The sequence below is a fragment of the Polyodon spathula genome, chromosome 27 (genome assembly GCF_017654505.1).
Source record: "Polyodon spathula isolate WHYD16114869_AA chromosome 27, ASM1765450v1, whole genome shotgun sequence".
In the NCBI taxonomy this organism is placed as follows: domain Eukaryota; kingdom Metazoa; phylum Chordata; class Actinopteri; order Acipenseriformes; family Polyodontidae; genus Polyodon; species Polyodon spathula.
In genome coordinates, this window is record NC_054560.1 from 2,536,553 (window position 1) to 2,643,323 (window position 106,771).

A 106,771-nucleotide genomic window follows, 5' to 3' on the forward strand; every position below is an offset into this window, starting at 1 on the left:
GTCATGGGGTGCCGTTCCTCATGCCTGATTCTTTGGCATAACACAGAGTGTGCCGAGCAATCAAGAAGCCATTTCGAGGGGGCTTTCTCATCCCGCTCGGAGCTAATTAAACGATTAGACTGCTGATAAAGGTTGTGTAAATCTAGCCCTGAGAAATGTGATTTTGGAGAGGAAATTGATCTGGTGAGGGGGTGTAAGCAATGCTATTTCAGTGTACAGCGACTCAAACAAAGTTACCACCCTGCTGGGCTGTGCCTGATTCAGTGCCAATGCAGAATGATAGGGCTTTTCAGCAACCCCTGAGGAGAGATAACATCTTAGAAGAAAGGTCATTTTTAATATTTTGTTATGAAAAAGGGTCAGCCCTGTAAAGGTGTAATGTAAGTTATTTTATACTACATTTTATATGCGAAATGTTTTTGCACAGATTTTGTTAATCTTGGGTACTCGGCTCTTTTTTTCCCACCCAAGTGTTTGGGGGACACTACAGCTTTCCTCTTTGGATGCAGTGTGTGTGTCAGTTTGACTGACATGTCTACAGGGAATGCAGTGTACAGAGGGGGTGGGGTGTGGGGGTGTAAGTGAGGCTGGCAGGGGGAGAGAACTCACTGCTGCTTCAGTTAACTGGAGCCAGTCTGTCACCAGACTTTCTGCACCCAAATGAATCACCCTTCTTAGACTGTTCAGCTCTTCTTAATAACATGTTCCTTTGTTTCCTGAAAGCTCCTGGGCTGTGCTTGACAGATTGCCGTGTGAGCAGGAATTCTCTTGTGTAGCTTTACTATCAATTAGCTCTAAGAGTTGCCCGAGCAACAACTTTCTCCAGTTAGCCTGAAAACATGGGAAGGATATTGCTTACTTTGCAACAGAAATGGCTGTTGGTGTTTGAATATTTATACATTTTCTGTCTAGTATCTCAAAGTGTATAGCAGTACAAACTTTTGATGCAGGACAGCTATGTATTGGTTTATTTATTTTTTACTTTAACAGCATAAGGATGCTTTTAACTTCTGAATTTCAAAAAGTCAGCAGCATATGAGGCAGTAGGTGTGGCTGGCAGATTTGAACGGTCTCGTTATTTGAATGGAATGAGAAAGGCACTTAGTCCCAACACTTGGGATTCTCCAGGGAAGCTGGAGGATCAGTCGGCTGCTAGGAACCGGTCGAGCACAGATTGTTTATGGCAGGTGAAGGCAGATTTTACTTAATATTGGTGCAACGAGACCCAGAACCACTAAATAAAATGGAGGTACATAAATAGAATTGGTACAGTGTGGATTCAGACCCAGGCAGCAGCAGCAGTATTATTATTATTATTATTATTATTATTATTATTATTATATTATTATTATTAATTTCTTCTTTAAAAAAGTAATGGAGCCAATGCTTCAAGTAAAATTTGTTTCCATTGGGGGTAGCATAGCCGGCGTGATCACAAAGTCATTGTGAAGTTGTGGTTTCAGATGAACGGAAGTGCACTTGTGATTGTAATCCATTAATATAAATGGCACTGTAGAACATTATTAAATGGTTTAAAAACAAATTCCAAGCAGTTTTAAAATGTAGCGCACAAACAGCAAAGTGTCTTGAAACGGAATGGATCAACATGGTTTATTAACAATGTGTCTCTCTCAAAATAATGACTCCCCAATGATTTGTAGTGTAAAACGCACTGAAGCAGATGTAAGCCGAAGTGTTTGTCTGCTTCAACGTGTTTCTTTACAGTATGTGTTGATTTATTGAGACAGGATTTTGAATGCAACATAATACACATAGTAGTGCATGAGCCAGTGATCCTGGTTCTGAGGCTTGGGCTCTATCCCTCCTGACAGTCGCTCTTCTGAGGCACATCTCCTATTTTTACAGCTGTTGATTTCAGCTACACCTTTCTAGTTGGAAACATTCATTCATCTGAGGACTCCCTCCCAAGAGCTTTTGTGAAAATTCAAGGTAAAAAGATCATTTCCGTCACGGTTTTATTTATTTTATTTTATTTTATTTTTGTGTGTGTTTTTAATGCTCTGGGAGGGAGAGGGGACTCGTTTCCCAGGGGGACTGCGCATTCTTGATTTCTGTCCTCCTCCTGACTGCTGTTTACTTATCGCCTGTCTGCTGTTTTTATCCCACCTGCGCTTGGAGAAATGTTTTATTTACACTGTGCAAATAGCTTTGTGTTCCTGCCATCCACCTCTGAATGAGGGAATGTGTAGGAAAGAGGAGCCATACTTTTCATCAACTTTTAAAGCTGCTATGCCCACAGTCCTGTTCAATACCCTTACTATTGTATGGTGCAATCATTCCGAGAGCTTCTGAGTTTTATTGCTCCCATATTAAGTCTATCTGACTTTTGAGCGTTAGAGTTTCCTGCTTGTGAATTTCTCAGGAACAGTGACGGACAAAGTCACAAGCTACAGTCAGGAGCCATGAGAGCTTTTCTTCACAGCCAGTGGTGGGAGTGAATTGATGATGGGACTGTTGGGTTGCAGTCTATACTACTTACAGTAAAGAGTTTCAGACAGATTTAGAGATGATGCCTTCTTTACCATTCCTTTACTGGGTGCCCAGGCTGCTGCTGCTTTAGCCCTATTGAGTCCCAGAGCAGTGGCTAATTGCACATCCCCCCCTCCCTCCCCAGCACATCTCCACTGATCTGATCACTGATCAGCCTAGGCAGTGAGTCTTGCCTTGCTGACACAGTGGGTTTCTACAGCAGGGTGGCTGGGGAGCAGGGAGACAGACAGTCTTCACTAATGGTCTCTGATTTTAGCTCTATGTCCTTGCCCTGTCAGCACCAAACTCCACTCACACAACCATGTGAAACACAGTACATGGAAAAGTTTGGGCACAAGAAGAGGCTTGGCAAGGCTTGTCTCTTCTTGGCACACTGTTTGCAATTAAATTTCAATTAAATCCCCTCTTTTTTTTTTTTCTAGACTGAAGAGATTTCATTTTTTTTTTAACCTGTCCTCATAGCTGACTATTACATCCTGGAATCAGCCTAGTTTTTGGTACGTTCTCAAGTTCAGTGATGTAGTTTTTTTAAATTAAATTTTTTTTTGCAGTGAGGTGACCAAACCTTGACAGCAATTCAGGAAATTCAAAATCTGACGACATGAAAGACCAGCATTATAGCAGCCTTAAAAAGTACCAAATAAATCAAACTGTGATGAAGAATACTGATGTTTTTTGGTGTCAGTCTTGGCATTAATTAATTGTATATTATCTTAGTTGTTATGTAGTATTTTTGTTATGAGGTGCTGTAAGGAAAGCCATAATTAAAATGTAATCCTAATCAAGCAGACAGCTGTTATAGGTAGTCTTGAAGAAATGTGTTTGTGTGTTTTTGGTTGTCTAGTAATCATGCAATTAGCAGACTTTTTAAATTATTGATTTTTAAATCTACAAACCAATGGCAAATAAGTGATTTACAGCAAAGCTTTCCGATCCTTGTTCTTAATTTTATTATTTATTTTTAAACCAGAGAAAACTAAATTAAAAACAGAACATTGGAGCTGTTACTTATCATTCTGGTGATGAAGCATCATGCTGATTTTCTTAATGTAAAGGCCATCTCTATAACTTCATAGTTTAAAGAGTAGTGTTGCCTGGATTTAAATCTCCTCTCTGGATTTGCGATTCAAACACAGCAGTGATATTTATTCCGGAGTGATTTTATTGTTCTGATTATGGTAATTGTTTTATTTGTATGAATGCATTGATGTTTATAAATTGCCATTTCTTCCAGCTGCATCTCAAAAAGCTATTTCCCCACAGCTAATTCAGTTGTATAAATTGAATTACTTGCCCAGCATTCATTCGGTCTTACTTACTCTGAGCACTCACTTTACTGGAGAGTTTAGTGTTGAAGTATCCTAAAGAAATATAACCCAAGGTGACTGATTCAGTGATATATATGAGCATACAGTATCTGGTCTTCTGTTATGAGTCGAGTTGTGTTTCCTGTACAGCAGTAGCATTGTGCAGTTTTGAGTGGAGTTTAACACCTGTATGCAGTTCTGCTTTGAGTAAATGCAGTAGACTGGAGAAGCCAAACCCTAACAGTCCCAAACCTGTATTTTGAAGCATGCTACCATAGTGAAATGCACTCAGAGAGTAAATGGAAGCTAAGTAAAAATGTATAACAGAAGATAGGAAGCAGTATTTTACAGTTATAAATGCATGTAATAGCCTACCAGGTAAAGCATTTAAAACACTGGGAACATTACAGTTAGATTCAGTCCTATTAAATTAGATACCCTTTTGTAGGGCGCAAGTGTTGTGCTTAAAATGTGACGGGCCACACAGTCTCTTCTCATTGCAAAACGTATGTTCTTATATTCATATGCCAATAACAGCTGGAGAAACAAAGTTTCGGCATCATAATGACAAGTTTACAAACCATTTCCAACTGTGTCAATGGATTATTGTTGATTTTTTTAATTCAACATCATTATCAAAAACTTGACAAGGAATTTAGAGTACAATACAGCTTGTGATCAGTAACTCTGAATAAATCACAAATGGGGGGGGGGTCCAGCTGGTTCAGATTAGCGAGAGTCTACTGTAGTTTAAATATTTTATACAGGATGACATTAGTCTACGATATCTTACAGTAGTGTTTACAGTTGTTAGACCACCCCATTGCTTCTGTTTGGTTTTGTTGTGCAAATCAAACCACAAACTGACAATCTTGGAAAAGTATCAAAATCGACAAATTAGTGATGGTCTAATTTTAATTGATGACTTTAATGGGCCACACATGCAATTCATTTAAAATAGTAAGAGAAAAGGAACACCCAGCCACAAACAAAAAGTCTTGTACGTTTTACCGTTTAAGATGCCTGATTTAAAGCACTATTGTTTCATACCACGGATTATTAACTGAAAATTGAAGTTTTCGTACAGGTAGCTATATAAAGCATATAAATGACAGATTTTAAGGTGTTCTAATAAATTTGCACACTACGGTATATAGTGCAGATAAGGGTGTTCTCTGTTAAATCAAACGGCTGCTCCCTCCCTGATTATCTGCACATCAATCTGAATTAATTCCTCTTGGCTTAGACATTTCACACCTGAAAACCATTAATCACAATTCTACCCATGATGCATGATTTATGGGACATCATGCACCCGTGGTGACTGCGTATAGCATTGAGGATGCAGGAACGTTGGTAATCTGGAGTGTGGAATTAATCCTGCATTGATTTTTAAACATCCCTTTTTATCAGACCCACTGAGCTGTCACACAGTGTACACAAGCTCCTAGGATGCATGTCTGTGATTAATCCCCCGCCTCTCTCTCCACCTCTCTAGCTTTGGGAAATCTCCTCAGGGGAGATCCTGCTGTCTGTGCTCTTCGATGTGGGGATCATGTCCGTCACCTTCGACCCCTGTGAATACTCGATGTTCTGTGGCGGCAGTGACGGCAACATCTTCCAGGTCGCTCTGTGTGGAACGGTAAGGAGATCAGCTGGCACGGGACACTTTGCTACAGAGCAGGAATGCCCACTTGAGGCTCGCTCAGTCTGCTCCCAACCATGCACGTCTTCCAATCAGGTCCTTAACTGAACAACTAGGTTCATTTTGAACAATGTAATGCAACGCTCTGTACGTACTTCAACAAGGAAGGACTACAGTGGCGCAGTCCTGGGTCACTGCTTTAGAGTGACTCTTGGCTGTGCACCTCTGACACACGGCACTATTTCATGTGGCACGAATGCATTTAGAAAAAGATGATCACTAGAAAAGGGGACCTTTCAGAGAGTGACTTCATATTTGCAGGGTTGTATAAACCCAACATGTTAAATGCCCAAGACATTGAATTCTGACCTAATATAGCTACCATATTGAGGACTTCTGACTTTCCAGCTGCATAGAGACAGTACACTCTTGAGCTGTTGTCATAGGGTTTGGTACACATCTTTGATTTTCTTACTGGTTGCGTCCACTCTGCGGGGTCACCTTGTCCCTGGTGATGTTGAAGAGCATTAGCTTGCAGTGCCAGTGGATTATTGATCAGCGTCAGAGACTTGTGCGTGTGTCTTCATCTCAGTTCTGACACCTTCAGGACAACCAGATTTAGGCTTGGTGGCGGAAGGGGTCATTTAAAGGCTAACTAGCTTAGCTGACCATTTTGATTTGATCAGGCAGGTTATTTAACGACACTAAACGGTGGAATTGAAGTACAATGCAGGGTGATTCACAAACAATGCACCTTGTGGGGGAAAAAAAAACCCCATAACATCACATGCATGTCTGTGTTGGATTTATTCAGTGGAAACTGAAAGAAAATTACAGTTCAGCCTCAGGGGGGAAAAATAATTTATGATTGCACAGCCTTTCTGTTTATATCAAATAATTATTTGTGTATATTTAAAATGGAAAATGATCATTAATTTTTCTTGCACTTGAGGGTAGCAGCTTAAAGTGCACTATAGGCTTTGCCCTCCAGAGGTGTCGCGTTAAGAGGTGTACACAACATTGCCTTTGAATTACATTGTTTCTCTTGCTGTCAGCGTCTGGTTGAACATGCAGCTCTGAGCTCCACAAAGCATGACTTGCATGTGAAAAGGCTCTGAGTGAGGAAGGGTAGAATGCAATGCAATGCCTGCCTTTCCAGCACTTACACTACATACAGAACAATATAGTGCAATACAATTTTCTCTTTGTAGCAGTCTTCACCCACAGCAAGACCCAAAAACAAATGGCTAATAACCCAGTCTAACAGTAAGCATGTGAAAACAGATACGTCTTTAAACCTGACCTTGAAAGATTGCATTGTAGCTGCACCTCTGATATCACTTGGAGTAGAGTTCCAGAGACGGAGCGCGCAACAACTAAAAGCTCGTCCTCCTCCTGATTTTAAGTGACTGCGAGGGATGACCAAAAGATCAGCATTTGCTGACCGTAGAGTGCGACTGGGAGTATAAGGTACAATCAGATCCTGCAGATACAAAGGCCCAGATTCATGAAGGCTTTATAAGTAAGGATCTTAAATTCAATCCTGAATTTAATAGGAAGCCTGTGCAGCGACTTGAGAACAGGAGTGATGTGCTGCGAGCGACGCGTGCTAGTGAGCACTCTAGCTGCTGCGTTCGGAAGAAGTTGGAGCCTCTATAATGTAGAGAAACAGGGCATTACAGTAGTCCAATCTAGACATCACAAAAGCATACACCAACATTTCAGCATCTTTGCCAGACAAGATTGGTCTCAATTTAGCTATATCACGCAGCTGAAAGTAAGACATCTTAACTACTGAACTAATGTGGGCATCCAGACCCAATTCAGAATCCATGATAACTCCCAGATTTTTCACACGCTTGGAGAGATTCAAAAAATTACCATCAAAAGGAATATTAATACAAGGAGATTTAGCCAAACTGTGCCTGGAGCAAACCAACAGCACCTCTGTCTTTTGTGGATTCATTTTCAGAGAATTAGCATCTTGGATCTCGCTCAAACACTGAGACAGAACAGCAGCTGCCATTTCTGATTCAGTGATAAATGAACAGTGTATGGCCCATACTCTGCTCAGCTGATAAAAGGCAGTGCGGTATTCCAGTACACAGGGGTACCGATCCATGCTCCAAAAAACTACTCAACAAACTGTTCAGTAGTCACAATGCCTTCGGCGACTGAAAACGTACTGCAACTTTCGTACCATAGTGCAGGAAATACATAAATCAGATTCCTGCCTAAACCCGAGCTACTAACCCTATTGGAGCTTTGAAGAGCCAGAAAAACCCCCACTAATTCTGCCTTGGCTTTCGCCATCTGCTTTGTATTAAGATTTCTTCATTTCTGTTGCTTTTTTAGAATCTCCAGCGAGACGAGAGCTTTCAGACTGACCGGGAGGGGAATCAGGTGTTCAAGGGACACAGGTAACCCACTGATCATTCCAGTTTGATGTTGCTTACATTGTTTTTGTGTTTATTTTGATCAGTGTTATCCCCCTTCTTATTTTAAGTCCAGATGGAATGTCACCTCAGTGCTGCAGCCCGTTTACCAACAGTAACCCTAACCTTAATCAACCCCAACCCTAACCTTAATCAACCCCAACCCTAACCTTTATCAACCCCAACCCTAACCTTAATCAACCCCAACCTTAACCTTAATCAATCCAAACACCAACTCTAACCTTAATCAACCCCAACCCCAACCCTAACCCTGCGAGCCCTCTCTTCACGTGCTGAACCGAAGCAACAGCTCTTCCAAGCTGCTGAACCCTGGGTCTGCTTTTTCAGAATTTGTAATCTGGAGAATAGTAATTGAAATTATTTGTAATCTGGATAAATGTAATCCAGCCATGACGTTTTCTGAAAAACGATCCAGATAAAAGCAGTCACAAAATAGTTATTATTATTTATTTTTTTATTACAAAATCCGGATCACTGTTATCCAGATTTTAAGTTTTGATAAACCGACCCTTGTAGATGAGGGACCAGTCTGGAAGTGCCTGTCTGGACTAGTCTGTCGCCTGACCAGAAGTGCTTACTGCAGGGCCAAAACTTACATCACCTGGAATTTTAGGATAAAAAAGTTATATGAACATAATTTAGATATTTTATTTAACATCATGTAATCAAAGAAACTACAAAATGGTATTGCAAAAGCCTTCTGATAGCCGTAATAGTTAGTACATTATTTCATGTTAGATTTCGAAATGTCACATTTTTCAGTTTTCCATTGTGTATGGAAAACTACAAAGTACGTAATTCAATATGTTGAAGCTAAATGAGTTCATTCTATATGGCGATGCAAAACTTGCAACCATAGCTGTAGATTTCCAGCCAATTTTTCTCCTAACTGTGGAAGCAAATTGTTAGAGGTGCATCAGAAGCATTACCTGCTTTTATTTATTATTTTATAGCCCATTTTTTGTGGAAACAATCATACTCTGGAAAATAAGTTCAACCCTAGGTAAGTTTCATCAATTGAGGGGTCCCCGAGTAGCTCGCCTGGTAAAAGCATGACACTGTGTCGTGCAGGTGAGTCGTAGTCAGAGGAGCACTGGTTCGTATCCTGGCTGTGTGAAGTTGCTAATCTTTGCTGGGGATTCCACAGGGAAAATCCAGTTTCTTTTCATCACGCTGCAGTGCACTCTGCTGGCGTGCGCCCCGTTGAGCTCAAAGCAGACACTGCAGGGGTGCTCATTTACCAACGTGCGTGCATGCGCTTTTGCATGCGTGCGTCTAACCTTCCTCCACTTGGCTGTGTCCCTCCAGGAACCTGGTGACATGTCTGTCTGTGTCCATGGATGGCACGCTGCTACTGTCGGGCTCCCATGACGAGACTGTAAGGCTGTGGGACATTCAGAGTAAGCAGTGCGTGAGGACCGTCAACCACAAAGGTAACCCGGCCTCAGCGCCTCACCATCTGTAGGGGACCAGCTTCATAAAAAGGCAACAAGAAAAACACATTAAAGGGCATATGGCTTAAAAAATCTGAAGTGTACCAAATTGGTGAGTTAAGGAAAGAAGTTTCAGAGGAATGCTATTGATGTTTAGTAAATCTAACAGCAGTCAAAGTTACCTAACAGATTTATTAGCGCTAATTCCACAGCAATTAAAATCTTTTGACTGGGGCTTTATACTGACTTTAATCAATAACAGGATTTAATGAGCTTTCGTGTTTTACATCCATATGTTTCTGAAAGAATAAGTGTACACCACTGTGAATCAAACATACTAACAAAAACATTATTTGACCCCTGGCTTGCCTTTTTGACCAGTTAGTTTGCTCCAAAAGAAATTGCAACCCCAGTTCTACTTGCTGGTGTATCTAGGACACAAATACATGAGTAAATACACAGGAGCGCAATCCCACTGACAGCAACTTCTCTCAAACCTCAAGAAGGAGACCAGCAAGCGTTTAGCTCCCCGCCTGCGCTTCCCCCGGGTGCAGAGAGAATAAAATGCTTCAGTGTTCTTTTCAAGAGCATGAGGCCCATCAATTCTGAGTGCATTCTTCTACCATAATTGTTGATAGTGCTGGAGATCTGAGAAAAGGAGTGTTAAGGTACAGGGTAATGGTGAGAACAGAGTGCTAAACAATGTTTTCAAATTCATTTTCTTGTCTTGCACTAGTAGCCCTTTTCTTTCAATCAATCAATCAAATGTATTTTGTATAGCGCCTTTCATGACAAGGCATACCAAGGCGCTTCACATGACAAATAAATATACTATACAATAATATAATATACAATAAAATATAAAAAAAAATCCCAAAACAAATAAAAATAAATAAAATAAATAAAATACATATTAACAAAATTCTAAAATAGGCCATCCCAGTCTACAAAAAGGCATCAGCATAAAGCTTTGATTTAAATGCTTTTATAGAGTCGGCTTTACAGATTATAATTGGAAGATTGTTCCATAATGCAGGTGCATAGTGACTAAAGGCTCTTCCACCACACAAGCTGCGTTTTATCATTGTAGTCACCAGGAGCCCAGCATCAGCAGATCTCAGCTGGCATCCAGGGACAGAAGGTACAAGCATATCATTAATGTAATCAGGGTCATTTCCAGAGATAGCCTTAAATGTCATTAATAAAGTGCTGGTAAAGAGCATGTTTTTGCTCGTACTTTGTACTAAAACATGATATCTAGTACTATATTAGGTTGGAAAGTTATGATTTTCCATGCCAAAGCGTGCTGTTGACTGAAACATACAGTATGTACGTCACGCTTTAGGTTTTCCATATATCTGAATAACTGCTTAGCCAATGGCAATGAACTGTAGCATACGTTATTGAGAGTATTAGATTCTGGGGAAATATGGGGGGGTGGCTGTCTGTCCATTCAGACTTGCGTTTTTGCATTGTGACAAAACTTTGTATTAACTCTATGCAGCAGAAGCTATTGGGAGTATCACATTTTGATGATGTATGGAGATGTGTCTCTCTGTACCTCCTTCCGACCGGCTCATGTATCTTGAGAACACAAAAAGTTACCCCTCGTGCTGTCATTTTAATGTACTTTGACATCTTAAATACCTTGTGTTCAATTTTCATTTAACTGTAAACTATGTACAGCTGTGGTGGGGTTGTATGCTATTATGAGGTGCCTGGTGAAACTGGTGGAAAGCTGAGTATGTAGAGGTTTAACTCAGTCTGCATATTAACCTTGCCTCGTCTCTAAAAATGTAGCTTGTCTCCTGTGAGTAGGCCTGCATTCCAGCTCTAGAGTAATTAAAACATAATTCCAGCATAGCCATACTGCAATTAACGCTAATGGGATTACGAAGGAGTTTTGCTGCTGAGATCAGTTATTGTGGCAGGCCAGGTTGAGACTCTTACTTCAGCACACCCCACTCCCTGCCATACCACAGCTGGGGTATGGAACTGGATTACACTGCAGCACTGGGCGGGAGTCCAAGTTAGTTAACGTTAAACTGATAAAGGCATTAGCTGAGACACGTGCCTGCTTCTCAAGTAAAACAAAACAACAAAATCCAGACCATGTGTACTGTGGTTTGCTATATAAATGATGCACATGTGCTCACCTGCTTTGAGATGTTGTGGTCAGCAGGGGGGTTCTGGTAAGGTTTTGAAAGCTGTGCAGAATCGAGGAATTGGCTCTTCTATAAAGACACTGATCCGCCTGGTTTACTTGGTCCATGGCCAGCAACTAAAACAAAAGAGCAGTCCCTGAACTGTGATCAAAATACCTCAACACAGAAAATATCATGTTTAAAAAAAATATGTATTTCAGAATTTTGCATTGGAACCACTCCTAATCAGGCAAAAACAAATACTGTAATTCGAAGCGACATTGTTATGGATATTACTTATTACCACACACCTGTCCTGCACAGTGTAAAAGGGTGCAGCTAAGAATGACTTCTCAAGCAAAACAATAACCCTTTGCTATTTACTTCAAAACCCAAACTGATGGGAATTGATCAAACCTCAAATACATCTCTTCCAGGCCATTTGGTTCATTTTTTTTGTCAAAGATAAAAAAAAGATGATATACATGAATGAAATGCAACAAAGGGTAAACCTTTAAATGAATGATTCATGTCTAACACAGTAGTCATTACTTGTTAGATAAGACTACGCGGCGATCTGATTCAAGTATTCAAAATTCTAAAAGGTATTGACACTGTCGACCCAAGGGACTTTTTCGACGTGAAAAAAGAAACAAGAACAAGGGGTGGAGATTAGATATAGGGCATTCAGAACAGAAAATAGAGAGAGAATTGTGAGGGTCTGGAACCAACTCCCCAGCAATGTTGTTGAAGCTGACACCCTGGGATCCTTCAAGAAGCTGCTTGATGAGATTCTGGGATCAATAAGCTACTAACAACCAAATGAGCAAGATGGGCCAAATACCTCTTCTCGGTTGTAAACTTTCTTATGTTCTAATTGACCGCAGTGATTGTTAGGCACATAACAAGAGACAAGATAAATTATGTGCAGGCACCGGTCGCTGTGTACGAATTAAATCAAACAAATCTTTTGGATCGCAAAGACACCATTTAAAACAGGTTTCAAGATTCTAAAATTCTTTAGAATCTGGCTTTATCAGGAGATCACCAGTAACCTGGTGATTAGTAGTGTGCATTGATAACATCTATATTTCACACAGTCTTTTACACTGTATTCTGGCCGACACATTTAAGTATGCAGGATAATAAGCAGTTTGGACTGTTCATGATTTGTGATGATGATGATAAATATGAAGGCTGTTTGAATAGTTCTTTGAGTCACTGCAAGTCAGATTGTGAACTAGACCCATGGCATTGCATCATTTTCAAAACAGCCGATCTCTGCAGTGACTTGGCAGGATCCCCTTTACTCAGTAATCTGCTCAACAGAGAGGCACCCGGCCTGCAAAATTTATGACCGTCCAACAGCAGGGAAACAGCCATTAGTGTAATTCAACTCCTGGGAGGAAGTTTTCAACATCCCCACAATAAAAGCGGAATCAATATCTGTAATTGAGTTGGAGGTAATCGGGGAGCCCAGATTACCACAAGAAGAAATAAATATACTGTCTGAACAGCTCCCCCCTGACACACACACACAGAAGCAAGCCATTGCCACAAGGATGTAGATACATATCTGTATTTCCAGTTTTGTGCGGTTAGCTTTGACTCAAGCTCAGCTGCATTGCTAGTGTCAGCCCTTCTCTGCATACAAATGAGCTAGCTTTTGGTAACTGGAAAGGGAAATGCAGGATCACTGATCTGTGCAGATCTTCAAAAATCCAGCTCTTAATCAGTGTTTGAACTATGAGCAATTAACCCCCTTAGCCCATGCCTTATTCCTGGATGTTGCGGATCCTAAGCCTTTTTTATTTTTAAAAAATACTTCTCTTTGGGCTCGCCTGGTAAAGACACAGCTACGTGGTGTGTAGGGTCCGGCAGTCAGGGGAGCCGAGGTTGCTTTGCTAGGTGTCGGTCTTTTTTCCCTATCTTGGTACACCTGTCACATTGTTAGTTTGTGTAAATGATATAGTGCATTGAAGAGTTAACCTCTAAATATGTGTGGAAGGTGATCAGTGTCCCAATTCTAAAACATTCGTCGGATTATTTCAAGAGCAGGGTGTTACACTGAGCTAAACGAGTTGCTTTGAAGTTACCGATGTGAAAACAGTATCTCGTCCCACGTGCCCGGTAAAACGGGGGCTTGGCTGAATTCGGAACTAGATGAAAAGGTCATAATTCAAGCATCAGCCTTAAGAACATAGAACATAAGAAAAGGCCATTCGGCCCATCAAGTCTTGCCCCTTGTTAGCACACCTTTCTCCCCAACTGGTGGTGGGGGGCGGGAGTCTAATCTAATTTAAAAGCACAGAATCTAGTGCTGTTTTATGTTCCCAGTGTTTTAGTCACCTGGTAGGCTCTCTGTCAAAGCAAGCACACATTTCAGATATTTTGTTTGCTCTAGGGACACAGAGAGAGAATGGGGGGGGGGAGGAGGGGGGGAGACAGTGAAATACAGACTCAGAAAATACACAAGCAAGAGGGAGAAATAGACTCCGAGAGATGAAGACAAATCACTGATGACAAAGACAGATTGAGGGTCTGATTTTAAGGCTAAATCCAATATAGCCTGATTTCAACCCCCAAATTTAAGGTTAAACCTGATTTCACACAAAAATGGAGTATTAGTTATTAGCTGGAAAGATGACTTCATTATTCTTGTGTTGCTATTGTAAAATCAAAATTTCTTAATCAGAAAGCGTGGCCGTTTTCTAACTCGCTCTGTGGTCTTGTGCAGACCTCATGAGATGACATCTCTTGTACAATAAGAGACACCTTGCACACAGCATATTAACTTTGAGCATGATCAATAAGATCCATTGGAGCATAATACCTGTGTATAGAGCGTAATACAACAGTGCTGTAGGGTCATCATTTTCAAGTTCGGATAAAATGATGAGGACACTAGAACAGCATTTTTGTGTTAACCTACTAAATTTGGTTGTTATGAATTTTGTTTTTCCTCAATAATTCTAAGGTACTGGCCTAGCTGCAATTTGAATACATGAGGGGACTAAAATACACTAAGTTACCAACAATTTTTAGTAGTGATTTTCCTAACACCCTATAATAATGTAATATGTTTATTCTGACTCTTTGAAGATCCTCGTTTATTATTTGGAAGTTCTTAGATGCCTCTGTGCTGTATTTCCCTGACTGTGTGCCGCCTTCTCTCTCCCACAGGCTCGGTGACCAATGCCTTTATCATGCCTGCTCCTGCAAACATGTTCCAGCCGGACAGCCGACCAACCGTGGGACTGCCTCGCTTCTCCCGCCACCTGAACCCCTCGGAGCCAGGGGAGGGGGGAGAGTCGGGGGGGGTCAGCCTGCGCCTGGGGCTCCATATGCAGGTACAAGACCACACACACACCAACAAACCTGGAGACCTGGCAGCGTCTGTCCCAGTCCAAGACTAGTCAAGTTCTGAATGAGTCAACTGAACTAGCAAGTTCAGGTCCCCTGGTCTAGAGAGTAAAGTCTGCCAATTCCGTACTTGCTAGTGGTCCTCAGATGGGACTGTTAGACCATTATAGACCTGCTTTGTATACGGATTTGGATTGTGCAATTGTATAATTAAGGATGTGGTTGAAATGAGGCCTTGGCCTGGAATAGGTTGAAAGAGCCTCATAACTGAGGCCTTCAGCAGGGGGCAGTCTTGATGATAATGGTGTTGCAGTACAGCCAGTGACATCATGAATTCAAGGTCTGAAATATTCTGTCAAGCGAGGAATATTCTTGTAGTGTTGCTATGCTTTTGAAACTTCAAGTTAACGTTTGGTTTGATTAAGTGATCACAGAGCAATATCCATTCCCACCGTTGCTGCCCCTGTATCCTGTTTGTGTTGTGAGAGAATGTCTCTAGTGGTGGGTTTTGGTAGCGTGGCTGGACCCTCTCACCTGTAATGTTTTTACTATGTGGTGGTGACACAAACAGGCAGGAAACAGTGTTTTTCTTTAACACCACTTGGCGTCAGTTTATTAAACTTTAACTAATTACCTAAACAGGAAAAAAGAAAACCAAGCCTAGCTGCCCTGGAGCTTTAATGAAACTTACAGGGCTAGTGGCCCTTTTCTTTAACCACTGGACCACACAGCTGCTGACAGTTTCTCCCTCAGCAATTTAGTGCATATAAACAGTGTCAGAAAACTGTTTAACATTATAGTGTACATTGTTCTGCTTTGATTTATGAATGTTTCCTAAAATGTAAGAGTTGATATTTGCTGCCTTACCAACAGATCGAAGTGGAATGAAATCCAAAGTAGTAATATGTGGCTGCACTTGACCTTGTGAAGATCCTTGTTCTCTAAATCATGTGCAATTCAACCAACCTTACAGCAATTGACAGCACAAGAGAATACTGGAGAAACTCCTTGGGGGGGGGGGGGGGGGGGGATACAGTGTAGATAGATGCACAACATCACAGAAATGTTTGTCTTGGTCTTTAATGTGGAACAAGTGAACATGACTTGTGACGAATGCCTCCTCTTGCGGCAGACACTTCAACAGCACAGAGCTGTCATTAAGTTGCGTCATTTGGCCTATAGGGAAGACCCATCAACATCACTTCACCAAGGCAGCACGTCAAGCCCCTTGATGGTCTTACTAACCAGTCCACCCACCCTCACTTGCAGCTGCTGAGAGAGCAAGATCTGACCAGAGCAGGATCTGAGGAGGAATGTGCCTGCAGGCTGTATTTATAATTCAAGGACCTTCTCGAAGGCTGTAGAGCAGCATCACTATCACAGACTGCCTTGCAGTAAATGGAGCTACAACTGGCAGTCTCGATTGTTTAAGCCCATCCCTTTCTTGAGTGACAAAACTCCATAATGCCTAAAGGAACAAGTTATGAAGATACACAAATCCCTTTATTAGGATCTGTACCTCATTTCTGGTTAGGCCACTGTGTTCCCTGCTCACAGCCTTGAAGCGACTTGGCATAGACTCCACAAGAGTCTTGAGGGATCCATTCAGCCATTGATGTTTCACACACTCGGTTATGAGAAGTAGGCTTGATGATGAATGTGGCGTTCAAGTTTGTCTCAATTGGATTGAGGTCCAGGGATTGTGGTGGCCATGGAAGATGTCTGAAGTCTGTCATGCTTCTCAAAGCATTCACACACAGTAATGCCGTGGTGGATATGTGCCATTGCTATCAGAGTACAAACGCAGCATTGTTAGGTGGACCTGACCTGGGACTATGCTTAAGTAAACTATTGAATTTGTTCATCGTTCCAGAGTAATCAAGGGACTCAGGGTAGACAGTCATGGGGAACAGAATCTATAGGGCTGAAAACAGGGCAAAGTTAACCTGGATTAAAAAGGTCATTCTTACTGGAATGGTTTGCAAGCCTGATAAGTAATGATCTAAGCAGAAACAACAACAGAGAAATACAGAAAGTAAAAAGATTTTAACCGGTAAGAAATGAAATACTAGGAAAATGCAGATGATGATATGTTACATATCGGCTAAACTAAGACAACCAAATGGTGCAGGGACTTTGTTGTTTGTTTTGAGTGCAGATCAGTTCTTCTCTCATTCTTATTAACAGATGGGTGAATTAAATCACCAGCAGGATTTTGAAGCTGAGAGCTGTGAGGTGGTGTGAAAGCATGTTGCGTCTGCTTCTGTGTTCGATGTGCTGGATGTGTCGTCCAGGTCATCCTACACTAGCACGAGAAGCATGAATAAATAAACGCCATGGAAGAATTGGCTGCATGCCTTTGCTTTCTCATCCTCAGGGCACTGAAGACTCGTACTTGGAGAAGGCTGGCAAATTGCATGAGTTGATGTGTGCAGCCACAGACAAGGTAAGCACTGGCACATAGTTACAACAACCTGAAAAGGAGTCATTCAGGGTGTGACTTTTTTCTGTTTCTGTCACACACACCCCGTTCACACTTGCAGTTTAGACCGGCCCAGGGCTTCCTTATCTCATGTGTGAACGCTCGAAAAATGAAAAGGCGGCCCTGGGCCAGGTGAAATTTAGACCAGTTTTTGATGCGGTGTAAAGTACCAATGCCACCTCAGGGCCGGCCTATCTGCCTGTGTGAACCCAACGCAGGTCCTGGGCCGGCCTCGACGTGTCAGTGCGGTGATGTACCTCAATCCACTCCCCTACTTGGTCGAGCGTAGTAGATCAAAACATTGTCGGTTTTAAGGGGTAGCTGCTGGGATGATGCAGAAATGAACCCTTAGCGGTCCATTTATTCAGCGCTTGTCAGGCGCATCAGGTCCAATTTATTTTCACATGCGCTGTTTTAAATGTCCCCCGCCCCCAGAGTAAAGCAGGTTTAAAAAATGTATTGAATCGGAAAAGGACCGTCCTGCATCTCCAGCCAAGCCCCACCCCTTGTTCGCTGTATTTTTCACATACCTCTTTATAGACGTAGATACTCTCCTGATCGCTCGTTTTATCACCAAACTCCTCAATAATGCAATCCAAGTCATTATTTTATTACTGTAACATATCCAAAACGCTCTGCAAATGTCTGTGATATTCTTTGAGCGCTGGATATGAAGCAGCTATCTCCTTTATGTTCGTGTTATCTCTGTGGTGAAAACCTGCAAGTTTGTCAGAGAACTCTCGGAAATACTGAGCAGCAGGCCAAAAATAAACTCACCATGGATCTTGGATTTTATGGAACCCACGGCGATCTCCAGCCCATTAAATAGCAATGGGGAATGCACTGAATACACAGACACGTTTGACGATGATGATGCTGGGTCAGTCATGAATGGTAAGTATTTCTTCATTGTACAGCTTTCATTAAAACGATAAAACTTGCGCTCTGTGTGTGTGTGTGTGTGTGTGTGTATATATACACACACACACACATTTCAGATTGTAGCTAAGATTGTAAATCTAATATTGATAAATAATGCATGCGACGTTGCATATTCAGTCACCATTAATATAATAATCTGTATTGTGACTAATGTAATGTACACATCCTTGTTTGCTTCATTTACTACGCATGATGCAACACGATCGCTTCTTTCCACAGTAACCGACTGCACTGTCAACACATGCCTATCGTATCTTGTGCAATAAGTACAGTACAACAGTGTTGCAAAAATTAAGATTGTCATATTTACGTCTGCAAATTTCCCAGCTCAATCTCTTATGTTGACTTCCGGGAATGCAGTGTTTATGTCACTGTTTACATTCCCAACAAGCACTTCGCTGCAATTTAGGCTTTCTTTTGAGCCACACATGTGAACGCAGTTAGGCCCCCTAAAACCTCAACTGTGAATGGAAATTTTGAGACAGCCCAAGGCCGGTTCAGTAAATGTGAACAGGGTGACAGTTTATCAAATATCTCCTTGCCTCTTTTCCCTCTCTCCTTTTCTGCTTCCCCCCCTCCCTCCCTCCATCCCTCCCACTCAGTGGGTGATTGTCAGGATGAGGCTGGTAGCGAGGCCCAGGCAGGGTCACGCTGGGCTAATTACCTGGCATGTGCTAGCTTTGCTTTAGGATAGACAGATGCAGCAAATGTTAAATTGTGTTAAGTGGATTAGCATGGTTCTGTAAATATAGCTGGTTTCAAACAATCTCTGCTGAATCTGTATTTAAATAAAGAAAACCAGATAACATTTTTAAATATGTATACAGACAGTAAGTATTATTGACTCTGACTGCCTGCGCAGACAAGGTCATTTAAACTGGTGTTTTCTACAAAAATAAATCTGAATATTAAGAGGATAACACTGTGTTACACTCTGTCCCACAAAAGCACTTTCCAAAACACAGGCGACACTGCAGGTGAAATTTAGATTGGTTTATTCCAGCCTTCAGGTAATGAAGTACAGTGAAACACTGCAATACGTAGCCACAATCACAATTGTTTTTCCTTTGACTGCATTGTAAATAAACCTTTAATATTGAGACCATGCCACTATTCTGGATTATGACCACAATTTGCTGTCCCAGCTGAATCAAAGCACTGTTGAATTACCCTATTATTAATACACCCACACAGAAGCTCATAGTTTTCATATTTGAAAAGCAGGCAGATTGTCATTGTAATGTTCCTATGAGGATTACTATTGTCAATTATTACCAAATATGAGTGATAAAAGAGAATTTAAAAGCACTGCAGTGGAAAATGCTTCTGCGGTTTTAAACATGGTGCAAAAAACAGCTCAGAGTAAATACCGTCTCCGCTCAGCAGTACATCCAAATACAGTTCCAGAATTCAAATATTGGACTGTTTGTTCGAGCATGAAGACAAGTATGCTGCATCAGTGTATACAGAGTTAATCTGGAAAGCACACACACAGCTCCCCAGACTCATTCGGCTGGGCTTTAATTCAATAAGTAACATATATAACAAATGCTAAACTAAGCATGTTTTATACAGGGTTTTATTGATCTGATCACCAGTGAAATTCAGACTTTTTTTTATTGTTCAATTAATCACCCAGGTGCCCTACTTAGTAACATGAAAATTATATTACTGCACACTTTGACGTTTTTCACCATGTCCGGGGTCTTCCATGCCTCATGGGCTTTCCCAAAAACATACATGACTGTACGCATGTCGATGTGAGCAGCTAAGGAATTGCTGTTAGCCTGTGTGAGCTGGCTCTGTTGTAGCCATGCTGATGCCTTTGTCCTTACTGCCCTGCAGAGTGTGTTCGGAATCGGGGAGAATACCAAGGTGCGAGTGGCGGAGCTGGAGGATGAGGTGAAGAAGCTAAAGAAGATCAACAAGGACCTTTACGAGTTCTCAACACAAATCCTGACCAAGCCACACTGAACCAGGGTAACGCCCAGGGGTACATTAAGCAGTTGGAGGGTCCTACGGCTGGTTTCATAGACTCCAATTAGCTCTTGTCATAGACTAATCGGGGTCTGTGAAACCAGCCAGAGTCAAGTGGTCTCTTCGGCTGTGTAAGAATCTGTTTGTAACTGATGCTGTCAACCAGGAGGTGTTGTGCAAAGTCAACGAGGGAGCCTCATTGGGCTTGATTCTCTAAGATATTTTCTGTAAAAGAAATCGGAGACAACTTTACTGGCTACTTACAGACCCCTAAAAGAAATGTCTGGATTGTGTATTTCCGATTTGGTGACTTTATTGGGTACTTTTTTCTTAATTTGGAGTGAATCACTGTCCAAATCTGAATCAGTGTGTCTAGTGGTGTCAGCAGAGTTTCATATAGGGTTCTGATACACACATACAGCTGTGACCAAAAGTGTTGCATCATCTAGAATTTTAGGATTGAAACGAAATAAAAATTGTGTGTGCGCCAACCTCGGTAAACTTGACACCCCACAGGGATGTCATTTACTGTCAACTTATCCGAGGTGTTGAGTAAACCGTGGGTGCACGTGATCCATGGCATTAACATGGAAATAAGTAACAGAACTCACATGTTTACAGTATTATAGTATGTACAAGGTTATTTTGAGTTAAATGTCCGTATGAAAACGGTTGGTAGAACTGCAGTGAATGAATCTGTTACAACTGCACAAACTCTTGACTATACTTTATTGGCTTGGACTGTCTAATTTGATGGCTTAAAATTAACAAATATACATTATACAGAATTAACTTGGTGAACAAAAATAATAAGAAACAACTTAGTTCCACACAGAACTCAAGCATTGTCGATTGTTTCGCCGGCAAAAGCAATCGCTTTGAAAGTTCTGCTGACAGGCTTGCTATCCTGAATAAGCTGAGCTTTAAAGCTGATTGAACAAGAACTCATTTTTCACTTCACTCGCTGTGAACTAACACTGTAACCAGCTGCACTTGGTAGTTGAGAATGAGTGAGTGAACGATCCGTTTCCAGTCCATTGAAACAAGAGTATCATGTAGAGTTCAGTCAGTGAAACAACAGTGTCGAGTTATACACTAGTGTTTAACAGATTTTGTCCCTTCGGTACCGGTAATAAGTGTTACAAGTAAAGCGTGGTGTTGAATAAAATAATTGAGAGGAAGGATGCGTAGATTTTCTATCATGTGTGAAACTATTGTAACTCACACTCGTTCGTTGTCCCTTTAAAAACGTAGACCCAGAAGACACAAATGGAAGTTTATAGTGCTTGCGCGTACTTTTAATAAACACAAACAAATAAACAAAACAAACGTCTAGCTCTTTTTCAAGCACTTCCTGAACAGGCAGGAACCTAACTGTAATACAGTGCAGCTAGGCTGTTTACCTGTAACACCAACACAAGAAAGTTTTGCACACAATACCTTCTGATGGTTGCACACACTCACAACCAGGCTCTTCACACTACAGACCTGAAGAGACTGGCTGCTTTCTTTAAATACCCTGCACTTGGCTCTAATTTACAATACACACCAGGTGCAGTGAATAACTAATAATTAAACAATTAAAACAATTAAACCAACAATTGTGCATTTGCCTGTGTTTTTGGGCAGGCAAAGCTTAACCCCTTCCTTGTTGTATTACACATGTAATTGAAGAAACTACAAAATGATATCACAAGAGTCTACCAGAAGCCATAATAATAGTACAGTATTTCATGTTAGATTTCAAAATGTTACATTTTTAAATTTGTCAGTTTTTTTTTTTTTAAAGTAAAACTGCAAAGCGGTATGTAATTCAGTGTTTCATTCGACTTCAGAAAGCAAAGTTAGTTGATTCTATAGGGAGATGCAAAACTTTTGGCCATAGCTGTCCAGTGTAATAGCAGTTGTATTGGGCACTTTTTCCACTTACAAAGACCTCATTGGGCTTGATTCTCAAAGATATTTTCTGTAAAAGAAATCGGAGACAACTTTACTGGCTACTTACAGACCCCTAAAAGAAATGTCACCACTGTAGCCCCCTGTACTAACTCTGGGATAAAGATCCATTCAGCAAACAGCTTCAAACAGACAGAGATCCATTCAGCAAACAGAAGTCTGCTGTGAGATCTGCACAGAGTACTGATCTTGAATGCAGCCCCACGTTTCTGTTAGTCAGTTTGGGAATGTGGGTTTTCTGAGGGGGGAGCTGCTGAAAGGTTACAATTCCAGGATTTATTTTGTGTATCGATCTATGATTTTTGGCATGCATGTTATTTTTAAGGTGTTTAAGTGTAATAAAAGTTTTTTAGTATAAAATACTTTTTATTTTGTGTCAGTCTATACCGCACATTAATATTTCCTGTATACGCCATGCACACACACAGTGCCGTCCAAAAATTCATCACTTTCTATAGCGAACCCTGCTGGCCAAGCGCCCGGTGAGCTCAAAAGCAGACACCTACAGGGCTGACCTTCGTCCTCCAGAGGCCCGTAGCTCGTTGACGTCAGCTCTCAAGTTCCTTGGTGTAAAAGTGGAAGCTGGCCTGGTCATGGGATCGGAGGACGCTCACTGAACCTTCAGTTCGTTTGAGCTGTTTGGGGAATTGCTTCTGCGAGAGATAAACAATGATAAGAATTGGAGATTCTAAATTGGGGAGAAAATCAGGGGAACGATAATTGGGCACACTAAACTGAAATACAGAAATAAATCAAGTTTATAAATACTGTCCTGTTAACCCAACATTACTACTGTATATTGAACATGCTGGCAGAATCGAGTGTCATTGATTTTTTAGGAAAAGATGAGAATGGAAAGTTTGTCCAATTGCTTTACGTGCAGTTGTGATAGCGCAAAGTTCCTAAATTCTGCACTGGGCTCTCCTAAAGCTACAGAAACCAACCTCTTTGTTCGCCGTGTCAGTGACGGAGATTGCAGCAGTAGGGTTTGGCTCATGAAGCTTCGTACGCAATCCTCCCACTCTCCAGATGCTGATTTTCCACTCACTGCTTTGTAAAACAGCATCCTGAGGGAAGGGTTCTTTTTGACGACGTTTCAGTGATCAGTGTTGCAGCCCTTGAAGTTCGTGCATGCCTTGCAGTGCTTCCGCTGTTATGCTAAAGTACATTTTTTAAACATCTTCTGTTTTCAGTAACACAATGCATTGAGGGTTTGTTAGCTGAACAGAGCTTATAGTAAACCATACAGGAGAAAATACTCAGTTGGTCAGGGACTTTCGCATAAATTGAATATTTGCTATGATTATTTCTCTTATGCCCCACTTCCATCTGCACCATAAAACCAGTCTGTAAAACTGAATAAATCTACTGTTTCCAGCTGCAGTCTACAATCCAATCTGCACATATTCTCAATTAAAATGAAAATATTCTCTGCACAATAAAACTGTACTGTACAGCCAGCTGGTTCATTCCATCACACATCTAAAACATACTGGAATTAACACTTTACCATCGGTGATTTACACTGCCCTCGGTGCTATGGGGAGTTCGGATTTACATTTTCAGCCCGATTGGGTCAAGGGGTCAAAAGTTGTAAAGAGGGGAAGATGTGGTTAAAGGCCCCCCAGCCTTTAATCCATAATTTATTTGAGCTAGAGGCTTGTGTTGAGTATCACACATTTCAAAAAAAGTATAGTTGTCCCTTTAAAACATTTTTGACCTACAACCTCAATAATAAAAACCTAAAAAAAAATGAAAGTTGAAAATCTCTGCTTCACATATACAAAGTTACGGGAAGGTACTATCTTTTTGCTTGCTGTGAGAAGAAAATCCCCCCAGTCTCGTATTAAAGCAAGACTATTAATAATGTGACAGGACGTCTGTTCTGGAGCAGGGAAACTCGCCCCATTGACTTCAGTGCAGCACAGACCTGCTGAGCACATTATAGCTACATCATCTACCTCAGAACTGATCAAACAGCCCGTTTCAGGCTCATTGCTGGGAGATAATGGTCCTGGAATTACATAGTGGAGAGCCATTATTATTACTTAGTATGTTCTGCCAGTAGTCCATTGTCCCTAACGCGTCGACAGGCTGATGTTACGTCTCAAAAGGCCACCATGGGGTCATCTCCATGGTGAGGGTTCTACAAACTCACTGGCAGCTGCCAAGCACTGTTAGCTCTCAGTGTGATTTCTGACATGTTGGTTTCTGAGGTTAGTTTTGTGTCATATTTAAAAATAACTTCTTAAAAGTAATACAGTGCTTTGTCTCTAATCACAATAACCTGTGTGGATATTGCCCTTTGAGCCCCTTAATTTGACAATGGGTCTGTGAAGAAGGAAGTGAAGTCACTTTGGCAGCTTATTGACCAGTACAGAATAACTGCAATACTGTCTCTCCTACAGTAGCAATGATGAGAAGACTTGACACATCTACTCTTTTAAGAAATCCATATCCTCCATCTGGTCACATGCGCTTCAGTTTTGATCTTGTTAGGAAGTTTTAATCTTGAGAGAAGTCTTAGCAAACAAGCGGTTTGCTTTAGTAAACAGTGAAACATTGAAGACAGTGTGTGTAGCCTTTAGATATGTTATAAAACACATCTTGAAAGAGTTTTTTTCAGTTTCTGAAATAGCTGAGTTGTCAATATCTATTTTATTGGTGCACCAGATAATATCGGCAATGTGATGTCATGTGGTTGCAAAAGGCATAATCATATTTCAATAGAACATTGTAAAGATCAGACAGCATTATATTTAGTTTGGAAAAGGTGAAAATCCTGTCAATGTGTGGAATCAATGTTTCTGTTTCACTTTTGACATTAGCAGAACTAAGCAGTCAACAAATAGGGAAAAAATATATATTTTCCAGGTTTTCACACCAGGCAGGTTCTAATGTAGTTCATTGAATCTGTTAAGAGGCAATTAATTGATGTAAAACCTGGTTGGAATAAAGACTAGGACTGGAATAGATCTTGAGGACCAGAGTTGAGTACCACTGAACTAGGGAATGCAATTTGGACCCTGTAGCATTTATATTATTTTTTCCAAAGGTAAGTAGCTTTGTTTTACTGTCCCTCACCTTTTCATGCTGTTTGCAATCGTTCTGCCATGACTCAAATACTGTGTGTTTTATATTTTTTGATAAGTGTGTAAGCCTTACTGTGAGGTCTTTTCAGCTCAAACAGTTGCAGATTTCAAGTTAGCTATAACATGTTATAGGTAACTTGAATTCTGCAACTGTTTAAGCTAAAAACCCTGCAACTAGGGTCTAGTTAAGTAACTTAGAGTTCAGTTGGAATGAAAACCAGCAGACACGGGGTCCCCAGGACCAGGATTGGGAAACCCTGATCTTAGTCTTGGTGGCAACTAGAGTATTGCCACCAAGACTAAAGGAAACACCACAGTTCCAGATCACTAGATTGCGCTGGCTCATACTTCTACAAAGACACTTTGGCTGCTGTAGCCTCAGTTTCATATATCTATGGCAGACAGCTAGAACTGAAGAGCAGATCTTGAACTCGGATGAAAGCACCTTAACACAGAATTGTCAAAACAAATGTTGGGAAGAATAAAGATACTTTTGAGCTCTTGAAAGCTGTTGTTTGTAGATCAAAGTTAATCTGACAAACAGTATCAACTCTTTGTCATCTTAAAAAGGCTGATCCCTTCAATCTAACAAGGGTTTGAATGTCTCCCGTGTTTCCCATAGCCAGCAATGCCTAATGTAAACTTTTCATGTTTAATTGCTAAAATGCCTCTGCCTCCAACTTAATCCTTTAACAAGAGTATGTCTCTATCTTGGATGGCAGATGTCGATAGCGCTGTGGTGTTGCAGCAATAAACTAGTCTGTTATATACACCTGTCCTTGTTCAATCAATACAGAATTAAACTTTCATTTTCTTGAAAAAGAGCGCCCCACGCATAAACAATTGGCAGATCAATAGGGATCACAGATTTTATTGCAGCATTCAAGGTGTAAACAAGGGATTAGTATCACAATGTCTCACAGATTGATAGTCAGGACTATAAACTTGATTACTGTATGTGTTTCACTGTTTGAAAATGAAATAGCCCCTTGACACCTGTATTGCACGCTACGTGGATGCCTAGAAGATGACAGATATTAGAATTACCCTTATTTGATATTGGAAAAATGACTTTCATTATTTCTACTTTACAACATGCAGTAAAAGCTGTCCGTTGGAAAACAATATCTGCTGTGTGTAAAAAGCATTGTATATTTGGAAAGCCCCCAAAAAAGGGGAATGTGTATGAAATACCAATTATCTTAACATTGTACCGTCCTTGTTTAGATCTACTTTGTGTTTTACTTACTGTTCCAGTCATCACAGCCTGAAGTTTAAAGCATCCCTAAGGACTCAGAGCTCTGAGAATCATGACTGAATCCATCTGGTACCCCAGACTATGATCATGAACCTGTCTCCTTGCAACACCTGCAGAGAACCGCAGAGTTACGAACGCCTTGGGAATGGAGGCTGTTCTTAAGTCTGAAATGTCTGTAACTGTGAAAATGAGTTTTCAATGGTTTTAATAAATGTGTACACCGGCTATCTACCGCCTTAGTCTGAAGAATAACACAAGGATGCAGCACAGTAATGCAATACTCATATTGTTAGGAGTTGAAAGGCTTTAAAATCGTACTATACGTGGGAAAATGCGAAATGTAACTTAATATTCCATTTTTGACTGTAAACACAAATTTAAACATCCAGGAAAAGCTGGGCTAACGTTCTGCTTGTTTTTATTTTATTTTAAATGAAATGCGTTTGCGCATCTCTCTTTTTTTTTTTGTATTTGTTTATTTGTTTAAAACTCAAATGTTTCTAGTAAAATGCCCTACACTGAAATCGGCCTCACCTCAGACTGGATGCATTTGTTGGTAGAACACTCTTTTGCATTTCTGTTCTTAGCGTTTCAGCAGGTTAGCAGTGCAGTTTTTTTAAATTGGATTCTATTTGCAGGCACGTTTGAGTAATTGCTCACTTCCAGCTAAAAGTGGGGTGTTCCGGCTCCTCTTAGCTGTATTGAGGCCTCACTGGTGCTTTGAACTTCCGAGTTTTAAGTAATTTACAGAATAAGATAACTTTTATTCTCTTAAGTTGATTCAAATGTCATTTTAATTGCTTTTCTGCCTTTCGGTTGTATTTTCAGTCATTCCAAGTGGTTCTGGGTTTTGTTGCTACATTATCGAGTTAGTATCATTTTCTCTAAATTGCCTTTACCACCTGGCTTTGAGCTTGCCTAGAGAATCTTAACTGCAGGGTCTCAACAGCCTTCCATATTCCATTCAAACCAAACTTTGCCAGCCTGTATCTGTCTATATAGATATAGGGTAGGTGGAGCTGGTGAAATTGAAAGGTTACATTGTCAGAAGACTGGGATAGAATGAGGAAGCTTGTTCAATGTGGGTATTCAATAAGTTCAGGTAAAGCCAGAATAACAACTCATGTGGGAGCAACAGAACCCAGAAGAACTCGCAACATCTATAAAATAGTAAAGGAAATGTAAGGAAAGCAGCTTTGAAAACAAGATGCTTTAGCTCCTTTGTGACCGGCAAATGAAAAGACCTGCGTTAATACATCTAAAAAAATGTTGGAAGTGTTGTCAAGAACGTTATTTTGAATCCTCAGTATGTATCACATGAAGGCATGATCAAAGGTTTTAAATGTGCTATGTCATCAAATGACATTAGGGAAAAAAATGTACTGACCCAACAAAATAGTTAAGCATCAGGGCTAATCCTGCTTAGACAGAATTATTTTAAGCCTGACAAAATTGTCTAATTAACTATCAAACCTACTATAGGCATGGTATACATTTGCTGACTGAAGAGGATCAAGTGAGCCTGGCTAATCTCATGTGCTTTTTTAGCAATGTATGTATAATTATTAGTAGTTTGTAGATTTTTCTGGGCTTTAAAATTATTGTAGCTTACAAAATAACCCCCTTGCACTTCTATTAGCTTGTCTCAAACGCGCACTTTCGAAGTCATAGCAAACATGTATTTTAATTTTAAAACACGAGATCTGGTTCCTGCATTGAATCTGCTGCCTAAAGCAATCATTAGAAATCTAACACAGGTCTGGAAAAAACAAGTAGCATCTAAACAGGAACAATTATTGACTTATTGTTCCCGGATTTACCTATTAACAACTTCTAAACATGTTCTCTTCCTTTTGGAATGTATGGAAACTGAATGATGTGTTTATTTCAGTTTCTCTGTTGAAGGAACGACACAACAAGGTTTTTAGTAGAACTGAACAAGTTTCCTTTATTGATGCCAATAATCATAAAGTTACACACATATTGTGGAAACATTAGCATACTTAATAATGTATCCCTAGTGATCAATTACCTAACCTGCTGGAAGAAGGAGATGGTCAGTCATCGGGACAGGACTCAGGTATGCTTCTTGAATTAATCTCCAAGTGTCTGCTGTCTCTACACCCCTTTGCGTGTAACCCTTAGTGGCTGGGTTATCTCTGTATTAGAAACATTTTCATCAGACTGCTCTTACTTGCTGCAGGTCAGGTAAGGTCAGTGCTGTTCATTTTATAGCCACTTTCACATGTAATAAATAATGATTTCCTTGACAGCAGCAGCACAGCTGCATCTCAATCACAGTGTAGTCGTTTCATTAACTCTTGCCTTACAGTGACACACTGATGATGCAATCGACCCCAGTAACCACAAGCAGTGAAATGTTACTAACAAATATGTTTTAATAACTCAGCATTGGAATGATAGTTTGCCGAGATTTGTGTTTCTAATTCGTTGTTTTCTATGATAACGTATTACATTTTCCATTAAAAAAATCAATACAAGTTAACCATTTATTGATTTATTGGTGATGTAAAGCGGGGGAATGTTTGAAGTTAGTACATAAAACACATACATTCGCTTTTCTGTTTAATCTTGCAGATCTGGGGCACTCAGACACTATTTCGCTTTAAGGTCTTTTTTTTTTTTAATAATGCGCTGTTTCTTTCCGCTGCTACACACCTGGTGAGACCGGAATGTTAAACACGTTTACGTGTCTTTACAGTTCACTGGGACGTGACCCCTGAACAGTTGACATTTCAAAGCTAGTGTGTTGTGCTTGTGTTATTAATCTACTGAAAACCCTTTATATCAACACCGTATTGATATATACTGCTAAAAACAGGTAACCCACAATACACCTGGTATCCTCCAAGTCGGTGGCAGAACGAAAACATTGGAGGTTACGATTAGAAATTAAGACTAGACCCAGAGTTGGTCTATTACTATAGTTATTAATATTATTAGAAATCAGCATCAGCGATTTTGCCCATGTAACTATAACTAACACACAAGAGCCTATGGTTTTGTGGTCGTTATTTGGGATGGATCTTTCAACGTGTTTTCCTAGCTTCATATTGAATTCATAGTCATTAACGTCTATCATTGATTTAAAGTTTTGGGACTGCCTGTTTGCTCTCACTTTTATGAAGAGAGCTGGACTCAAATAGCTGCTTAGAAACGTGATGTGTTTACAATGCTATATAGTGCAGCGAGGCCGCTGTTCAGGGTCCTGAATACGGATCGGACTGTAGTACCCAATTGAATTCCAGCAAAATTCAGACACCTGTCACTGATAGGACATCTCTTTCTGTAGGCATATTGTACAGTAAAGGAATGTGCATTAAATATACATAGGCTAGTCCTTTAAGGTCCCAAATGTTAAGTACGTGACTTGGAGCCTTTATAGTGTTACAGAAAGCAGACTGCGAGTTTAGGTTCAAACCTACACACTTCAATGTGGTGTTCTTAATGTAGCCCTTACTTGGATTTGAACCACAACTTGAAGACCTGGAAGATTAAAGACGGCTCGCCATATATCGTATTCACAAGCATAAAACGACACACCGATAAGCAGCGACAGCCGACACTTGCTACCGGAGTGTATGTGTGGCTCTGTCGGCGAATCTGAAGTAATCAACCAGACGACATCACCTTGCTGCGGATAGTTGCCACTACACACGCTTTTTTTTCTCGAGTTATTTTTTATCTATCCACGCTAGGTAGCGATGTTTATCCCCTGGATCAGTGTGCAATAAGCTTATCAAAAATAGAGCAAGTGAGGGAGGGGAGGTTGTTATTGTATTACTGCAATATCTGATTGTCAAAATCCGCAACCCCCGCGGCAGTGATGGGTTAAAATCCGCAACCCCCGCGGCAGTGATGGGTTAAAATCCGCAACCCCCGCGGCAGTGATGGGTTAAAATCCGCAACCCCCGCGGCAGTGATGGGTTAAAATCCGCAACCCCCGCGGCAGTGATGGGTTGTTTGTAAGCACTCCCCTTGGCTTGAAACTCTCAGAACACCGTATCTTAGAGAACGAGTCGGGATGCGTTGATAAATGGATAGAATTGTCTTGGGATAGCAGGTCACTGAAGTTAAACATGTACCAGCAAAATAAAGGAGGGGTGAGGAGAAAGGTTGTACTTATATTAGATTCGTTTACAAGGATTTTTATCAACACAAAGTGTGTGATGAAAAGTAGTACGGCCATCAGAAGTGAATCCAGTTTTCTTTATAATGTTGGGTGTATGCTAGGAACTCAAAAATGATTTACAAACGTACAAAAAGAAACAGCAAAAGTCCGGTTCTCGCGAATCTTTCTTACTCACTGTCGTTGCCCTTTGTGTATTTCCCTTCTTACTGCACTACTAGCCAATCAGAGTCCTTGTTTCTCTGTCAACATTCTCCACGCTCCACTGTGCAAGCGTGTTTATCGTTTTTGGTCTGTGTAGTTTGAGAACTGTATATATACAGTAAAATATATGTTGCTTGTCTTTTTTCACACTTTACTGATTGCAAATCCCCGTAATCATTTCTAGCAGGCAGTGTGTGTGTGTGGGGGGGGGGGGGGGTGGTTGTTAGGGGAGACAGAGTGCAGTGGTAACACAGCACGGTTGTAACACCAATCATTTCTCCAGTCAGAAGGAATTCAGGTCTCTTTCTGTCGTAGAGGAGCTGCCTGAGATTTGATCTACAGTAGAGTACATTTCTCCTCAATGTTCTTTTTGTGATATATTCTCATGCCTGGTCTCGGTACTTATAAATGACACAATTGATTTTCTTAGTTTTGTTGTTTCTTGCTGGAACATGAGGTTTCGTAACGGATCCTTGGTTTGGGGCCAGTTGTAACACGTGTTACAATCAACCCCATAGGACATTAGCCCAACTATATTTGAACACGTGAAGCTTGTACCGAAGGAAACAAAATGTACATATCTCACAATTGTGACTCATTCTTCCTTGAAAAGGCCTATAATTTGACGGATTTTAAAGTTTTAAAAATAGGACAACAACAACAAAGGCTTTGCGAATAATTTTATTTTTCAAATAAAAACAAACATGTTCGCTTCATGTGAAAATTGATCTTTTCGATAAACATTCAGTTCTTAAGTTAAATGAAATGTGTTGTTGTTTATTTAATTATTCTTCATAGAATGTTGCATCTGAGCCCACCCGCGTTACAAATGACAATGGCCACGGGGTCAATTGTAACATCGCACACTTTACATTTCAAGCGCTCTTGCTGTATGTATATCAGCTCTTAAAATATGATAGCTATGGGGATTGGTAGAGGACAGATGTAAGTTGTTTGTATCAAAGTCCGGTCAACTAGTTCAAATCATCTGTGCGTAATGGAGAGAAAGGTAGAACATGTTACACCTGTCCCCGTTCTCCACCTGTTGAACGCATTGTTTCGCATTATTTGTTAGTATCGTACACTCTTACCCCTGCACTTTAAACAAAGCGTTTAATTAGACATATACATACATGTTAACACATTTAAGTATGTGTGTACCTTACACTGTAATGCTCATTTTAGAAAATACACTTTTTTTTCTGTGCATAAGATTAATGTTTAATTCTTGAACATTTGATTTTTCAGCGTGGGCCTTCAATAAGGACTCTTATCTTTCGGCAGCTTAGGGCTCTTTATAAGTAGTGATAGATGAAGCCATTAGAGTTTTTAATTTCATTTATTCATTCATTTTTCAGGTTTATAACGGAAGCTTGAATTTATGACTCGAGATTTGCAAAGGCTATTCGTTGATAGTCCCGGAAAGGCACGAACGAGCATTCAGATGAAAATACTCCTTCTATATATATATATATATATATATATATATATATATATATATATATATATATATATAATGTGTGTGCTAATATTCTTTAGCACATATGATAAAATGACATGAATATACCCATGCAGGATTAGCTTGCTTCACCTGTACAGACATGGTCAAAATATTCAGAATTCTACTGCGTGAATGCAAGTGGCGTATTCATAAATAATAATAATAATAATAATAATAATAATAATAATAATAAAATAATAATAAGAAGAAAATTATAATGTACAAACAAAGTTTAAGAGGTTTTATACTCCAACAACTTGTTGACCATTTGAGATTGAGGCACTGTATAATATCAATCAATCTTTATTTCTTATAAAAATAGCACCTTTCATAGTGGACCACCACTACAAAACGCGTTACAAGATGCAGTAACAAGAAGAACGTCCATAATACTTGAAATACAGAGAAATGTATAATGCATAATATACAGTGCACTCACTCACACGCACTCACTTACATGTCACGCCACTATATGTCACGTGCAGTGCAGTGTCACACACAGTGAGCCAGTGTGCGTGTCACACATGAGTCGCAGTCTGCTGGAGGTACCAAGCGTCCCGAACGACTACCCGCGGACGACTTACTAATGACGCGTTAACCCAACATCAGACATATGTATCTGTACTCATCATTGCGGCACAAACAACAACTACTAGTGATTTGTTGTCATTTTGAGCGAACAGGTGCATAGAAATATATATATAATATATATATTAAAAATATTGGAACTTGTTTTAAGATACAGTACTGGCTTTCACTTAGACATGGTGGGATAAATGATTATAATACTGTTTTATGGTTTTAAAGAAATCACAGTATTGTAAAGTACACTCACAGTACGCTTGGGTATCCAGTCAATGTATTGAGGTCGTCAATAGATATAAAGGCAGGCAACCAACCATACGATGCAATTAGGCTCTACAAGACAAAACACAACCATTCATGAATATACACTTGAACAAGACCTTAAGCCAGCTAGAGTCTGCATTACTATGACAAAGAAAAGTTTTAGCATCCTCGGGGCTACACGGGGTCAGCAGAGTTCATCCTTTGGCATGCAGCTCTTTTGCACGAATAACTGATGCAGCAGAAATTCAATCAATGTTACATATTTTATTTTCAGTCAATTATGCTTAAATAAATAAATGTCAGCGCAGCATAAGGCTGAATAGGGTTACACAATGGAATGACTTATAGATACAGAAGGGTAATCGACTAGAAATCAATTCGAATCTTTTGATGCTCTATATATAGGATACGGGTCGGTTTATTTTTAGAATAATTCGGATAATCCTTATCCAACAGGTATTGGGGCACCCTTCTACATGCTTATAAGTAACATGATATCATTTTAGAATGAAATGCTATGGCATGGTTTACAGTATTATTAGGGAACTAGTATCATATATTATATATCTAATATAATATATATATTTATATATAAAGATATATATATATATATATATATATATATATATATATATATATATATATATATATAGTATTTCTTTATGTATATTGTGCATGATAAACATTGCTCGGAAATACATAACTGCTATTATTAATAATCATTTTGAGATCTTACTGCTGGTTCGATAACAGGTGCTGGTACCGTATTTCATCCCTTCCAAATATTCCCTCACTACTGCCTCTACCGATGACCAAAACAGAATGACAGCCAAAGCAGCATCATCGTCTTTCTGAATGTATACTCCATTCAATGCCATCACTGACTCCCACTCACTCCAACTACGCGGCTCCATCTGGGGATAACCAACACTCCCTCCACCAACATCACAACCAGGAATAACTTTCACGAGCGAACAACCAGACTGTATAGACAACAACATGGATGTATTTGTTTCCAAGCTCTTTGCATACTTACACTTCGGGCTCCACATCATCATGCACATCTGTATCAACTCCAGTCATCCCCACCCTCAGCCCTGTCACATCCTGGCTCAAATCGGGCACACGGTGCGCCTGGGTGCGCTTATGCCAACCCGGCAGCCAGCAAGGGTCCAGGGATTCCTGAATCGCGCCCTCAGCAGCCTCTCTCAAACTCGGGGCAACAATCTCCTGCCTTACAACCTGAGTCTGGAGCTGGTGTACGGAGAGCCGCTGGACGGAGACCCAGAGTCCCTGTTCAGGTGTGTCTGTCAAGCGATCGCGGTGCGGGGGGTCTCCGCAGTGTTGGCCTTCCCCCAGACTCCAGAGGAGCTCATTCAAGTGGAATTTATGTCTTCGTTTCTTGAAATCCCGTTTATAAGTATCCTGGAGCACGGGGAGCCACTGGACACCGGGGTAAGACTAATATCACAACAACAGCTCCCTCATTGTATTGTACTGCGAAATCGTCTCTTGGTTTAAAAAGTTGACGAATGTATTGTAAGTGCGCTGTTGGGGCGGTCACCAAACATATATAAGCATATTTTCCTTTAATTATTGTGCCATTTATTGAGTTAGTATTTTGGCCAATTTCCTGATTTGGTTAAGCACTTAGCTTGTTAACAACCTTAACCTTAATTCCTCAAAAAAACAATCAGATCACGTAAACAACGTCAAATACAATTTACATATGGATTATAAAATCTAAAAAGATTTAACTAATAATAGATCAGACAGATGAGCCCGTAATTAAACCTGTGTTTAACTACACGTGCTAATTTACAATTAGAAAACCAGCCACGTCAAGTGTGCCGGTATCAGCAACAGTCAGAAACATCAACATGCTTCAAAATTTTGCACAATCGGGTCAGATAATGATTCGTCGAAACTTCGACTCTTTTTAAACTACCAGAGGCGTGTGTTTGATGTCGTGCATTCCAGACTAAGTACCAATACTTGCATTAAGAACCATTATTTGTTTTGTACTTTGTGATCAATTCTTAAGATTTTTTTTTTCCAATGCGATTAACAGCAAAATCAAAAATTTTAAGTTTTAAACTTACACCAAACAAAAATGCGTAAAACTACTGTAGATATTAGGTTTTCACTGTTTATTGCATTTTATTATTGATTTGTGCATACACCTATATAAGGCTCTGATCAGATCATTGCATTAGTTTCAATGGATGATGAGATACATTTATGAATCATACACAGTACGACTGTTTGTTGACTATTGTGTGCTACGAGTTTGTTCAAAACACTGAACATGACTGATTAATGCGGTTAGGAATTTGCAGACTTGTCTTCTGTAATACGCGAGAAATGTACAGACTTGTTTCAAGTCGTTCACACGGCATGCATATTAGTGATGTTTCAAAAGTGATGTTCCACTCTCTGCCATTCTAAAGGTGTTTCCGCAGGTGATTTATACCCCGAAGGCGTTCACGCCTCCTTCTCACCATTACAATGTAAGCACCCTGCGGACTCACCCTGGCAATTCACTGCCGCTGTCATGTGCATTGATAATATCGGCAAGGTCTGAATCTCTCCCCAGCTGCCGTAATCAAATATGATTTACAAAAAACAAAAAGCAAAGAAAAAAAGGCATTATTTTGAATCAGCATTATTGGAGGCAATTCAAAATTCTGGTATTTTAACATCTGTTACATTAATAAATATTTACAACACAATTATAACGGGAAAATAACTTAAGTAAACTGTTTCCAGTTCCAAATTCCTAGGGAATATTGTAAATATCAGTAAATCGTTACATCTACCGCTAACTGTTAAGTGTATCCTTGATATTTGATCAAATGTCTGTTTTACAAGCAGTGGCATCAGAAATACCCAGACAGGAACTATATTGCAATCCTAGTGGTATATGTTATAACATTAAAGATAATATTGGATAATATTTTCCCACTCTACTGCCACATTTATAAAGGGGCTATTTCAAATGAAAATATTACACAGTAAGAATAGCCATTATATATATATATATATATATATATATATATATATATATATATATATATATATATATATATATATATATGTGTGTGTGTGTGTGTGTGTGTGTGTGTGTGTGTGTGTGTGTGTGTGTTCTGCGGGCTGTTTTCTTTAGTTTGTTGAACTAAAGAAAACAGTTTAGTTAGACGTAATGTAGTTTATTGCAATAGCCTATATAAAAAACAAGACTCAAATAAAGCTTTTGTAGTGAGCTTTTATTTGAATTTCATCGTTAGTAAATGAATTATACACAGGCGCACGTGTGGCGTGCATGAATTTACCAGATCTGGTGGTTGTGATATTTTGTGACTAACCTTTACAGGTGCTTATAATAATGAGATTGTGCAAGTTTTGGTCCACGAAGAATAAAAGATAACCCTGTTTTACATTATTTTCTAAATCTAGGCATAGATAACTGACGTCACTCGGCGGGGGTTTTACACCTCTGATGATATGAACTGGGCGGGATTCATTTCAGCACCTAGAACAGTACCCATACAATATATATATTGTCATATATTGTTAATGCAAAACCACCCACATCTTGTGGGGATCAGGACTAGCTACAGTAACTGTACTTGCGTCATGGGTTACTTAACAAATTAAAATAATTAAACATGGCGCGCAATAAATCTCAGACCGCCGTTGATTTGTCTGCTTTTTATTAAAACAACACATAGTGGGGTTTTGAAGCTTTTGTGACAGTGAAAACAAGCGTAGTTTATTTAATTAGTGCCAACCAGGGCCAGCACTAACACAAAGCGAGACATACAAGTTAAACTAATACAATTTTCACACCGGCACTTGCAACCTGTTTTGTACACACTTACGTTACGTCTTTGAGTGTAGCTGAATTACCGTGGCTCCTTCTAAATTTGAATTGACATCTCACTGTTGAAAGACATGCAGTGAGGCAGTTTGACTGTGAAACACCTGGCGAGGCTGAAAACGAGGTGGAGGTTGGAGAGAAGGAGGTCAACTAAAAGCTGGACACAGACGTTTAACTGGATTCAATACTGATAAGAGCTGCTACTGATTAAAGGTTGACATGAATGAGGGGTAACCTCTTAGTACAACGTCTATAAACATTTCACATGTGCAGAAAAGTTATCAACAGAGCTGACCAAGTTATACCCAAAAAAGATCTGCCCTGTAAAGATGCAATGTAAAAGTAACTGAATTAAATTAACCTATTTAAAGAAGAACTCTCTTTCCTCTTTTTAGCTGCCTATGCCTCCTAATTTATTCACCAATATTAACATATTGTTTTGCAATGAGATGTGTTTAGTGTTCAGAAACATCATTTGAGTGACGTTGAAACAACTGGGCTAGCTGTGTGTAAATACCCTAGATTTCTATAAAGTTCAGACCTGTATGCTGTAGGCAATCACTGTGATTTTTCTTCCATTTTTTGTAGTACTATGACTCCCAGTGATCAGAGGGTTTAGAGTTTGCTTCCTGAAACTTTGCATAGCGTTCCATTGTATATTTGGGAAGGCAGAGACAAGGATTGACGGCTGAACTTGAAGGAATATTTCCCAGGCTAATCTCACTGAAGCAGCCCATGCAGCAGGCTCGAGTTATCAGGCCTCACAGTGAGTGGAAGTGCTAAGAGGAGCACATGCAGATACCCTTTGAATGAATACTGTCAATATGTTAATGGAGATATCCCATAGATCTGCTGAAAACCAATCAGCACCCCACAGCGCCGAGCCTTGAGAACCAAAATCACAGACTTGCCTGGTTTAGGACAGTGCAAAAGGGTTTTTCTCTGGCAATATAATTCATGATCAATTTGGATTTTTTCATCAGATAGTGCCCACATGTATTGAGTGTTGATACCAGTGGTTTCATAAAGCAGAGGTAGCTTGAAATATCATTGCTCTTGCTTTCTTAACATTTCCCATACTATTGTATGGTGTTTGCAATCATTCTGAGTGCTTCTGGATTTCAAAGATTGATTCTGTTTATCTTTAATCTGCCTTTACTTGAAGAATTCTACCTTTACTTCCACCTGATCTATTCTCTTTGTCTATAGGCTGGATAGTTGAAAGGTTATATTGTCACGCAATTTGAATAGGATGAGGACGGCTTGTTGACACTTCTCCAGACAAGCTCAAAGCCAGGTAAAGGCAGATTTAGAAAGAAAAAAACGACCCTAAAAATGATTACACCAGTAAAGGCACTCCACATGGAGTGCAGGATGAGCCCTATAGCCTGGAGGTCGCCGGTTCGATGCATAGTTCACACACCCTAGTTTCGTATCTTGTGAAATGCTTTGTGATGATGGTCCACTATGAAAGGTGCTTTATTATTATTATTTCCTGTTCTGTAGGTCACTCTACAATCAGAAAAATAAATGATTTTATAAAAATAAACTTTAGTTTGTACAATAGGGAAACTGAGGTTTTGAAACAAAGTAATAACTAAAGCTTAAAATGAAATTCTATTTTAATAAGGGGATTTTAATAAGGAGACCACTGGGGATTCTTTTTTGCATTTAATCAAACCCATAATGGAAAGACAAGCAATATTGTTCTTTCGGGAAATCTCCAGAAGCTAGCTCTGGAAAATTCATTAAAATAAGAACTGCAGTTTTGGCTTTTTTCTGTTTAATGTCTTAAAAGAGGATATCAGAGGTCAGTTTTGACAGAGACACTTAAATTACTTAGCTTTAAAGCTGAACGATGGTCCCTATTCCCTTTGTGTCAACTTATTATTTAAATGATCAGTACGTTCTTCAAGTAAAGTCTGATGCCTTCTATAACAACAGTTATAGGACTGTGTGCTCAGCATGTGTATACAGGCCCTTATCAACACACTCGTTTCCAGTATGTATAGTCGATGCCAGGGCTGTATGGAGGGTGGGCAGTAATGCAGGTCTGGGTACCATCATGTGACAGCTCACCTGAATGTTTTACTTTTAAATCTCTCTAGAGAGCTGTGAGCTATTATTTCAATAAAGGATTTGGGATTTATACTGTTTAATGTATAGTAGAGTTCAAATGTGTTAGTGATGTTGACACCAAAATAAGAATAAACAAGACAGATTGCAAGATTATTTAATATTTCACAAAGTGCTGTCGGTGGGATAACGGAGCAACCTGATTCTATAAAAAAGAAAGCAAGCCATGGATGACTGAAGACACTTTTAGGATGTTACTGGTACCAGTAATAGTTATAGTGAAATGATGGCTCTCAAACTGACATTAAGCAAATGGTCTAAGAATGTACTGAGCACACAGTAACACCATATTGGAGTGGTGCTGGATAAGCAAGGGCAGGATGGAGTTGTTAAGCAAAGGAAATGCCAGTATCCTTTGAGTCTCTGCTCAGGTAGCATTGCTGTAACAAGGCCTTTACTCACTGTCTGCTCACTGCCTTGCCTTAAGCCATTTGCTAATTGTCTGGTACAGTGCCATCCATTCATCAAGCTCCTAACATGGTTTTCTACAAAATAGGTTCACTCACTTTTCTTTGATGTGCTGCGGACAGCACTTTGTGAAATATTAAACGTTCTTGCAGTCTTCCATTACGGCCTGTTTTTCTTTCAGTGTGTGAAGAGGCTGGCTGCAGGGGTGACGTCAGGCCAGGAGATGAATGCAAGACACACAGCAACTGCGGGCGAAATGGAGACGCTGCGGCGCTCCGTGTTTTATTAACAAAGATAAAATAAAAGGTTTAAACAGAAAACAAAACACTGAACAAAACAAATGGTGCGTTGGCCAAAATAAATAGACAGACGAAACAGATGAAACGAAACCAAACGGTGGACAAACAAACAAGTCTTGTGCTGGTTTAAAAGCCAGCACGCTTAGCAATTGTTATTTCTTTTTTAAATTATTTCTCCTCTCTCCATACCCATTCTTCACTCACAAACACACTAACCCTGAGTGAGTGAAACGTGCAACTATATATAGTGTTGTGCTGGGATTCAATTGCTAATTAATTATTCACTTGAATCCCAGCAAGTGAACTAATTTGTGCAACCCTGTGCTCACATATTAATACACGTTGTTTCTGCATGTGGAGTGATTGTGCAATCCCCGTGCCTAAATACATATTACAACACTCGTGTTACATAGCCCAATTTATATTCTGTGCACCACTATATCCACATATAACAGACAACACGAAACACACCACATACAACATAAAACACAAGATATGCACAGGGGTGGCGCACACTGCCACATAGTGTCACCATCAGCACTTGCTTGTACCTGCATTTTGACATGTATTTTTATAATGAGAAAAAAAACCCATAACACTGAAATTCATAGGTGAACCAAATATGCACTCTTCTGTATATGAATATCTCTTCATTGTATTTTATTATTTAAAATCCTGTAAATGGAATGCTGATTTTATGATGTGGTTAGGATTAGGGTCAGATTGTAATTGCTAGGTTTTTCATTTTGAAGGCACTCTATCAAGGAAGCCAAGAGGTGTTAAAACATGTGCAAGATAAAGCCAAATGGTTTCGAGATGTTTGCGTGTGATCAGTGGAATTAGTTTCAGATACCATGAATTTCATTGTACTGTATGATATCTATAATTGACAGTTTGGCTTGACTGCTTCACGAAATTGAGTTTTGTGGCGCTGCAGTTTGGAAAGCCCATCTGTGCTGCAGTGGAGCACATGTGTTCCAGGCTGTGATGGGTAATTTGTAGTGCTTATTAAAAAAATAACCGAGAATAGGGAAAGACAGGACTTGATTAAAGTCTAAAATTGTTAATGGTCTAGATAAAGTGAACCCAAGACACAACTTCAAATTTAGCACAGAGAAAACAAAAGGGCATAAGGAAGCACTTTTTTACACAGATAATTATAAATTGATAGTGTGCTAACAAGGGACGAGTCTTGAAGAGCCAAATTACCTTTTCTCTTTCCCAAACTTCTTATATTCTTGTGTCTTGTGGACCATTTTTATGGTGAAAGAGACTGGATCCATTTTCTTTGATCCTATTTATTTTGAAAATAGACCTTCCAAGTCCAGTTTCTTTGAAGAACTTTGAAAAAGCTCAAACTCCGATTTTCTTGAAGAAACAGCATTGAAACGCCATGCCAAGTTCCGATTGGCTGACAGGCTTGCGATGACATGGTCAGCTTGCTGTTGACATAGCTGCTGCGATTTTAACATATCAAATGAATTACTCATCAGATGAACTGGATCTAACTTTGATCAAATTCATCTGAAAACAATGATTCCAATAAAAACAAATTCAGCATTTCCTACATTTGGTGGCAGTGTTGCAGGGGGACTGGCTACATTCAAATTTACCAGCTATACGTGGAGGACAGACATCAATATTCTAAAAGCTACTGAGGTCACAGGGGTGATTTTAAAAGTCCCCAAGATGTGTGGGCTGAAAGAAAAAACAAATCTAAACACAAGAACAATGCATTCGTTTTGATAACTCTGACATTTCACGCTGTGCAAAACCTATGATGAATTTCTGCTACAAAAATTACTTTTCACTGTCTCAGCTTTGCCATCTTCAAAAAGATTTTCATTCAGACTTGAAACAAAAACCATTTGTATTCAAGTATAATGAAGTGGTTCAGTACAATACCTTGTGGTAAAGTAGAGCCATAAATAATTCAAAGCCATCATTTCAGTTAATTTGTGATAACTCTTCTGCGCTGGCCTTTCTAGTCCCTGGTCTGAATAGTCAATTTCTGATATGGCAATTCACCAACTCATAAGTCACCCTTCAATAGCAAAATATACATTTGCCTTTTCTGTGCCTTTTGACAAAAGACCATGTAATTTTACTGTCTCTCCTAATATCACATGCAGTGTTGGGGTAAAGTATGTTGCTAAAGTTTGTAGCAAATAAAATATTGTTTGTTAGTATTTGTGAAAGAAGTAGAATGATTCTTGGTGGTAAATCTCCCTCCCGACCTGTGAGGGCACTAAGTAATGAGAACAGATTGCCCTGGACTGGTTGGCATTACAATTCATTCCCAGGGTTAAAAGGTCGGTCAGCTAGAAAGGGGGCCGGAGCTTCAGTGCACTTAATCATCAACGCGGAAGGGAAATGATATGGAACGGAGGAGCTGCCGCAATCGTTTACCAAGGGGTCATGCGTGACGGTACAAACAGGGGATGAAGCGACTTGATCTGTTCCTTCATTTATGCTTAACGAAACGACCTGGGAGGACAATTATTGTGATATCATACACGAGTGTTTTGTTTGTTTTAAGTAGATGGCTAACACGTTTTGGAACTGTTGCCAGAGGCCAGCACGAACCCAAACATTACTACACCTGTGTCACGATAATTATTGCATTAGCACCACGAGCACTGCAGCACACACCCAGGACTGGTGACTGTGTTTGTATCTGTGTTTGTAACTGGACTGTTTATTATTTGGGTCTGTAAACCCTTTGTTTTGAACAGCGCAATACACATTCCTGTGTTTTGCCTGGGATTATTGTTTTTGTCACCAGACCTGGATTATAAATTCAATCTATTTTCTGTTTGGATTATCACTGTCTGTCTCATCATTGCACACTGCATCATTCCCACACCTGTACTCTGCTAATCTCTTTGCCACAGTATTACAGTCTTATAAGATGTTGCAGAGAATTGCGTTAACTATAAGGTTTAAAATTCACATGTGGAAGTCAAAAGAGTACTGCAACAGTGGGCTTCCCAGGAAACATCACTTTTGGATGTTAATATGGTATTTCTAAATGGGGTATTCCCAATCCAAAGTCTCAGAATTTGTTATGTACCTCCAGTTATCAGGGCATGCATATTAAACCTTCTGTGGTAGGAATGCTAACAAGTTCACAGGCAGCAGAGAGACGCCATTGAAATCATTACAATGTTAACCTTCCTGGGTTATTTAATATTCTTACAGACATATTGAAAAGCAACATTTCAGGAAGGTTACTCCAACAATACAGATGAGGCAGGCAACAAAAAAATCAAGCAGAGATCTGAACACATTGCTTTCAATTATCAATGAACTGGTAGCCATTAAACATACCTCTCCGTGTTGTCTGTGTCAAGCCTTTGAGATAACCACCTCCTCTCTTTCCACCAAAGAGCTTGGTAGTGAAATCACTATTCAGATCAATTTCATTACTGTGTCTGTAGTAGAATTCTTGCTGTTTTCATTGCTATTGGTCAGTGGGCTAAAAATCCCCCGGAATGGTCTGATAGTATTTTAAGTTGATTGAGTTCTTTACGAGTCGGGTGATATCCATGTTTCCTGATTCAATACCATGATTTGTTGAGGTTTTCTGCTATTGATCTGAACAATTCATTCAAGAGAGGCACAGCAGATCTGTTACACTGGTGAGTTCAAGCATTCGAGAAACATTACGGAGTTTCATAGGTAAAATAGTTTCTAATACAGGTTTCTAAATCACTTTGATTCGCAATGCTTTTTACTTCAGATTTTTGTTGCATTTCTAAAACAAAAAAACAACTTCAATCGACTTTTGTCTTGAAAGGAGTTGACAAAGTTAACCCTCGCCAATTCTTCAAGCATATCACAGAAACCAGGACCAGAGGCCACAGTTGGAAATAAGGTGGAGACAGACTTAGGATAGAATGTAGGAGACAATGTTTTACACAGAGGTATGGAACGAATGGTTGGCCGTGTTTCTGAGAGACTTGACAGGACTGGGATCAACCAGCTTCTAGGAAATGGACGAGCACCAATGGGCCTCCTCTCATTCATGAATATTCCTATATTCTTAATTGTAAGTATTTATGTAATACATATTTCACCAGGTCTTGTTGAGATTCAACATCTCTTTCCAGTGATGATATGTTTTTCTTTGTTGCCTTTCTTGAAAGACACACAATACTTCCCTGCAAGGTATGTGCACTCAAGGACAGAAGGAGGTAAAATGAGTGCTGACACAGCCCAGTGGAAGCTATCACTGCTGATTTGGTTGCCTGCAACAGCCATTGAGTTGAATTTCTGAAGATGGGATTGACGTCGCGGCTGAATGGAGTGGAGTGGAGTGATTATTCCTCCCTACACAGCCAGACCTTGCTTAAAGAACAGGAAGCCAATTTGCATAACAGCACATGACTGAAGGCACCAAACTGATCAGGATGCTAACATTCTCTTTTATTCCAAATGGAATGAATAAAGATTGGAAAACAGAGAGCTCATTCCCAAAATGCCTTCACTGCAAGTCCAGACACTTGCTAACTACCCCACAGACAAGGGACTTCTTTCTTTCTTTCTTTCTTTCTTTCTTTCTTTCTTTCTTTCTTTCTTTCTTTCTTTCTTTCTTTCTTTCTTTGTCTCTCAAATATAAATTGGTCATGCTTCATTGGTTACCACTTACTTTATTAACACATTATCGAGTAATATTCATTGTGTGCTAATATGCATGTTCATGCATATTACCTGCATAGACTCCATGAGACCTTGAATTGTGCTGGCCAAGGAAGAGGACTAAAGTCTGTGTCATGCAGCTAATCACAGACAATCCAAGCATGGTGGATGGTTGCCTTATCATCTTCAGGGCTTGAAACTCACACTAGCCCTGCACCCAGCCCTTGGGTTCAGAACTTCCCTTGTTTAGTCATATTATTGACCAGGAGCCAGGAATTAGAGCAATCAGGCCCTTGGCAGATCTGTTCTGAACTGATAGGGAATTCAAGGAATCACAGTAGTTTGCATATTCAAATGGTGGAGAGTCAATTTCGAATGAAGGGGGTCCTGATAAAGGGGAATCATTTCTTTGACTAACCAGTCCTTGGCCCACACAGATGTTAATCAGCACCAGCTGTGTGTCTGGCACGTCTCTTTGAAGAAACTTCAGAACTCATTTCACGCTGCTCACTAACTTGCAGTCTCTTAATACTTAATTTGATTGGCTTCACCTTATTTTCAAATAAAAAAACGCATCCAGTAAAACACGTTATCCACACTAGACGAGGACCAGATGCTTTGTAAAATCAAAAATATAAATAAAATGTGCAGCACAGCGTTTTCAAAGAGTTAGCTGAAACATGTTTGTTCAAATTGTTTAGGGGTTATAAGCCATAGCAGTATTTATTGAGAGCATTTGATAGGGCTAGGGAATGCACCTGGATTGCATCCACTAGCAAAGTTATAGTGGGCTAGATTCCCCAGTGCTGTAAAATACAGGTGTAGTTTCTCCCATACGTCTAAAGATTATTAGGACTGTATGTGGTGAAATTAATATATTTGTAGACCATGGAGTCTATTGTAATGATTTAAACCAGTGGTTCTCAACCCCAGTCCTCGGGGACCACTGTGTCTTCTGGTTTTCATTCCAACTCGACTCTCAGTTATTAAACTAAACCCTTAATTGAACTAACAATCAGCTTAATTAAGATTGCTTAATTGTTTTCAGCTCTTAAAGAGTTGGAGATTTCAAGTTAAAATTGTATAAGCAACTTGAAATCTGCAACTTGGTAGAAGCTGAGAACAATTAAAAAGGTATAATTAAGCAAATTATTAGTTCAATTAAGAGTTCAAATTATTGAGAGCTGAGTTGAAATGAAAACCAGCAGACGCAGGGGTCCCAGAGGACCGGGTTTGAGACCCACTGATTTAAACAGGTTTGTTTTTTGGCAAACCTCATTACACTTGAATGGTATGGAATGTAACAATATTAATATTAGTGGAAGGGGAAACTTCAACTGGATTAATACTGTTATTTACATCCGCCCTTGTGGAGATCAATAAAATAGATCCCATTGACCAGGATCTAATTATTGTTTCTGCACTAAAATGTTGCCCTTCTGAATCTCCATTCTCAACTGATGTTGAAGGACACAAGGCAACGTAAGCTTGGATAACAAAACAGGTTATGTGTGTAGTTTTGTTTGGCATTGCCAGTTGATTAGATCTGAAAAGGCCCTTCCCCATGACGGTTGGTCTATGCTTTGCGATGCGCGGTTAGTGAAGCTAAACTAACGAATGTTATTAAGGCAGTGAGCGCTGTGCAGGTCAAGAATAGGATCGCTAATTGAGAACATGGGCAGGAGAGATGTTCAGATGGGAAGAGAAAGCTGATGGAATGCTGTTTATTAAATTTTCATTTATTTCATTTATGACAGTTTACTAATGTAGTAAAAGGTCAGGGACAACAGCACTGGCTGCAGTTAGGCACCATAAGAGCTTCCCTTCAACACAGAGAGAGAGAGCAAGAGAGAGAGAGCGAGAGAGAGAGAGATGATCAGGAGAGAAGTGAAATGATTATTCAGGTCTGTACTGGAGTCTCAAGCCAATTTTTTTTTTTAATTTGATGCAGTCTCTATTCATCAAAGCTGCTATCCTAAGGTATAATTTGCACAATCATTTTGTGGAGGGAACACATACCAGTAATGATACAAAACGTTCTTTAAAAAAACAACTTGGGTTCTCATTAGTTTTGAATTACTGGCTGTATTTTATTTTCACAAAAATGGAGCAGCAAAAGGTTTTCACAAACAGGGGACTTGTTGATCAATCTTCTGTATTTTCCTGTTGTTATTTTCATGCCACAGTAATGCATGCACTTTTAAAAAATGACTTCTTGGCATAAAGAAAACAATTTTCAGACAGCATGCCTGCATTGTCTTCTCTGAAATGCACTTGTTTGCATTTCAGCTAACATCCGTGCTCTTACAGCTTATTACCATAAAACCTTTCTTTGTTCAATATCATTTTTCTGCAGATTTAGTTTAGCAAATTTCACTTTGAACTCAGTAAAGGCAGATTATCTTGCCACCGCACTTTAGACTCCCTGTGCGACAAGAGTAAGGATTTGAAGCAGCCAACCTGGAAATCCTTTTTGAGCAAAGGGAGTTTAAAGGGAGTTTAGAGAGAGTTTTGTCAGTGGGATCATAGCATCCTATGTCTAGTGGTAATATAAGGGTGAGTCACATGATGATTCTGTTCAGGCGAATCACGTGATCTGTATCTAGGCTAATTATATAATACTCTTTAAATAAAGTACTGTATTATTTAACCAATAGATCCCAAAGAAGAGGGGATTGTCTCATGAGGGTTATTTTTTTGTGATTTTATGCAGCTGTTTTTCTTGCTAATGAATAACAAATGTTTCCCTCAATATTCCATGAGTAATGCGGTTTGCTCAGAATTTCATATGGTCTGTTAGGCTTCAGTATGTGCCAGTTATTATGAATAATTCAGAGACCTTTACAAAATTCAAATGTACTCTCTCGGTATTTGTTCTATCTTTGTTAATCCCTGAGTCATGTAAAATAATATCTCGTTGTGGGTATTTCCAAGAGCCTAATAACTCATATTAAAAATAATTGCCGCTGACAGCAAACAGTACTCTCAATTATTATTTTTAACTTAATTATACTAAATTTAAACAGATAACATACAGGAAAGCTAATAAACAGCTTTAGTCTACACTGAAAGACAACATTCAGAGAACGTGTATCAAAAAAGATTTTCTTTCATCAAGCAGAAAAAAAGGTACTAAATAAATGAATACTACATTTACATATTTTTGGGTTATTGATTTGGAACAGAGATGAAACATAACATTCAATGTCCTTTACGAGAGATTAGGGACCTCATATTGACCACTTAGGTTAAAGGAAATTGTTCATCCATTTAAAAGATTTCTTTCCTTCACTTGTTTTCGTATTTTTTTTTACCCTAGAATTGTGATTGGCGCTCCGTTGAGTTAGGGAGGCAAAATCATCAGGGTGTGTTTGTCCTCTCCATGCTGCAGCTGACTTACACGCCAAGCAATCGATACGCTCAAGTAGACCTGCAGGACTGGTCTGTCCTCAAGGGGGCAGTAGCTCAACGATATCCCGTTTGTTAACAAGTGATTGGCTTGGGGATCGGAGGATGCCCTCTGACCTTCAGTTCTCCTGAGCTGTTGTGGAGATTTGCAGAGGTGAGGGAACATGGTTAGACATTCCAAACTGGGGAGAAAACTGATTTTTGGTTACAGACTGATAGGGTTCACTTGATGTTGTTTATATCCTTGAAAGTCCTTGTAAAATCCTGATCTACAGCATGACATTAGACCTGATGTGTAATCAAGAGGCAAGGCAAGTCCACGAAGAATAAATACTTTGAAAAAGGGTGCTACAACCCTTGGAATGTTTACTAGTGGAAGGATCCTCTGCTTCTGTACATTGAATTGGCAGCAGGAGAGCCTCCTGCGTACTGCACAGGTTAACAATGATTGAAAGTTATATACATCTGATACCTGTGGCGGGCCTGTGTGAAGTGTGGAATGAGTTCTGGCAAGCACCAGCCGTCCTTATAGGAGAGGTGTCCCCATCATAAATATCTCATCACAGACGACACTAAAAGGCACCTTAGCTGACAGTCACTTAGAAAAACTGAAGAATGGCTTTAGCATAAAGACTCAGTGCTCTATTCAATTTTATGGCTCTCAGTTTCTCATCGATACTGAACACTTTCTCTGTATCGAATGGGCTGGCTCTCAGATCTGCAATACTGAATTCTCTATGCGAGTCTGTATTGAACGAGCTGGCTCTTAGATCTGCAATACTGAATTCTCTATGCGAGTCTGTATTGAATGAGCTTGGTATCAGATCTACAATATTGAATTATCTACACTTGTTGGTATTGAATGAGCTGGCTCTTGGATCTGCAATACTGAATTTTAACACTTGTCTGTATTGAATGAGCTGGCTTTCAGATCCATAATACAGAGTTCAATCTGTACTATACTGTATTGAATGTGCTGGCTATCAGACTCCTTCGTACTGAATTCAAGTCTATACTACATTGAATTGAATATGCTGGCTCTTAGATCCCCATTTCCGAGTTCTCTTTACTGAACTCTATTGAATTAGCTGGCTCTCACTTCTCTGTACTTCATTGCAGCGGTTACCTGAAATAGCAAAACGACGAGGACCCTGCATCCTCTGTATGTTTATGCACTGTGGATGTTCAAATACTGATATTACTTTAATATAAAAATCAAAACCAGAATTATAATCCTTCAGTGACTGCCTGTGCACCTGTTCTCCATCAACACCTGTCGTTCACATTTGAAGGAATAGCACAGGAATAATTTTTCTAAGATCATAGGTAGATGTAAATTGTCAGCAGATTATAAAATTGGCAAGAAAAGTAACATGCCATTCCACGCCCTGTGATCACATTGTGTAAAATGTTTTCTCCCGGGTTGGACTGATGTAATGGTGCTTGATGAAGGGGGCTAAAAGTGGCCAAATCTTGATGATATAGCACTCATGTTTTTACAGTAGTTTATTCACAAACCTGCAGCAGTTTTCAAAGGCTTATTAAAGATGACTGAAGCCTTGTGCTTTTGCTCTTCCACTTTATTTTGCATCTAAGGAGCTTTGTTTCTTAAACCAAACCGTCTCTGCTAATCACGGCCTCTCCCCTGGTGGCCGGTTTGAAATGGCAGTCCGCAGAGAGAGCCTATTGAATGCTTGATCCCCTCTTCCTGCCAGCCTCGGTCTTTTCAATCAGATTCACTTTGTTAATGAGCCTGCTGCCAATCTCTTTAAGCTGTTTGAGACTCACTTTTCAATGTGCACATTTCAAGGGTACAGATCTCTTGGGGAATGCAATGATGAGGACGGATAATGTGGCCAGAGAAGATGGATGGTGTTTAGTTACTGTTTCCCTGACTTCTGAGGTCAAAACCATTTGGTCGGGCTGATCCTGTGATTATAAACCTTTTCTATGTTTGGTTTAGGGGCTAATCTGCTGTACAATATGTTTCAGCCAATTTCAGTGTTTTCTTTGCCTTTCCACTTCTAAACTGAAGAAGAAACTCTTGCATATATATATATATATATATATATATATATATATATATATATATATATATATATATATATATATATATATATATATTATACAGTGGAACTTCATTTATCCACATGCTTGGGGGACATAGGTCCATGGATTTCGGAAATCAGCGGATAAATGAGGTGTCATTGCACGTGACTAGAATGCATGAATAAAATACAGAAACTAGTAATGTAAACCAAATTAGCATGTTCTGGAGATGCATGCAATACAATATATTACAAAGACAGAAGAATGTTTTAAAATTAGTTTACTTTGACAGTAATACTCCTACCAAAATCAAAATGCAATAACTAGTACAGTAGAACCTGCCAGATCCATTTAATTGGTTCTAGGGGTGAAATTATCGGATCTCAGAGGGAGTTGTTATATACGCCATTGTGGTTGCTTTATTAATGTTGGGGCATTATGCAAAATTACTGCAGAAAAAGTGTACTGTTAAAAACAAAGCACTATACTACAGTATTTTGTTTGTGGAGGGGGGTTTAAAAAGTAACAAAAATTAAAAAGAAGCGTGCACACAAACACTAATCGGTTTTTAAGGTGTTGTGAAAAAATATTCTTTCCTCTTTTTAGCAGTAACGATATGAATCCCTCGCGTCCGTGTTGTTTGATGGGAGGTTAGTGACAGCTGGCATGTAAAAGGTGAAACTGTCCTTTTCCACGGCCTCCCTGTCTGAAGCAATGCCCCTCGCGTCTTTTCTAGTCTATTCTGTTCTGCTATGAGCTGAATTTACAATTTTAGACACATAATAAAATGTGCATTGATCAGTTTCCGCTCATGTTGGTAGAAATGACACGTCAGTGGTCCAGCGGTTAATAGAGGGCATTGTATCTTACAGGATCGGATATTAAAGGCATATTTGTTGCACCAGCACTTCGGTGTTTTAACCCTCGCTCTGCCAGGTTATTGATGAACTCTTGATAAAGTCTTTTTGCCATCATTTTTGTCCCTTTGAATTCATATTGAAATTGTTTGGCTGTCCAGCATAGAGTCCAGTTTGTTCGTGTCATTTTGGTATATTAGCTTTAATTCAATAACCTGTTTAGAAAAATCTGATTTCTAGGAATGCATAAAGTGCTCACTATTGATCTGACCTCTGAAGGAACAGCCCTGACTCCCGGACTCACACATGCACTGAACAGCACTCAAGGATCGGACAGGCACCATTAAGCTTCAGGCTGCTGTTTTGTTATTGCTGCAATACATGGGTTGGGAATGCTATTTTATTAATTTATATATATATATATATATATATATATATATATATATATATAAACTAGATATAATATATATAATATATATATATATGAAAGTCCTTTAATTTCATTCCTTTTTGAGCAATTTCCTTTTTTTTGTTAGTTTGGCTATACTTCATTAATAGCAAGGCTTATTTTATTGGCTTATTTTCATTTTGAAAGGACAGGGAAAAAAATGATTTTGAGATCAGGAGATTTTCTTGGGATTATGACATTTCAACCCATGATGTCAAGATCACAAAAAAAATATCTCTAAATTATCTCAGGATCTTGCGACAAGAAACCTGGATGTCAAGACCTTAAATAACGTATCTCTGGTCTTGACAGCAGACTAATCTCCGACCTGCATATCAATTACCCCAATAGGTCCCGCATGGCTGGATAAAGTACCAGTCAGAGTCTTGTTCCGCTCTTGAGTGGATTGCACAAGCATGAATGGAATAAAAATGGTCTTGTTAGTTTTCAGTTATACAATTCAGTTTAAACTACTCTGCAGCTGTGGACCCAAGTTTTGCATCACCAGGAATTTTAAGCTTGAGTCATCATTAAAAAACAACAAAACTATTATGAACATAATTTAGCTCTTTTATTTAACATCATGTAATCAAAAAAGCTATAAAATGATATCGCAAAAGTCTACCGGAAGCCATAACAATAGTATAGTATTTCATGTTAGATTTCAATTAATTTTCATTAAGTATATGGAAAACTACAAAGCGGTATGTAATTCAATATTTTAACGTGACATTATTCAGCAGCTTTCATTAGACTTTATAAAGCAAAATGTGTTAATTCTACAGGGTGATGCAAAACTTTTGGCCAGAGCTGTATTTCTGGAGCTCAGAAAGTCCAGTATTGAAGTGGATTTATAATTTGACTGTTTATAACTCTGTGATCCACCAGCGATGCTTATTGACAAGTTAATATATTTTGACAGCGTGTGTTTGGCACTCAGCTAAGGTGTCCCGACATGTAAACTATGCTGTGATAATGAAATGCATGCTAGCAGCTGTAAAAAAACAGACTTCAATATCAGAACTGTATGGTAAAAGATGTACAGATGTAAAATATGTACAGATTTCTCTGTTTTTTGTTTTCAAAGGGTTATTACTGTTTTTTTTTCCAATAAACTACAAATCACAGTATTAAAAAACATAAGACAAAGACCACCAAGGCATTTTTAATAACAAGTGAACATATTAGTAAAGATACATTTAGTAAAGAAATGTCTTGATCAGAACTAGCAAACCATTCAGTGTAGCTTTTTATGGAATGCATAAGTAGTAGATACCCTAGGAGTGTTCATGAAGAACTGTAGCTTTTCCATGAATGAGGATCTTCTTTCACCCCTGAAGAGGTTGAGTGTCTACAGCCATCCTTGTGAGTGGAATAAACACAGCACTCCATTGATGTTGATGGACTATTCTGGACAGTGGTGGTCAATACAATCCATTGTGGGCCTCTGCGATCCACCAGCAATGCTTATTGACCAGTTAGTATATTTTGAGGGCGTGTGTTTGGCACTCAGCTAAGGTGCACTCATTTCTGGCTATTTAATATCGTTACTTATGATGAAAATGTTTTTGAGATTAGATATTGATTTCCTGATTGGCAAGGACCATGATTACAGCTTAATTGTACATGCTTGGGGTTACATCAAAGTCATACTGTACGGTAGTATGTACATTTATTACAACACCTCAAGATCGGTCATTTATATCCTTTATATATCTACCTGCATGAAAAGCTCTGGGTGTTTCGGTCAGTAATCAGTGCTATAAAAACAATAGACACTCATGTGTGAAAATGTTAGACCGCTTTGTGCTTTAATTAGGCATCTTAAACAACTTCTAAATCGTTGAATGCTCTTTACCGTTTGTAGCTTTCTCTTACTGTTTTAAATTAATTGCATGTGTGGCATGTTAAAGTCATCAATTGAAAATGTTATAACATACTTTTGTTAATAAAACGTATTATTTTTTCTTTCATTGTTAACATCCTGACAACTTTTTCTGAAGAGTTTATATTCAGTATAATATAATAAGAAAGGACTCCTGAATCCAAATACCACCCGCTATCCCGAGCAGCTAGTTAATAAAAAGGCCACACTGCTTTCAGAAAGTGCAGATTGCTTTTCATTTTTGGCTCTTATAATTGTATTTTCTGCTGTGAAAGAAGTCAACCTGGTGTGCTTTTGAAGCCCCCACATTCAATCAAAATCACAGATTGATCTGGACGGGCTGAGAAACCCGTAATTGATTAGTGAGGCCTTGCTAAATTACAAGCGACATGCCAGGAAACTATACAGGACAGCCCTCGACAACAAATAAGCCACTCTAATGCATCAGGTCTGAGTTATCGAGTACAACAGACTGCCTGTACCCAGCAGCACCACAGGGATGAGAACCCCTCTTCATTTACAACAGACTGCCTGTACCAGCAGCACCACAGTGATGAGACCCCCTCTCCATTTACAACAGACTGTCTGTACCAGCAGCACCACAGTGATGAGACCCCCTCTTTATTTACAACAGACTGCCTGTACCAGCCACAGTGATGAGACCCCCTCTTCATTTACAACAGACTGCCTGTACATAGCAGCAGTGTTCTTCTGGTATTCCCTGGTGTGGGGCATGTTCTCCTGGTATACCCTGGTGTGGGGCGTGTTCTCCTGGTATACCCTGGTGTGGGGCGTGTTCTCCTGGTATTCCCTGGTGTGGGGCATGTTCTCCTGGTATTCCCTGGTGTGGGGCGTGTTCTCCTGGTATTCCCTGGTGTGGGTGTGTTCTCCTGGTATTCCCTGGTGTGGGGCATGTTCTCCTGGTATACCCTGGTGTGGGGCATGTTCTCCTGGTATATCCCGGGACTCTGGAAGGCCATTGTATCAAGTCATCCCAACAATGCTGCACTGAACCCTGATGGTGACGGCTCCTTTCGAGATGATAGAGCCTCCTTACCTTTCCATGAGGTTTGTAATCATTCAGAGTGGTTATAATTGCAGGAACTCCAATGGACCTCTATTATTTTTTTTTAGATATATGTAACCTAGGCTAGATCAGCCAAAGTGCTTTTATTCATCTAGTGAAAACAACTTCCCGCAGGTCTGCTGGCAAATACACTGCTGTTCAAGGGCTGGCACTGGGATATTAGATAAAATGAAAAGTTTTTTTTGGATGTACACAAAAGGTTTAAATCTTCTGACGATCTTCCATCCCTGAACTAATCTTTCCTCTTATACAAACCCTGACTCCAGCTACTCACTAGGCTGCCAGCGATTTCGGTTTCTTCTGTTGGTCTCCAATCACGGTTTACCCTTATGGCAATCAGAGGCTTTCAGCAAGATGTTTCACTCTCTTTATCCAGGTAGGGTGGACAATGTTCAGCCCGCTGGCTCAGCCCTGAGGTGAATAAACGGGACCTTTTTGTAACTGATGCCCTGCTCGAACACACCTGCCTGCTGATTCTGGATTGTGAACTCACGGGGCCCTGGGCACAGCATAACCTGAGACGACCCCCACCAACATGAAAAAAATTCATTTACATTTTCCCGATTAGAATAAATACATGCTATTTACAGAATTAACAATTAACAATTTAAAGAATTAAGAGAATAAGGGATCAACACACACACCATAGCCATTAGTACTTATGGGTCGCTCAGGATGATTCCAATCGGGGATGTTTCCAATCGCTAAATCCTTCTGTAAAAGCGTGCAATCTACTGGAGAAAAACTTACACTCAAAAAGTAAACATTGCCAGTAGATGGAGCATAAATAATCTCGCGCAACAATTTCACTGCTGAGCAGCGACATGAAAAAAGATTTTTAGAAAACATTCTTCTCTTTCCTGCAAACACCTGCTGAGAAGTCAAGACGTTTTCTACATCCGTGTTTCTACACACAGACGAACGTTTAGAAACCCAAAGCTGCCCGGCGTTTTCATCTAATTTTCTCCACAATACAGGGTGTGGTAGATAAATGTACCTTTTCTTGAGCAGCTTCGAATGTAGTAATAGGCTGTTGTAGTTCTACTGCATTTTCTTCTGCCTGCAATTTCTCAATGTCACCTTGCTTCTCATCATTTTCTTCAGCCACTTCACAGCTCTCTTGTAGGGGCGCCTCTGATTTTGTGTTGTTATTTTTTAAAACACACTAAGCTTCGGAAGGTTTTCGACTAAAGCTTCTTCTTTTAAACATTTTTCTTTTTTTTGTTTCCGTTTAGCACCCCCACTTGATTAGTGACTGTCGGTAGCCAAATCCACGACTTACTATCAGCGTCTGTTAGAATACGTCTTTAATGCTAGCATGCGCACGCACACAGTGGAACGGACGTTCATTTATATGTTCATGCTGCTGGTGTTTGACTAAATACAGACAGGTCACGTGTCAAAAGCACTCAAACCATTTGAAAAAGTATGGGGAGGATATCAAGTGTTTATAAATAAAAATGTAAAATTGTGAAGAGTATTTATTGCTCTTTCAGTGGTTCACAAGATACATATACAGTCTAAGGCTCTGTAAATAAAGAAAAATGGAAGATTAAATCTGTAACATCATAATTAAGATAATTAAGGGGCCCCTAGTTTTCTGGGGGCCCTGGGCCCAGTAGTCCTGTCTCTTCACACGGCCCTGAGATTCCACACCTGGTAAACACACACAGCAAGCAGGCTCACCCAGATACTTCATTAACTATTTACAATATATATATATATATATATATATATATATATATATATATATATATATATATATATATATATATATATATATATATACACACACACACACACACACACACACAAAAAACCCTCTTCATAGTCCTGAAATATATATTTTTAAATCTTCTGTGTACATCCCCACAAAAAAAACATTTTTTCATTAATGCATACTGCCATTATACCTTATTCTACGTTTAAAAAAGTAGGATTCGTTTAAAGTAATCTGTTCATAGTAATTAATAGCGATTCTAATATTATGTCTTCCAATTACTTTGCTCCAGTAACTTCTGTATAATCCACTTGCAGCTAATTTGAAACAAACCAGGACAGATTACCTGCAGCAAAGGTTTTGAATTAATTAAGTTTTTTTTTTTTTTTTTTTTTAATTACTTTAGGCAAATTAGTCGGTTAACAAAAAAATCGAATTAGTGTGTGATTGATCAACTAATCAATTAAAGTCTTGTAAAGATCAAATCTATTTTAGTATTCTTCTTGTCATTCATTTCGTATTTTTAAAATGATCTTATTTTTTACTCCTAGCAGAACAAAAACGATCCACTTAAAATGATAAAATAATAGCCTGACATTTCTGAACGAAGCAGAAGATATAGTTGAAGTTAAACTCTATATTGATTTTAGCATCCAGTTTAAAATATGCATCATTTGTCTTGATAGCTGGATTGTGTAACACTGTGTGACATGAATACACTTTGTCAATCACGATGGAGGATGGTCTTTTGCAAGTGTGTATCATTCATAAAAATGTGGTTCACTTTCAAGTTTCATTGTTTAACCTTTGCCATTCATATCACCAGACATAAGCCATCATTTTTAATACATATGTTAAAAAGAAACATAATTGCTTTTTAAAGCAGTACATTGCATTGCAAGTCCAGTCATTCATAAGCTGTTCATCAAAATCCTTTCTAATGACATCACTTTGACTGGCAGGACCTGTAAACCATGCTGTCATAATGAAATGCATGCTAGCAGCTGTAAAAACCAGACTTCAACATCAGAACTGTATGATAAAAGATGTACAGATTTAAAAGATGTACACCTTTCTCTGTATTTTGTTTTCAAAAGGTTATTACTGTTTTTTTTCCAATTAAATACAAATCACAGTATTAAAAAACATAATACAAAGACTACCAAGGCATTTTTAATGACAAGTGAACGGATTAGTAAAGATACATTTAGTAAAGAAATGTCTTGATCAGAATTAGCAAACCATTCAGTGTAGCTTTTTTTGGAATGCATAAGTAGTAGATACCCTAGGAGTGTTCATGGAGAACTGTAGCTTTTCCATGAATGAGGATCTTCTTTCATCCCTGAAGAGGTTGAGTGTCTACAGCCATCCTTGTGAGTGGAATAAACACAGCACTCCATTGATGTTGATGGACTATTCTGGTCGTATAACAAGTACAATTTATGAAAGAGAAAGTATGTTTAACCGTAAATTAAACAGCTAAATACGCAAAACATTTTAAATCACCTTAGCAGTGGAAGAGTGCGTTTGCAAGATTTCAAAATGTGATCCGGGAAGAAAAATATTCACTCAGCACCACGGAATATATTTCATTCATTAACCAGGAAAAACCCCATGAGACTGAGGCCTCTTTTACAAGGGTGTCCTGGCAAGATGACCAAAAACAGACAGCAGAAATTTCACACGCCTAAAAATAACATCGCTTTAAAAGACAATATCACTATACATTCAATCTGGGATCAGAAACACTTACACTTCGATAATTCTTGGAATCTACTTATTAAAATAAATGTAATCAAAGTCATTATTTTTGGTTTGGTCGATACATTTGGGTTATTTATCTGATGCTTGATCAGATCCTGGATACTCTTGACCAGACTATTCCATGACATAGAGGCGCTGTAGCTAAATGCTGATTGGCCAACCTAGGACCTTCTCCAAGGCACTTGATAGCAAGACTAGATCGTAAACTATACTTGGGTATATAACAGATCTGCTAGATCTCTCAATGCTTGTGTGGCAGGGTGTGAACCAGTGACACCGCAAGCGAGAGTCTTAAGAGCCGGGCTCATCTGCATTCATGTTTATAGAGCTTTTAACCTCATCTCATCTCACCGACAGGTTACAGAATCTGTAAAAGGCACGCAGCACTGCCTGTTACACTTGTATAACTGAAGGTTATTCACTTGTTGAATGTTTTGCCGCTCTTCTTTGCAAATCAAACCTTCAGTACTTGAAGCCTTATTTTCATGACCTTCTTCAGCTTGAGCCAACAGTGCTCGATTGCATTCAGAAGTTCATTTGATGTGTCCTCCCCAGTAGCACTAAAACATGTCATCAAAATCAACTTTTAGCACATGACACATGAGGGATTAATATTGAAATTACAGGCTTCAGTACTATGCGCCACCGTGAGAGGAATAACTGTCCTATATTTCACACACTGGAGTTGTTCCTTATGGGTTTTTTAAACTATTTCTATGAAAACCTCCTTTTCAATGTCTTCAAAGTACATTTTCAAACAGGACCAAACAATCTCTCACTTGTCAGTTGTAAACAGTGCCCAATGTTTCAATATTATTTTCATATGACAGCTTATACTGAGTATCATTTTCTATTAGCTCCTGGGGGATTTCAATCTGTTCTCTAATGCGCTGTGGATATTGGCTCTGGGAAGTAGCTGGATAGATGGTGGCTGTGTTGTATAATTTAAGATGATGGATTCCAGCTGAACTCGCACTCCCCATTTAGAAATTAGGAAATGTAGAGCTTGGGTCGCTAAATTCCTGTAAGAAATCGTCTTTCAGTTTAACTTGTGATATAAACCCAATGGCCCTTGCTGTCCCTATCCTGATTTGGTAAATTGTTACATTAAAATTAATGTAGCTAATAAAATAAGTCTATGAATCTCACTTGTTTTGTACTTTCATTAGCTGCAGTACACAGATCTGAAATTTGCAGTTTAGCAAACAGATATTTTCATTTTCATTTTCAAACATCAGTGCTATTGTGTCGAGGTTTAGTAATGACAGCTTTAGCAGCAAGGGATTTTCCAACGGAATGTGTTAATAAAATCAATCTGATAAAGCTTTGAAATTGAGTCAATGAGATCGTTAATGGACAAATTTTGCAGTGAAAAGTTTAATTGTCACAGGTCACGTACAGCATTTCCTTTCTCAACCACTACGTAAGGGGAACTCGTTGCATGCCAACGAGATGAAGAAGAACGATTTGCTGCTGTCATCTGCTGGAAGTCTAGAGGGACAACAGACACCTCCGCGTCTGTCTCTCTGTGTGGCACTGGCTGACATGCAAGTACAGGGAGAAAACGATAGTTAAATCAGAATTATTATTATTTTTTTGTAAGGGCCAGGGGTAAGCCATTTATGAAGGCTTGCTTAGAATTTATTTTCTAATGTTGACATCTACTTGTGTCAGTATTTTAGTATGAACAATTGTAAGCTAGAAATAAATACGGTTCAAGTGTCATTGGAGTTTGTAGTTGTTAGTTATTATACATGTATACCATTTATGAAGCTTTTCAAATTATGACAGAACTCCCTAGCCCAATACAGAATGTGTTTATAATTGTTCGGTGAATTCTTCTCTGCATAATGAATGCATTTTCTCTGGTGTGTGTGTGGGGAGGGTCTGACAACATGTTTACTTACAAATATGTTTAGGCAAAATCCATGTCAGTGATCTGTTGCCCGACAGCCCGACAGCATATTCTGAGGTGGATCCTGTGGTTCAAGATAAGGGGCTTCTTCCTCTTCAACTTCCTCAAGCTTGGGGGTCCTATTGAAGCACATCCCCTGATTTGCAGAGGCACCAAAGCCTAATTTTTAGAAAACCAAAGGCCCCCTCGATCACATTCCTAGTGGACCTGTATATCCTATGATAGGCCTATTCTTCGTTTGTATCTATAAGTTAAACCAATGGATGGTTTAACTTAGAAATAATTATCCTCAGGTATATAAAGACTTTCAAGCTGCAACTCACATAGTGATCCAACAAAGCAACTATGAAGACCAAGGAGCTTTCGAAACAAGTCAGGGATAAAGTGGTAGAGAGGCACAGAGCAGGAGAAGAGTACAAGAAAATTTCAAAGGTGCTGATTATCCCTCTCAGCACAGTGAAGTCCATCATTAAGAAGTGGAAGATGCATCATACCACCCAGACACTACCCAGATCAGGTCGCCCTCCCAAACTGAGCAGCCGGGCAAGCAGGAAACTGGTTCAGGATGTCATTCTGAAGCCCTCAATAACCTTAAGAGATCTGCAAAGTTCTGTGTGTGAGATGGGAGTCAGTGTTCACACATCAACAATAAGCTAGTCCCTACACAAAGCTGGCCTGTATGGACAGGTGGCAAGAAAGAAGCCATTACTCAAAAAGCTTCATCTTAAAGCAAGTATGGGGTTTGTGAAAAAGCATGTAGATGATACTGCAGACATGTGGAAAAAGAATTTGTGGTCAGACGAGACAAAAATTGAACTTTTCAGTCTAAATTCCAAGCGTTACGCCTGGTGCAAGCCCAACACTGCACATCACCCAGTCAACACCATCCCAACTGTCAAGCATGGTGGTGGCAGCATCATGTTATGGGGATGCTTCTCTTCAGCAGGGACTGGGAAGCTTGTCAGGATAGAGGGGAGAATGGATGGTGCAAAGTACAGGTCAATCCTTGAGAAACACTTGTTTGAGTCAGCCAAGACTCTGAAACCGGGGAGGAAATTCACATTTCAGCAGGACAATGGCACAAAGCCAAAGACACTCTGGAGTGGTTGAACAAGAACAGAATTAATGTTCTTGAGTGGCCCAGTCCTGACTTGAATCCAATCGAAAATGTAAGGCAAGACTTGAAGATTGCAGTCCACTGATGATCCCCAACAAACTTATCAGAACTGGAGCAATTTTCCAATGAAGAATGGGCAAAAATGTCACCATCCTACTGTGCAAGGAGAGCCCTATCCAAAAAGAATTGCTGCAAAAGGTACTTCTACCAAGTACTTACTTAAGGGAAATACTTATGCAACCAGTACATTTCATTTTGTACATTTTCTTTGCAAGTTTTGCTGATGTTTAACCTCCTCCTCATATAACAGTGTTCAGTTTAACCACTACAGCTTTGAATAAAAAAAAGTGTGTTTGAAAAACTGTGCCTACATTATTTGTAATTCAACAAAATGTGACATTATTGGTAGGGGGTGAATACTTCTCCAAAACACTGTATATATAGTATATTTGCTTATATTGTATGCTCCCATAGGGATCCAAATGAAAAAAGCAGTATTCAATGTTGATATAAGTTTTATATTCCTCATAGGAAATCTAGGCTTGCCTAATAAAGAACTTTAGCTTTGCTGCTTTTGCTTCCATGTAGTTTGTAAGACATTTAATAAATTCTTTGGTAGTTTAATGAATGAGAAATATTGATGCCACTCAATATTTCATAGCTCATCAGTCACTGACCTCAATCTAACGGCAATAACTTCTCTGATGAGAAGGCTTGAATTAGAGAAGCTGGTCTAAAGAAAACGCCTTCGAAATGAAACTTATAGAATTGCTTATCATCTTCCTAAAGACAGGATCCCATGCCATAATTTATACAAATATTTCAAACCTGTTACTAGAGTGTGTGCACTGCTTATATTATATTACACATTTAAACATTTCAACACAAATACATGTTATTTACTTTTAAATGGTCCCATTACATATACCCAATTGGTATAATTCTCTATTGCTGGTTCTGCTGAGCGCATTAGTTATCATGGGGGTTCCTTCTGAACACCATCCTAAATACTGAGCTCTCATAATACAACATTCAAATGTTATGAAAATATAGCTATCTCTTACTATAACTCACGTATTTGTTTAATTCATGGTTAGGCCACGTGGACAGTAGATTGTACAAGTGATACACTTTACTGTATAAGAGCCCTTCACTTATTCACTGTTTTCAATATTTCATGTTTTCTCATGTAAGTCAGATGGAGAAATGAAGAAGGTGCACTGTTAAAACATACCTGTTTAGAAAAAGAAACTCACAGCGCACTTAACGCTCGCACAGTGTGGGGTATTTTTAGAGATGGCCAGCCCGTTTCGTTACTAACGGTTACCTATTACGCTTCCATATTAAAGGCTGCACACATTAAGTGGTGATTAACACTGTAAATTGTTGCCAGTCCTGCTGCAGATTTGTAACCTCAGCTATATTATTTCTGATCATATCTCTCTAGGACAATTTAAACAGCTTGTAGACTCGTCCCATTGAATGAGTGGGCGCTCGTGGTGGCACTGTGCTGACAGTGTTCTGGCATGTATTTTTTTTTTACCTCCTTGTCACTACTAGGCATGGCTGGGTACTACTATGGCTATACTTCTGAGTAGCATTTCAGTAGTAACAGGACCTTAACTATTTAACTCAGTTGATTAAATAATGGATCAATATGCCCGGAGGCATGCATTTTAAACTGTGCTGCAAGTAAAGAGTTACCAGAAAAGTTGGCAGGCAACTTCAGCTAAAGAGCAGCTCCTGAACTCAAAACCAACTTAACCTTAACACAGACGATATCAAAGAGAATAAAAAGCACAGCATTTTAGTAATTAAAATACGAGCCACTCTGAAGGGGCAGTATTCAAAGCTGCTGTCGCTCTTCTAAGTTAACCCAAAATGCACTTCAGAAGTTTTAGCTGGAAGAAAATCCAAAGCGTGTGCTTCTGGAAATCGGAGTTCCAGGAATTGCTAACAATCTTAAAATGACGGTAGACAAAAGCTCATTGTTTTTTCCGGGGCTCACCCTGGTTACAGGCTAGCCTGATTGATGGAATAACTACAATAGTCCATGAACGTTCGGGAGTATCCTCTGATTGTTTCTGCTCAGTATTGGACCCTGCTGGTCCACACACTCCCAGCTCACTTTTTAGTTGATTACCTCCCTCTGACACATTTCTTACAAAAGCTGGACGACAACAAGGCTTTGACTGGAATATAAAGCAGAAGGTTATAATTTAGATCAGGCTGACATGATAAACTAGATGAATGAGGTCCCTGGAGGAGAGGGGAGTCTTTCTCTCTTCATTTACACCTACCTTTGCCAATTTTAGTAACACAAATAACCTTTCGTTATTTAGGAATGAAAGCTTGCCAGGTGTAACCTCTTGCGTTGTAACCTCTTTGTATCCTTGGGACATGAGGCACAACACATCTTTACTGAGTGCTACTTCTGAAGAAACTTCTAAAAGCTAAACTTAATTCTCAGACCAAATTGCACAACGACTGTTTTCAGGATGAACGACACCAATTCTAAAACCAGTAGAAAAACAACTTGACTACTTACCAATGTTAAGTGTCTGAGTTGTTTGGTACATTAGTAAATAGCTTTGAGAACTAAACCAGTGCAGTAGACATTGATTTTCCAGACAGGTAACCCTCCTTCTTGTCCTCCCTTCCTTGCAGAGTCCCTTCCACCTGCAAATGTTGACCCGCAGCCCCTGGTCCTCTCTGGCAGAGCTCTTACTGAGTGTGCTGCAGGCTGCTGGCTGGAGGGAAGGCACGGCCCTGCTGTGTGGAGGCTGGGAGGAGGCCCCAGTGCTGGACTGGCTGAGCCGTCACCCTTTGTCCTGGCAGCTGGAAGCGGTACTGGACCTGACCCAGATGGCAGATGAGCAAGGGGGAATATTCCACTTCCTGTCCAAGCACTTGAAGACTCTGCCCTCTTCCTCCTCCGTCCTGCTGTTCGGCGCAGATCCCCAGTGCATCTCAGCAGTGCTCTACTCTGCCCAGAAGCTAGGCCTCACCCTCCCTGCAGTGCACTGGCTGCTGGGCCAGCCTCTCACCCCTGAGGTGCTCCACACTCTTGGCCTGCCCTTCGGCTTGCTCGCCTATGGGGAAGTGAACCAGAAACCTCTGGACTTCTACATTCAGGACGCCGTAGAGCTGGTGACCAGGGCTGTGTCCGCGGCTGTAGCAGTGCGGCCGGACCAGGCCCTTATCCAGAGCATGGTCAACTGCTATGACAAGAGGAGCCAAGAGAGGACGCCATCTTCTGGGCAATACCTGGCCAGGTACATGTCACCTCAACCAGATGTTTTGTGCTAGCGTGAGTGTAATTGGATTCATGTTTTCTCTAATTGGTTTAGAGGCTGTTTTTAGGTTAAGTTACCTAGCAACTTGATATTGTGCTTTGAAAACTTTTAAGCAAAAACAGTTGCATTCCTGTTGTAGGGAACAGCTTGAGGATGTATTATCCTACTGCTGTTTATCACTCCAACACACAAGGAAAGACAAAGAAGATGGGGAATGACTGAAGAGCACAGACTCAATTGGTTTTCTGTATCTAAAGGGTTCAGCTATAGGGGTTGTCATGAGTATTGCCTCTCCTTAATGTAATTGTAACTAACCAAGTAATTCCATCAACCTGTTTGGCACTTCCATTTGCTCCACAGGTCTCCAAAATGCAGCACTGAAAGAAGCACATGTTAGAGCAAACAGGAGTTTGCATTTGATCTGATACCTGATGCTACTCATTTAAAGAAGTCTCTGTTTGCAAGCCATGCTTTTCACCCCTTCCTCTGTTATTTCACTTGGAGGGTTAAACTGTCCCCACTCCTTCACTGTCAATATCAACCAATCAGCTGCTTCCCCTGAATGACTGGCATGCATTCAGCCAGTAACGTGACCCAGAAGACACTGCAGGGGTGAAATGGCCTAGGAAGTAAAGTAGTAGCAAACTTCCTGGAAGGCAAGGCAAGCAAAATAAATGGACTTTAACCGTGTTTTTATCAATTAAAAACAGAAGTATGTGCTTGGGTCCCTTTAGTGGTTTGGACAATCTAATTAACCTCTGATATATTATCAATACCCCTAGTCATCCATTCCATCAAGTATAATCTTTTATCGACACTGAACGCTGGTCACATTTAAACTACTGTAACTAATGCATGACGCCATTGATGTGTAGAAATATTTGTGCAGAACTTATCTGCTGATTGCATTTTGAAGGTGTTGCATGGTCCTGGGCAAAAATGCTTTCAGTTGTTATTGTCAAATGTGTAGCAGGCAATAGAAAAAACTGTAAAAAAATTAAAGTATTCAGGGTCCTAGTTTGAAGTCAAAATTTCCAAAAGGAATAAAATGCATGTGATGTTTAAAACTAGAACAAAAATCGAATGAGAAATCGAAGATTTAAAGCTGAATATCTGAAGTGATATTTAGAAAAATGTCCGCTGCTGTCATTTTTATCTCCTCTGTTAAATTGATTTTGTGTTGAGATTTCCTTTTACTACCTCACTGTAGTTGTAGAGGGGATCATTTTCAAAACCGCTTCCTCACTTTTTATGTCTAGGAATCTTTTCAGAAGCAGTGGTTAAATAAAACCAGTATAAGAGTCATAGTGAGCGTCTCAACTGCTATGCATTTGCATTTCACCCTCATGTTAACGACAGGGGTGTCCGTCTCACAGCACTGTCCATTACACTAGCGGAAACAACAGCAAAGAATTATACAAAACACAGCAATAATGAGATATTTAAAAATGATATCAAGTTAAGAATAACTGCTGCCTTTTTCTTTTCATAAAGAAATTGTGCTGATAAAGATGTGGAAAAGTGTTTGAGGATCATGTGTGTCTATCCTGCAGGTTCCTGGCTCACACCTCATTCACCGGACAGACAGGCCCTGTAGCCGTAGGGAACTCCTCCCAGGTGCTGACCTCCCCTCTCTTCCACATCTGGAGCCTGCAGAGGGACCCGCTGGGCCAGCCGACCTGGGTGACGGTGGGCAACTGGAAGAGAGGACGGCTGGTGGTGGAGGAGCAGGGCTTCTGGCAGGACAGGGGTTTACACAAGAAGTCAGGAATGGGAGGGGGGCCAGGGAGCCGGGGGGTGAGGGGAGACGGGACCTGGGGTAGCTCTCGAACCCGGCTGCGTGTGGTCACTTTGGTGGAGCATCCTTTCGTCTTCACCAGGGATGTGGATGAAGATGGGAGCTGCCCAGCTGGTGAGTTCTGCCTTGACCCTCGGACCAATGACTCGGAAACCATAGACAGGTACTTCCGACATCTTTCCCAGGAAAGTAACGCATCGATTCCATACGATTTCCGCAAGTGTTGCTATGGCTACTGCATTGACTTACTGGAAAAGCTGGCGGAGGACTTAAGATTTGATTTCGACCTTTACATAGTTGGTGATGGGAAATACGGAGCCTGGAAGAACGGTCGCTGGACCGGGCTGGTGGGGGATCTTATGAGTGGTGCTGCAGACATGGCGGTCACAAGTTTCAGTATCAATTCAGCCCGGAGCAAAGTCATGGACTTCACCAGCCCATTCTTCTCAACTAGTTTGGGCATCCTGGTTCGGAGCAAGGATACTGCCGCTCCCATTGGTGCCTTCATGTGGCCCCTGCATTGGTCAATGTGGGTGGGCATCTTCGTGGCTCTCCACCTGACCGCCCTCTTCCTCACCTTGTATGAGTGGAAGAGCCCCTACGGGATGACCCCACATGGACGGAACCGCAAGAAGGTGTTCTCCTACTCCTCAGCCCTCAATCTCTGCTACGCCATCCTGTTCGGACGCACAGTCTCCAGCAAGACTCCCAAGTGCTGGACCGGCCGCTTCCTCATGAACCTGTGGGCCATCTTCTGCCTGCTGGTGCTCTCCAGCTACACGGCCAACCTGGCTGCTGTCATGGTGGGAGAGAAGACCTTCGAGGAGCTCTCAGGAATCCATGACGCCAAGGTGAGTTCAGTGGTTCTTGACGAAGCCCCACCGCCGCTTCCAGAATGGGGTGGCCCTAGGATAAAAGAAATTCTTATACATCACAGCATAAAGTCTATTTTACCATTTGTGATGTTATGTGCTTGAGGGTGGGGGAGGAGAAGGTTCCAGATACACTGACGGCTCAAACCCGCTTGCTGGACGCCAGGGTCTATCGTCTGGCTGGTTGGGCGAGATATGTGATTGGTGGAGGGGGAAGGTGATATTTTTTTGATTGACTGAAAGTATATATATATATATATATATATATATATATATATATATATATATATATATATATATATACACAAACACACACACACACACCCACACACATACAGTGCATATAGTAAGTATTCACCCCCCTTGGATGTTTTCACAGTTTGTTGTGTTACAACCTGAAATCTTGATGCATTTAAATGGGATTTTTTTTTCCTTTGATTTACACAACCTATTCTTGTAAATGTCTTCCTTCTTGCTACTCGTATATACTGGCCAGATTTGTGGAGTACCTCAGTTATTGTTGACACATGGATAGTTTCTCCCATCTCAGCCATGGAATGCTGTAGGTCTTGTAGAGTTGTCATTGGCCTCTTGGTGGCTTCTCTTACCAATGCCCTTCTTACCCGGCTGCTCAGTTTGGGAGGACGGCCTGCTCTAAGCAGATTCTGGGTGGTGCCGTATACCGTCCACTTCTTAATGATCGACTTGACTGTGCTCCAAGGGATATTCAATGCCTTTGAAACCTTTTTATACCCCTCCCCTGATCTGTGCCTTTCCACAACTTTATCCATGAGTTGTTTTGAAAGCTCCTTGGTCTTCATGGTAGTATCTTTACTTTGAATGCACTACCCAGCTGTGGGACCTTACAGAGACAGGTATATTTAATCTGAAATCATGTGAACCACTTTTACTGCACACAGATGGACTCCATTTAACTTACTGTGTGAATCCTGAAGGTAATTGGTTGCACCCAAGCTTATTTAGGAGTGTCATAGCAAAGGGGGTGAATACTTATCTAATGAACACATTTCAGTTTTTTATTTTTAATTGTTTTTTTTGTTTTTTTTAAAAATCCCATTTAAATGCATCAAGATTTCATGTTGTAACACAACAAATTGTGAAAACATCCAAGGGGGGTGAATACTTACTATATGCAATGTATAGGCTAGATATGCCAAAGGGAGTATAAGACACCACCATTTAGTATTCTGCATCTGTGGATCAAGTTTCCTTTAGTTTTGCTGGCAATACACTACTGTGCACTAGATGGTGCTGCTGCTTATTAATATGCCTCTGGGTGGTCTAGCCTATGTCATGTCTATGGCACGAACTAATGCTGGGAGCAGCTCCTGGACCCATAGTGCAAACACCTTGATACAACAATAATGAAATTGTCATTTGAAAGTCTTTGTGATTATCATGGTATCAGTTTCAGTCATCATGTCCCAGCAATGTGAAGCGGTGGACAGGGTGACTGTGACTGAATCAACTCAATGAACCCAATACCAGTTGGAGGTTATGTACTTGGTCATTTGGAAAGGCCAATTATTACAGGGCTGCCCCAAAGAACACACACAGTTCAATAAGAAGAATACACTAGTTTAAAACACAATCAATTCAGTCATTAAAACAATTACCTGGAAGCTGTAATACAATGTAACACTAGCTTGGTTATTTTAAGTGTGCTGACTGTTCCCAATGAAGGGAAAAGCTCATTCTAATGATGGAATCCCCTTTAAAATCCATTCATTTTCCTCATTAATGGCATCCAAAGATCTCGGCTAAAAAGCACCCATGTGTGAACTGGAATAAGAGAGATGCTGTGTAATGTTGTTTTTATATTATTATTGTTTTTCCGCAGAGACTACCAGTGAAAGCTCACCTATTATTACTCACCTATTAATATGAAATCTAAAAGGTGTGCATTACTTGGTTTGTGTTTAACAAGCTTTGTTATTATTATTATTATTATTATTATTATTATTATTATTATTATTATTATTATTACATTCACAAGTTTTATTTATTTTTTATTATTATTAGCATTGACTGCACCATTTGAAAAACCTTGAGATCTGCAGGACCATACCACTGATTTGAGGGGTGTCTCTCTTTCTCTCTTTGCTCTAGCTGCACCACCCCTCCCATGGTTTCCGCTTTGGTACGGTCCGGGAGAGCAGTGCAGAGGACTACATGAAGAAGAGCTTCCCCGAGATGCATGAGTACATGAGACGCTTCAATGAGCCCACCACCCCAGACGGTGTCGCCAACCTCAAGTAAGGGACTGTTGGGGGACGAAGGGGTTTTCAGAACAGATAATCTGACACTAGAACATAAGCAAATACAAAACGGTCTCCATATGGTGCAAGACACTCAAAACTTCCTTAAAAATGACCTTACCAAGCTTTAGTCAAAGTGAATTAGCCTAAATATATGTACAAATATACAGAGAGATAGACAGGCATCCAGATGTCTCCATATACCCCTGTAATCCTGTCAACTCTCAATTCCAAGGATCCTTTGTGTTTGATAAGATCATACCTGAAGGATTATATTTCTTTACTGGTTGGTGTCTCCAGTCTTTTTCTCTACATGTGTGCATTAAGTGCACCTTGTCCTGAAGTTGTGAAGACTGTGAAAGTCCCGGGGCAGGTCTTGCTCTTACCTTGTCTTCCCCTGTGTGTTGAAGGACAGATCCACCTCAGCTGGACGCCTTTATCATGGACAAGGCTCTACTGGACTATGAAGTATCCATCGACACAGACTGCAAGCTGCTCACTGTAGGGAAGCCCTTTGCCATCGAAGGTGAGCCACACATCCCTGCACAATGTTTTACAGAACAGCTGCTTCCATATTAGAATGAGGTGATCAAGGAAGTGCATCAGATATCTTGAGAATAAAACTGAGAACTTTCCTTAACCTAAAAGTAGCATCAGATATCTTTAATGACTTTTTAAAAGAGTTAATGCGCCTGTTAATTAACTAGAACCAAAACAACCAAGTATTTTTTTCAAGTTCCCTTCAGCCCTCTCTAGGAGTTTCATTTTTCCTCATCAATGTGTTTTTTTTCTTCTTTCCAAAAATAGGAGTTAATTAAAGAACGGAGGACAAGCTTTGAAAATATGACCCTTCATGTGTTCAAATGAAAATCCACGTTTGCTATATTCGAGAGTTAAAGAAAGTGCAAAAAAGGTTTATCTCAGTCATACTTCGACGTGTCCAGACCGCGATGGCCAAAGGTTTTGCATCACCCTATAGAATTAACTGAATTAGCTTCATAAAGTCGAATGAAACCTGCTGAATAATGTTACATTAACATATTGAATTACAAACCGCTTTGTAGTTTTCCATATACTTAACGAAAAGCTGTCAAAAATTGAAAAATGGGACATTTCCAAATCTAAAATGAAATACTGTCCTACTGTTATGGCTTTCGGTAGACACTTGCAATATCATTTTGCAGTTTCTTTGATCACATTAAGTTAAATAAAAGATCTAAATTAAGCTATTACATCTCTATCCTAAAATTGTAGGTGATGCAAAGCATTTGGCCATAGCTGTAGGGCAAACCTGATATTCTGAGACCAGCTAATTTTTAGGACAACCTTCCTGAGCTGTTTAAGGAAAGTTGCAAAGGTGAACGGGCTGCTTGTCCTGCAAAGTGGAATGAGCCGGCAAGATTGCAAATCAGCATGCTGGCTGACAGGACTGGTGATCCCAGCACAGTTAATGCCACTACAAATTCACTTTATACACTGGAAATCTGACATTCTGAGAACCAATGGGACTGGGTGAATTACACAGAGATAACCCTCGTCAGGGTTTGTCCAAAGGAGGTGGGAGGGATTCAATTAAAAACTTTGCGCTTTGTACAGTTAGTCACTCACATACACCGCATTACGTAACAGTCCACATTTTGTGTTGAAATTTAAAAACTCATGTTAAATCATATAAAAACATTTACAAACGAGAGGAGGCTATCAGTGTCTGTCCTGCTTCTAGTAGCTGACAGATCCCAAAACTTTGTCAGGGCGGGTCTTCAAGGATCCCGGTTTGAAAAGCGTAGAATAATACGCCCACCGCATACTTATAATCAGAGTAAAAAAGGGACCAGGCAAAGCATTTCGCTACTTGACTTGGTTTCTTATGAAGGCCTAGTTAATAATAAAGTTTCTTGTATAAGATCTTTTCCCCACTTCATTTCCTCTCCATCATTCTTGTTAGAAGCAAATTTAGCTGAAATAATTAGTAAAGATGACAAATAATCATACAGAAATGGGTCCAGGAAATAAAGTCAGTTACCTACAAGTAAAGACTGCTGTGGCTATTAGAAAACAAAACACGTGTTTTTAAGTTATTTTGGGCTGGATCTCGAAAGTTTAGTCGCCAAGACACATATCCGTTTATATATATATATATATATATATATATATATATATATATATATATATATATATATATATATATATACAGTACTGTGCAAAAATTTTAGGCAGGTGTGAAAAAATGCTGTAAAGTAAGAATGCTTTCCAAAATAGACATGTTAATAGATTATATTTATCAATTAACAAAATGCAAAGTGAGTGAACAGAAGAAAAACTACATCAAATCCATATTTGGTGTGACCACCCTTTGCCTTCAAAACAGCATCAATTCTTCTAGGTACACTTGCACACAGTTTTTGAAGGAACTCGGCAGGTAGGTTGGCCCAAACATCTTGGAGAACTAACCACAGTTCTTCTGTGGATTTAGGCAACCTCAGTTGCTTCTCTCTCTTCATGAAGATCTCGAAGATGTTGATCAGGGCTCTGTGAAGGCCATACCATCACTTCCAGGACTCCTTGTTCTTCTTTACGCTGAAGATAGTTCTTAATGACTTTCGCTGTATGTTTGGGGTTTTTATGCTGCAGAATAAATTTGGGGCCAATCAGATGCCTCCCTGATGGTATTGCATAATGGATAAGTATCTGCCTGTACTTTTCAGCATTGAGAAAACCATTATTTCTGACCAAATCCCCAACTCCATTTGCAGAAATGCAGCCTGCAGACATTCATTCGTGTAACGCTCTCCAGCCCTTCGGCAAACAAACTGCCTTCTGCTACAGACAAATATTTCAAATTTTGACTAATCAGTCCAGAGAACCTGCTGCCATTTTTCTGCACTCCAGTTCCTGTGTTTTCATGCATAGTTGAGTCGCTTGGCCTTGTTTCCACGTCGGAGGTATGGCTTTTTGGCCGCAAGTCTTCCATGAAGTCAACTTCTGACCAGACTTTTCCGGACAGTAGATGGGTGTACCAGGGTCCCACTGGCTTCTGCCAATTCTGAGCTGATGGCATTGCTGGACATCTTCCGATTGCGAAGGGAAGTAAGCATGATGTGTCTTTCATCTGCTGCAGTAAGTTTCCTTGGCTGACCACTGCGTCTACGGTCCTCAACGTTGCCCGTTTCTTTGTGCTTATTCAAAAGAGCTTGGACAGCACATCTGGAAACCCCTGTCTGCCTTGAAATTTCTGCCTGGGAGAGACCTTGCTGATGCAGTATAACTACCTTGTGTCTTGTTGCTGTGCTCAGTCTTGCCATGGTGTATGACTTTTGACCTTAAACTGTCTTCAACAACATCACCTTGTTAGCTGAGTTTGGCTGTTTCTCACCCAGTTTTATTCCTCCTACACAGCTGTTTCTGTTTCAGTTAATGATTGTGTTTCAACCTACATATTGAATTGATGATCATTAGCACCTGTTTGGTATAATCATACACCTGACTATATGCCTACAAAATCCCTGACTTTGTGCAAGTGTACCTAGAAGTACTGATGCTGTTTTGAAGGCAAAGGGTGGTCACACCAAATATGGATTTGATTTTGATTTTTCTTCTGTTCACTCACTTTGCATTTAGTTAATTGATAAATATAATCTATTAACATGTCTATTTTTGAAAGCATTCTTACTTTACAGCATATATTATATATATATATATATATATATATATATATATATATATATATATATATATATATCCTTACATTTTCTAGACCTTTAGGTTGTATTCTATGTAATCACACTGTTAGCCCAGTGATTACACAGACTGGTCCTCAATAACTACATGTTGAATTCCCACATTGAATTGTATGCAGTTTCAAGGGCCTTCTGTAATTCCTGGTCCCCACTCTTATCTCTCCCTCCCAGGCTATGGGATTGGCCTCCCCCAGAACTCTCTCTTCACCTCCAATGTGTCAGAGTTCATCAGCCGCTACAAGTCAGACGGCTTCATGGACATGCTGCACGACAAGTGGTACAAAGTGGTGCCCTGTGGGAAGAGGGTGTTCGCTGTCACTGAGGTGAGCATGTCACCAGAGCTACGCTGCTCCACCACCTTCTACAAACACAGATGACCCAAATTCAATTACCATTTACCACACTGCCTCCCTCCCAGCCCCTCAGCTCTAACCACTGGACCACACTGCCTTGCTCAGCTCTAAACAATAGACCACACTGCCTTCCTGCCAGTCACTCAGCTCTAACCACTAGACCACACTGCCTCCATGCCAGCCCCTCAGCTCTAACCACTAGACCACACTGCCACCCGCCCAGTCACTCAGCTCTAACCACTAGACCACACTGCCTCCCTCCCAATCTCTCAGCTCTAACCACTAGACCACACTGCCTCCCTCCCAGCTCCTCAGCTCTAACCACTGGACCACACTGCCTTGCTCAGCTCTAAACAATAGACCACACTGCCTTCCTGCCAGCCCCTCAGCTCTAACCACTAGACCACACTGCCTCCCTCCCAGTCACTCAGCTCTAACCACTAGACCACACTGCCTCCCTCCCTCCCTCCCAGTCTCTCAGCTCTAACCACTAGACCACACTGCCTCCCTCCCAGTCTCTCAGCTCTAACCACTAGACCACACTGCCTCCCTCCCAGTCCCTCAGCTCTAACCACTAGACCACACTGCCTCCCTCCCAGTCCCTCAGCTCTAACCACTAGACCACACTGCCTCCCTCCCAGTCTCTCAGCTCTAACCACTAGACCACACTGCCTCCCTCCCAGTCACTCAGCTCTAACCACTAGACCACACTGCCTCCCTCCCAGTCTCTCAGCTCTAACCACTAGACCACACTGCCTCCCTCCCAGTCCCTCAGCTCTAACCACTAGACCACACTGCCTCCCTCCCAGCTCCTCAGCTCTAACCACTGGACCACACTGCCTTGCTCAGCTCTAACCACTAGACCACACTGCCTCCCTCCCAGTCCCTCAGCTCTAACCACTAGACCACACTGCCTCCCTCCCAGTCACTCAGCTCTAACCACTAGACCACACTGCCTCCCTCCCAGTCTCTCAGCTCTAACCACTAGACCACACTGCCTCCCTCCCAGTCTCAGCTCTAACCCTAGACCCCACTCCCTCCCAGTCACTCAGCTCTAACCACTAGACCACACTGCCTCCCTCCCAGTCTCTCAGCTCTAACCACTAGACCACACTGCCTCCCTCCCAGTCCCTCAGCTCTAACCACTAGACCACACTGCCTCCCCCTCCCACTGCCACACTGCCTCCCAGCCTCAGCTCTAACCACTAGACCACACTGCCTCCCTCCCAGTCCCTCAGCTCTAACCACTAGACCACACTGCCTCCCTCCCACTGCCTCCCTCCCCTCAGCTCTAACCACTAGACCACACTGCCTCCCTCCCAGTCACTCAGCTCTAACCACTAGACCACACTGCCTCCCTCCCAGCCCCTCAGCTCTAACCACTAGACCACACTGCCTTGCTCAGCTCTAAACAATAGACCACACTGCCTTCCTCCCAGTCCCTCAGCTCTAACCACTAGACCACACTGCCTCCCTCCCAGTCACTCAGCTCTAACCACTAGACCACACTGCCTCCCTCCCAGTCTCTCAGCTCTAACCACTAGACCACACTGCCTCCCTCCCAGTCACTCAGCTCTATCCACTAGACCACACTGCCTCTCTCCCAGACTCTCAGCTTAAACACGGCTACAGCAATTAACCTAAAGAAAAACCTTTTGAAAATAAATACATGAGCAGCAAAATTTGAATCCGTCAGAAAACTTTTTTTTTTTTTAACAAAATATATTATAACATTATTTATATATGACTGTGAACAAGGCAGTAATCCAAAATGATGTAACAAGATGAATCAATTTGATTAATAACTTGCTTTAATGAATATTGAAACATATTAATAGCTTCAAATTAGCCTCAAAAACGTATTAATCACAGGCATCAATTGGATTTTGAAATCAATGTTATCAAGTTCAAAAGTTATAATGAAAACTTTCTATAAAAACCACGTCTGCATCTCAAAGCTTAGCCCACAGTACAAATGCATTCAAGACAGCTTAATGCAGAAATAGTAAAAAATACTTCTCTCTTGTGCATGTCGTGGATTATTACTAGAAGTGGGACTCGGGTCCTCTCAAATGCCTCTCGTTTAACTGGGTCAGACGCTTCATCAGGAATATTTTTACATCTCCCGAGGTGTCCCGATAAAATGGAGCCTACTGCATAAGAAAGACAGGCTGACCTGCCCAAGTATCTAATCAGTAGGAATTCAGATCTAGTATCAGTTAATTAACCAGACTGCTTCCTTGGCCTTTACAGGTTAAACAAGATCAGGGCTCTCACTCGCCTTTATATTGCTGTCGGGACCACTTGAGTACAGTTAGCCCCCCCACTCAGCCACAGCAAATCCTTTGTAGGCCCCACTTGTGCAATTTTGCACATCTTAAAACGATATTATCTTTTAATATTTATCACATCCCATAATATCCAACCAGCTTATTGAGGACTTGCTAAAAGACGGCACCCACATTAAAAGTAGGTAAAATGATCTTAAAAATGAAATTTCATTCTATTTAGAGATGGAAAGGTACTTCAGGAAATAATTTAAATGAACTCACACCGCCCTCTTGTGGAAAAATGCAGTATGATAACTGACTCTTCCTCATACCCTGAAACTATAGCGTTGAATCATGTTGCAGTCTGCTTTCTAGTGGAGCTGAGAGACTGGGAGGATGGCAGTGTGGTAGCTAGCAGTGCTTGACGCCCCAGTGAATCAGCCCTCAGTAGAGACTCGTAACCCAGAGCAGGCTCCTCACACAGGGCATGGTGGTCTCTCTCTCGCCTCTCTCTCTCCAGACCCTGCAGATGGGGATCAATCACTTCTCAGGCCTCTTCGTGCTGCTCAGTGTGGGGGTCAGCGGGGCTCTCCTCACCCTGGCTGGAGAGCACGCCTTCTACCGGCTCATCCTGCCTCATATCCGCAAGAGGGACAAATTCAAGTACTGGCTCCACACCAGCCAGGTAAAACCACAGCTCCCAGTCCAGCTCTCATCTCCAATAATCTGCAATGTTTCCACAATATACAGGATATGCCACATGTGAAAAATAAATAGCCTTGTTAGCATAAAGGGATCATGAAGATGTGCTATCCACAAAAGGGGTCATGCAATGTAAAAGTTGCCAAGTTAAAACAGACATTTGCAAACCTGGCCCCCTATATTATTGCAGTAGGAACTAGTAGCGATATAAATAAAAGTGGGGGCCAAGTTTGCCAGTTGTGTCTGGATTAACTGAGTCACTTTCTATTCCATCTTTACAGGGCCGCTCACCCCCTATTGATATGTCTATCGAGCTATCTATCTATTGATCGATATATTATTTTGCCCCTTCTCTAGAGACCACATCTTCACACAACTGGGCACTTTATTCTTGGAGATGGATGTGAAATGTTTTTTGACAGAAAGCATTTATTGTTAACTTTAAAAAAAAAAAAAACTTATAGAATGCACACAATTTAAGTTTTAAACTTGATTTGATGACTTTGTTAGAGAGCTAGCGGTTCCATGCGTAGTAGAGGTCAGTTACACAGAAGAGCGCATAGCTATATCCAGCAGTGTGCACATGTATCAGAACAGCAGAAGATTTGTCATTTATATCAATTATGGGCCTACCTACATGAAAACCTCAGGGTGTGAGAGTGTTAGACTACGTTGTGCTCTAATGAAACCACTTCTAAAAAGTCTCATGCATTTGATCATTTGTGGCTCTGTGTTCCTTTTCACTTAATATTTTTAATTAAATGCACGTGTCGCCTATTAAAGTTATCAGTCAAATTAGACAATCACTAATTTGCCTATTTTGATTTTCCGTTTTACTGGTTTGATTTCATATGCACAATATGGTGTTCTAATTAATATGCACACTGCTGTATGTGTGTGTGTGTGTGTGTGTGTATATATATATATAGAGAGAGAGAGAGAGACACACACACACACACACACACAGTGACTTGGAAAGTGAAGGTATTGACTTGTTCCTCTTCTTCCAGAAAATCCACCGCGCTTTGAACATGAGTTTTGAGGATGTCAAGAACCAAAACCAGTCAAAAACAGAGAAAAGGTACCGCATCCTCAAAAACTCAAACCTGCATGCATACAACACACATGAAGTTTTCCAATTGCACAGACAGTTTAGGAATTTACCTAGCTTTTGTCAATCACTTATTTTAAAATTTACAGAAAGACTACTTTAGGATAACTATATTATAGTGTCTTACACTGAAAAATAAATAAAAATGGCCACATACGTATACATATTCGATTGACTAGTCTGGCTTTTGAGTGGAGGTACTTTTTTTACTTTTCCTACACCAGTGGGAGTCGGGAGTTTTGAGCTTTTTTGTTTTTACTGTGTGGCAGTGTAAAACCAGCACTAACTCCCTCCCTCTTTATCTCATCCAGTTGCAACCTTCAGAGGGTCCAGCCCCCACCTCCCCCAGCCATGTGGAACAACAAGAGAAATAAGAATGCGCAGGAGAGCAGGGACAACAAGCGGGTACACTTCAACCTGGAGACCCTCAACAGCGGCCGGCTCCTGGCTCAGGTGGTGGCGGCGGGCAGGGAGGGGGCTGTGGCAAAGGGGGCACCTAGGCCCTGCGAGAATGGCCGCTCTTCCTGCTCGGACACCTCACCCCCCTCACCACGAAATACTGAGCTGGTGGAGCTGGAGAGCCGCATTGAGGAGATCCGCGGGCAGTTACGGGCCGCACTGGCGCGGAAATCAGAGCTGCAGTTCTGCTTGGCGAGGGAGAAAGATTGCCCATCGCCAGCCCCGCTCCCTCCACAACCCACCACCACAGAGGAAGAAAAAGCAGCTAAAGAGAGCAATGCAGACAGGTGATTGTGCACCAGGGCAGCTATTTTTATATATGGGTTAAAAAAGTATAATTTACAAGTGCAATTTAAAGGATACAAACCTGGACTGGAAGGGCATAGGTAGTTCGTTCCCCCCTCCCCTCCCCTGGGTTCATCTGGGCAATGACAGGAAGAATGGTAAGTCAGGATTTTCTCATTATTTTTTAAACCTTGCAGATTTCATTGACAGTGCATCTTCAGCTCCCGGAGCTGAATCAAGATTTACAGTACTGCATTAAGGGTGTACAGGATAAAGACATCAGTCTGTATCGAACTTGGATTGCTCACAAGTACCAAAATCCTTTTCTTCAGGAAGCCTTTGTTCCCTGTTTATTGTCCCTGCTTTGAGGCTCCAAGATTGCATTAATAATTGCATTAATAATAATGTTATTTTGTAGCTTTGCAGATGACATTTGAACTTTTTGAATGCTACAATCCAAGATCCCAGTTCTGATTTATCACGACTCACAAAAAATGTCTTGTGATGGATCTTTACTAGCGTTCCCAAAAACCACTCGGTGAGTTTTTTTAAAATTTTTATTTTTATTTTTTTTTATGAATGTTGGAATTGCGCTGCTCATTTTTAAAGACAATTTCTCTTGTAAGGATGGATTTTCTGCCCACGTGTTACTAGTTTATTTCAGAATGGGGAATACTGAGACTCTTCTCCAAGTAAGGACAGCTAAGGATAGCCTTCAGCCACAGTGGGACCCTATGGTGTTTGCCAGAAAGATTTTCCAAGCTACAACATTCTGAAATGTAAAGTAATAAATTCTAACTTCATTAAGCGTCTTTTTTTTTTTTTTTTTGTACAGTATTCCTAGATTTAGAGAATAGTTTAGGTTATTTTTGTAACTTGATTTACTCAGACAAATTCATTTTTTGAGACATTAATGTGCCAAAAAGGGCCTTAATACTTTTTCCATTTTTAAAAAACAAGTTTTATTTGGATTTATTCCATGTAAGTAGAACAGGGGAAATTTATATATATATATATATATATATATATATATATATATATATATATATATATATATATATATGATATATATATTTTAAAAAATACACACAACATTAATTATGGGACCTGTCACGGATAATCAGAAATATCTAATCACGATCAAAGACAAACCGAAAGAGTAGACCAGCTTCATCCCTGAAAATGACTCATCAATAAAATGTGTATGCACCAACTCTTAAACAGCATCATCTCTTTTGTTTTACTTCGCTTTGCTGACAAATTACAACGATGTGTAATATGAATATCATAGACGAGTACCGTACGATGTCTCTATGAACAAGGTGCATTCTTGCCCCCCCCCCCCCCCAAGGAGTGACTTCATGGAACTGGTGTAGTGAAACATGACGACTCCCTTATTTAAAACAAAAAATATCCTTTGTATTGTTTCATGTACATTGAAAAACTGAGATTTTAAACTATTTAGGTACTTTAAAATCCATGTTCTTATCACTAGTGCTGCCTTTTGGTGAGCTTTGGAGAGAAAACAAAAACACAAAATTAATTTAAAAAAAATTATAATAAAAGGATCTGTATTTCTGATGTGAGACCTGAGTTTTTAAAGCCCAGGTCACCAATTCTTCTTAACATTCAATTCTCTGCCCCAGTGCAGGTTAAACTCAGAATCACTCTGCATTTTAAGCCAAAAGCCCCAAAAGAAAGTGGGGGGGGGGGGGGGGGGGAGCCAAGACACATACGGTTTGTATGTACAAAACATTACAGTTAAAAACAACATTAGAATGAAATCAGAAATTTTATTTATCATTTACAGTATTTAATTGAAGGATTCCAACAGTGTCACTTCCTGGTACAATACAGGCACTCAAAACATGTAACATTTCCTACTATTTTTTGTATGATGAGTCTTACATATCACTTCTAAACTTAAAAAAAAGGTCTAAAATCAAACAGCATATCGTAATATTGATCTCAGTGAATTGGTAAGGACAGAGCAGCCCATTAACCAATTGTATAGAAACTGCTGAAACACTGAAGCTACTTTTTCAATATGTTAACCTCCTCCTCCAGGCTTATAATAAATCCATCCGTTTGCAACCCCTTTAAAAGGAGTGTTAATCCATTTTAGCTTTGTTAGCGTTATTACGGGTCCCCCTGTAATGGTGGTGGGAATCGTTTCATACTGCATTTGTTTTTTTAAGATATGTAAATATATCATACGCAATACTACAGATAAACACAGGTGCCTTTGCAACTTGACCACTGCAATGCATGAAGTGTACAGCTAACAGCAGGAGACTAATCTAGAACATTGTCTGGTATCTCCGTATTCCAAATGATAGTACAGTGCAAGCAAAGAACTAAAAGAAGATCTTCCAACAGAAAAAGAGGGACCAGTGATACTAGCTATAATGGCTAAAAAAAGTTTTTAAAACCATGAGCACTCTGTTTCATGTGTTCTAATCCAACTAATGGAGAAATTGTGGTGCAACTTAATTCTGATAACCCACAACAGCCCAAAAGTTTTGCATCACACTCTACAATTAACTAATTTGGCTGCACAAAGTCGAATGAAACCTGACGAATATTGAATTGCATACAAATTGAAAAATGTGACATTTCAAACATGGCACATACTATTACGGTTTCCATTAGATTTTTGCAATATCATTTTGTAGTTTCTTTGATTACATGATTTAATTAAAATATCAAAATTTTTTTTTATTATTATTATTATTATTATTATTATTATTATTGTCTCAGTCCTAAAATTCTACGTGATGCAAAACAAGGATTAGTTTTACACACACCTCATACTATTCCAAGAAATTGTCAATCTTAAATGACTGATATTTAGTTACTGGTTGAAATAAAACCCTTGACTTAAGTCAAACATAACCAAAGGAACATTCAAAGCAGATGCAGGTGACGTTTCCAACCAATCTGCTATGAATATAGCCTCGTTTCAAGCAACTTGCTTAAAACCTTCAGCAGCCGACAAACGAGTTGCAACTTGTGTCATTTAACCCTATATTGGCAACATGCTGGTTTCATTACTATTACTTTGACTGTAACGTGGCCAATAAGTTGGTTTCTGGCTCTGTGTGGAATGACATTTCTTCATGGTCTCTTACAGGAAAGATGAAATCAAGAGGGGTAGGTATTGAGGGTATTCCAAAAAAAAAAAGAAAATCGCTAATGTGAATCCACAGTAGCTAACAAAGCTCAGCTAGTTCATCCACAAGGTTATTCAGCAAGAACCTGGCTTTTGTCCGCAGTACAGGATCTTCAAAGCAGTAGTAACATTTTGTAAACTTAAAAAAATAAACTATCAGATCTTTGAGACCTCATCTGCCAGTTGCACTGCAAGCATCACTATATTTACAATGCTTGCAGACTAAACAATGGGTCAAGAGAAAGAAAGATTCATTTCTAGTAAGCCTGCTTTAACCAAAGTGGATCCCAGCACCTACAAGGGACCTATATGTGGTCATTAGGTCATTATTTTCTATTGAGAATACAATCAATAAAAAGTTTAAGGAGGACCAGCTTGAAACAATGCCTAGAGGCCTGGGCTTGTTGCTTTAACCACTGAATCTGAAGAGGTTTCCCACATAAGGTTACTACACCATTTCTAGAGCAGACTCAGTTGTCTGATAAGTGTTCTAAAAGACTGAAACATTCTCATGAATAGGGAGTTCTTTCAGCCTTGTGAACCCATACACTCTCCCTTTCTCCACAAAGTTTCATTGATAATGGCCTCTGAAAACAGTCTATAAAGATCGGCATTTAAATGAACAAGTTGTCAGAGAGAATTTATATACATTTTTTTGTAATTTGAGTAGGTTTCTTGGGTGCTTGCTTCCACAGTGACCCTTTTCTGGTGCTGGGTGATATTGTTTCTATCAAATCAAAGCAAGCACTATTACAACAACCCACTTGCATAACACTACTACTTTTTTGCAAGGAGTGTTTTATCGTTCCATGTGGTTTTAAAATAAGAGAATATGTTACGATCCTGGAGCAAACCTAGTCAACGCAGATCTGAGGTTCAACATGAACTTCTACAGACAACCTGTGCACATAGGAATCCGGTCCTTCCAGTAAGTCAGACTCACTTTCCCTGCATCCTGTTTTTTAAAACTACTTACAAAATATTCAGGCACTAGCGATTTAAGATAAATGTGAACTGAACTACTTGAGCTGAACTGTTTTCACTCCATTTAGTAGTTATTTAAAAGACCTACACACTCAGGCCTAATTCAGAGCAGATCTAGCAAAACCTTTATTGCTCAGACTTCTGATCATTTCAGAAACAAAATCTCAAGGTAGTTTACATACCATTTCCACTGCATAAATAATCACCACCTCAATGAATGTCAATCACGTGTTTCAACGTGTGTCGTGCTGTGGATACAGCCTGTGTACAGAGAAAGGGAGTTCATCCAGCCGATCACAGTGCATGTTACCATTAACAACATAATCGTACAAGATACAGAAATGGTAGCTGCAACAAAGATCCTTGAGGATTTTATGAAAGGAGCAAAGCGTTATGGCACTGATGCCAATAGCCTACGAGACGTTTACTAGGCTTTTCCTTGTCCAGTGTGATGTGACTATTCAGATTGTACTACTGCCAATAAGAAGTTCTGTTACATTAACTGTTCAAAAGTGGCCCTCTATTATCAAGATAGCTGCACAGTCTGCAGATCGACTGAGTGACTGCAGCTTTGCTACAGGGACACACAATACTTGGACGGGTTTTCATTTTGTCGCCCCCCCCCATAGCAGAAAGCATGCTAGTGTCTTTAAAAATACCCTTTAGAATGATAAAACATACCTCACAACAAACAGTAAGAAATTAGTTTATTATAAAACAAAAATAATAAGAAGACAACATTTGCTTTAAGAGTACCACTCTGTTCAAAGCACGCACAGCCACCTTGATCTTATTTATTTATTTATTTTTTTTCTCAATCTGCTTTCCTGCAACACAATCAGATGTCACAAAATACCCCCATATTAGTGCACTTTTTTCTTTATAATGCCTGGCCCACAATAAATCTTAGGATTTCAATAGAATTCCACTTAAAAAAAAAAAAAAAAAAAAAAAACACACATTAATAAAAGCTTTAATATTTGTGCCAGGGGGTGGTGGGGAGAAATAACTTCCTCTTACAGGACATTATCTTACCCATCCCCTCTCGAAACTGAACCCAGCTTCTATTTTCAAAGTTCTCAGGGTCTGCACAAGGCTGCCACAGACGGATGTGGTCTTGAAACCGAAGTGTAGCTCAAGAAGGGGTTGGCTGCTCACTGGATGTCATGGCTGCTGTTGTATATGCTGCTTCAGGCTCTGTTTTTGCATCACAGTCGTATTCCTTCTGCTCTTTGGAGGCAGCCTCAGCAATTGGAGGCTGCCGCACTCCATCTGGGCCACTAGAGTCTACAAGCTCATTGCCTCCTCCAGCCCTAGTCTCCTCTGTGTGAGGATCTTGAAAGGACGTCCCGTTGAGAAGCTGGGGGGCTGCACTGAAATCTTGGCCATTGCCACGTGCTGTGATCTCTACAGTAACTAGACCAGCAGCAGCAGCAGCAGCAGCAGTAGCAGTAGCAGTATCGGTGTCCTCGTTGCCCCCCTGCAGGATTGCCATCACACTGATGCTTCCACCCAGGGGCTCCTCCAGGTTTGCAATGCCCTCAGTCTCCTGCAGGGAACCACGCAGCTGTGGGGCAGACAGGGCTTCTGTTATGATGGCTGCCGTTTCTGCCACCCAGTCCAGGTCGCTTAGGGTCCCGGCTCCTCCTTCTGTCCCCCGATTGGCCAGACCGTTTGGGTGGGGTGGAGTCTCACCTGGTGGCCGTGGTTGTCCGTTAGGAGCTCCCCTTCCTCCTGCTACCCCCTCTGTGGCGTTGCTGCTGGTGGTGTTGTTGTTCAGGTTGTCCTGCAGGGTGGTCTGGTTGCCCTGGCCTGCTTGCTGGTTTTGGAGGAGCATCTCTTGGATGCGGATTTGCTGAAGGATGGCAGGCAGCTCGTAGTGATGAAAAAAGTAGATCATTGAGTGCTAGAGAGAGAGAGAGAGATTCTTTAGATTCTCAGTAGGGATGCAAGTCGGTTACGATTAGTTCTTTTTTTTTTATCATTTAACTCTTTCAGCTGTTTTTGACATCGGTAAAACAGAACTGCATTTGTGCAGCCAAGGGAATGTGGGGAGAATAAAATAGTTAGACAGACAGATTTATTTATTTTCCTAGTACACCCATTGTGCAGCAGTCATTTGTAAGTGGCATATCGTGTGCAACTCACGTCCATGTAGAACTGCAGCTCATGATAATCAAAATTGAAATTACTTAATTAACGCATTGGCTTCAAAGCGACCGAGACGTTTGGCAGAATTTTAAGATAGTTTCTGATGAGGAAACGTTTCTAATTTAAAATGTAACCTAGACTTAAGGTCAGCAAAAAAATAAAAGCTAGAACTGGTTTATTACAGTCCTTTACTAGGATAAGGCCCTTCCAGTTGAATTTGATCAATATGCCGATAGAACGAAATTAATGTATTTCAAAAGCTACCATAACAAAAAACGGACAAAATTGAATCTTGATACACATCTCAAACTGACAAACAGAATGCATCATGAATGCAATCACTACATTCATATTTGGCCATTGGTTAGCTGCACAGCATTATAAAATATCAGTTTTCAGAAGTAAAAAGATATGTTTTAAAATAAGATTCAAGATTCACTGACATTTATGGGACAGTTTTGTAGCGTCTGTTACTTGTACTAGAATTAAAATATCTTCAAATGTACTTAAGATTTTCTAGAAATGATACAGAACCTTATTTGGACTGCATTATTATAGAGAAATTTACCCCCAAAAGAAAAAAATTAATCTTACCAAGACCATTAGCTCACCCTCAGATAATACTAAAACAGATAACAGTAAACAGATACATCAAAACACACCACCCCAAATTACCTGGATGAAGAGCCAAGAGGTCACAAGAGCCAGGCTGCTGTACTGTCCATTGAAACGGTAATGATAGGCATAGAAAGCAAAATGGTACAGATAGAAGAATCTGCAAAACATCAAGACATGTCGCCTCTTAGACTAAAAGCATTTCTGATATAATTCATTATGAAATCAACTCGGATTGCCTGTGAAAAGAACGCTGCCCATATTTGCCATCTCTACTATGAAAGTCATTTCAAGCAATTTAGTGCTTGAGTAATCGAGCGTTAATTTTGAGAACTCAAACCTAACGTCAGACAATATTATTCTACATATGCGCCACAAAAATGACCACAAGTTAAAACTAGAACTGTCGCAGTTACTCGTACCTAAAACCAACCAACAGTCATTATGAGGGTTACATGTTAAACAACAACAATATTAAAATGAAAGACATTATCGGATACAACTCAAGTTTTACTCAAGCCCATCATATCAAACATCTGCAAAGCCTGAAACGCCATATTTAAATTAACAAACATAAAAAGGGTTTATTTCCTAACTTACCACATATAAAGCACTACTTCAAAAAATGAAAAACTATAATAAAATAAACATTTAAAAAATAAACTAGTGCGTAAACAGGTGTATGTATAAAGTTTAAATGACTATAAATGCCAAAAACTATTAGTATCTGGTAATGAAGTTATAATTTAGATTTAAATGTGATTGACTGATAAAACACCCATTACAATTTCCCTGGTTTAGATCAACTGAATCTCAGGTATTATATTCTTGCTAGTTTCCATGCCTTGCTTGACACAGGGGTGTAACAACTGCTGTTGAACTTGTATGGTACTATTCTATAGATTTTATTTTCCTTCAGGTTTACCTATGTACAAAGAACAAAATACAGATGTTCTTGTGCAAAGTTCAATGTCAGTTCATATCAGTTTTACTTGTGTGATTAGTCTTGTTTTGACATCTTATACTGTCATTAAAAAATTATTCATGTACAACTTCAATGACTCTGCTTTGCTTTTGTTATTCCAATCCTATTTTATACTATATGTTAACATATTATCTTCTACACAGTACCATAACCAATAAACCAGCAGTATGAACAGTTTTCAAGTTACATCTCACAGTGCTGACTGAGTCACCCACTTTGGATCAAATTCCCCTTTAGATCATGCTTTATACATGTAAAGAGGTTTAGCAGTTACAGTACCCGCCACTTACACCTTACTGGGTTATATCAGGCAATCATTCCCAATGATTTACCCACTTGCGTTACTTTTTTGCATTTTTCATTACATTCATTGGTTTTAATACATCTTTTTTATTAGTGCAATGAGTGTCTTAATAAAGATTTAACGGCTTGTTTGGTTTGATTACTGTACTGGTGATTGATGGACATTGTCAAGTTATTGTGTGGGAGTTTATACCGTCCCTCGCTTAATGCGGATGAATCACGTTAACACAAACGCGCCCATGTGGTGGTGACTGATACAAGCTACCAGATGTTACTGTACAGCATTGATAAAACCAGGCTAGCAAGGCTATATGACAGAACTAGGAGACCCTGAGCTCTCGCTTCAGCACAAAGCCATAGATGAGAAAAGAGGCGTACCTGAGCCAGTGGCGCTTGCTGGTGTTTGTGTGGCAGCAGATCGCATCGTACTGGTCTGCCAGCCACACTATCAGGATGATGTAGAACGCCGTGGTCGTGTCGTTGAAGAATTCAGACATGATGGCCTCCATGCCTGTCAAGAGAAGAGGGAGCCCAAAGTCACAAAGGAGGCTGGCAAGAATTATACCATCAAGAGTGACTGATTGCCTACCTCATCATTTCCGCTTATGAATAAAGGAAATTTAGGGAACACTTTGCTTCCTGATTTTAAAATATATTTTTTAGTAAAACATGAAAGAAACACAATCAGTTAAATGACTAGAGATCTTTTTCAAACATTTGTAATTTAAGATTTGTTTTCTTTAGTTTGTTTTACAGCTACAGATGCATTACTAAGAAATGCAAATAGTGGAAGGTGAAATCTCACAAAACGTTGTTACCCCCACCACACAAACCACTTGTTTGCTGAGCAGGGTAACTTGCCCTGACTCAGCTGAATGCTACAGAATGCTATAAAAATCTGTGATTCACAAAAAAAACATGCTGCACAGTTAGAGCTTATGGTTCAAACCACCATTCAATTTAGCTGAACGGTTGAGAAACACCAACATGTTACACAAAAATGTTTGGTCATTTATACAGTCACTTTTACTACACACAGAGTGCAAGCAGCCAGGCATTAATGAGACTATACCTCTTCGGGAGCTATATACTAGTGGAACGAACACTTGCATACTCAAATACACAAAATATATTCAGTAGCAAACGCTGACCATGTCAAAGGATCCTCAGAAGTATTAAATAATTTATGTACAAAAATGTATTGGCATTAGTCTGACATTGATGACTTATTAGTGCAACACACGTACCATTTTCATGGAATGGCCCCGAAGGCACAGAGAACTGATGCCCCCCCCATAGCATTACTTATAATAGGAATCTAAATGGTAAGGTCAGTTTTAAATAAAAAACAAGCATCCTGCTTCTTACCCACTAGAGCCAGTATGACAGTGAGTAAAGGTGCAGCAGGGAAGGCAACTGTCATATTCATCTCTAGCATCTGTAACAGGTCCACTGCACACACAAAATAGAGGATTGTCATTGTTAAAGTCAGAATTAAACCAAAGCATTCAAAACCATGCCTATATATAAGTGGTGAAAAATAAACTGACACTTGGTGGTTCCTAATCACGTCCTGTGCTGTAGGTCACATGGTCTGAATGAAGCCTGTTAGCTTTGGTTATCACTCCTTTAAATTAAACAGGAAAATGAGCTAGGTTCTTGGTGGCTAGTATAGTGCTACAGCTATGATACTATGAATTGTGAAGTGCTACAGTTTGTGATGTGCTTTGTCTGACTGATCTCTAATGACTAGTTTCACTGACTGATTAGCAGTAATCCTGGACTACCTTCTGTTAAACCAGCTCCTAGCATGTTCCTGTCAGGACCAACTCTACCCAACAGTAATAATTCTCCTTTTACTTACCAATAAAGATAAATATTTGATGGTGTGAGTAGCGCAGCAGCATGGAGACAGACAGCGTCTGACGAGGGAAAGGAAAACACAAGGCTGAGCGAGTGTAATGCTATTAACCAGATTGCAGTGACACATTATGGCAGTTCACAGGGTAGGAGCAATGGGACAAAAGTGCTTGTGAGGTGAGGCCAGACCAACGGTCTCCAAGGGGAAACGAAAAAATAGCACAGTGGCAGAACCTTCCTGGCAGAGAACGATCCGACGCGGCCAGGCCGCTAAGATTGGGAAGTGAGCTTCACTTGCCCCCCAAAAATGACACCTGGATCCCCGCAAAAGAAAGAGGTCAAACTTATTTTTGTATTACTCTGATGGGTAATTAAAAACTAATCTCAGCTCAGTGGAGAGGAACCCCCTGTGGAAGGAATCCTATGGTGGCCCCTATTCCAGGAATACAAGAAATATTTTGTTGGGCAAAAGAAATCATGGAAACTGCAGTGGATGACCAGCGCAGTATCCGGGGGGGGGGAGATGCAGACATTGAGTGGATTAGGTTATAGAAGCTTTTGCTGGGTTGCTTAGCAGGAGGGACGATATCTGCTTCAAAAGAGTTTGGATCCAAGCGAAAGGGTGAAGCAGTTATCCATTTTATTAATACATTTTTCTTTGGTATGTTAAAAAGGCAGTTTTAGACTGAGGGATTGTTTTAGTCTGTAAACCCAAAGTGGCAAATACTCACATCCCAATGGATTTGTTTGATTTATTGTCAAAATTGTTATCACGTTTAAAGCTTTGGTCTGTACACTGAACACATCAAAAAGCGAAGACCAAACAAACAAGACAGGGAATTAGGGCGTAGCTTGGGATTTAAATATGTTTTTGACAGGTATTTTGCCGTAACAGAACGGCGGGGGGAGCCCTAGCTTCTGCTCCCTGAACCACACTTCAAGGTTACAAGTTCAAGCCCTTTGCTCATAAAGTCCTTTAAACTCACTGGTCAAAGATGAATGACACAATTTGCTAGCACAATCAGTCAAGTGGCACAGTGAAGTTACCTAAAGCGATGTAAATTTAAACATCACCATTTAAATTTTGGATCAAACCTATTTTACTTATGTTTCGAGAAAAAAAAAAAAAAACTACACTTGAGACTCACACACACTATTAGAGATGTTAGTTTTGTCAGAGTTCTTTCTTTTAGCGATGTAAACAATGGTGTTTATGTCCCCCATTGTTTCGATTAACTGAACAGACCCCAGTGTTATCACAACACACGTACAATATGGATCAAACTTACGAATATGACCATGATGACAAAGGCAGCCAGATAGGAGGTCCTGGCCATCCACATGCTCACAAAGCGGTAGTGCTCGCCCGAGACCACATTACGGAGAAATCCTGCAACAAACAATAGGCAGATCTAAAACAAATTCAATACTGAGCTCCATGCTGCAGTGCATCAATCACACCTGGCACAGAGCTACCGTGGCAACAAAACTAAAGCCTTATTACTGTTGCAGACATTTGAGCTGATTTCTTTGGCTCTCAATGAAAACCAAAGAAAACAGTAATCTTTGTGGTTTGCAAGAGGATTTTTTTTCCTGGTTTGTTTTCCTTTAGTGCGAACCGAATTGCTGGGAATTATGGTACAAAGCATGTTAATTACTAATTCAATGCTCATAAACAGAGGTGCCAAACCAACACCAGCTGAGACTGCACACTGCACTCATGAAACATTCAAAACACCAAATAACTTTGTTGTCTACATGTCGTTTAAAGACATTTCATTGATGACGATAATAGTAAAAAAATAAAAAAATTATATTTTTTTACAAGTTTGGTCTGTACTAATTTTCAAACCAGACATGGACATGCTGATGCCGTTTCTGATGTTGTTTAACCTGGCACAAAAAAAAAGAAAAAAAAAAAATATTTCTTTGAGAAATTACATACAGCTGCTACAGTGGTGCAAAACAGTTTCCATTCAAATGTTACATTAAACAGGTTTGGGCCTTTAAGTTGTATGCATGCACGACTCATGGTTTGGGACAATTCAAATAGTCTGTTTGAGTGACTGGTTGATTAAACTTTCTAAATCTTTGTGAATCTGGGGCAGGGCACACCTTTGTTCTCCTCATTTTCAGCCAGTGCTTTGACACTGGACATCAGGATGTCATCATAGCCCAGAAACTCATCAAGCAGGAAGCGGCTGAAGCCGTCCCCGAAACACTGATCCTTCATGGGGTCTGTGGGAGAGGAGCAGGAACTCATTCACAAACTGAGCACACAGCTTACAACATTTCTTAGACCTCTATTTAGACGACGTCATTAGGTCCGTTGACTCTGTTAAGATTAAGATATTATTTTGCTCTTATTCACGACCTTATGATTTTCGGTCACCAAGAGGTTTGCAAAACCTAGTTGTGTGGAAGGAGAACAGACCTAAGAGACAAGCGCTGCGACAACACTTATATATATATATTCTATATATATATATATATAGATATATATATATATGGATATTAACAATGGGCATATTATTTATTTTAGAAACGTCTAACATTAAAATTAGAAACGTCAAACAAAGAAAGGTGTTGTTTAAAAGATATATGGTTTGATTTTTACAGGGTAAAAGGAGTTAGCCTTCTCTAGCTTAGACTTTATTTTTATTTTGTTCCAGTGTAATAAAATTGTACAAACCGTGCAAAAATATAAACACTGACTGAGACATTCTTGGCGCACCCACACAAAACTGGTGATACCAGTTTATCACCCTAACCCATCACCCTTAAGTGACATATTATACTAATGATATATATATATAGCATTGGGTTGGAGGTGGGGGACAAGTAGGCGTATTCAGTGGTACTATATATATATATAATATATATTTATATATATATATATATATATAATCTGGCCTGCGAAAACCTCATCACTGATGAAAAAAATAGATTGAGCTATTGCCCTGACATCCTTACACCACCGGGCAATCTAACATGTGATTGATTCAATTCACTGTCAATCCTGCCCCCTTTTCAAAGGAATGCCCTTCTCCACTGCACTCACAACAAGAGAAAACGGATGAACACCGATTCTGTGATTTAACAGAAAATGAATTACACAACATACTTACAAAAGAAAAATGCTCCAACCACTAAAATGGTGATTACAACATCACTGTAAACAAATCTGACTGCCGGGACATAAACTAGATAATGCAGCAGTCAGCAGGCCAAACGGAGTTTGTATGTTTATATTTAAACAAAACATATGAAGTCGTATTTACTATCCAACCTTGCTTCGCTTGTTTTCTTGACTGATTCCTGTATTAAATATGTACTGCATACTCAACCATAGTGGAAAATTAAATGCTCCCTTGGGAAGACTATTGTTACCTCCAGGGCGCAGTGCCTTAAGCCTGAGGCTTCATGCATTATAGCCCCGTCGGTAACAGAGGTCTTCCGGGATACATTCCGCACACCCGTTTGAGAACCACTGCTATAAGCGACACTCTTGCAATAGCAAAAGAAGGGGGAGACACACCCAAGGTGACCACCATGACTGGAATGTTGAGGCGCTGCCGCGTGGTCTGAGAAAGGCGCAGGAAGCCGTACTCCAGAGTGTACTCCACGATGTACTCTTCCTGCGGCCACACTGGAGCAAGAACAAACACACCCTGTTAGCTGGGGCTGAGGCAGGCAAGCAGCCTGTTCAGACAGTTTCAAAATGCTTAGCTTTTAGGAGGTTGGGTAGGTAGCTTTCTGCTGTGCTGCAGAGAGAAGTCGAGAGCAGCTTGCCCCTGACCTTGCAAAGACATCAGTGTGTAGAACCCAGGAGAAGGAAATATGGCAAGTACAGCCCGTGCACTTACATGACCCTGTATGCTAAACTGGATCACGTTGACGATATTCTTTACATGCAACAATAAAAGCTCCTCAACACTATCTCACATTTCATGGCTATAGATCTAGGTGTACTGTTTAACTTTAGGGTTTTATGGAGTATAGTTTCATTATATTTTGTGTAGTATTTGCTGGGTGTCTTGTTGTACCTGTGAAGATGTTGTTGTTTTCAGCTTAAAGACTCCATAATCTGCACTGCCTCAGCCTGCAATCTCACAACTCACTGACTGAAGGCACAACATAATTAGGTTTCCATAAAGTGGTCTGGATATTGGGTACTGGAGTAATATAGTCGTTCACTTAGATAATACAATAATCAGACCATAAAACGGAGCAATGTTACTACTGCTGGGTAATCCACAATACAAACAAATCAATGATGTATTTGCAAAGCCTGCAGTAATCGGAATGACTTTAAACTTCAGCCCCCCAATCCCAAACCATTTTTGTTATCCTGTCCAGTAACACTAAAATGTCGGTATGTATCAGTTACACTGATTTAAAAAAAAAAAAAAAAAAAACAACGAGAAAAAAAATTACTTGTAGAATTATTGAACAACATTTTCCAATTGCAGACACCAGTGCAAATACGCTTCAATGTCTTGCAATTAAAACATGGCTTAAATGGCAAATCATTCAATAAATCAAAGTCATTTTGCACTTTCCATTAGTTACATGCTTCTCAAATTTTTTTTTTTAAGCAGCATGTTATAGCACATGTGTCTTAATTTTAGAACATGATATCTCACTGGTACTACTTTTAAATAAATGGAAACACTGTGTGTGCCTTATTCATGGGTTATCTGTTTGCATTTGCATTCCCAGGGTCAAAGCATGTTACTGGCTGAAAACAACAGTAATTTTGGTTATTGATAGGAAATAAGCCAGTGAAGAGGAGGTGGGGACAAATTCACTCTCCTGGGGAAATGACCCAGGACAGTCAAAAAGCTTTGTTTCCATCTCCTTCCTTAACCTAGTGTAGTACCACAACTCATGTTTTGAAATGATGCATGCTTGCGAGAACATGTGTTTCTTTCAAAACTGCACATTGGAGACCTACAAAATGAAGGATGTGCATAGCTACATAATTACAGAATTGCTTACATTATTATTTTGCGAATTTCAAATGTGCTTGTCTGCCATCTTGATTTCTTTCCGAAGTAAAGATGAAATTAAGCTATTGTGGGTTTTGAAGATAGTTGCCGTTATCATAACCATATAAACACAAGACATACTGACGAAAAGAAAAGAAAAAAGGAGACAACTGGAAGCTACAACCAAGACCAATCCCAAGCAATAATTTATTTATTTTATATATATTAGCCATCTAGACAAGTCATGCAAGAAAGGAAACTAGGATCTCCTGGCTACCCGTCCTCAATATAGATTTGAAATGGTGGAAACCAAAAGAAATCACTAGCCTGTATGTACCACACTGGGGAAGAGTAGAGTGGGCATTACGGACTCAGATCAGTCTGTGGACCGACTTCTCTGTGTGGTCTTCACACTTGCTTGTGGATTGTGATTCACCAAGTCATGCCCAGCCTCTGCCCAGTTTTATTTAGATCAACCTAATAGAACATACGTCCAAGAGTGATTCTCTGGTACTGTAAGTGCTATATATATATATATATATATATATATATATATATATATATATATATATATATATATATATATATATATATATACATATATTTAGATTTTATCAGTGTAAGTGAAGATAAGCCTTGGGCTGATGGACTGAGGACTGGAGCTGAGAGACGCTGCTGAAAGGCCAGAGAAGAGGACAGGAAAGCAGTGTGGGAGTGAGGAAGAAGTGGGAGGAGGAAGGTGTTTTGTTTGGACAACGCTGTGGAGGTGGTTTACCTGCTTGTGTTAGCATCTCAAACTCGGAGACTGTCTCTCTCAGCTGCTGCATACCTTTAGTGGGCGCTTGAGTGAAGGAGAGGTCCTGGCTGTCGTTGAGCCCCCCTGCTTGTGTCAGAGCGTCCATGTTGCTGCTCAGAGACGGCTTCAGCTTGGGCTCAAAGTCCAGCTCAAACTACACACACACACAGGGAATCAATTCAACTGACAGGTATTAGGAGAAGCATTAGCTGTCAACGACAGAGAAGGAAACCAATCTTAGAAAACAATATGAATCATCATGTACCAGGGATGTAACAGTTTAAACGTTTAATCATTAAACTATAACTTTTTCTTAAACATTTAATATATATATGTAATTAGTTTAAACTAGAGTAAAAAAACTACTGCAGAAATACGTCTCACATATATCCATATAATACTATTTTGCGTGCTGTGTAGTTACAGAGGAAAAAGAACTCTGGTTGCTTGCATCAGAATACAGCTACTAGCTAAAATGGATCATTTGAAAAGAAGCTTCATATGAAATGATTTTGAAAAAGTTAAAGAAACATGTTTTAAATGTAAATTATGTAATGTAAAACTTACTTAAGACAGCACATGAACAATGCTAAATCACTTGAAACTTAAGCACCCATGTGTTTCAACAGGAAATAAAGTTAATCAAGCTTTTGAGCATCATGATAACTGAAGACATGCTCCCAATAAGTTTTACTGAAGGTGCAGGACTTCTCAAATTAATGGCTTTTGTGAAGCAGTAATACTGTGTGGCTTTGAGGCAAACTACAACCGCATGCATGGAGAAACGCTATGAAGAGTGCGCAAGGACGGTTCACTTGTGCCCTCAATGTGTTTTTTCCGCTGCTGGACTTGCAGTCAATCGTTTGCACACAAGACTCACCCAGGAGCTTGCTGAGATGAGAATTTTTTTTAAACAAAAACAACTGAAAGCATGTAACTGAAGTTGAATTATGCAGTTAAACTAAAATTAACATTTAACTGAATTAATAATTTTTTCATTTTTTTAAATAAGAATTTAAAGGTTAAAGGTTCTAATAAAGTGCCCAGGCAGTATACGTGATGATCTACTTTACACAATGTTTCGGATCAAACAATCATTTAATTACTATAATTAGACATAAAGGTGCATGGGTTCATACCAGAAAAAGTTGCCTGACCTGTACGGAACGGTTGTCGAACATCTCGAGGGTCATCTCTTCCTCCTCCTCTTCCTCGGCCACCTGGGCCCCCTCTGGCTCTTTGAGCCCCTGGAAGTTGTCCATGTCATAAAACTGCAGGAAGATGGGCGCCCGACTCGAATTGCGCTGGATCTCCACTCGCAGGATCCCATCACGAGGCCACTTCTCACGCACATGCTCCAGGCAGTTGATGGGGGAGCGCGAGAAGGCAATGTGGATGTAGGCCAGAATGAAGAGCACAAAAAGGGCCTGCACAGAGCAGAGACAGCGAGAGCAGAAAGGAGAAATGAGACCCAATGAGAGAATACAGAGAGAATGTGGGTAGAAGGGAAAAGGAAAGGAGAATGAGAACAGGTAAGGGAAGGAGAGAGAAAATGAGTGGGTGAAGGAGAAAAAGTGAGAAGGGTTTAAAGGACAGAGACCAGAAAGATACAAATAGTCAAGTGGAACGAGGGTAGTGATGAGACAGACAGGAATAAGAGTCAAGAAAAAGGTGTAAGAAGGAAAAGACAAGTAAGATTGGTAAGAACAATGTACATAGGCGCTTCCAGGCAAACTACAAATGAGAACATATCATGAGTTTGTGTGGAGAAGAGACAATTCTTGGCAAGTAATTAAATGCAACTGCAGGTAACATCAGAAAAGCATGTTCTGTGTTTTTGTTGTAAATGACATCCATTATTCGTCATCAGTTGCAAGAGACACACAAGCCATCAAAAAACAACATCTTCGGGCAGTTCATGCTTTCTGTGTTCTGGAAACTCTCAAAATGTCTTGTGTCACAGCAAGTCAGCCAATACCTGCAGCAGCCACAGAACAGGACCATTTTTCAGTAGGTCGCAGTAGGCCACAGCTAACACCATCACTTGTGCAGGCAATGCTGCAGCACATTCCTGGTTAGTTCAGTTTAACAAGCTTCTGAATGACACATACCCACAGCATTCCAGATGTGTTCTTGGCCAGCCAGCTGTTATTTGTCATACAGGGTTTGATTTATGGGATAAACACTTAGACATAATTTTATAATACAGTCCTATTTAGTAAAAATGTAATCTACACTTCCCTGTTCCTCTCACATACGTCTTTCATATTCAATGAACTCCAACAACACACGGAGTAGATTCAGACTTTGTATTGGATTGGTATTGATTTGATATTCCTTTGCTTAGGGCTGCATCGTCTAATCTTTTGTGTTGCATTTCAAAGACTAAGAACCAGCGATGAAATGCAGACACACTACTCCTGTAGCAGCAGCAAGCAGGGGCTGCCATGGTAAAAATAAGGCAGCAATTTCCACTGGGACAGTGGCATTGATTTTCCCATCTCTGTCTCACCACAAAGTGATAGCAGCACCTTGCGCCTCAAGATGATAAAACTCAATTCTCAAAGGCCACAAAGACTGTTCAGAAGCAGACCCTCAGAAATTGTGCACAACAGCTATGCAAAAAATGTGGCAGACATGTGAGGTGCTGACTTGCAAAAGGCATAAATGACTAACATGCGAATCCAGTTGGCATCACAATATTGTTTATGCTGGTTTGTGCACAATTAGTAAAGACTTTATTACCTCAACAACTGCAATGCCGGTGCAGCAACCTTAACCCTGCTGCGATTCATCAAATGATTGCTGGGATCACACCAGACTTGCTGCTCTAAGCAGTAGAAAATATCATTCCTCATCTCCAGGTTGTGATTGATGAGAATGGAGGACATACAGTGCAACTACTGCAAGAGTGCCACCTGGTGTTTATTACAGGACTGTTGCTGCACTGTATTCCTGCTGCTTGGTAAATGTCCTCACAATTTGTACAGCAGTTACTGGGATATAGGCCAACCACCTCAAGCAGTGTAATAACCACTTGGAATGTGGGGAGTTCAGCACACACAGTTCAACCACAAGGCTATATTGCTTGAAAATGTCGTGCCTGTTTCGTCGAACTAGCCCACTCAATTTATGATTGGAACAACGGACAACTTTTAGGGATGAGGTTGTTTTTTACTTCTTTGCTTTTACATTTCTGAATTTGTTTGTATTTATTTTGCTCAGCAAATAATCATCAATCACTTGCACTAAGCAGGAGGGAGAATGTCTGGGAGTGGGTTAATGAGCTGTGCCGCACAAAGTGGGCCTCACTTGATTAACTGAACTACCTGCAGAGTTTAGGCAGGGAAAGAGATTAATTTTTAGTAAATTTAAACCAATGCACACTCACAGAGGGTTGTCATAACTGCATAGCACCTGAAAAGTAAACATATTGTATAAAAAAACACAATCAGAAGGGTGCCCGTTTTTAAATGAGGACCCTAAAAAGTAACAGGGACTTTAACAAATTATACTGGAGACGCATTTCTATACTTTGATATTATGAAATAAGCTTTCAGTTTAATCTTATTTTCACTTTGCAAGACAAAAATGTAGTACTGATAAATTAGTGTAGACATTAGGGCTGTCAGTATAAGTAAGGATACGATTTTACCACGGAGGTCACAGAAATCGTGAATTTGAACAAGTCTTGGAAATGGATGTAAACATATTTGGTTTGGCACAGCCTTATTTCCTTTACAAATGCAGTATGCCATGCACTGAGAATACAGACCTGCGAGTATCTGTAAATTGTTTGGTTGTGTAGCACACAGCATTTACATGCAGCTATGCAGGTCAGCAAATGAGATTTGTATTTTGTAGCTGAGCAAGCATGTAAATGAACAGATCGTATGTTACTGTAAACTCTCGGTTGTGATCTTCATATACATACAGCGCTTGTTACTTCTTTGTTTTTGAAAGAAAAAAGTGGGCTTGCATCATCAAAAAATATTAATATTTACATTTTATTTCTTGAAACTTTTTTCATATAATGTCGTGTACCCAAGTAGTCTGTTGAAAATAAATACTCCCTTTCTCTAAAACTAAATTGCTAAACAAAATACTTCAGACTGCCGTTGAACATCTTTTTGGTTATTTCCTGCAAACTGTAGATAAAACAAGAGGTTTGTCTGTTTTGCAGTCTTTTTTTCTGATGTTTGTGATGCCCTGCTTCTTGGACATGGTGCCTCCCTGTGCGATTTCACTTTAACTGTTTTTTTTGTTTTTTTATTTTTATTTTTAAAGGGGCAGTGCTACTTCAGACACACGCTGTTTCACTACGTGTCGATGTGAAAGCCTGCGTTGTACAGTATTATAAAATTAAACAAACAAAAAAAAAACATGATGGTGTGAAATGACTTAACTAAGTTTTGTATTCTAAAGTAACATTTAAACTTGTCAGCAGTCAAAAGCAGAAGTTTATATATTATTGGTTTTGGTGTACTATCTAAAAGCTCTTGTATGTTGATGTAGCTAAACCTGCATTATTTGGTGGCCTTTGAATTGTCGCCCCCCCAAGAAAATGCCTAAACAATGAAATTTCATATAACAAGCAGGGAGTATGGCAAAGAGAGCAGGATGGTCTGCAGGTCGAAAACAGCAAGACTTGAGATTGGAAATGAACGTTACCTTGCTCCCAGCTTTCACCTACATCCATGCACCACGGTACAGATTCCCCAGCTTACAACTGACCTTTATTGTGTTATTTTATTGACTTTACAGCATAACATGAAAGGACTGAACGGGTGCCTGCCCTTATCATACTGTGATAAACAAGGACACACTGTACTCAAACATTCAAAACTGTATTGCTGCTGCAAAGACATTTTATATATAAACTTTGCCCATCCTTAAGAGCACTTTCTATAGCATGCAGGTCAATCTGCTATGCAAATGATTATATAACAGCACCCATAATGACATAACATGCCAACTAGAGCACTCTCTTTCCCAAGGTATAGTAAATGCCCATCAAGTTACGTTGGTACTTTTAGAGCTGAGGGCAATTCCTACTCTCTCTAGTAATACAACTTGATTCAAGGGAGACTGTCACCAGAATTGAATTTTTCTCAACTCTTGCTGTTCACGTTGTGTGACTGTCTCCTGGTGGTTGTATGACTGAAGAAAGAACCAGTCTTCAATCTGTGTGTGTGAGATCAGTAACAAACAGAATGGGTTTAACAATTATCTGCTGCATTTATGTCTGCCACAATGTTGATTTCATCTGGTTTTAAGGATCTCCCTCTAGGCACTCAAGAATTCGTGCAACGTAGATCTTTGTCCTCTCATTTCAATTGGCTGGGTGTATAGAATAATTGAAATCATCTTTTACATCACCGTACCTGATTCCTCCCCCAACCCACCCCCAAATCAAAGTGCTCTTGCTAATCACGTGTATCAAGAAGAAAGTGGGTCCTTTAATAACAGTATCTCTCATACACGTTAGGGAAGCAGCGTGCGTCACTTGCTGTAACTGGCTGACAGCTATGACAACATGGGGGGGGGGGGAAACACAGAGCAGTTTAAGCCATTCCAGTTTTACTGTGCCCTTAATAAACTTGACTATCTTCGGTGCGGCTTATGCGTTCTATACCAAAAGGATCCAATGAAAGCTCTCGAACCCAACTCCTAACACCAGAACATTGCATGCCCTGCAATGTCAAACTGTGTGATGCACGCAGCCTTACCTTAAGTAGAACAAAGAACTCGAAGATTCTTCGGAAAGACGGAGGGAACAGCCTGGCATAGGTAACTGCCATTTTAAAGAAGAGGGCGTGGAAAAGCCGGTCGCGGACGTTGATCAGCGGGTTCTGGTTGATATTGGGGTTCCTCATTCTGTTTCCCCCGCCGGCGTTGTTATTCAAAGGGTTGTTATTTGCATTTCCCTGGTTCTCCGACATCTTCTTGGTATCGTTACAGCACAACAGTTTAAAACTTAAATTAACGCTAATAAAATCAGATATAAATAAAATGTCTGGCTTTATTTCTGTGCTATAAAATACTGTTTAGAACGGTTTTTATGCCACCTACCCGAGTGACTTCACAATATCTATTGGGTTTTACAAATTAAATCTACCCGAACAGAATTATTGCAGCAGGCCCTGAACATTAATTTAAGACGAATAGAAAATATAAACGGGTTGTTTTTAAGGATATATACGTTATTCTTCTCTACGTCCCCCTTCCGCTAAACGGGCGAGTTATCGCGGCCTAACGAGAATACAAATGTATTTACATCCTTTCCCAATTCAGTCTGTCAGTATGAACCTGTTGGTTAAACACACTTCCATATTTCCGATAAAAGTCCACTTGAATTAAAGGAATGAGGTAAGTTTTGTTTTTTTTTCCCTCCCTATTTGCGATTTTTCAAAGCATTAATGTTCCAGACCCCTCCGACCCTGGTGACTATGCGGAGTAACTCCCGTGACTCTCTTTCGCTGTACAGGCTGCCCACCTGTCCCAGGAGAGCCGCAGGTTTGTCAAGTTTTCTCGCTGTTCACGGTTTCTCTCTCCTCTTCGTTGTTTTTGCTGCTGCCATTTTCTTCAGGCTCTTCTCTCTACCAACGACACTCGCGGGGACAAGATCGCCCACAGGCGGAGTCGACCGGTAAAGGAGTTAAATGGAGACAGCGGCGACTGCAGGTCAGACGGAGATACTGCAGAATGTTTATTTTGTTTTTAAACATGCGATAATTTGTTATTTATTGATTAGCTTTACTGCTTTTTTAATGTTCAGAAAAGAAGCAGCTTTTAAAAGGTTTAGTAATTTATATCCTTTTAATACTGGTTTACTGTGAACCTAGTTGGTGTAACCTGCAAACTAAAGGGACGTGTGTTCCAATGGTATTACAATCAGTATATTATAGTAGTTAGTTTTCACTTCAACATTTTTGTTTCCCCCTGACAGGTTTGGTTTCAAAGTCAGCGATTCACCAATATGTTATCGAAGCTCGGGACATTTAAGGAGAGGTGATCAATAATCGATGCATGTTGAAACAGGCTGAACCGTAAACTGTACATTACCCATGCTGTGAAACTACATCTATGTAATTTTGGCACTAATGTCGATAAATGGCATAATACTGTAGGGTGCACGGGGAGAGGCAGCTAATGTGAGGTAATCACATACCCTCCTTGCAAGGTGTCAATGCAGAGGAGTCGGATTGGGTGGGTTTGTTCAGTGTTTCAGACTTTTAAAACCTTTTGAAGTCTATTTCCCTGTTGCCCAGGAATCACCGATGAAATGTTTAACTGATAACAAAAACGAACTCGTGAACCTACAACTTCTTCATCAGCGCATGTGCAAAGATCACAGTTTCTAGTGCTGGTATGCGAAAACTTCAGTGTTTGCAGTCAACAAAGAGCTGCAATATAGCAAAATACTTTATTTACTGTATATTTACTATGAGGTATTAACAATTATATTTTGCAGTACAAATGAAAATGTACTAAAATAGGCTACTGCATATGTTAATTATTAATATTACCATAATTAAGTGATGTAAATAAATTATATAATTCCAGAATTCATATTGTATAAACTTTTTCAATACAGTGTAATAAATAAATAAGTAAAACTGTGTTTTTATTTATTTGTGTGTATTTTGATCCCACACTGAACTGTCTAAATCCTGACTGGATTTTGTGTGTGGGTCCTAATGAAACTATGAGATATGCCTGCAAAAATAGCTTGTTATAAAATTAAGTTACTGTCTTATTTAACTAAATTATTTACTGTTTGATCACCAACATACCTAAAATATATTTAATTTTATTCGAAATTAAAACACAGGCACATTGCTAGTCTGCTTACTATGGACTGGGGTCCTTTATATGTTGTGTCGGCCATTCAATGGTCTGAACGTTGTCAAAGTATTTCGGTCTGTTATCATTTTCATATAATGAATGTTAAATACGTACAGAAATACGACATCTCTGTGTTATCTTAAAAAAAGTGAGTTTTATGACGAAGCCGAGCACCTCTTTGTATTTATGGCAGTAAAAAGTCACCTGCTTAGTAAATCTGTAGTTTTTAAAATGCTCAGATGCTTCATTTTCTTGTTACAAAATGTTGTCTTATTGATCAGTCGTAAAAAAATACAACTGAGTAAAATAATGAGTATTTTGAAATTAACATTTAGTTTTTTTTTTTTCAGTCAAAAATGCTGTATAGGAGTGATACAATTATTATAAATATTTACCTAGTATTACAGTTTTGAATGTTAAAGAAAATTAGCTCGATTTTTTTCCAAATTATTTTATCAAACAAAGCAATTAACGTCTTTTACTTAAAAAAAAAAGAAAGAAAAGAAAACACAAATACATATATGGCATTATTCGTTTCCTTCCTTTTGCACCAGACTCTTGAACACGATTTGGCCGTGAGCTTTGAGTAAACACGGTAGAGCGCACCAGGACTCGTTTCTGCTCAGAAGATGGACGTCGCTTACGTCTGCGAGTGGGAAAAGAGACCGAAAAGCAACCACTGCCCCTCCATTCCACTCGTGTGTGCCTGGTCCTGCAGGAACCTCGTTGCTTTCACCACCGACCTCAAAAACGAGGAGGAGAAAGGTGAGGAAAAGGGATATTTGTGTCGTTTTATTATTTAGGCACCCATATTTGGTAAATGCTAACAATGTAGAGATAACTGGTTTCACACACCCCGAACTGTGCAAATCTTGGACTACCTGCATATTAGGCAAGGCAATCCCAAACTAGCCCTGCCTGCTTTCATTCCTGATGATCATTCCTGTGCTTTTCAGACCTGACTCATATGATCCACATCATTGATACCGAGCACCCCTGGGACATCTACTCCATCAATTCAGGACACAATGAGGTCATCACGTGCCTGGAATGGGACCAGTCCGGTAAGGGGCAGAGGGGCAGCCAGCATGTACAGCGCACAGAATCAAGATACGTTCTCCACTTCAAACCAATTTAGGTTTTACACTAGTTTGTGACACAGATAGGTGTAGCGTATAGGCTAGATCACCCAACGCGTCTTCATAGAAGTGAGAGACAGCACCATCTAGCATTCTGCCACCAATGCGAGTTTTCTTTTAGTTTGCTGCAATACACTGCTGTGCACAAGGTGGTGCTGAGGCTATAGAAAGGCAAAACATATAAAGGCACTGGCTGATAAAGACTGCATTAGCATCATTGCAAACAACATAAGAGTACCCTGACCCTAACACTCGATATATCACGGGTGTCGGGGTCCAATATAAATCAGCTATATATCGAGGGCTGCTATATAGCGAGAGACCCATAGAAAAACAAATAGGCTAACAAATACTCTACGACCACTCCCTCAGTTTATTGGGGGCCAATATAAATACAATGCCTCAGGTCCAATATAAATCCTCTACGCAACCCGCTTTTTCTCATTTTTCGTATAAAAAGCAGCACACCATTTTAATTCGTAATTGATTCTCAAACCTCAATTTAAGCCTCCAATTAATTTCATGAGTCTTCCTTTCCTTTCTTAACTGCACAAACCCGCTGCATTGAAAGAATACCTTGCCAGCTTAGGAGGCTTGTTGCTAGGGAGCTGACGTCACTGCCCTATGACTTTTACTAGTGCATTGGTGCCACAAGTGAACACCTCCTTGGCTAAAATAAATCTCTTCAGCAAGTCGATATTTTATTTGCTTTGTGTTAATTTGTTATTGTATAATGCGTGTGTATATGATAACAATACAATATTAACTCTTTGTTTTTAATTGTTTTGTGTGTTTTTGTTTGTGGTGTGCAGTACAAAATAAAACGAACAGTATTTCAAAGTGAAATTGCCTATGTATATTGCAGCTAAGGCATGCACAGTTAGACTAAAAATGGGGAGCCAACTCCAGGACTGCGATATATTTGAATCCGCAGTATAGAGGGGCAGTATAACAAGGGGTGGGTGCATCACTCCCCCTGCAGTACAAACTGTTTGGCAGTCTTATTCCTTACCTGAATATCTCGGCCACTGTCAAGAGTTGACAGTGTTCCAGGAATTGTGAGTCAGACTGTGTTTGCCGGGTTCCAGGCTCGCGACTGCTCTCTGCTGACGCGGACGGGCAGATTAAATGCTGGGGGATGGCAGAGCACTTGGTGAACGGCTGGGAGAGTTCCCTGGGGAGTGCTGTGGAGGGAGACCCCATCGTCGCCCTGTCCTGGCTGCACAACGGGGTCAAACTGGCCCTGCATGTCGAGAAGGTAGGGCGAGTTAGATACAAGGACTGTCACCCAAAGTACATAGAAATTGGTACCTGGCTGATCAAGATGAAAACTTTACCCCTTGTCAAAACTATGCGAATGTAGGTGTTAGCCTTAGGGTTTACATTGGATTATGTGTAGAGCGTAGGTCAAGTATTTAATATTCCTTCACAGTTTTTTTCATATATGATTAAAAGCTGTAGACATAAAGTATACAAGTACACATCATTTCTTATGATAGCTTTTCTGATTAGTTACAGACTTTCCCAATAGGTTTAAATGTGTGATGGTAAGTGGGAAATAGCAACGAAGTTGGCTGCCTCTTTGAAAGTCTCCTTCACCCCAGTCAGGCTCATCGAATTTCGGGGAGAAGTTTTCGCGGGTGAAGTTCTCTCCGTCTCTGACTCTGTTCGGAGGGAAGCCGATGGAGGGCTGGATGGCGGTGACGGTGAGTGGGCTGGTGTCCGTGTCTCTGCTCAAGCCCAACGGCACGCTCCTGACTGCCAGCGAGAGCCTGTGCCGACTGCGGGGCCGCGTGGCGCTGGCGGACATCGCCTTCACGGGAGGGGGGAACATTGTGGTGGCGGCCACCGACGGCAGCAGCTCCTCCCCGGTGCAGTTCTACAAGGTGTGCGTGGGGGTGGTGAACGAGAAGTGCCGCATTGACACAGAGCTCCTGCCCTCTCTCTTCATGCGCTGCACCACAGACCCGGCACGCAAGGACAAGTACCCCGCAGTCACACACCTCAAATTCCTCACAAGGGAGAACTCTGAGCAGGTACAGGCAAAATTATTTTACTGTGATACTGTACTAATCAATTAAAGAATACTTGAATATCCATTCACGTTTTGAAAGTCACTTTATTCCTGGATACAGTGCTGGAAACCACCAGGCCATGCTGGCTTTCCAGTTCTATTTTATCCAAAGTAATTTGTGATTAATTAGAGAGATTTTTGTAACTTTGTGCTCTGCGCTGAAATATACATCCACTGTGTAACTTCCCTGCTAATCAATCTTGAATTCTGTTATTCCTCACATGCTGTGTGTTGCAGGTGCTGCTCTGTGCCTCCAGCCAGCTGGGCAGTATTGTGGAGTGCTGGTCCCTGAGGAAGGAAGGACTCCCGGTCAACAATATATTCCAACACCGCTCCCCAGTAGGTAGGTCCAAAGGCTTCCTCTAACCCTTAGCCTTTTCAGTGTGTTTGACAAGAGGTCTTTTTTGAATCTAACCCACCCCTCTTCCTTCACTCTCCCTGTCCCGCAGTGGGAGAGAAACAGCCTATGATCCTCAAGTGGAGAATCCTGTCAGCCACCAGCGATCTGGACCGTGTTTCAGCCGTGGCGCTGCCCAAACTGCCCATTTCCATCTCCAACACTGACCTCAAAGTGGCCAGCGACACCAAGTTCTGTCCAGGCCTCGGTATGCACCCAGAACACCACAAGTTCCCCTGCCCTGCCTCTGGGGTTCAGACGTGCTTGTCGAGCGAAAGGGCTCATTCCGGTTATCCTTACAGATAGACTCGCACACACTTCCTTTTAGACAGATTCCCCGTTTTGCCTTCTCTGTGTGTTCAGTTAAGTGTCTATGGAAAAGACTTGATTAAATATGAAATCAATTACTTTGCACACATCCTGCTGCTACAGATGACAATGGTTTAACTTAGACCTGTCCAACTGACAGTTCACTGAGCTACCCAATATGATTTAGAGGTAATGTGCTCTAAGTGAAAAGACCACAAGGTTGATCAATAGACTTCGGTAGAAGAAAGTACAGTAAAAATGCAGCTGGTTAAACCTTTTTTTTTTTTTTTAATATCTTTGCCGCTATTCAGTCAGATTTTTAGTAAACTGAAACGTATCTTAAGTTTTTTAACTTAAGTAACTTTTTTTTTCTGTAAGTGTGTTTAATACGTGTAAATCATTGAAACTCTAAATGGTTCCCGTCCCGATGAGGGGCTGTATGTGCTGTCAGGTCTGTGCCTTGTCTGATGGATGTGTGGCGTGTGCTTTGCGCTCGCAGGGCTGGCCCTGGCGTTTCACGATGGCAGTATTCACATCGTGCACCGCCTGTCTCTGCAGACCATGGGTGTGTTCTACGGCAGCTCAGCCTCCTCTCAGCGCGGCTCCGAAGAGCCGGCCATCAAGAGGCAGCGCCCCGCCGGTACTGCCACCCACTTCAAGGCTCTGCAGCTCTCCTGGACCTCCCTGGCTCTCGTGGGCGTCGACAACCACGGCAAGGTGGGCACAAAAAAAAAGTGTCATTAAACTCTTCATTGCTAAAACATTGCTCACCATTTAGTAAGCAATACAGAATATCCTGAGGTATTGTTAAACAATTAGAGAATTGTCAGGTTTTTTTTGTACATTTTCTTAATATTTGTTGCTGTTTGCATTTGTTTTGAGTTGGATTGTTGTCATTTTCTCTTAATCTGCCTTTACCTGGCTCTGAGCTGCTCTGGAGACTCCAAGTGCCGGCACAGAACAGCTTTCCTCATTCAATTAAAATCATGTGCCAATGTAACATCTCCACTCTACTAGCATGAGTCACATGATTTGAGTGGCAATGCAAAGGCCAGGTAAAGACAAATTTAGTGAAAAATAAAAGTAACTCCATATGGGAGC

General features: G+C 40.1%; 4 protein-coding genes across 6 annotated transcripts in view; 3 read left to right on the forward strand and 1 right to left on the reverse strand.

Annotated features, from left to right (window-relative positions):
* LOC121301163 (WD repeat-containing protein 18-like) overlaps positions 1-20,541 on the forward strand; it is a 30,060-nt gene extending 9,519 nt beyond the window's left edge. Inside the window, exons 2-7 of the mRNA XM_041230301.1 lie at positions 5,317-5,460; positions 7,819-7,883; positions 9,228-9,352; positions 14,680-14,846; positions 17,237-17,305; positions 20,129-20,541. Coding sequence (XP_041086235.1) covers positions 5,317-5,460; positions 7,819-7,883; positions 9,228-9,352; positions 14,680-14,846; positions 17,237-17,305; positions 20,129-20,257 — 699 coding nt within the window. The 3' untranslated portion in view covers positions 20,258-20,541. The remainder of the gene's footprint in view (positions 1-5,316; positions 5,461-7,818; positions 7,884-9,227; positions 9,353-14,679; positions 14,847-17,236; positions 17,306-20,128) is intronic.
* Positions 20,542-34,269: 13,728 nt separating this feature from the next.
* On the forward strand, positions 34,270-79,036 carry grin3bb (glutamate receptor, ionotropic, N-methyl-D-aspartate 3Bb). Its single transcript, XM_041230302.1, has 9 exons — positions 34,270-34,725; positions 63,552-64,159; positions 65,734-66,829; positions 68,981-69,126; positions 69,540-69,655; positions 73,038-73,189; positions 76,010-76,174; positions 77,202-77,272; positions 77,614-79,036. Exons 1-9 carry the CDS (start codon positions 34,270-34,272, stop codon positions 78,050-78,052), a joined length of 3,249 nt encoding a protein of 1,082 aa, XP_041086236.1. The 3' UTR covers positions 78,053-79,036.
* Positions 79,037-82,892: 3,856 nt separating this feature from the next.
* Positions 82,893-100,486, reverse strand: LOC121301364 (membralin-like). Of its 3 annotated transcripts, none has more exons than XM_041230697.1 (11): positions 99,633-100,485; positions 95,061-95,330; positions 93,937-94,057; positions 91,655-91,765; positions 90,232-90,354; positions 89,406-89,506; positions 88,121-88,178; positions 87,625-87,708; positions 86,635-86,767; positions 85,029-85,128; positions 82,893-84,108 (listed from the first exon to the last, which is right to left on the reverse strand). In XM_041230697.1, the coding sequence occupies exons 1-11, from the start codon at positions 99,843-99,845 to the stop codon at positions 83,338-83,340; spliced, it is 2,085 nt and encodes a 694-aa protein (XP_041086631.1). In that variant the 5' UTR covers positions 99,846-100,485; the 3' UTR covers positions 82,893-83,337. The 3 variants fall into 3 exon arrangements, with proteins under 3 accessions (XP_041086631.1, XP_041086630.1, XP_041086632.1); XM_041230696.1 differs by having other exon boundaries at positions 93,883-94,057; XM_041230698.1 differs by lacking the exon at positions 88,121-88,178 and having other exon boundaries at positions 87,625-87,694; positions 93,883-94,057; positions 99,633-100,486.
* A 1,282-nt stretch (positions 100,487-101,768) lies between these two features.
* LOC121301165 (mediator of RNA polymerase II transcription subunit 16-like) overlaps positions 101,769-106,771 on the forward strand; it is a 20,234-nt gene continuing 15,231 nt past the window's right edge. Inside the window, exons 1-8 of the mRNA XM_041230304.1 lie at positions 101,769-101,899; positions 102,306-102,516; positions 102,708-102,815; positions 103,979-104,148; positions 104,495-104,926; positions 105,202-105,307; positions 105,414-105,569; positions 106,170-106,387. Of these exons, the coding sequence (XP_041086238.1) occupies positions 102,381-102,516; positions 102,708-102,815; positions 103,979-104,148; positions 104,495-104,926; positions 105,202-105,307; positions 105,414-105,569; positions 106,170-106,387 (1,326 nt within the window). The 5' untranslated portion in view covers positions 101,769-101,899; positions 102,306-102,380. The remainder of the gene's footprint in view (positions 101,900-102,305; positions 102,517-102,707; positions 102,816-103,978; positions 104,149-104,494; positions 104,927-105,201; positions 105,308-105,413; positions 105,570-106,169; positions 106,388-106,771) is intronic.

Excerpts from the sequence above, each read along its gene's own strand:
- LOC121301364 (XM_041230696.1), bottom strand. The coding sequence starts at position 99,845 with ATGTCGGAGAACCAGGGAAATGCAAATAACAACCCTTTGAATAACAAC. Across the intron at positions 91,766-93,882 it reads TGAGATGCTAACACAAGCAG|TGTGGCCGCAGGAAGAGTAC; the intron begins GTAAACCACCTC and ends TTCTTGCTCCAG. Across the intron at positions 89,507-90,231 it reads TGAAAATGAGGAGAACAAAG|GATTTCTCCGTAATGTGGTC; the intron begins GTGTGCCCTGCC and ends TGTTTGTTGCAG.
- grin3bb (XM_041230302.1), top strand. The coding sequence starts at position 34,270 with ATGGATGTATTTGTTTCCAAGCTCTTTGCATACTTACACTTCGGGCTC. Across the intron at positions 64,160-65,733 it reads TCTGGGCAATACCTGGCCAG|GTTCCTGGCTCACACCTCAT; the intron begins GTACATGTCACC and ends TCTATCCTGCAG. Across the intron at positions 69,127-69,539 it reads GACGGTGTCGCCAACCTCAA|GACAGATCCACCTCAGCTGG; the intron begins GTAAGGGACTGT and ends TGTGTGTTGAAG.